General features: G+C 35.1%; 1 protein-coding gene, 1 long non-coding RNA gene and 1 pseudogene across 3 annotated transcripts in view; all 3 read left to right on the top strand.

The window, feature by feature from the left end:
- The first annotated feature begins 31347 nt into the window (after positions 1-31347).
- LOC140954826 (uncharacterized) lies at positions 31348-35008 on the top strand. 2 transcript variants are annotated; one of them, XR_012168336.1, is made up of 4 exons: positions 31348-31430; positions 32217-32401; positions 32484-32729; positions 34866-34972. It is a non-coding gene; the product is annotated as an uncharacterized lncRNA (long non-coding RNA). The 2 variants fall into 2 exon arrangements; XR_012168335.1 differs by lacking the exon at positions 31348-31430 and having other exon boundaries at positions 31482-32401; positions 34866-35008.
- Positions 35009-48738: 13730 nt separating this feature from the next.
- LOC118052485 (aldo-keto reductase family 4 member C11-like) lies at positions 48739-79957 on the top strand (annotated as a pseudogene).
- A 60483-nt stretch (positions 79958-140440) lies between these two features.
- The window catches only part of LOC140954778 (uncharacterized), a 4818-nt gene continuing 1079 nt past the window's right edge, over positions 140441-144179 (top strand). Inside the window, exons 1-2 of the mRNA XM_073405533.1 lie at positions 140441-140598; positions 143653-144179. The exon at positions 143653-144179 is cut by the window's right edge and continues 313 nt beyond it. Of these exons, the coding sequence (XP_073261634.1) occupies positions 140441-140598; positions 143653-144179 (685 nt within the window). The remainder of the gene's footprint in view (positions 140599-143652) is intronic.

Raw genomic sequence — 144179 nt, 5'->3', positions numbered from 1 at the left:
TTTGCGTGTTTCCTTGCTCTGAATGTTTTGTGCTTTGGCCTTTTCAATTGTTAAGACATCTTCATAGAAAACTTCTCCATATGGTTATACATTTTAACCTAAACACAATTGATTTTTCTTTTCCTATTTTTACTAGGTTCTTTGTCTGCTCGGCTTCTTGGAGTAGTTCAGGTATTCCTAACTTGGCTTCTTGCATCATTCTTATAACAACCTGTAACATCATGCAAGTAATTTATCTAGTCTATTCTATTATGTTAAATATTTTCACTCTTATAGTTGTGTTCCCAATTTGCTAGATGGCCTGGCATAATCACTAGCAGTCTCTTGACCTCAGCCATGGTCACTTTATTGTTTGAATGATGTATTTCATATCAATATGTATTTTGAGCAACTTATTTCATGTGGTGGTTGGGTGTAATAACATATAAACTCAGATAATAAAGCACCTTAATGCTTTGAAATGAGGACAAGCCACTTTTATCCAACTTCACAGGTATGGATAAAGTATCCTTGTGTAACTTATCCACATGGTTCTGATGTGGTATCTTTAATAAAGAAGTTACAGTTTTCTTCTAATTTTTCCCTAGGATTTTTGCAGGTTAGTTCTCCATCATGCTTGTTCTAACTAAAATAGTATTGATCTAGCAAAAACCTTGATTCAAGTTTTGTTGTTAATAATTTATATGTTGGTTTACACACAACTGAAAACTCAGTAATTACTTGTGCTATTTGGTTCTAGAAGCTTATAACTCTACATGATTTTTTAATTGATTGTTGATGTTTTTGGCAAATTTGGGTTGAATGTTTTTGGCGTGACCCTCTTTAGTGATTGCTTTTGGAATCCATGGATGGATAGTTGTAAGAAAAAGTTTTAATTTGATAATTGTGGTCGATTAGTCCCAACTATAAAAGTAAGCAAGGCTATAAAGTACCTACATATATGCTTTTACATTAATGTGATATATGTAAGTAATTTAATTATTTGTCTGGCATGTTCTTTGATACTGGTGGAGATTTGTTTATACTTGAGGGCTTGTCTATCAATGTGTGTACTTTTAAAAAATTTACATGAGCTAAATTGTTAATGATGTTGATGTGACTCTTGCAATGGTCTCCATGTTTATATCATTGATTATTTTTCTTATTCTCTTAAGTATTTACCTAAATCGTGATCTGCCAAGATTTGGATGTGTCCATAAACTAATGGTGTGGTCTGCATAACTATGGATGGTTAGATAAAAATCATATATGTTATTTTACATGATGATCTTTATACATGCTTATGATGCTTGAACTGTCAATAGAATCCATAATTAGCTTACCATACAGGTTGTTATAAGAGCAAATTCTCTTAAGGATTAAGTTGTGGACTTCAACTTCTCTTACTTATGTTGAACATCTTCAATTGATCAAATCTGTTCTCTTTTCGATCCAAGTATAATGGTATTTTATGTTTATTCTACCTTGTTCTATTATCATGAGAATTGAGGGCATTTTGTCTTTCTCTAGAAGGGTTATTCTCTCTCTTTTTATTTATTTATTTATTATAGGGGCTAAAGTAGCTTAGATTTTTGTATGTTATTGTTTTAAGGAGGGTGATCCTTGGCTTTAAGACGATTAAGACTTGGAATACATCAGCTATTCTCAAGCATGTTTGGAGACTACTTTCAGACATATTAATAGTTTGGTCAAATTGAGTGCATAATATTTTGTTCGAGGGTTGTTCTTTCTGGCATGATAAGACCTCTTTCAGTATCTTCTTGGCCTGAAGGAAGATTTATTTCAGTAGAGATCATTTTAAAGAGATCTTTGTTTAATGTATTGATGATGGTGTTATTACCCTCTCTGTTTGAGGGTTCACTTGGATTGGGCTAATGGCAGTTGGGTTTCTTCAAAGAAGAGGGTTTCTTGAATAATAATAATAATAATAATAATAATAATAATAATAATAGCAGTAGTAGTAATGATAATAATAATAATAATAAAAGAAGAAGAAGAAATTAATGAGAACTTTGAGATGAAAGATTAATGTAAGGATTAAACAATGATAAAAACAAATGTCAAGGTTAGAGGATCCACCAATGGTATTTCAAACAAGTATAATATAAACTCTTCTTACTCAATTTGGAAACCACACACGAATGAGGTTCCAATCAGATGATTTGTCATTAATAGCTCATTATAAATTATTAACATGATCATATTAATTATCTTATTTACATAACACCAAACTTTTAAATATTGTCAGGAATTCATGATATTAACAATAAATCAAGTTCCTTTTATAGCCCAGGTGTAGGTAATACCAAACGGTTGGGCTATGAGAGTGTCAAGCATTTGTTGTACCAAGTGTTATACAACATAAATCTAGATTAACCATTTAACAAGCAAGGTATTAAGAATTAGTAAGATAAAAAGATAAGACATGTTAATATTAAACATTAAGGTCCATGTTGAGTTTACACTATATTTATTCTTACACTATTAGTGTAACCTTTTCACCTTGACATAATAAACTTAGCTAAACATAATGAAGAAGAGAAACATAAATAAACAAAACAAGAACATAAATAAGATACAAGTTAACTAAGGAAAGGAAAGGAAATGAAAAACATAAACAAGATATTAATGAAAGCAAAACTTAAAAATTAAAAAAAATATATAAAGAGAGAAATAAAGAGCATGAACTTGATATGAACAACCCAAGCTCGCTGCATGGCAAATGCCTCCTTTTATAGGCCAAAAATCGGAATTATTGATTTGATGACTAATTGTTGAGTGGGTGACCAACTTTTGACTTGGCAAAAATCCTTATTTTCTTGTCTGAATAAAACAAAAATGCTACCATCCGAACTGGGTCCACTAGAAAACATGAAAGTTGTATGAAATTGACTCAGCTTTCCAAGGAAAAAAATGGAGGTCATTTGGACTTCTAGAACTCCAGATATAGGCCAAACACTGAACAATGTTCGGGTTGCAGGACAGATTCAGACTTCTCCATTGTTGATATAATTTGAACTTGAAAACGGCCTTCTTAGATCTTGATGAAAACATGAAAGTTGTAGGCCTATGTCTTACCAAGTCTGTGTAAAACTTTGAGGTCATTTGGACATCTAGAACTCGATATATGACCCAATTACCGAATAGTGTTCCAGTTTGGACTGCGCCAACATCTCTTTTCTAAGTTTGGCCCTCTCTTTGTCCTTTCAATTTCCATACTTGAACTCATCAATCAATCCTTTGATTTATGTGATAGGCCTGCATTTAAGATGAACATTTACCATATATTAAGGCATTTTATAGTATTAGACTTGTTATTATAAAACATGTTTTAGTTAAGGAGTTATTGATACTTTAAGTGCAAAATGATGATATAAAACCTTGATAAATATGCATTTTTAAGTACTAATCACTTATCTAACCTGACATTCTGGCTTCTTGGAGAGAAATGGAGGCCCTTTATGAATCTAGCAAGGCTTGTGCTATTAGAGTCAACAACTTCTCATCAAAGAAGCTTGGAGATCTTCTAGCGGTAGCACGGGTCCATCCTACTGTGAACCAAGTGGTCTGTCACCCTATATGACACCAACCAAAGGTTCACGCATTTTGTTAATCCAGTCACACGTCACCCACATGATGTCTGATGGCGATTTTTTCGTTTGTTTTGCTTGATTGGTTCTTTGGAGTCGCCATCTAGTATTATAGTCACTAAGAACCCTAACTGGTCTTTTAAAGATTCTAAGGCAAGGGACTGGTTGCGTAAAGGGAAGGTATTAGCACCCCTAGTATTTTGGTAATTCTTAACCTTCTCTATTTTTGTTATACTAGGATAATGACATTGTCTAAGAAGCTGAATGCAGTGGATGAACTCTTATCAGGTGATCCTTTGTACTTGGCAAAGGTGAGCTTGCTGCATTGATTCCTGTAATACTTGTCAGCTGAACTTGTTCAGGATCTAGCATGCACAACTAACTAACCTGTTTGTTCCTCTGATTTTTGAGGCTGGAAGAGAGCGTTAGAGATTTGACTTCGATGATTTTGACCCTGTTTCTCAGAAATTCAACATTTAATGGAAATTGGAGGATTTTTTAATACAAGTGTTATTTAATTGAGAATGATGCTAGGCTGCTGCACATGGCTCCATGTTAAAAGAAATGGTAAATTTAAAACCCTTATTTCACTTCAGAGCATAAAGATTTTTGGCGTCCAATTTCTTTTCTTTTGCTAGGTTTGTCTTTTAGGTATAAGCTGCAGATTATGATAGAAGTCCAGTTTAGTTTGCAACTCATTTCAAGCATTGTATACATGTTCTGTCTATCTCCAGGACAAAGCTGCCTGGTCTTTATTCTTAATATTTCATGTGGAGTTTTGATATGGACATGAATCTTGATGCCTTGTTGAATTTGCCATAACCTCGTGAATGTTGTTGCTAGGGTGAGAAATAAACATACCAGAATTCTTGAATTTTGTAGAAACAAATATTAACAATTAGCAAACAAAACCATAACAAAAGCACTGTTCACTCTTGTTAGCTCTAGATTTTTTTCAAATTTGTACATTCCAGTCCCTCTATTTTGCAAAATTTACAATTTTATTGTTGAACTTAATTTCTTATTAATTTTATCCTTTAAAGTTAAGTTTTCATTGTTTTAATCTAATGTGTTCTTAAATGTTTCGATGTAAGAAACATGACAATTTCACAAAATGGCACAAAAGTTTTATTTCATCCATCAAGTTTCAATTTGTTCATCTTCTGTCCTTGTTCTTTTTGGTTATTGTGTTTTGACTCTATACTTTATTTTAGTTATATTTTAGTAATTGCAAGTTGAGAGAGAACATAGAAAGTTATCCAAGGAGAGAAAGTTCATGCACATATGATGAACTAGACTATTTGCAAATATCACCACCCAAGTTTACACTCCAATGGGACTACAACTAGAATGTTATTATGGATCAAAATCTCATAAATCATCTTATGAACACAATATTTGGATGTCTTTGCCAAACATGATTGAATTGCCTATAACTTTTTTTTTTCTTAAGTGAATATTAACCTTTTAAGACCATAATAAACTCAATATCTGCATTGTGCATTTTATGGTTTGGTAACAATAAATATGAATTGCATTATTGGTGGGGACACCAGACCTATACTGTAATTCCTGCATCTTCTGCAAGAAATTGTCCATCATGTAATTTGGCGTACCAAGATTCATGCTGAGAAAGCATGGTAGTTCCATAAATCTGTCATTTAATATATATATATATATATCATCACTTCGTCATCATACATGTGTTTATGTGTAATCCTTTTGAAATCATGAAATTCTAGAAATGTTAACATTGTATAGAGAGTTATATGTTCAAAGATGTTGGGAGGCTGAAAAAGAGCACCTTATGGGAGTTAAAAAATGGGGGAGCGAGGATCAAGACGAGGATGTGGGATGCATTTCTTTTGTTGCAGTTCCTTGTTTTTCAGGAAACTGATTGGATCTTGGTTAATCTATTAGTTTTCTTTTGTGCTTTCTTTGTTTCACCAATTTATTTGATTTTTGCTTGATCCATTTAAAATGAGTTACCCTGTGATTTTCTCTTACAAGTGTCTTCTACACGTATGGAGATAACAGACCTGACAATAATTGTTTTTTCATTGTGAGTGATAATGTCCTCGATTTGTTTTTTTTTTTGGTGTCCTTTTTAATAAAATTTTATTGGAGTTAATTAATATCAAAATTTTGTTATGGGCTTTACAGTACGTTTCTTTAGTAGCCATTCATTTTGTATTGAATGATCTCTTCCTCAACCTATGCAATTATGATAGGCATCAAGTACTCGTATGTTTCATCATACACTCTCACTTCCAATCTTATGATTTTTTTATTGCTTTCTTGATTGTGCTTGTTGTAGATTTTGTTGTTTTTTGTACTTTGATATTGCCTTATTTATCTTTGTTGTGTAATAAATATTTTTTCTATTGGTGCTATGGTTGGTTCAAGTCTACTCGTTCTATTAGTTCCTGCCTTTTCTATTTTCTATTTTCTTTATTCTTTTTTTTTTTTAATTTTACAGTTCCTTCTTTATTGTGTTTATGTTGTTGTTCTATTATTTCTGGCTTATGTTTTTTCTGGGTTTGCGTTTGATTAGTTTTAGTCTTTGCTATGTTAATTTTTTCTTGGTTGGCTCTTCAACTTCTTATTGTTGTTGTTCTTGGGGGTGGGGGGATAGTTGAGTTGGGTTTTCTTTTGAGGTTGTTTTCAGCGTGTATAATTTTATTTTATGTGGTAACCAAGGAATGAAATAAAGCAAATAATGACAATTGTTCTGTACTTGGATGATAGGCTGAAGGAAAGGGATGAAGACAAAGACGTGGTGAAAAATATCAGCAGCTTAACAAGTAGCAGAAATGTCTAGAATATACTATCTATGATACAGAACTCCATGATGCTCGACAAAAATTATTGGAGGTGAGTACCTTTTAGATGCTTGGACATGCATATAGGTTTATTCATGTAGTGCTTTTATGAATCTCATAGAATGTTGCCCAAAATTACTTGTTGAAGTATACAAGGAGAGGCATGCTAGTAGATGACAAAGAGGAAAATAAGTATGATCAAACTGGTCAATCATTATAGATTTACGATGTCTCTTGTTTCTTCCACTGGTTGTTGTACCTTCCTTTATTTGTGTGCTTATTACAAAATATTATGTACATTAGGAGGATGCCTAAATTTGCATCACATTCAAGTGCTAACACCTTTATCCTCAAAGTAGAACACCTATATCAAACCAGATCGCCACACTTTTGAGCAGCTTTGCGAGAATACCTGCCATTCATACTGTTCTAGCACTGTTTACCTTTACTAGCCCCATTCAGCTCTTTTGCTTCCATTCCTCATAGCTCTTTTTGTTACATCACTTTTAGTCACACTACTGTAATCGGATAGCAACCGTGATTATCGATCTAAATGTTTTGTGCTTTGACCTTTTCAATTGTTAAAACATCTTAATTAGAAGCTTCTCCATAAGATTGCACATTTTGACCTAAACACTGTTGCCTTTTTCTTTTCCCATTTTTACTAGGTTCTTTTTCTACTCAGCTTCTTGGATTAGTTCAAGTAATCCTCACTTGACTTCTTTCATCATTCCTATAACAACCATCATGCAGGTAATTTACCTAGTTTATTCTATTATGTTAAATATTTTCTCTCTTAGAGTTGTGTTACCAATCTGCTAGACGATATGGCATAATCACTAGCAATCTCTTAACCTTCTGCCATGGTCAAATTATCATTTGAATGATGTACTTCATATCAGTATGTCTTTAGAGCAACTTATTTCATGTGGTGGTTGGGGATAATAACATATTAACTTAGATAATTAGGCACCTTAATGTTTTGAAATGAGGACAAGCCACTTTTATCCTACTTAATAGGTAAGGATAAATTATCCATGTGATACCTTGTACATGATGATCCTTGTACATGATGATCCTTATACATGTTTATGATGGCTAGGATAAAAATCTTATATTTTATGATGCCTTATACATGATGATCCTTGTACATGTTTATGATGGCTACGATAAAAATCTTATATTTTATGATGCCTTATACATGATAATCCTTGTACATGTTTATGATGGCCTGCATGCTAATATCGTTGCATATTCTTCTTATTCTCCTAAGTTTTTTACCTAAATAGTGATCTGTCCAAATTTGGATGTGTCCACAAACTGATGGTTTGGACTGCATAACTATGGATGGTTAGGACAAAAACATCTTATATTTTATGAATGCCTTATACATGACGATCCTTTTACATGTTTATGATGCCTTAACAAGTTACTAATGATCAGGTGATTAAGGAAGAAAGTTGTTATGACAGGGGGCTTTTATGATTATCAATGCTCAAAGTTGAAGTTTATGAACATAATTATGTAGAATAGATCACATTGATGTAAGAAAACTCATGAATGTGCAATTTCCATCACATAGACTAAAAATGAGAAAACATAGCTAGAGAGACTAATTTCACAACTACTCTGAAATGACAAAAACAAAAGTTGGAAGCCCATAACATCCTTTGTGAAGTCTGAGATGTTAGTCCTTAATTGAAGGGGCATGAACTAAATGATGCTAACTCATTGGTTGAAGTCATAACACAATAACTTTAAAGTGTGTTTTGAGTTGTTTCTAGAAACTTGATTTTAAATATTTCACTATAAAGGATTTTTTTTTGACTAATCGTTCTTCTAGGTGTTTTTGACAGGATGAATAGACTCATTGGCTGAAGTCACAAACACAAGAACTCTTAACTGTGAATTTGCTTTATTGTTCTTTGTGGGATAAATGACTAGTCTACAGCTTTAGTTTTTTTGTTTTTTACTTTTAATATATTATGTTAACTATTATGTCCTGTAATCAAATGTTTTAAATCAATTTCATGTTGCTTGATTTGCCAACCGTATATCTTTGCTGAAATCCTAAAAGATGATGTTTTGATCTTCCTCCACATGTACTCGTTACTTACTAAGATAGGTCATGTTTACATGGTACCACTGAAGCATTTAGCTTTTCAAAAGTGACATGCTCTCTTTTATTGGAACATTCAGGTATAAGTGAAGTGTGAAAGAGTTGCATAAAATGCTTCATTGGTGCAGTGAGCAACTTCAGAAATTCAACCATGTAAACAAGAAGGCACTAGATCAACATGTAAATGTCATTGAGAAATAGGAGGAACTTCAGATAAGGCAAGCTAAACTTAAGGCATGTGACGAGGTACTACGGTACTGGATTTTAATGCTTAAATGTCTTCTTTTGTACTTATTGTTTTTAACGTGAGATTATGATTTATGTATCTTTACTTCAACGACAAACACAAGCCATGAAAAACAGTCTAAGCTTGAGCTTGATGTGAAAGACCTGTGTCATTTTAGGACATATCCAAGCCAAGGTATCAAACTCTAGCAAAGAGAAAAAAGCTAATTATTTTTTAGGGATAAAGAATGCTGAAAGCTTTTATTTAACATGTGCTTTGCTTTCAGGATGATGCTATGATTTAACGTCGTGCTATGCTAAAATGTAAGGTATCTCCTCAACTAAATTTTTTTCACATATTACTACTACCTAAGCGATAATTTCAGCTAGAAGTGCCTCACATTAGATTTTTTATCCTCTGCAGTCAATAAACTAATTGATACAGCTAACATGTTAGATAATAATAAAACACAGTCTAGTAGATGGAGAAGTTGCAAAACAAGTAATTAAAACATCATTATTTAAGAATTATTTGGGTATTTTGTTACTTAAATTAATATGTTAGGGATTTTGTACTTGCTTTGATTTAACCTAGTGTAGGATTTGGGGGACCTGTATTTAGGCACACATATTTTTCAGTCTTAATACTAGATGCTTGTCCAGTGAAATTTTGATTTTTGCAATTTTACAGGTTTTCTTACTCTTGTGGATATCATCTCTTCTTAACTTTCATTGTAGATTTCAAGGAAGCTTCTTGTGGATTGCTAGGTTTTTCTTTCCTTCACTCATTGTTGGGTGATCTTTTATTTTAGTCCAAGGAACCGGAAACCATCATGTTATGAGAAATAATTGATTTTTTCCTTTTCCACATTAATTGACACTTCGATGATAAGTTTTTTACCTTTTCCATATTCTGTTACTAGCTACAATATTCGGTTTTATCAAGGTCTATAGCAGTAACTATTAGATGGCCGCCATTAAACTAAAAACAAGACCCCCTTGAGAATTTCTATTTTACGATGGACTTTCGTTAAGGTTATGTGTACATGTATGGATTAATTGAAATTAGATAAAGATGTTTTGTTACTTGATAATGAGTATGCAATTGAACTTTTGACTCTGTTGTTGCATAGTCCTCATGCCCTTTCTTGCCATTTGCTTTATCTTATGATGTTTTGATGTTAAATAAGTCATCTACTTGTGTGCTATCTGAGAGCAAAAAATTCAGGCAAGAAAATTATAGGCTGAAAATGCAGACTTCAAAGTGCGAAATGCGCTAACGTTGAGAGCTGGAGAGCTGAAATCGTCTTTTCTAGTCTTGTGAAGGATTCAATAGTCATAACGCACGGAGAAACAAGGTACAAGATGAGCGGAAGTATGTATCTTTTTATCTTTCTATTTTGGTTAGGCTTATTGAAAGGGCATAGTTTGACTAGACTTTTCTGTTTTTGTAGATCATTGTGGAAAAAGGAAAGTGAACTTGTGAATTTGATAAGCTAAGAACACAAGTGTTCTGATTCCTCTGCCATTGGGTCCTATTTATAGGAAAAATTTTCTTGTAGAATGTCACTAATCAAAGAGATCAAGCTTAAGCCAGTGCGACCACGAAACAAGGTGAGGTGGGCATAGAGCTTATTGATGACTAACACCACAGGAAAAACATGAACTATCCCAGGTGAACTAATAAATAAAAGATCTTAAAGAGGAGCTTATTAAATTTAGAAGAGATCGCATCGAGGTAAGATATCTCAACCTTGTTGAGAAGCAACTGTAGAGTATCCTTAACAGGTATTTGTTCTATTTCACATGAAGCTTTTGTGGCCTTCCAAGCTACTTCCATATTTATGATCTCCTTTTTGATAGGCCTTTTGCTTGCTATCATGCATGCCTATGTGTTGATGGGTGTATGGTAATATATTGCCCCAAAAGTTTCTGTATATTTGTTGCTAACTTAGGTGTGTGACTTTTAGGAAAAAAATTTATTATTGCCACCTGTTGCACTTGAGGTGATAGACTGATGTTGCATTGATGTGTCTTAGCCTCAAACCCCAGAAAAATAATATCACTTGTCACTGAAAAATGAGTAAATAAAAAGAAAAGAATTATTCCTCATGCTTTTACAATGTCAATCTGCTATTTGTGATTTATTAATATACTTTTTGAGTATTAACATTAGTTTCTATTCCAATTTCGTTTTCTTTTCTTTTCTTTTCCAAATTTCTTGTTTTCCTTTGTACCCACCCTTGAAGTGTATTTTCTTTCTTTATCTTGATGGTCTATGTCAGGAAAAGGCACTTTTATGTGGTAGATGGGCTTTTGCTATGTGCAGTATCTTTATTTCATAAATGGTTTTTAGCAACTTGCGGTATATTGAGCATGAATAGCATCTTAGCATCCTTTATCAAAAACAATAGTTCAGGCAACCCGAATTTTCTAGAAATCTGCCCTGTGACAAATGGCTGCAATATGAAATTGACTTTGGCTTGATCCACTTAAAATGGGCTATCTTGTGTTCTCTACAATTGGTGCTAAAGGATTTGACAAGAATTTTCTTTTTCATTGTGAGTGATCGTGTCCTTGATTTTTTTTTTGTTGGTGTCCTTTTCAATAAACTTTTATTGGAGTTAATTGATATAAAACTTATCTTATGAGGTTATAGTATGTTTCTTTAGTAGCCATTCGTTTTGTATTTGGTGATCTCTTCCAAACGTACATAGTTAATGATAGACATCAACTACTCCATGTATGTTTCATTATGCACTATCTCATTTACAATTAATGAGATTGATCGTATTTTCTCAATGTCACCTTTAAGTTCCTGTAATTATGATGATTGTTGTTATTTAACAGGTAGGTGCAAGGCATCAAGTTTTTATGTGCTTTCGTAGAGGTTGTGATTGATAATTCTGACAAAATGCGTCTCTGCAATACTTCCGTAACCTACTTCCTTTTTTCTTTTTGATGTGTGGATGGATGTCAACCTTTTAAGTTTGTATTCTAATGATTGTTGTTATTTAAGAGGTAGGTGCAGGGCATCAAGTTTTTATATGCATTTTCGTAGAGATTGTGTTTGATAATTCCGACAATCACATCCCTGATAATACTTCATAACCTACTTCCTTTTTCTTTTTGATGTGTAGAGAATAAATAATGGTCCAAATCTTATTACAAAAGGAGAAGGATCCTGATTTTTATGTTCATATTTTTTCCTTCTTCTAACACAGACGAGAAATGAGCTTACATTTATCATTACAAATCTTCTCCTACAATGCTCTAGAATTTCTTTTGAAATTATTTATTCTCCGACAAGGCTTAATTTTATTTGAGAAGTTTCAAAAGTCAAAACTATGGCCACCATCAATTAGGATAACAATCTAGGATTCTGCCCCTATCCTTGCATCCATGCATAAAATTGGCAAACTTGTAATTTAGCTTTTACAGAAGAACTACGGGGAAAACAGAGAAGTGCTCTATATTTGCAGCCATACAATTTTTTTTTTCTTTTTTGTCATCCCTTCCGACCATTAAAAAAAAGATGAAAGGAACCTGTTAATACTTTTCTTTCTTAAAAAGTGCTCATTCTCTGTGTAGTTCTTTGTGAAGTCGTTTTATGCATATAGATTAACCAAGGTGGTTAATTTTTTAATAGGATGTTGTCTTCAATTGCTGACCTCTTGAAATTTTCAACTTCATCAATGTTGGCGGGTCACTTAAACATGACTACTGTCATGCCAAGCCCTCATCTCCTGGCTTCCTAAATTGGTTGGGGTTGGAAATCTCTGTTTCACTTTTTCTAGTCTCCACATCAACCAATCGGGACCATCTCACTGTCGATGGCCACCACAAAATAGCTGCTTTTCGACTTGACTATCTTTTGTGATAGTAAATGTTCGCTACACTTTTATAGTCTTAGTCCTTATGTAGGAATCATATAATGTTTTGTCAGATTCAATGGCAAATTATACTCCTTGGGAGTTTACATTGGAGAATTTTCTCAAAGGTAATAAACTGTAATTTCTTTCCTTATCTTGATGGTTATGTCTCTCGCCTAAAAAGCACTTTTATTTGGTAGAAAAGACTTTTGCTATGTGTAGTGCCTTTCTTTTTTTGGCAACTTGCAAGTATAATGTAGCGTGAAAAGCAGTGGAATGCATATAATCCCTTTTATCAAAAGGCTACTCGTGACAAAAGGCTGCAAAAAGGATGATTATGTATAGAAAGAAAACTTCGTTAATGGTAAGAAAAACTCTGCTAAATGGTGCTGTTCTTTAATCTCTTTGATCGAAGGCGGATGATTCTGTATTTCAGGATGTATATAAAGCAGGTAATGTCGTGCCACAATTTATTTTTTTTGTGTATGGTTTTGTTTTTTTAAAATAGATAGCTGAATTTGATTGTTGTTCGGATAAAAGGCTGTAATCAGGGTTTTAGGAGCTATCTAGGACAAAATTGCTACCAAAGTTAATTGTGTTGGTCATTTAAAGTTGTAGAAGCTGACCCATTAAAATACAACAAAACAAGGAATGATTCCAACATAATCATAATTTGACTCTTTTCCTACCTACTTTTCAAGGGGGTTACTTCCACCCTGTGTCAAATTGATCTTCATATTGCAGACAACAACATCTTCTTTTAGTGTGCTGGCACCATTTCCTTGAATGAAAAATCACCTTCAATTAAAATTTTCTAGTGCACTGTAGAAAGAAAAGACTAACATAAAACATATGTTTTTTTTTCTCTTTTGTGTAATCTATTATAAACCTGGGCTTAAAACATTAATTGAACTTGCTGTTGATGCTTTGATTTTAATGTTCACGGGACTAATGCTATCCATCTAAATTTTACAGATAGATGATTCAATATTTCAAGCATTGAAATTTCTCATGATCAGGAGCTAAAGGAAGCTAGAGATTTAATCCTGCACATTAGGAGAAGAGACCTATACCAGTTATCCTAATTTATTATTGGGACAGGTTTGACAGCCTAATTTTTTGTGATCTAGGAATGTGATCTATTCTTGTTTTGAGTTATTTTGACTCAAAGGAAACATAATGGTTCCTGTTTGTTAACACACTATTACAATTGTTATATTTTTTAGTTTTGCAATGAGTTTTTCTGTTCCGAAGGACAAGCTAGAGCACTTCAAAGACATCACTCCACAGGACATTGTTTGTTCCCAGGTTTATAATAGATTACACCAAAAAGATAAAAAAAACACATGTTCTATGTTAGTCTTTTCTTTCTACAGTGCACTAGAAAATTTCAATTGAAAGTGATTTTTCATTCAGGAAAATGGTGACATATCCAAGCCAAGGTATCATACTCTAACAAAGAGAAAAATGCTAATATTTTTTGGGGATGAATGTTGAATGCTTTTATTTAACGTGTGCTATGCTAAAATGTAAGGTATCTCATCAACTAAAATTTTCCACATTTTACTATCTAAGCTATAATTTCAGCTAAAAGGGCTCACATTAGGTTTTTGTCCTTTACTGTCAATAAACTAATACATACAACTAACATGGTAGATAATAATAAAACATAGTCTAGTAGATGGAGAATTTGCAAATAAGTAATTCAGACATCATTATTTAAGAATTATTTGGGTATTTTGTTACTTAAATAAATCTCTTAGGGATTTTATACCTGCTTTCATTTGACCTAGTGTAGGATTTAAGGGGCCTGATAGGCACAAATATTTTTGAGTCTTAATGCTAGATGCTTGTCTAGTGAAATTTGATTTTTTGCAATTTTGCATGTTTCCTTGCTCTTGTGGATATCAACTCTTCTACTTTCGTTGTAGATTCTAGGAAGCTTCTTGTGGATTTCTTGGTCTTTTCTTTCCTTCATTTGTTGTTGGGGGATTGTTTTTGCAATTTTGCGTGTCTACTTGCTTTTGTGAACATCAACACTTCTACTTTCCTTGTCTATTATGAAACCTAATTGATGCGGACCAGCCCAGAAACACCAGTAAGGACCCATTACATGTTCCAAATGGACCAATGACTCGGTCCAAGACAAAGACATTGAAAGACGCATTGAATGCATTGGTTTTGAAGGTTTCCACCAAGTCAGAATTGGAAGGTCCATTGGAGTATCAAGAGGAGATCCTAGTACATCTTATCCATGTGCAAGAGGGGTCCAATACAACCTTATTTGGGCCATGAGATAAGGGCTTTATTTTATTTTGTTAGCTACAGCCCAAGGCTTGTTTGGGCTTAATTCAAACTTTGTTTAAGCTAGGATCCAAGGCTTGTTTGGATTAAGTTATGGGCTTTTCATTTTAGGGTTTTTGGGCCAGTTTTGAGTGGACCTCATATAAGTCCACATAAAGGGTCCATTAGGGTTAACTTTTCAAGAACTATTTAAACTCATGTAGGCCAAAATTTCGGCAGCTTTGATGATTATTATTCTGAATTTTTTCAGTTTTAACGTGTGTGAGAGTGATTCTTGCATTCTTCAGTTCTTGAACGAACTGAATCTGACTTATCGAAGATTAACTGGCTTCGTGGCGTCATTCTACTCATTCCAATAGTGTTGGTGCCTTGGGACAGGTTTCCATTGTGTCGCACTCATATCAGACCTATTTCGGCTTTCCGGGATCAGATCTCAATCTTGATTGTGGGTTGCGTGACCACGTGATCACGAGGTTCGCATCAGTTGGTATCAAAGCTAGGCTTCGAAACAAGGTCATATCATTCTGTTATTTTCGTTTTTTTTTTTAGTGTCCTTTAAGTTTTTCAGTGTTTGCATCCATCTTCTTGTTCTTCGTGTCTGTGTCATCTAAGCAAAAAAAAAAAAAAGTTTATATTTCATCTTGTTACTGTCTCTAATCATATCAGTTTGTTAAAAAGAAAAAAAAATCAGAAAGAAATAAAGAAAAGAGTGATTAGTTGAAATTTGAAGGATCATAAGCAAACCACCTCGGAATCAATTTAAACTTCATATTCAGTCTATTGGGGGTGGGATCGCATGCTATATCAAAGTTGGGCTTATTCTGATATTATTTGCTTGAGGTTTTAATTCGAGTTTCAATTCTGCCGCAAAACACTACTCTTAGTGAACCCTAGGTAAAACACCCTGGAATCTATTGAAACTTCATATTCTGAGTATTGGGTATGCGATTGCACCACATATTAAATTTGGGATTATTTTGATATCGGTTTCTGGAGGTTTTAATAGGAGGTTCAATTCTGCCGCAAACTGACCATACAAGGGGTTTGGGTACCTAGACATTATAGAACGACCTATAAATTGATTTTTTGGTGTTTTCATAGTATTGCAATACTAAATATTGAATTTGAGGTCATTTCGAGATCGTTTGGTCTGGGTTTCAATTCTGTTACGTAAAATTGCGTAATAGGTTAGATTTGCCTCAAGTTTCAAAACATGATCTTTGTTGTTTAGTTTTGTCCAAATATTTTTGTTTCTGCTATATTTGGATTATCTAGGAGTCAAGTAATTGTTTTCTTAACATTCGCTTCTGTTTTATTTCGTGTCTTCGTTTCGTACACAATTCGTACGAATTTGCATTGCTACTCGCAAAATCGTAATCCTAGTTTTGTTTTGCTTTGTTTTCAGTATATTTATTGATTCTTGAGTCTGAAAATTATATTTAGAGTGCGCTGCGAAGGCTATTGACTTTGATTTGTTGATTTCAGTTCTTAAAGAACCAAAAGAAAGCAAGTTGTGAGGTAAAAGGCGTAGAGAGCTTAATAGAGTGAAAAGCCTTAATTTTTGTTTGTGTGATACACGAGAGGTGTGAGAAGATATTTGTGCTACTGACCAAATTTTGCAGATTCAAAGAATGTCTGAAAATAACGAATCAGCGACACAAAATGTTGACGTAGCTTTCCAATTGCGATCCATAGGCCAGCAACTTGAGCTGTTGTCTAGGACGTACAAGGATCTGAAAGATGAGGTGAATTCGATAAAGCAACAGAATAGTGGGGCTGATCGATGGGGAAATACGGTCCGTATGGCGGCACGGAATGTCATATCTGATTTTGAAGAGTTTGTTGATGAAAACGCAGATGGGGGTGAAGATGACTATGATTTTGTATCAGCTGGCCAAGGAATCAGGTCTGGATCGAACAGGGCTAGGAGGAATGTGAATTTCCGTGGCATGAGCACTTATGAAGATATGGATGGGGACTTGGACACCATTAAACTGAAAATTCCTACCTTTCAAGGTAAAAACGATCCCGAGGTTTATTTGAAGTAGGAGAAAAAGGTAGATTGGATTTTTGATTGCCATAGCTATTCTGAACAAAAAAAGGTGAAATTGGTGATAATTGAGTTTACAGAGTATGCATTAAATTGGTGGGATCAGATTGTGATCAGTAGGAGGAGGAATGGCAAGCAACCCATTCAGACTTGGGGGGAGATGAAAGTCTTAATGAGGAGACGTTTTGTGCCAAACCACTATTATAGAGACTTATATCTGAAGCTCCAAGGTCTGAATCAAGGTTATAAGACAGTAGATGAATATCACAAAGAGATGGAGATAGCAATGATTCGGGCTAATGTTGTTGAGGATAGAGAAGCCACCATGGCTAGATTTCTTAATGGGTTGAATCGGGACATTGCTAATGTGGTTGAGCTACAACACTATGTGGAGTTAGAGGATATGGTTCACATGGCGACGAAGGTGGAGAGACAACTTAGGAGGGGGCATGCTCGGCCAGCGTTTAATTCGGGTTCGTCATCATCTTGGAAGCTGAATCTAAAGAGAGAGGGCACTGTCCGCCCAAGATCCTTTGATCGTTCTAGAACTGAACCACCAAAGGCTAAAGTGAATCATGATGATTAAAGATAAATCTGAAACTCAACCTAAACGTACTCTTGATGTTAAATGTTTCAGGTGTCAGGGACATGGACATTATGCTTCAGAGTGTCCAAACAAGAGAATCATGATGATTAGAGATAATGGTGATGTGGAATCTGAAAGTGACAGTTCTGATTGTGAAGGCATGCCACCATTGGAGGATAGTGATGGGGATGAGTTAGCATTACCGGTTGAGGAGTCCTTGGTTATAAGGCGAACACTTCAGGTTTAGGTCAAAGAAGATGATACTAATGAACAAAGGGAGAACATCTTTCATACGCGTTGTTACGTACAAAGAAAGGTGTGTGGTTTAATTATAGATAGTGGAAGCTGTGTTAATGTTTGCAGTGCCACCCTTGTTAGTAAACTGAATTTGTGTACTGCTAAGCATGCTAAACCATATAGATTGCAATGGCTGAATGATAGTGGTGAAGTGAAAGTGACTAAACAGGTTGTGGTTCCATTTTCGATTGGGAAATATGTTGATGAAGTTCTGTGCGACGTGGTACCAATGCAAGCAAGTCACATCTTGTTGGGGAGACCATGGCAATATGATAGGAAGGCAATTCATGATGGGGTTAAAAATAGGTATACCATTGTAAAAGATGGTAAAACCATCACTCTTGTATCTCTTACACCCAAACAGGTGTATGATGATCAAATAAAGCTAAAAAGTGAGCATGAGGCGATGGGGAGAGAAAATCAAGGTGAGGAACAAGGGGAGAGAAGACCATCAGATTCGGCTAGAACCCAAACCACTACAACCAATTCGGCCACCCATCCAAACACAAGCAAATATTCGGCCAACACTCCAAACAAATCAAACCATTCGACCACAACTCAAAAACACCCAAAATCTGGCCGAGAGTGGAGGTAAGACAAGAGGAGTGAAGAAAGTCAGCAAGTGTGATGAGAATTGTGTGGAAAAACTAAAGAAACAACCCAATTTTTATGCTAGAGAGGGTGAGGTCAAATCTGCATTTTTCACTAACAAGCCAATGATTTTACTTGTGTACAAAGAGGCTTACTTTAATACTAATGATCTTGATCATATTGTGCCTAGTGTTGCTATTTCTTTGTTGCAGGGATTTGATGATGTGTTCCCAGACGATACTCCTAGCGGATTACCACCATTGAGGGGGATAGAGCATCAGATTGATTTCGTACCCGGAGCTTCAATTCCTAACCGACCAGCTTATAGAAGCAATCCTGAGGAGACAAAGGAGCTTCAAAGGCAAGTTGATGAGCTGATGGAAAAGGGCTACATTCGTGAGAGTATGGGCCCGCGTGTTGTACCCGTGCTACTTGTGCCAAAGAAGGATGGAACATGGAGGATGTGTGTTGATTGTCGGGCCATCAACAACATAACGGTAAAATATAGACATCCCATTCCTAGGCTTGATGACATGTTAGATGAGTTACATGGATCCTGTATTTTATCTAAAATTGACTTGAAAAGTGGGTACCATCAAATTAGGATGAAAGAAGGTGATGAGTGGAAAACGGCATTTAAGACTAAACATGGTTTGTATGAATAGTTAGTAATGCCGTTTGGACATACAAATGCACCTAGTACATTTATGTGCTTAATGAATCATGTTTTGCGTGCATTTATAGGTAAGTTTGTGGTTGTGTATTTTGATATATAGCAAGAACTTAACTGAGCATCTTGATCATTTGTGTAATGTACTTAGTGTGTTGCGTAGTGAGAAATTGTATGCTAATTTTACAAAGTGTGCCTTTTGCATGGAAAAAATTGTGTTTCTTGGCTATGTTGTAACTGCACAGGGTATCGAGATGGATGAGGAGAAAGTTAAGGCCATCCGGGATTGGCCTACACCCAAATCGGTAAGTGAGGTAAGGAGTTTTCATGGGTTAGCTAGTTTTTACAGGCGTTTTGTGAAAGATTTCAGTACAATAGCTGCCCCTTTAAATGAAGTTGTTAAAAAATCAGTTGGGTTTAAATGGGGGGAGGAACAAGAATTGCCATTTGTTCTTTTGAAAGAGAAATTATGTTCTGCACCTGTTTTGGGTTTACCTGACTTTACGAAAGCATTTGAAATAGAATGTGATGCGTCTGGAATAGGAATTGGTGTTGTTTTGATGCAGGATCGGAGACCTATTGCGTATTTCAGTGAGAAGTTAAGTGGAGCGACCTTGAACTATCCCACTTACGACAAAGAACTCTATGCTTTGGTAAGAGCACTTGAGACATGGCAGCATTACTTGTGGCCAAAAGAGTTCGTAATCCATTCGGATCATGAGTCCTTGAAACATCTGAAAGACAAGGTAAGTTGAATAGGTTGCATGCAAAATGGGTTGAATTCATTGAAACTTTTCCTTACGTAATCAAGTATAAGCAAGGGAAAGAGAACATCGTAGCTGATGCACTCTCGTGCAGGTATGTTCTTTTACACACCATGAATACTAGATTGTTAGGTTTTGAATATGTGAAGGAATTGTATGATAATGACTCTGACTTTGCTGAGATTTATAATGCATGTGGACATTCGGCTTTCGGTAAGTTTTATTTGATGGATGGTTATTTGTTCAAAGAGAATAGATTGTGTGTTCCTGCTAGTTCTTTGCGTGAATTGCTTGTTCGTGAAGCACATGGGGGTGGTTTAATGGGTCACTTTGGGGTTGCGAAAACCTTGGATGTATTGCATGAGCATTTCTATTGGCTAAAGATGAAAAGAGATGTGCAACGAATTTGTGAACAGTGCATTGCTTGTAGAAAGGCAAAATCTAGAGTACAACCGCATGGACTATATACACCACTACCTATGCCTACTGAACCTTGGGTAGATATCTCTATGGACTTTGTTTTAGGTTTACCTAGGTCAAAGAAAGGTAGAGACTCTATCTTTGTTGTGATTGATAGGTTTTCTAAAATGGTGCATTTCATTGCATGCCATAAAACAGATGATGCATCTCATATCGCAGACTTGTTCTTTAGAGAGATTGTACATTTGCATGGCATTCCTAAGAGTATAGTGTCAGATCGTGATGTTAAGTTCCTTAGTTACTTTTGGAAGACCTTATAGGGAAAGTTGGGAACTAAACTCTTATTTTTGACAACATGCCATCCTCAAACAGATGGACAAACTGAGGTAGTGAATAGAACATTATCCCAACTTTTACGTGCTGTAATTCAAAAGAATTTGAAAAGTTGGGAAGAATGTTTGCCTTTTGTTGAGTTTGCTTATAATAGAACTGTGCATTCAACTACTACTTTTTCTCCTTTTGAAATTGTTTATGGTTTTAATCCACTAACTCCTATGGACTTAATTCCTTTACCTTTTGAAGAAATGGTAAGTTTAGATGGTGAAAAGAAGGCAAAGATGGTGAGAGAACTCCATGAGGGAGTTCGACTACAAATAGAGAAAAAGAACAGACTTTACGCTTCTAAAGCAAATAAGGGACGTAAACTGGTTGTTTTCCAACCCGGTGATTGGGTATGGGTGCACATGCGTAAGGAACGATTTCCTAACCAAAGGAAATCAAAATTACAGCCTCGTGGTGATGGTCCTTTTCAGGTTTTAGAGAGAATCAATGACAACGCGTACAAAATTGACCTTCCAGGTGAGTATAGTGTTAGTGCTACCTTTAATGTTGCTGATCTTACTTTGTTTGACACAGATTTTGATTCGAGGTCGAATCCTTTCGAGGAGAGAGGGGATGATGCAGACCAGCCCAAAAACACCAGCAAGGACCCATTACATGTTCCAAATGGACCAATGACTCGGTCCAAGACAAAGACATTGAAAGACGCATTGAATGCATTGGTTTTGAAGGTTTCCACCAAGTCAGAATTGGAAGGTTCATTGGAGTATCAAGAGGAGATCCTAGTACATCTTATCCATGTGCAAGAGGGGTCTAATACAACCTTATTTGGGCCATGAGATAAGGGCTTTATTTTATTTTGTTAGCTACAGCCCAAGGCTTGTTTGGGCTTAATTCAAACTTTGTTTTAAGCTAGGATCCAAGGCTTGTTTGGATTAAGTTATGGGCTTTTCATTTTAGGGTTTTGGGCCAGTTTTGAGTGGACCTCATATAAGTCCACATAAAGGGTCCATTAGGGTTAACTTTTCAAGAACTATTTAAACTCATGTAGGCCAAAATTTCGGCAGCTTTGATGATTATTATTCTGAATTTTTCAGTTTTAACGTGTGAGAGTGATTCTTGCATTCTTCAGTTCTTGAACGAACTGAATCTGACTTATCGAAGATTAACTGGCTTCGTGGCGTCATTCTACTCATTCCAATAGTGTTGGTGCCTTGGGACAGGTTTCCATTGTGTCGCACTCATATCAGACCTATTTCGGCTTTCCGGGATCAGATCTCAATCTTGATTGTGGGTTGCGTGACCACGTGATCACGAGGTTCGCATCACTAATGTTCACATATATTTTTATTTTCTTTGTTGTGCTGGTTTTATCTGTCTCTTTCTATCGCTCACCACATCTTTTACAATCTATAATGCACTTCTCTGTGTTAATCTCTTATAGATTTGGTGCCTCATTTGGCACGATCATATACCAAACTTGCCTTATCCTTCTGATGTTTGATTGGATATTCTTAGAAATAATTGCTTGTTTTTCTATTTATTAGGTGATCGTTGTTTTTTCTTAAAAGTCATTTTTTAAGCATCTTTTCTGGAAATGCTTAATTGGTTGAATGTGCTTTTGGTTTGTAAAGGTGTAATACTTTACAATCTTTCATTCCTGTATATTTATGGCTACAACAACTCTCTTAAATGGTAATTTATTCTTTTATACCCTAATGGTCATGATCATGATGGAAAAGACGTTGAAGAACTCAAGCTTTCTACGACAAAAGATCACATCCAGGTTAGTCATCTTAAAGCTGCACCTTATTTGATGAGGTGTTGGAAAGATTAGCTTTTAAGTTCTAATGATGGTCTTATAACATGGTGTGTCCATGATTTCAGCAATGTTGTTACAAGCATGGAAAATTTCCAAGTGAATCTACATTTAAAACAAGCTATTTTTTCCCGGGATTAAAAATGCTATGGGATCTATGGTTGCTCTCTAGATAAAAAGGTTAAGCACAAAGATTCAATTAAGTGCTCTTTTTTCTTGGCATTAAAAATATGTTATTGATAGATAGAAAAAATAAAATGTTCTTGTTATATATTGCTAGATTCTAATAGAAACAAACATGAAATAGAGAAACGTACATGAAATTTTCTACCAATTTTCTACCCTTATATTGGTTGATAACTATGAGAAATAAAAATGTTTTTAAAGTTTTAGTCACTGAACATCCCATTTCATTCAAGTAATAAATTTGCTGGGCATATGAGGTCCAAGAAGCCGTGGTGGTCTTGTGTAGATTTATTAGATGTACATCTAATTTTATGCCCTTGTACTGGCTGATAACTATGAGAAGGAAAAATGGTTTTACATTGCTGATCACTGAATCTCCCATTTCATTCAAGCATTAGATTCGTTGGGTAAAAAAGGTCCTGAAAGCTGCTTTGGGCTTGTGTAGATTTATCTTTCTGTCACCCTTAGTATTAATCATGTTGTTAACTCATCTTTTGATAAGTTTCGAGTCATTCAATGATCCTAAGTTATGATCTTGTCATGATTTGATCTCTAACTAATTGATTTCATGTTGTCTAGACTGTGGATGGCTGCAAATTTGAGGGGTTATGTACTGACCAATAGTGATGGGAAAAGTTATATATTATCTTGTTATGTAGCATAGCTTTATTTTGTTGCCAAACATTTATGTTGTACTCATAGTCTTACTCTATCAACCACATTCTTAATATGAATAATTAAGCTATTCTCAGTTAGTTTCTCCAAATGTTGAAAGTGTATAGAATATTTAATCCACACAGTAAGATGTAACTTCTCTCAAGAATACAATAGACAAGTCATACCATACATTCATCTTAAATATTTTTAATACGTCTTTTTGGGTACTTTTTTACCTTTAAAGACATGAGTTTGACTGACCTTAAAAATTTTCTTATGATGCTTTTCTTAGGTAAAATGGCTGGAAGCTTTAACTTTCTGTGAGACACCTATTACATAGGCTTTTCTCTTAGCATAAATAGTAAGGACCTTAGCATTCATGATTATGTTTATTATGACTTTCATATAACTTTTCATTTGTTTTCCTAAGATGATGAAACAAGAACACGTATGAAACATAACTCAAGACACACTCTTTGTTTGGCCATAATATTGCTCTTTCTAAATAAATGTATTACTTGTGCTCCCTAACAAGCAAAATTTCTCATCACTGGCCAGACCATGTTAATACTTGTTTGGAAGTATTTAGACCCTGAATCACGCATGAGCACTTACCGGATTTTTGTTTTGTTTTGCTGCTGATTCTCATCAATGTTTCCAACCTTTATAAATTGTATTGTTGACCTTGTAACAACTGAAATAATTGTACCTACCGTAACTATTTCTTGAAACTGATTTTAATTTATTAGAAACCACTTGTTACGAGAATATTACGATCAAAATCCTTATTTGATGATCGAATTCTGCTTAGGCTCTACTTGTTGGCCTGGGACCTTAATAGGGCCTTTTCTTGGTTAGTTCTGTCTTTTTTATGTGTTGCATGCAAGGTGTTCATTGAAGGTTTTGAGAGGTGTTTGGTTAATTTTTTTTCAAAGATGTTTTTCAGATTTTATGTTTTTTTGTTTTCTAAGGTTTTAATTGTTTTGTGGGTTGAAGGTTCACTTCGGAAAAAAACCATTTTTTTTTAATGATTTTTGGGAAAATGATTAATGGGAAGGGCGTTGATGATTTTTTTATTTGTGTTTGTACATTTAATTTTTAATAGCTTTTATAATTGGTTTGGACATGTTTTTGTTACCTCTAGCTTGATGTTTTTGTTGAAGGGGATCATTTTTGCTCTTTTTTTGGTTGTTGTGCATTGCACTATGATTTTTTGATTGCTTTCTTGATTGTGCTTGCAGCAGATTTTGTTGTTTTTTGTACTTTGATATTTCCTTATTTATCTTTGTTGTGTCATAAATGTTTTTTCTATTGGTGCTATGGTTGGTTCGAGCCTACTCGTTCTATTAGTTCCTGCCTTTTCTATTTTCTTTATTCTTTTTTAATTTTACAATTCCTCCTTTATTGTGTTTATGTTGTTATTGTATTATTTCTAGCTTATGTTTTTTCTCAGTTTGCGTTTGATTAGTTTTAGTCTTTTCTATGTTAATTTTGTCTTGGTTGGCTCTTCAACTTGTTGTTGTTGTTGTTGTTCTTGAGGGGTGGGGGGATAATTGAGTTGGGTTTTCTTTCGAGGTTGTTTTTAGCATGTATAATTTTATTTTATGTGGTAACCAAGGAATGAAATAAAGCTAATAATTACAATTGATCTGTACTTAGATGAGAGGCTGAAGGAAAGGGATGAAGACAAAGAAGAGATGAAAAAATATCAGCAGCTTAACAAGAAGCAGAAATGTCTAGAATATACTATTTATGATACAGAACTCTATGATGCTCGACAAAAATTATTGGAGGTGAGTACCTTTTAGATGCTTGGACATGTATATAGGTTTACTCATGTAGTGCTTTTATGAATCTCATAGAATGTTGCCCAAAATTACTTGTTGAAGTATACAAGGAGAGGCATGCTAGTAGATGACAAAGAGAAAAATAAATATGATCAAACTGGTCAGTCATTATAGATTTACGATGCCTCTTGTTTCTTTCACTAGTTGTTGTGCCTTCCTTTATTTGTGTGCTTATTACAAAACATTATGTACATTACGCCTAAATTTGCATCACATTCAAGTGCTAACACCTTTATCCTAAAAATAGAACACCTATATCAAACCAGGTCGCCACACTTTTGAGCAGCTTTGCGAGAAAACCTGCAATTCATACTGTTCCAACACCGTTTACCTTTAATAACCCCATTCAGCTCTTTTGCTTCCATTCCTTATAGCTCTTTTTGTTACATCACTTTTAGTCACACTATTGTAATTGGATAGCAATCGTAATAATCGATTTGAATGTTTTATGCTTTGTCCTTTTCAATTGTTAAGACATCTTAATTAGAAGCTTCTCCATATAATTGCACATTTTAACTTAAACACTGTTGATTTTTCTTTTCCCATTTTTACCAGGTTATTTTTCTGCTCGGCTTCTTGGATTAGTTCAAGTAATCCTCACTTGACTTCTTGCATCATTGCTATAATAACCATTACGCAGGTAATTTACCTAGTCTATTCTATTATGTTAAATATTTTCTCTCTTAGCGTTTTTTTCCAAATTTGCTAGATAAAATGGCAGAATCACCAGCAATCTCTTGACCTTTTTCTATGGTCACATTGTCGTTTGAATGATGTACTTCATATAAGTATGTCTTTAGAGCAATTTATTTCATGTGGTGGTTGGGGATAATAACATATCAACTCAAATAATTAGGCACCTGAATGCTTTGAAATGAGGACAAGCCACTTTTATCCCACTTAATAGGTAAGGATAAAGTATCCGTGTGTACCTTATCCACATGGTTCTTATATGGTACCTTTATTAAAAATATTGAAGTTTTCTCCCAATTTTACCCTAGTATTTGCACATGATAGTCCTTCATCATGTTGTTCTAATTGAAATAGTGTTAATCCAATAGAAACATTGATTCAAGTTTTGTTGTTCTGAATTTATATGCAAGTCTCCTCGTTTAACTTATCCATCCACATGGTTCTGTTGTGGTCCCTTTATTAAAGAGGTTGAAGTTTTCTCCCAATTTTTCCCCTGGATTAGCGCAGGTTAGTTTTCCATCGTGCTTGTTCTAATTGAAATAGTATTGATCCAGCAAAAACATTGGTTCGAGTTTTGTTGTTAATAATTTATATGTTGGTCTACACAGAAGTGAAAACTAAGTAATTACTTGTGCTATTTTGTTCAAGAAGGTAATTTCTCTACGTGTTTTGTTAATTGATTGCTGATGTTTTCATTAGCTTGGTGTGCAAATTTAGGTTGAAAGTTTTTGGTTTGAGAAGCTCTGTAGTTATTGCTTTTGGAATCCAAGGATGGATAGTTGTGAGAAAATGTTTTAATTTGATAATTGTGGTTGATTGGTATCAACAATAAAAGTAAGCTATAAAGTACCTACATATACTCTTCTGGAGTCCACCCCAACCGGAATGCTACTAGGAAATTATATGATTTGAGAAGTAAAACACTTTTTCCTTGATATGATATTTATAAGTAACTTTACTTATTTGACTGACATGTTCTTGAATACTAGTGGAGCATTGTTTATGTCCAAGGGCTTGTCTATAAATGTGTGTACTTTTTCAAAATTTGCATGAGCTAAATTGTTAATAATGTTGATATGACTCGTGCAATGGCCTACATGCATATATCGCTGCATATTCTTCTTATTCTCCTAAGTTTTTACCTAAACTATGATCTGTCTAGATTTGGATGTGTCCACAAACTGATGGTTTGAACTGCATTATTATGGATGGTTAGGATAAATATCTTATATTTTATGATGCCTTATACATGATGATCCTTGTACATGTTTATGATGGCCTGCATGCTTATATTGTTGCATATTCTTATTATTCTCCTAAGTTTTTTTTACCTAAATTGTGATTTGTCCAGATTTGGATGTGTCCACAAACTGATGGTTTGGACTCCATAAATGTGGATGGTTAAGATAAAAATCTTATATGTTATTTTACATAATGATCCTTATACATGTTTATAATGCCTTAACAAGTTAGTAATGATCAGGTGATTAAGTAAGGAAGAAAGTCGTTATGACAGGGGGCTTTTATGATTATTAATGCTCAAAGTTGAAGTTTATAAACATAATTATGTAGAACATATCACATTGAGGTAAGAAATCTCATGAATGTACAGTTTCCATCACATAGACTAAAATGAGAAAACAGAGCTAGCGACTAATTTCACAACTACTCTGAAATGACAGAAACAAAAGTTGGAAGCCATAACATCCTTTGTGAAGTCTGAGATATTACATGGTCCTTAATTGAAGGGGCATGAGCTAAATGATTCTAACTCATTGGTTCAAGTCATAACACAATAACTCTAAAGTGTGTTTTGAGTTGTTTCTAGAAACTTGATTTTAATATTTCACTATAAAAAGATTTTTTTGACTAACCGTTCTTTTAGGTGTTTTTTACAGGATGGATAGACTCATTGGTTGAAATCACAACACAAGAACTCTGAACTGTGAATTTGCTTTATTGTTTCTTTGTGTAATAAATGACTAGTTTAAGTTTCAGTTTTTTGTTCTTGCCTTTTAATATATTGTTAAACTATTAGGTCATGTATTCAATGTTTTAAATCAATTTATCTTGCTTGATTTGCTAGTTGTTATCTTTGCTGAAATCCTAGAAGATGATGTTTTGATCTTCCTCCACATGTACTCGTTACTTACTGAGATAGGTCATGTTTACATGGTTCCACTAAAGCATTCAGTGTTTCAAAAGCCTTAAAAAATTAGTCTGAATGTGAGTTTGATCTATAAGACCTGCTAGAGTGAATTTCAACAAGCCAAGGTATCAAACTCTAGCAAAGAGAAAAAAGGTAATTATTTTTTGGGGATAAAGAATGTTGAAAGCTTTTATTTAACATGTGCTTTGCTTTTAGGATGATGCTATGAATTCACGTGTGCTAGCTATGCTAAAATGTAAGGTATCTCCTCAACTAAAATTTTCCACATATTATTACCTAAGCTATAATTTCAGCTGAAAGTGCCTCACATTAGGTTTTTGTCCTCTATTGTCAATAAACTAATCGATATAGCTAACATGGTAGATAATAATAAAACACAGTCTAGTAGATGGAGAAGTTGCAAATAAGTAATCCTTTGGCCATAGTTATCAGGAGGTGTTAAAGCAGTTAAACTATCTTGACATTCAATTTGAAAACTCTGTCCATGATCAAAACTGTATTGTTTCATTTTTTTTCCTAAGGCTAGGTAGTGCCCTTTGTATATTTATTTGTCCTCTTCTCATGTTGAGGAGGCTTAGAGTAATATTTCTTAAAATCAACTAAGATGTATAATAAGTGGTTGAATTGAATGCTCATGAGGAGTCCAAGGGCAGCAGAGAGAAAGGGGAAGCAAAGAAATGTTAAACAAAAGCAATAAAAAACTTGATAGAGCTAGAGGTTGATGGGAAAGACCTGCGAGAGAGAATTTTAAGACATATCCAAGCTAAGGTATCAAATTCTATCTAGGAGAAAAATGCTAATTATTTTTTAGGGTTAAAAAATGCTGAATGAATGCTTTTATTTAAAGTGTGGTATGCTTTCAGGATGATGCTACGAAGCAACTCGATATTCTATAGAGAGAAATACAGGATTCCCATGAGGAGTCCAAAGACTTGGAGAAGGTGCTCAAAGATCTTACAAAAGAAGCTCAGAAGCGATAAAAAACCCGACAGAGCTTGAGGTTGATGGGAAAGACCTACAAGAGAATTTCAGGACATATCCAAGCCTAGGTATCAAATTCTAACAAGGAGAAAAATTCTAATTCTTTTTTAGGGTTAAAGAATGTTGAATGAATGCTTTTATTTAAAGTGTGGTATGCTTTCAGGATGATGCTACAAAGCAACTTGATATTCTATAGAGAGAAATACAGGATGCCTACGAGGAGTCCAAGGACCTGGAGAAGGTGCTTTGAGGAGCCAAGGTATCAAAGTCTATCTAGGAGAAAAATGCTAATTATTTTTAGGGTTAAAGAATGTTGAATGAATGCTTTCAGGAAAGGACTTGGAGAAGGTACAAAAGAAGTTTATGAATTTAGTAGAGAGAAAGAGGAAGCAGAGAAACGACAAACAAAAACGATAAAAAACCTGACAGAGCTTGAGGTTGATGGGAAAGACCTGCGAGGGAGAATTTCAAGACATATCCAAGCCAATGTATCAAATTCTAACAAGGAGAAAATGATAATTATTTTTTAGGGTTAAAGAATGTTGAATGAATGCTTTTATTTAAAGTGTGGTATGCTTTCAGGATGATGCTACAAAGCAACTTGATATTCTACAGAGAGAGATACAGGATGCCCATGAGGATTCCAAGAACTTGGAGACGGTGCTCAAAGATCTTACAAAAGAAGTTCAAGAATTTAGCAGAGAGCAAGAGGAAGCAGAGAGACGACAAACAGAAGCGATAAAAAAGCAGACAGAGCTTGAGCTTGACTTAAAAGACTTGTAAGAGAGAATTTCTAGACATATCCAAGCCAAGGTATTAAACACTAACAAAGAGAAAAATGCTAATTATTTTTTTGGGATAAAGAATGCTAAATGCTTTTTTTTAAAGTGCGGTATGCTTTCGGGATGATGCTATGAAACATCTTGATATTCTATAGCAAAAACTACAGGATTCTTTGAAGGATCTTGACAATATTATTCCCTTACACGAATAACAAGTTACATAGGAAAATGGTATCACAAAGATGTAAACCCAAGAATTTTAAAGTTTGTTCATGCTTTTGTTTGCTGCACATGGACCAAGTGATCTTGTTCTGTCTACCTTTAGAATTGTCGGATTGGTTAGTGTTTGTATATGGGTTTTAGTCTTGACCAGTACTTAAAATGAACATGCCAAAGATTAGATTGCATTTCAGATTCTATCTAGGGTAAGCTGTAGTTCCATTACCTCTGACCTATAAATAAGAACTTGGATCAATCATGATGTCAAGTCAGTAAAAATTGTTTGATGATAAATTTATTCATTAAAAAGTTTCAGTTTCAATTTCTAATTCCATTTTTGTTTTCCTTTCTTTTCTTTTCCAAATTTCTTTTTTTCCTTTGTACCCACCCTTGAAGTGTATTTTCTTTCTTTATCTTGATGGTCTATGCCAAAAAAGGCACTTTTATTTCGGTAGATGGGCTTTTGCTTGTGGTAGCAGTATCTTTCTTTCATAAACGGTTTTTGGTAACTTGTAGTATAATGGAGCATGAAAAATATCTTAGCATCTTCTATCAAATGCAATTTAAGCCAGCCCAATTTTCCAGCAAAGTTGCCCGTGACAAATGGCTGCAATATGAAATTAACTTTGGACTGATCCATTTAAAATGGGCTATCTTGTGCTTTCTGTAGTTGGTGCAAAAGGATCTGACAAGAATGTTTTTTTCATTGTGAGTGATCGTGTCCTTAATTTTTTTTTATTGGTGTCCTTTTCAATAAACTTTTATTGGAGTTAATTGATATAAAACTTATGTTATGAGCTTGTAGTATGTTTCTTTAGTAGCCATATGTTTTGTATTTAGTGATATCTTCCAAAACCTACGCAGTTAATGATAGACATCAACTACTCCATGTACGTTTCACCATGCACTATCTCATTTACAATTAATGAGATTGAGGTATTTCTCAATGTCACCCTTTTAAGTTTGTATTCTGATGATTGTTGTTATTTAACAGGTTGGTGCAGAGCATCGAGTTTTATCTGCTTTTGTAGAGATTGTGTTTGATAATTCGATTGAAAGTAATAATTTTTAGGAAAACTGAAGTTATGAATTGGATTCCGTTATTGCTTAATTTTCCTAAAATTATGTATATTCTTTTCCTATTGATTTTTAAATTTTGTGTTTCTTGTGACACTTAATAGATAACATCATTACATTGTTGATAGACTCCGAGTGTCTCGAGTGTTGGATGCCATGAAAGTTTGAAAATTATTTCGGAAACATGCAAGGAAGCTTTTGTTGATGGTTTTTCAGTGTGTATAGCTCTATTAAATAGGGATCAATAGAAAACAAATAATTCAAGTTAGCAGCTTGACAAGCAATGAAAATCTCTAGAATATACTATTTATGGTAAGGAACTCCAATGAGCTCAACAGAAATTATTGGAGGTCAGTAACTGTTAGATGTTTGGACATGCATAAGGTTTCTTCATGTAGTGATTTTATGAATCTCACAAAATGTGCACCAAATTGTTAGTTGAAGCATAGAAGGACAGGCATGTTGGTTACAAAAAGGAAAATAAACATGATCTTACTCGTCATTATAGATGTAGTGAGTCTCTTATTTCTTCCATTGGTTGTTGTTCCTTGTCCTTTATGTGTGTATTTATTACAAGATAATTTTGGAGTTTTAAACAACAAATTGAAAGGTAAGCTTAATTCTTACGTTAAAAATAAAATATTTGACAATTATGTTATTCTTTATCAGGTTCTTGTTTCTAGACTAGTTTTGGAAACTATTTGATTTATAATTAGCACTGCAATCTAGGAATTAAACATTAAATTGACAATCTTGAGGGTAGAATGTCGTGAAGTGTGAATGGCTAGTTGCCATACAATGATTGCTGCATAAAGATTTAGGTCTAGTATTTCTCATTCTTATTCATTGTTGGAGACTTTTACTTCAGCCCCTCATGACTTGCTTGGGAATGGCAGTGTGTTTTAGCACTACGAAAAGGAGACTGTTTATCATTGACATGACATATTCTTTTCTTCCTTAAAAATAATGTTACAAAATGGAAATCCTTTGTCCTAGTTATATCATGTGGTGTTTAAGTAGTGTTTAGATTGTCTTGACATTCAATTTCAAGACTATCCAGGATCTAAATTGTTTTGTTTCATTTTTTTCTCTCGAGGCAAGGTAGTGTCGTTGTATATTTATTTGTCTCCTTTCAGGTGAAGGAGGCTTGAAGCAAGGTTTCTGAAAATTTAGCTAAGATGCATGATGAGGTGTTGAATGCCCATGAGGAATCCAAGGACTTAGAGAAGGTGCTCAAAGATCTTACAAACAAAGTTCACGCATTGAACATAGAGAAAGAAGCAGCAGAGAAATGAGAAAGACCTGCAAGAGTCCCTAGAGTGTATTTTCTTTCATTATCTTGATGGTTATGTCTATGCCAAAATAGCACTTTTATATGGTTGAAGGACTTTTTCTTTGTGCAGTATCTTTCTTTCATAAACAATTTTGGCAACTTGTTGTTTAATAAAGCGTGAAAAGCAGCTGAGCATCCTGTATCAAAAAACAAGGTCAAGCAACCCATTTTCCAGCAAAGCTGTAAAAGGAAAATGATGATTTACAACGTCTTTTTTCTTCAAATTTGGCTGAGGCAAGAGTTCAGATTAGTATGTTCTAATACTTTAACATCAATGTAGATGTATGCTGGTGTTGTCAGAATCTTCCTATAGGTGGTACTTTCTTATCTCATGCTCATCATTTAATTAGGAAAGGACTAGGTCCACTTATCAGATAATTCCATGATCAAAACACAATGTTAAGGGTTTTTATTTTTTATTTTCTTTTTTGAATTGTTTAGGTAGTTTTAGTAAATTGAACTTGACAGGAGCTATATCTAAAGAAATGATTAACCTCTTTAGCATACTATTTGTTCATTTTCTTCATTTTGTTTCCATTACTATAGGGATGTACTTTAGAATAGGCTAAAATTTCATGAGGTTACTCTTTAGTATATTTAGGTGTGAGAAGGACAATGTCAACAAACTTCTTGAATACAATAGGGGTGTAGCTTAGAATAAACTAAAATTTAAGGTATCTCCTCAACTAAAAGTTTCTACATGTTACTATCTAATCTATGATTTCAGCTCAAAATTCCCCTCACATTAAACTAATTCATACAGCTTACATGGTAGATAATAATAAAACATGGTCTAAAGAACACGATTATTTAAAAATTATTTGGGTATTTTATTTCCTACTTTGGTTTGGCCTAGTGTAGTATTTGGGGGACCTGTATAGGCACCCATTTTTTCAAGTCTTAATGCTAGATGTTTATCGAGTGAAATTTGATTTTTTTTGCAATTTTTTTTCACATTTCTCTTGTGGATATCAACACTTCCACTTTCTTGTAGATTCAAGGAAGGTACTTGTGGATTTCTTGGTTTTTCCTTTCCTTAATTTGTTGCGAGGTGATTTTTTGCAATTTCACATGTTTCCTTGGTCCATCAGATATCAACACTTCTACTTTCCTTGTCTATTTAAGGAAGCTTCTTGTGGATTTCTATGTTTCTTCTTTTCTTCACTTGTTGTTGGTGATTTTTCATTTTTGTTTTCCTTCAATCCTTTGGTAAGCTTGTATTGCAGCCTTTTGTTTTGATCTGCGTGATTTTAATCACCATTTCAATTTTATCTATTTTTTAATCTTTTCAGAATGTTGGCATAGTTATTTTTATCAATAGTGTTGCACATCGTACACATGTTTGCCCTTTATGCCCATGTTTTGTGTTAACATATGCTCCTGCCTGTTATATTTTCCTAGATCTTTTTCATGCTTTCATAGGCTGCCAATAAGGCTGTAACATGTTTTGCTGGTAATGATAGTTTGTTTTTAAACTTCTGATGTCTCTTTATACTGTGATTGTGCGATGCTCTTATAAGCATTTCTTTAATGGGTGCTGATAAGGATTATGAGCATTATTTTTATTAATAGTGATGCATATCATTCACATATTTGCCCTTTATGCCCAATTTTTGTGTTAACACATGCTGCTGCCCATAATTTTTTCCTAGATCTTTTTCATGCTTTCCTAGGCTGCCAATAAGGTTGTTATGTGTTTTGTTGGCAATTATAGTTTGTTTTTAAATTTTGATGTCTTTTCGTACTGTGACTGGGCGATACCCTTATTAGCATTTCTGTAATGGATGTTGGTAGGATTGAGAGTATTATTCGATCAGGTTAAAATTATTGCTATGACAACTTGACTACACCTACTAGAGAAATCAGTTGAGAATTTGATTAATTTGACGACTGCCTTTATTTTTTAAAAAACTGGTTTCCATTCTGTTCATGCAATGACTGTTTTTCTACTTAATTATGCATGGTGGATTGAATGAGTTCTCTTAGAGATACCTTATCAGATGAATTAATTTCTATAGGAGATGCCTCTGTGATAAATGATTTCTGCACAATTGTGTTGTTTCATTTACATTTTCTTTGAGTTACTTTCTACATGCAACCATTGATTTATTTAATTTTTATCTTGAGAGAATATATGACCTGAGTGCATTTGAGTAGTTAAGACCAAATGATGAGTTTGGGATCGGATGGTGAGTACACCTGCCATTCGTACCGTTCCAGCACTGTTTACCTTTAGTATCCCCATTCAGCTCTTTTGCTTCTATTCCTCGTAGCTTATTTTGTTACATCACTTTTAGTCACTAATGTACTCGAATAGCAACCATGATTATTGATTTGAATATTTTATGCTCTAGCCTTTTCAATTGTTAAGACATCTTAATAGAAAGCTTCTCCATTTGGTTGCACATTTTGACCTAAACAATATTGATTTTTCTTTTCCCATTTTTACTAGGTTCTGTCTGCTCGACTTCTTGGATTAGTTCAAGTAATCCTCACTTGGCTTCTTCCATCATTCCCATAACAACCCACGACATCACACAGGTAATTTATCTAATCTATTCTATTATGTTAAATATTCTCTTTTAGAGTTGTGTTCCCAATCTGCGAGATGATATGGCATAATCACTAGCAGTCTCTTAACCTTCCGTCATGGTTACTTTATCGTTTGAATGATGTACTTAGATAATTAGGCACCTTAATGCTTTGAAATGAGGACAAGCCACTTTTATCCCATTGAATAGGTAAGGATAAAGTATTCGTGTGCAACTTATTTATATAGTTCTGATGTGGTACCTTTATTAAAAAAGTTGAAGTTTTCTCCCAATTTTACCCTTGTATTTGCACATGATTGTCCTCCACAATACTTGTTCTAATTGAAATAGTATTGATCTAGTAGTAACATTGATTCGAGTTTTGTTGTTCTTAATTTATATGTAAGTCTCCTCGTGTAACTTATCCATCCACATGGTTTTGATGTGGTCCTTTTATTAAAAAAGTTGAAGTTTTCTCCCAATTCATCCCTAGGATTAGCGCATGTTTATGGCAAGGACTTGATAAACCTAAATTGATTTGTTGTATATTCCTTCTAAGACCTAAACCATGATCTGTCCAGATTTGGATGTGTCCACAAACTGATGGTTTGGACTCCATAAATATGGATGGTTAGGATAAAAATCTTATATGTTATTTTACATGATGATCCTTATACATGTTTATGATGCCTTAACAAGTTACTAGTGGTCAGGTGATTAAGTAAGGAAGAAACTCGATATGACGGGGTTTTTTTATGACTATCGATGATCAAAGTTGAAGTTTATGAACATAATTATGTAGAATAGATCGTATTGAGGTAATAAATCTTATGAATGTGCAATTTCCATAACATAGACCAAAATGAGAAAACAGAGCTAGAGACTAATTTCACAACTAATCTAAAATCACAAAAACAGAAGTTGGAAGCCATAATATCCTTTGCAAAGTGTGAAATGTTATATGGTGAAGTTGAATTGAAGGGGCGGGAACTAAATGATGCTAACTCATTGGCTAAAGTCATAACACAAGAACTCTAAAATGAGCTTTGAGGAGTTTCTAGAAGCTTGATTTTAATATTTCACTATAAAAAGATTTTTTTGACTGGCCGTTCTTCCAGGTGTTTCTGATAGGCTGGATAGACTCATTGGCTGAAGTCATAACACAAGAACTTTGAACCGTGAATCTGGTTTATTGTTTCTTTACGTGATAAATGACTAGTCTAAGCTTTAGTTTTTTGTTCTTGGCTTTTAATAAATTGTTAAACTATTATGTCTTGTAATTAATATTTTAAATATATTTATCTAGTTTGATTTGCCAGCCAATATCTTTGTTGAAATCCGAAAAGATGATGTTTTGGTCTTAGCCCCACATATACTCGGTTCTTACTAAGATAGGTCATGCTTCCACTTAAGCATTCATCTTTTCAGAAGTGGCATGCTCTTTTTTATTGGAACATGTAGGTATAAGTGGAGTGTGAAGGAGTTCCATAAAATGCTTTATTGGTGCAATAAGCAACTTCAATAGTTCAACCATGTAAACAAAAAGGCACTAGATCAACATGTAAATCTCACTAAGAAACAGGAGGAACTATAGAGAAGGCAAGCTAAACTTGAGGCAAGTGACAAGGTACTATAGTATTGGATTTTAATGCTTAAATGTCTTATGTTGTATTTTTTGCTTTTAACATGAGATTAAGATTTATGTATCTTTACTTTAACGACAAACATAAGCGATAAAAAAGTAGACTGAGCTTGAGCTTGATGTGAAAGACCTGCTACAATGAATTTCAGGACATATCCAAACCAAGGTATCAAACTCTAACAAAAGAGAAAAATGCTAATTATTTTTTAGGGATAAAGAATGTTGAATGCTTTTATTTAACATGTGCTTTGCTTTCAAGATGATGCGTGTGCTATGCTAAAATATAAGGTATCTCCTCAATTAAAATTTTCTACATATTACTAGCTAAGCTATAATTTAAGCTGAAAGCGCCTCACATTAGGTTTTTGTCCTCTACTGTCAATAAACTAATGCATATAGTTAACATGGTAGATAATAATAAAACACAGTCTAGTAGATGGAGAATTTGCAAACAAGTAATTAAGACATCATTATTTAAGAATAATTTGGGTATTTTGTTACTTAAATTAATCTGTTAGGGATTTTATACTTGCTTTGATTTGACCTAGTGTAGGATTTGGGGGACCTGTATAGGCGCACATTTTTTTTAGTCTTAATGCTAGATGCTTGTCGAGTGAAATTTGATTTTTTTGCAATTTTGGTTGTTTACTCTTGTGAATATCAGCATTCTACTTTTATTGTAGATTCAAGGAAGCTTCTTATGGATTTTTAAGTTTTTTATTTTGTTCATTTGTTGTTGGGTGATTTTTTTGCAATTTTGCATGTTTCCTTGCTCTAAATGTTTTGTGCTCTGGCCTTTTCAATTGTTAGGACATCTTCATAGAAAACTTCTCCATATGGTTATACATTTTAACCTAAACACAATTGATTTTTCTTTTCCTATTTTTACTAGGTTCTTTGTCTGCTCGGCTTCTTGGACTAGTTCAGGTATTCCTCACTTGGCTTCTTGCATCATTCTTATAACAACCTGTGACATCATGCAGGTAATTTATCTAGTCTATTCTATTACGTTAAATATTTTCTCTCTTATAGTTATGTTCCCAATTTGCTAGATGGCCTGGCATAATCAGTAGTAGTCTCTTGACCTCAGCCATGGTCACTTTATCATTTGAATGATGTAATTTGTATCAATATGTATTTTGAGCAACTTATTTCATGTGGTGGTTGGGTGTAATAACATATCAACTCAGATAATAAGGCACCTTAATGCTTTGAAATGAGGACAAGCCACTTTTATCCCACTTCACAGGTAAGGAAAAAGTATCCTTATGTAACTTATCCACATGGTTCTGATATGGTACCTTTAATAAAGAAGTTGGAGTTTTCTTCTAATTTTTCACTAGGATTTTTGCAGGTTAGTTCTCTATCATGCTTGTTCTAATTGAAATAGTATTGATCCAGCAAAAACCTTGATTCGAGTTTTGTTGTTAATAATTTATATGTTGGTCTACACACAACTGAAAACTCAGTAATTACTTGTGCTATTTGGTTCTAGAAGGTTATAACTCTACATGTTTTTTTAATTGATTGTTGATGTTTTTTGCAAATTTGGGTTTAATGTTTTTGGTGTGACCCTCTTTAGTGATTGCTTTTGGAATCCATGGATGGATAGTTGTAAGAAAAAGTTTTAATTTGATAATTGTGGTCGATTAGTCCCAACTATAAAAGTAAGCAAGGCTATAAAGTACCTACATATATGCTTTTTCATTAATGTGATATCTGTAAGTAATTTAATTATTTGTCTGGCATGTTCTTTGATACTGGTGGAGATCTATTTATACTTAGAGGGCTTGTCTATCAATGTGTGTACTTTTAAAAAATTTACATGAGCTAAATTGTTAATGATGTTGATGGTCTCCATGTTTATATTGTTGATTATTTTTCTTATTCTCCTAAGTATTTACCTAAATCGTGATCTGCCAAGATTTGGATGTGTCCACAAACTGATGGTGTGGTCTGCATAACTGTGGATGGTTACGATAAAAATCATATATGTAATTTTACATGATGATCCTTATACATGCTTATGATGCTTGAACTGTCAATAGAACTCATAATTAGCTTACCATACAGGTTGTGTATACTCTCATAAATAGGAAAGGAGATTTAGCTTACCATGAATAACTTCCTAAGATCACTAGTTTTCTGGTTTCCCTGTATAGTTAGTTTGTATAATCTAGTAGTTGGCCTAATACGTAATGGTGACCTCCTGAAATTTAATTCATTCTAAATTCTAACTAATTTTTCATGGTATCAGAGCCCTCAATTATAGTTTTCTAAGGACTCCCAGTGATGCGAACCTCGTGATCACGTGGTCACGCAACCCACAATCAAGATTGAGATCTAATCCTGGAAAGCCGAAATAGGTCTGATATGAGTGCGACACAATGGAAACCTGCCCCCAAGGCACCAACACTATTGGAATGAGTAGAATGACGCCACGAAGCCAGTTAATCTTTGATAAGTCAGATTCAGTTCGTTCAAGAACTGAAGAATGCAAGAATCACTCTCACACGTTAAAACTGAAAAATTCAGAATAATAATCATCAAAGCTGCCGAAATTGTGGCTTACATGAGTTTAAATAGTTCTTGAAAAGTTAACCCTAATGGACCCCTTATGTGGACTTATATGGGGTCCACTCAAAACTGGCCCAAAACCCTAAACTGAAAAGCCCATAACCTGATCCAAACAAGCCTTGGACCCTAGCTCAAAACAAAGTTTTAATTAAGCCCAAACATTAAAGAAAATAATAAAAATAAGTAACTTGTCATTAAATACCACCAGCCCTTCTTTCCTTGTGTAGCTAGGATGAATAAGGAATCCTTATAAGAAAAGGATTCTGAAACATTAATGAATCCTTGCCACACTAGGAGATTATATTGCAACTCATTAAAGATCCTTGTGGAACTAGGAAATTCCCAAAACCAGCTCCCACATCCTTGGAGGAAAAGAATCCTAATCAAATAGGAAGTCCACAAGTCAAATGGAAGTAAATAACAAAATCCGTACAGCCTCTATTGACTAGTATTGGGGTGCCTTCCCGAACTTCGATTGACCTGCAATGTTAACCCAAGGTAGTAAGATATGTCTGGAGAGTCCACATAAAATACTAGCCCGATCCAACGGTCAGATTGAGAATTATGATTGTTGCCGTAAACCTGGACTGTTGCGCTTTTTACGCCAAAATTCGAATCTGACCTTACTTGGGTCGTATCACAGGGCTGAACCGTATCATTCCCTCCCTCTTCAAGAAGATTCGCCCTCGAATCTTGAATAGCATTAATGGTGACTTCAGTAGCCTCTTGTTTAAGCCTTCGGAATTCCCTTATTGCTAACACCTTTCTCCAACAACACTGTATAGAAGTAGTGACTGACAAGAATTTCAAATAAGCACGCCGTACTAACCACTTGCGTACATACTTTTGAATGATAACCACAACGACTCTCCTTCTTCTTTCATCCTTTTGGCGTTGTACCTCCTTTTCCCATGAAGCTTCAAGATCATAGAATAATCTTCTACACTTATCAACTTCTCGTTCTAGAACCCCCAAACCATGGCTTAGTATTTCACATCGTTGATCTACAATCCTCCTCTGTTCCCTCTCCCTTAGTGAATACATGACACAGATAGGGGAAAAAAACAAGAAGACGACGACAAGAATAGAGTTTATAGCATGAAGAACATTGATTTAGACTTGAGAATACAAATCTGACTTTTGTTTGGACTAGAACTTATCGAAAAACAAACTAATGCGAGGGTGATGAAAATGACTCAAACAACAGCCAAATATCAAAATATGATGATAGTATAATGGCAGGAACGAAATCAATAGAAACAAAACAAGTTTTGAAAGATAACACCAAACAGACCCGTTACGACAAAACAAGACCTAATTCGGGAAACCTAAAGAAACCGATATCCAAATGACCTTGAATTTAATTTGTATTATTACAATACTATGAAATCACCAAAAATCAATTTATAGGTCGTTCTCTTATTTCTAGGTACCCAAACTCCTTGTATGATCAGTTTGCGGCAGAATTGATCCTCCAATTAAAACCTCCAGAAGCCGGAATCAAAATATGCCCAAATTTAATATATGGTGCGATTTCATCCCCAATACACGTAATATGAAGTTTCAACTGATTCTGAGGTGTTTTTCTTACGGCTCACTAATAGTAGTGTTTCTGCGGCAGAATTGAACCTCGAATTAAAACCTCAAGCAAACAATGTCGAAATATGTCCAAATTTGATATATGATGTGATCTCACCCCAAATAGACTGAATATGAAGTTTAAATTGATTCCAAGGTGTTTTACCTAGGGTTCGCTAAGAGTAGTTTTTTTGCGGCAGAATTGAAACTCAAATTAAAACCTCAAGCAAATAATATCAGAATAGGCCCAACTTTGATATATGATGCGATCCCACCCCCAATAGACTGAATATGAAGTTTAAATTGATTCCGAGGTGGTTTGCTTATGGTTCACCAAGATTTGTGTTTCTGCGGCAAAAATTAAATGATCCTTCAAATTTCAGCTAATCACTCTTTTCTCTATTTCTTTCTGATTTTTTTTCTTTTTAACAAACTAATATGATTAGAGACAGTAACAAGATGAAATATAAACTTTTTTTTTTTTTGCTTAGATGACACAGACACGAAGAACAAGAAGATGGACGCAAACACTGAAAAACTTAAGGGAACACTAAAAAAAAAAACGAAAATAACAGAATGATATGACCTTGTTTCTGAGCCTAGCTCTGATACCAACTGATGCGAACCTCGTGATCACGTGGTCACGCAACCCACAATCAAGATTGAGATCTGATCCCGGAAAGCCGAAATAGGTCTGATATGAGTGCGACACAATGGAAACCTGCCCCCAAGGCACCAACACTATTGGAATGAGTAAAATGACGCCACGAAGCCAGTTAATCTTTGATAAGTCAGATTCAGTTCGTTCAAGAACTGAAGAATGCAAGAATCACTCTCACACGTTAAAACTGAAAAATTCAGAATAATAATCATCAAAGCTGCTGAAATTGTGGCTTACATGAGTTTAAATAGTTCTTGAAAAGTTAACCCTAATGGACCCCTTATGTGGACTTATATGAGGTCCACTCAAAACTGGCCCAAAACCCTAAACTGAAAAGCCCATAACCTGATCCAAACAAGCCTTGGACCCTAGCTCAAAACAAAGTTTTAATTAAGCCCAAACATTAAAGAAAATAATAAAAATAAGTAACTTGTCATTAAATACCACCAGCCCTTCTTTCCTTGTGTAGCTAGGATGAATAAGGAATCCTTATAAGAAAAGGATTCTGAAACATTAATGAATCCTTGCCACACTAGGAGATTATATTGCAACTCATTAAAGATCCTTGTGGAACTAGGAAATTCCCAAAACCAGCTCCCACATCCTTGGAGGAAAAGAATCCTAATCAAATAGAAAGTCCACAAGTCAAATGGAAGTAAATAACAAAATCCGTACAGCCTCTGTTGACCAGTATTGGGGTGCCTTCCCGAACTCTGATTGACCTGCAATGTTAACCCAAGGTAGTAAGATATGTCTGGAGAGTCCACATAAAATACTAGCCCGATCCAACGGTCAGATTGAGAATTATGATTGTTGCCGTAAACCTGGACTGTTGCGCTTTTTACGCCAAAATCCGAATCTGACCTTACTTGGGTCGTATCACAGGGCTGAACCGTATCACCCAGCCATTTTGTTCTAAGAGCTCACATCTTTATGTGCAAAAGTCATTGCATTAGCATGATCTTTATAAATTTTGTCAAGAGGCCTCTAAGAATCATGATCTCTGCTACCAATTAGAAAAGGTATAGTTTTGCCATTACTTTATGGATTTTGGTTATCCACTATGGCTAATAAATTTTTATTTTATCTGCATAGGAATTGAAGGAACTGAATTCAGTTTAAGAGCATTTTTGGGTTTTTTTTTTGTTGCTCAACTTTGTGGTTTGGTTTAATCTGGTGGTTTTTTTTTTCTGGTGGTGTCCTACTTTAGGAATATGATGTATCGAATATCCAATTGGTAATATATATATATATATATATATATATATATATATATATATATATATATATTATTATTTTGCTTACCATGTTCCAAGTTTGAGGGTTCACTTTGATTTAACTAATGATAGTTGGGTTTCTTCAAAGAAGAGGGTTTCTTGATTATTTTATGTATTTTTTTCTCGACAAGGAAACATTATCATTAATATCTTATGTTTTGTAGGTCAAGTTGTTGAATTGTTGTATTCATTAGGGAAAAGTGAGAGGGGCTTGGCTATTACGTGCTTGAAAAGCGTATTGTGCAGGACTGGTAAGAGAGTGTGTTTGGTGTGTAAGGATTTCCTTATCCAAAACATGGATAACACCCCTATACACCGGGCCTCTTTCAGTTCGTAAATTAATTGTGTTATATATATATATATATATATATATTTATTTATTTATTTTTTTTTATTTTTTTTGCTTACCATGTTCCAAGTTTGAGGGTTCACTTGGATTGAGCTAATGACAATTGGGTTTCTTCAAAGAAGATGGTTTTCTTGATTATTTTATGTATTGTTTTCTTGACAAGGAAACATTATCATCAATATCTTATGTTTTGTAGGTCAAGTTGTTGAATTGCTGTATTCATTAGGGAAAAGTGAGAGGGGCTTGGCTATTACGTGCTTGAAAAGCGTATTGTGCAGGACTGGTAAGAGAGTGTGTTTGGTGTGTAAGGATTTCCTTATCCAAAACATGGATAACGCCCCCATACACCGGGCCTCTTTCAGTTCGTAAATTAATTGTGTTGGTAAGTTTTTTTTTCATTGTGATTTATTAATTTTTTTACATATATAATCTTATTTATGTATTGTCTTCCAATTATATAATATAGTGATGAGTATTTTAAATTGCTTGAGTGATGGGTATTTTAAATATATATAGTTCTCAAGAAAGATTGCTTGCCTTTAAACCGAGGGTATTTTTGTCTTTTCATACAGTAATTAGTCATTAGTCTAGGGGTATTTCTGTCTATTCAATATATTTATGAATAGTAAAAGAACCAAAATACCTTTGGGATACAAAAAACTGGGATTGTGAGGCAAGGGTGTTGTCTTTTTCTTTTCTAAAATATAGTAAGATTACATAAATGACTTTAAGGACAAAAATATGCCATTGAAACAAGGGTTTTAGTGTCTTTTTCTCACAATTTTTTTTTGGTAATTATTGGTTTGGTTGAGAATGTAATGTAATTTAGCATTTAATTCATGATTTTTAAATGCAAAAAGTTGTTGGTGCGTGGTTGGCGATATGCCCTTTGGATGACGTGTGCACCATCTCCATGTGGTGTAAAATAAGCTTCTGCTGTCTCATTTGGTTTGCCTTCGTGTCCTCTTCCTTTATTGGTGGCGCATGGCATCTAATGGTCGGTTTGGTACCCATAGCCCTTCATTTTCCACCACATCAGTTTTCTCTTCTACCCTAAAAAATCAACTCTAATCCTTATGGTTTTTGGTGTTTCAAATTCAATCTTTTTAATTTTGATTTTTTGATTTTTTATTTTTTACCTTTTTGTTAAAGTTTTATCTTTTTTCAATTTATACCTTCAATTTTAATTTGTAAATGTAAGTTTTTCAATTGAGTCCTTCTACTTTTGATTCATTATAAAGTTTTCAATTTTATCGCTCATATGACGTTTTTTAATTTTTTTTTTCTTTAATAAGAATAATACTAATTTCAATTCGGTATTTCTTCTTTTGATTTCTTTTTTTTTTGTAAAAATCTATTATTTTGTCAAAGTTTATATGGTCTTTAATTTTATCCTTCAAATTTAGTTTATGGTTTTTGTTATTTCAATAATAATAATAATAAAACTAGTAAATCATTCTAAATTCTAAATTTAGAATAATAAATTCCAAGAAATCATAAATTATATTTTTTATTAAATTCTAAATGAATATAAATTTGAATTCTATTTAAATAAAATGGAATAAAAAACAAATATATAAAAATAGTATATAAATTAAATGTATTAGATGTAATTCTATTAATTAAATATAATAGGAATGATCCTGAAAAGAATACATAGTGTAGTTATTTACAAATAGGATTTAGGTAGTGTATGTCAATATCAAGAAAAAAAATACGAATATAATCGAATGGTAAAAATGTTTTTTTTACCAATGAGAAGACATGGTAATAGTTATGATGGCAGTGGTGGGTGATGGTGATGATTATAATAATAATAATAATAATAATAGTAATAGTAATAGTAATAGTCTTCAAATCAAGTTTATATTTTTTTATTATTTCAACAATAATAATGATGGTGGTGGTGGTGGTAATGATAATGATGATAGTAGTCGTGTGGTGGTGGTGCTAATAATAATAATAATAAGAAACTTATAAAAAAAATAATAATAATAGTAATAGTCCTGTTAGCTAGATGGACAATTTGATATTCATTACAATAATCAAGTGAAGTCTATGGCCTTTAAAAATAAAATAAAAATCACTTTTGCCTTGGAGCTAAGGGTGTTTTTGTATTTTCACATGGTATACATGACAAAAATATTCCCGAGGAAAAAAGAGTTAGCATAGTTGTGGCAGGGGTATCTCAATATTTTTATTTTTTATAAACAACCAAATTATTCATGCGCCTTTGAATCCACGAAATGTAAGTAATTGAGGTCAGGGATATTAATGTCTTTTAGCATTTTGAAATTTAAAAAATTGTTGACATGTAGGGGCCACCATGAGCTTTTAGGCTGTGTGTTTGGCGGCATCTACTGGCCTGTATTACAAGATCTTCTCGAATTCTATGATTGACCTGAAATTTTAACCTGATATTTATAACTCATGATACATGCTCTTCTATTTCTCAAAGGTCATGTCAGTCCATTGATTACCATGAAAGTCATTGACGTTATTCCTGAAAATGCTAGCATTACAGGCCTTAAATGTCTTACGATCAAGATTTGTAAGAGTTAAGTATAACATGTGACCTTACTAGTCTTATTTGTTATGATGTAGTTTAAAGCTTTAAATGGTTTTTGAAATAACTAATAATATGGAATTAACAACTTGAGTTTCAAATTAAAAAAAAAAAGAAAAGAAAAAAGAAGAAAGGCATTGTTTGTTTCAAAGCTGAGAATAAGTCCAAACAAAAAATGTTTAAAGTAAGTATCCTTAAGCACTTCAAGTTTGAGTGTGTGAGTGTGTATAAAATCTTGGTTTCCATTGTGACCAAGGCCATCTCTTATCTTTATCTCTAATGTCAGCCTTCAACTTAGGAGCTTGCAAGCCTAATTGAACTTCTGGGAGATGTGGTGTTTCATCACTTGGATATATGTATAGTTTTAGTATAGTTACTTTGGAAATTCTAGCAAGGCTTGATATTTCTCTATTATATAAGTTAGGTCTATGTAAAGTACCACAAATTCATTTTCCAATACAAAACCATGGTTTTGATAGCATCATCTTGTACAAGGACCCTTAACAGTTTAGCTAAACTCCTATAACATTCACTAAATAAATTTTGGTCTTTTATGCTTAACCTCTCAAAACAGCCCTTAGCTTGGTGACTTCATTGGTCTTCCTAGTAACATTAAGTGTTGAAGTTAATGCATTTTCCAAGTTTAGACAATTCTACTCTACTCACGATGTTATCGTGTCTCATACTCCACTATGAAATCCACAATTGGCATTTTTTTGATGGTAGTCTTGTTAGAAGCTGGCACTATCCTGTTTGAAAACATCAATAATGGTCTTTGTCAACTTTAACACTGAATAAAAGAAGAAAACAAAAACATGGTTGTATGCCCCTATGTCCTAAAGGTAACCGAAGGATAGGTTCTAGTTTTATCTATTTGTGAATGGGTAATCTAGCTAATCTAGCTTCTTCATCAATAATAGGCTCTTACTGTGGGCTCAAGTTCAACCATAATAAGTTACTTAAAACTCTACTTAGGCTATCAAGTTTCCCTTTATAGTCCCATGTATGAGAGCAAATTTCTCATTTAGTTGAGAATTGGTTGTACAAGCTTTAAGACCCTCTAGTGTCACCTTCCTCTTTTTAATCTTAGGATAAGGGTTCATCCTTATCTAAAAGTTCAAAAACAACTAAGTGAATTTGTAAACATGAAGTGTTGTAAGATGTAAGTTGGTTCACATGAAGTGAATAAGTGGTATTTATAAATAAAGGTTCATCCTTATCTAAAAGTTCAAAAACAACTAAGTGAAGGTTTTTTTTTATTTATAAATACCACTTATTCACTTCATGTGAACCAACTTACATCTTACAACACTTCATGTTTACAAATTCGCTTATCTAAAAGATTTCATTATTTTCATAATCTTCGCAAAGTTTTAAGCTTTTCTTATATCAAATCATAATTTCACTTTCTTGAGCTTAAACAAATCATAGCTTAAACAATCCCTCTCTAGATGGAATTGCTCCTAGATATATTTTATGGTTTTAGTTTTCTTGTCACTCGTTATGTCATGACCAAATTTCAATGTTAGGTTGATGTTCATCATGCTTGCCTAGTAAGATTGTATGGGGATATCCTAAAGATTGTTCTAGCTATTATGTTGAAGTAGGATGATTAGCCTATTGGTTTTAAAAATATCCTTCACCGCTTAGGAAAATGAACCTTAAAAATTCATCTCAAGGCCTGCAAAGTGAAAAAGTATAGATAAGGAGAATCTACATCAATTAATAATACCTTGTAAAATTTAAGTGAGAGTCTAAGATTTTATGATTACTAGCTTGGGCAGAACACTTAAATTTCTCAAGGATATAATCTTTTTAAGGACTTTACCATCCTTGAATGATGACAACCAACAAAAATCACCTAAGAGAGAGAAAACAAATTATAAAATTATTTAAGAAAAATTGAAGCATAATTCTTATAATATACAAACAAATATATCTATACATATTATATCAATCACATATTACAAATTATTACACACAAATAAATTAATTAGGACAAATGTAACCTATACATTTATAAAACAATTACACATTGCAAACTCATCTAAGCAAGTGAATTAATGCATTGAGGTTCTAATTTAACTTTTAGGAGTGAATGGAAAAAAGATGTTGGAAAGAAGGGAGGCAAGGGTAGCTCATAGTGATCACTCACAGAAGCAAGACTAGAGTTCTAATATAACGACACGTGGTGGTCACTTGTTGTGTTTAGATTTATACAAAACAACAAAAATGATGGAAACAACTATGAGATCCTTGAATAAAAAGGGGTTTCAAATCGTGGCTACTGTTGGGTGTATTTGGGGTTTTTTTATGGGTGTATTGTTTGATCTAGGTTAAATGGCAAGATTTTTTAGGAAGGTTCAATCGGATTCAAGGGATAAGGCAAATGATTTGGGTGGGTTTATTAGGTTTGGTCTATTGGATTTATGGTTGTGACACTATGGTGGATAAGAGGAAAAATAAAGATGTCGATTTGAGTTTATGGGGTTGATTTGGTGGCATTGCCAGAGATGCATCTGATTGAAAGTGGTAGGGGTTATTGCTACTGACATGGTGGTTGGTTTTGGTCGGAATTCGGCAATGCTACTGACATGTTTCTATTTTTTATTAGGTGGTAGGGTTGTTGGCAGTTAGTCTTTGTTTCTTTGCTTTTGCTTTTTTCTTTTTCTAGGGTTATGTTTCTATGTGTTTTTTCTTGTCTTTATTTATATTATCTTGCTTCTCTCAATAAAAAAAAAGCCAAAACTCAAAATGATACTAAACCTTTATATTATTTCCTTGAATTGGGAACTCTCTACAATTTTTATTTATTTATTGTTTCTTGATTCTTTAGTTCACAATCATCTTAGTCTTCTTTTTTCTTTATTGCCTCTAATTTCATTCCCTAAATTTTATTTTCATTATTATCTATTATTATTTTATTTTATTTTTCAATCTTGCCATCCAAAATAGTATAATATAAAATTGTAGAAAGTTATTAAATGATAGAAATTGGCTAGATTTTATAAAAAAAATATATAATGTTTTTATATTTTTTTAAATTCATGGAAAAAACATTTTGGACAACCTTAGCAGTGTCAGGAAAATGTCATTATTCATTTATGCTTTACCGATAACCTTATGATTTTATGTCGGGCAAATATGGATTTGGTAGGGATTGTGAGGAAGGTCTTAAATGATTTTGCTAGGCTGTCTCGGCTAGTCACAAATCTAGCAAAAAGCCAAGTTTTCTTATTAGGTGTTAGTGATGAGCTTGGACCTTCTTTGCAAATTCTTTTGGTTTTTAAGTTGGGTTATTTGTCGATGATGTATTTGAGAGTCTCTTTGATCTCTACTGAACTAAAACATAATGATTGCATGTCTTTGGTTGAGCGAATTCTCTCAAGGATTAAGTTGTGGACTTCAACTTCTCTTACTTATGTTGAACATCTTCAAGTGATCAAATCTGTTCTCTTTTCGATCCAAGTATAATGGTATTTTATGTTTATTCTACCTTGTTCTATTATCATGAGAATTGAGGGCATTTTAGTTGTCTTTCTCTAAAAGGGTTATTCTTTCTTCTTCTTGTTTTTTTTTTTTAATTTATTATGGGGCTAAAGTAGCTTAGATTTCTGTATGTTATTGTGTTTAAGGAGGGTGATCCTTGGCTTTAAGACGATTAAGACTTGGAATACATCAGCTATTCTCAAGCATGTTTGGAGACTACTTTCAGACATATTAATAGTTTGGTCAAATTGAGTGCATAATATTTTGCTCGAGGGTTGTTCTTTCTGGCATGTTAGACCTCTTTCAATATCTTCTTGGGCCTGAAGGAAGATTTATTTCAGTAGAGATCATTGTAAAGAGATGTTTGTTTATGTATTGATGATGGTGCTATTACCTCTCTGTGATTAGACTACTAGTTGTTAGATGGGAAACAATGATGTGACCTATTGCTTTTCAAGGTGCTATACTCTTCTGGGATGATCTAAGATACAATGATGTCAAATATTTTTTAAGGTTTTTAGGCCTTTCCTCTTAGTAACCACTGTGTTGCCAATATGGGACTCCATTCACATCCATCCTTGGATCAACTCTCTAACTCATTATATACGGAAAGGTCACTCTTTAGAAAAATTCATGATTGACTTGGCTTAGAAGACACATAAGGATACCAGACCTGAGGAAATTATGCACCATTTACTCTAGTTCTCGAGCCATACCCAACAACATTCTTTCATCTTCTAGCTTTATTCCTTGGGTCGGCTTTATATTATGGACATGTTGCATGTGCTTCACATTATTCCCTTCTCGGTATGTATCCTTTGTAATTTACATGTAGAGATTCATGACCATCTATTCTTTAAGTGCCCCTTCTCAACCTCGATTTAGGGAGATATCTTAGGCGTGAATCTCATTTTATGGTCATCTATGACATGGAAACCTCTACTTTAGTAAGCATCCTTACACCTCCAAAAGAGAAAGAAGTTCACACATATTCTAGCTCGATTAGTCCTCTCACCATAGTCAATTGCTTAGTCTAGTACGAGAGGAACAATAAAGTATATTCTTATATTTTCTAGACTCATTGAGATGTTTGCTCATAGATTTTTGATTTAGTTAGAACCTGACTTGTAGACTTGTATCCTAGAATTTAGGTTCCAACTCAACTTAGGGCCATTTGGAGGCTCCCAAGTTGACTATCTTTCTACTCCAACTGCTAGTTAGTTTTTGCCTGCAGTACCGGTCAACTGGTTCCTGAGTTTTTTAGACTTTTGTTTTTCTAATTTTTGAGCTTCTTCTTTAGCTTTTGATTTGTTTTTATTTTACCTTAAGGTCTTTGATTCAAGTAACAAAACTATATACTTCTTGGTGCATGCTTCTTGTATTTTGTATAATTTTTTTCTTTTTATACAATTTACCTTTATATAAAAAGTTATTAAGACTAATTAGTTCCATTTAGGGTTTCCTTTTTCACTTTTGGGAAAAATATGGGACTCTTTATTTCATTCATAAAATTCACCTATTTAATTTAGAATATTCTATTTCATATATATATATATATATATATATATATATATATATATATTAGTCCTTTATATTTCTTTAAATTTTTTGTAGGATTGAGTTGAATGCCTTAAAAGTTTTTAAAATGATAATAACTAAATGTATTAGTTTGGCAGGAGAAAATTATATATTTAGTACCCAATTTTATTTTAATATAAGATATAAAATTTTTTATTGTTTTCTATTTGAATGCCCATTCTTACTTTATGTATGGGTGTTGATGTGTCTTTTATCTCATTACTTATGGTAAAGAAAGAAAAAAACAAGAAGAATGAGTACCAATCTAAAAATTATGAAAAAGGAAAAAAGGAAGGTAAAGATGACAAAAAGAGAATAGAGTGAAAACTAAAATCTATATTTTAGAAATAAAATTTAATATCAAGATCCATTTAACTTGGAGTGGATTTAATTTTATTTTTAAGATGTAGTAGCCTTATACCTAAGCTACATTGCGGGTAGCACAAGTGAGTTTTTAAGTTAACGCAAGAGAAGAAGATGACTACATTATAGATGCGTTTTCATGTATCATAATTTTTTCAGTTGAGAAATGAAAAGATGTTTATGTTAACACTAATTAAATACTAAAACCAAAACTTAATATTCAAAATTGAAGTACAAAATAGATGCAAATGCAAACATTTTATATTGATTTTTCTTTTCTTTTATATTAGTTGATATATATATATATATATATATATATATATATATATATATAAAGATAAAGATAAAGATAAACTAATCTATTGAAAGCATTATAAAAAAAATATAAATAGATTAATCACTATTTAAAAAAAAAAGCTAAATAAAAAAAATCTTGTTTTTTTTTTTAAAAGAAAGGGCATTAATCAATATTAAAATAGGAAAAAACAATGCAAAGAAAAAAACTGAAAAAAAATATAAAAAAATAAATGAATTAAAGAGGCAAATATTGATGGGCTTAACAAGCCAGCCAATACGTCCAACCTCAAAAGAAAAGGCCTAGTAACGCTAGGCTTTTTTTCTCTATTTTCTCTAGGATTTTTTTTAAATAATCATGTGACAAGTTGCATGTTGGTAAATTTTTTGATGACCTTTAGTGATTGAAAAATTAGAGCAAAACTTTCAAACTCCAAAAACTTGTATTTTTTTTTTTTGCTTGTTTTCACTTGAAAACACATAAAAGAACCCATAAAAATCTTGATAAACCAATTATGAACCCCAAGTCATTTCATAAGATAAACATTAAACCAAATGAACTAAATCTTTTTTTTTCTAGCATGTTTAGTGAGGAAAAAAAAACAACTTTATTAAACCCCTCTTGAGAAGACAAACGTATTCATATAAATATTATTTTTTTTTATGATTGAAATGTGATGAACTCAACACTTTCTCTCTCTTCTAAAAAATTTTCAATGATTTTCTCTCCTCCTTCATCAACTAAGGATTAAAGGTGAAGAAAATGAAGTTATGTATTAAAACAATGAGAAGTTCAAGGACTAAAATGAAAAAACAACATTGTTCCCGGGCACACATGGTAGATTGCAAGAATCCCTTCAATTGGGTTAGGAACATGGAGGGCTGCTCCTAGTGTGGTTGGTGATGTTGTCATTTTTAATGCCTATCAATATCTTTGGAGTGATTTTCGTGAGGTTTTTGTGTTGAATAGATAACAACTAATTTTTCAACTAATGCTTATAGTGGTCTGCGTGTGAAATAATTGTGATGCAGGTTGGTTATAAACACATTGACTATGTGCAACTTTGTTGCAACGAGATAGAGGTGATGTTTCCCATAATTGTTTATTCCTCCTTCATTTGAGCAATGTAAGTGGTCATTGCTCTGCTGCTATATAACGTATGGGATTAGATAGTTGATTGTCTAATGCTTACAAGGTACAAATCACAAAATAGGTTGTGTCAACTCACTACGCTTGACAATGGTGTTGCATAAATATTGAAATACCTTTTTAAGTCTTGGAAGATGAAATGGTCGACCATTTTGTTGTTTTTATTGCTCTCTGCATCAAGCATATTCGTGTAATTCTTTGTGCTTTATTCACCTGTTAATTCCCTTCATGATCTTTGGCCTTCTGTCACCAAAACATTTGGCTTGAGTAGGCAAGGTCAAAGCCTCCATTAATGCCTGCGAGTGATATAAACTTGCTGATATGCGAATTAATTCATCCTTGTGTTCCAGTTTAGTGGTGATAAGAAAAAAAAATTAAACAAAACAAAAGATTAATCTATCTTGAGAATTAGTTGATGGTTTTTCAGGTTGGTTGTGCATTGAAGAAGCTATTTGATGATAATGTAGTGAAGCGTGAAGAATTGTGGATCACCTCCAAACTCTGGTATGCAAGAGTGATTTATTGTAAGAATATATTAGACTTCTTAAGTTGAAACTTTTAGTAACAAGATATCAAGATTGCAATATCAATTAAATTTGTGTAGGTTGTTTCATAATACACAATTATCTGCAAGTGCAAAGAACAAGCACTAGAAGATGTGTCAGGGGCATTAGATAAAACTTTGTATGAGTTACAACTTGATTATGTAGATCTATATCTAGCATGTATACATATTGAGTTATACTTATTATTAGTATTATGCATTAAATTTTCAAGGTCTGCCTTTCAACAATTTTTAAAGTAAAATCCTAAGTCATAACATTTCTTTCTTGGTCAAACATTCTTGAATTGTTTTTCATCATCTTAGAGATCCACTGGCTAGTAAGCATGAAGAAGGATTCTATTGGCTATGAACCCGAAAACCTTACCTAACCTAACATTCTAGCTTCTTGGAGAGAAATGGAGGCACTTTATGAATCTGGCAAGGCTCGTGCTATTAAAGTCAACAACTTCTCTTCAAAAAAGCTTGGAGATCTTCTAGCAGTAGCATGGGTTCGTCCTGCTGTGAGCCAAGTGGATTGTCACCCTGTATGACACCAACCAAAGGTTCACGATTTTTTCATTTGTTTTGCTTGATTGGTTCTTTGGAGTCGCCACCTAGTATTATGATCACTAGAAACCCTAACTAGTTGCGTAAATGGAAGGTATTAGCACCCCTAGTACGTCTTACCTAAGGTAAACTGCTTGGTGTTTGGTTTGCCTTATAATTGCTATGGTGTTAGTGTTCTCTTAATTAATTTTCCTAGGATAGATTTTCTATGATGAATGGATTTGGGTTCAAAGTTTAAAAGCAAGAACCCTTGGCCAATATGCATCATACCTTTAGATATGTCTATAAAGTGCCAAGGAGAACCAATGCAGATCTCTTGAAATCTGTGTTTGATTCAAACTAAATCTGTTAAGATAGAAATCCAAGGAGATTCCAAGGATATTCCAAGAACCCTTAGTGTTTCATACCCTTACGGCTCGTAAACCGTGAGAGTAAAAAATTGAAATTTCCTCGATTATAATCGAGGCTTTTTTCAAGGATGTTTAATGACTTATTATTCCCAAAAAATTATTTTGGATATTTACCACTTAAGGTTTCTTTAACCAAATATTAACAGTGAATAATAACAAGTTATTCCCAATAATATTTTGGATATTCATCCCTTTGGGATTTCTTTATCCAAACATTAACGGTGAATAATAAATGAATTCCCCCCAAAATAAGATTTTTGTATTTTTGGAATATTGGCCAATACCCTTTGGAGTTTTACAAACATGTTGTAAAATCAACAAATGCAAGAAAATAATTTTTGTTGTGTTTAAAAAATCCATGCAAAAACACATTTTTAAAACTTTCAATATTTTTTTTTAAAGAACGTTCAAATCATGTTAGGGTATTGGCCGTATGCAACACATAAAAATATTTTATATATTTTCTTTATCACAAACACAAACATTACATTCAATCACAATTAAAGTTAAAAAAACTACATATTAGTCAAATTCTTAAGGCTTTAATAAATCAGTTATTAAATCCCAAAAAATATATATAAACATATTCTTATATTTTCACGGGAAATACAACATGATTTTATTTATCCTTCAGATACTTGACTATATACAAATTAAAACATTAAATTCAATTTTTATCTTTTTAATTTTATAATTCAATAACATACATAAAAAATACAAACACACACATATCTCTGTTTTTTTCCCCCTCCCCCCCACATTTACAAGTTACAAATCACAAAAATTCAAAATAAATCAAACAACACATTAAACAATTCAAAAATTACATAATAGCCCTTAAAAAATCTAGGAAAACTGATGGGAAGGTTTCTACACCATAAAAACAGTGGCGGCGTGTCTCCTCCACGCACTGCCGCAAGGAAAAAACTGGAAAGAATGGGATCTGGCTCACCGTCACCTGCAAAAGAAGAAAAAAACACAGGCAGTCGATTTTATTTGGGTATTTTTTAGATCTGTTTAAAGCATTTTGTTCTCTCCTCACGATTTGTTCTACTTTCTGCTGATGTCAGATCGGGCGGTTGGGGTAGCTATGGGGCCAGCCTTGCTGCTGTGCGAGTGGCAGTTGAAGTTGCTCTTGAGATGGGAGTGGTTGTTCGGTCGGTGATGGGGGTGTGTGGTCTGCTGTGTTTGGGCCGTCGTGGGAGGTGATGAGCTAGGTCTGCTGCTAACCGGTTGTCGTGAAGGAGACCGAAGGAGAAGAAGATATGTTGAAATGGGGGGAGCTCCGCTGGTTTTGCTGAAGGCCGAATGGGTCAGCGCCTGTGAGGGGGAGAGGGAGATCGTGGCTGAGGGGCTGTGGCGATTTAGGAGAAGATGGGTTGCCGGGTCTATCGGGTTAGCGGGGACACCACTGCTAGGAGGAGGAGCTGATCGAAAAAATCGGGGGAAAGATGTAGGTGAGGGGTTGAAGGTTTGTGTTGGTCTGGGAGATAAACGAGAGGAGGTTGGGGAAGCGGTGGTTGCTGGAGGCTTGGGGTTTAGCTCTTGGTTTGTTTTGCTGGCGGTAGAGAAAGGAGAGTGCAGGGGTAGTAAGTGGGGAAGATGAAGGGGAGAGTGAGGTGCTCTAGTGAAGGGGAAGAAACGACCAGGAGGTGGTTTGTGGAGCTGAGCCACAGAGGGGGAAGGTCTGGTGATGGATGTTGGAGGCTGTGAGAGAAGAAGAAGGTGGGGGAATGGGCGGCGGCTATTTATTTTATTTTTTAAAAGAGGAGGGGCTGCGGTTAAGGAAGAGAAAAGGGTTTAGGTTTTTTAATCTTTAGGTTTTTTTATGTTTGGCTCCCCTTTTCTAAAAAATTGCCCCTTTGTGAATATTTTTCTCCCCGTGTGCATGTGGCTGGAGGTTCATTTATATAGAAAATCTCTACACGTGTTATTTAAAGAAATATTGCAATAATTATTGCAGAGATTGTCTTCTATAACCAGCACCAACAAATCCTATATATATGGTATTTTATATTGCAGTGATTATTTTCCATAACCAGCACGAATCAAATTATATATCTATGGTATTTTATATTGCAGTAATTATATATGGTTCAATAATTATCTCTTTGACATATTGCTTCCTTGATATTAGCCCTGATGCTTTATGTTATCGCCACACGTAAACCCTTATTATTTTTATTTTTTATTTTATTTTTATTTTTTATATTTTTAAAAAATTTATCAAAATGTGGGTCAAAAATTGGGTGGCAATAGATGCCCCCTCTTTACAATACTTACGAAACAAAACTTCTCAATGTTTTGCATAGTAAGCTTGTAAAGAAAAAAAATCTTCCTTGCTTGCTAAGTGATCCACTAATCCAAGGACTTCATTTTTTAAAAGAAAATGGTCTCTTTATCGTAGGTGACCTGCCTTTTTAAAAAAAAAAAGAAAATTTGTCTATTTTTACAGGCAACCTGCCCATACACACTTAAACCTGGTCTATTTTCAGGGGCAACCTACCCACATACTCACGCTGGTCTATTTTTACGGGCTACCTGCCCTTTTGATTGGGTTAACCTAAGATCCCATCTAGCGATCTCCTTTAACCCGAAGCAAAGTCAGCGTGTAACTTGGTCAACCCTGAAATCCCATCTAACAATTCCCTTTAACCAATGCTAAACTATGTGTGTGGTTAGGTTAACTTGAGATCCCATCTGGCGATCTCCTTTAATCCGAAGCAAAGTCGGTGTGTAGCTCGGTCAACCTGAAATCCCATTTGACGATTCCCTTTAATCAAAGCTAATCTTGTGTGGTTGGGTTAACCTGAGATCCCATCTGACAATCTCCTTTAATCCTAAGCAAAGTTGGTGTGTAGCTTAGTTAACCTGAAATCTCATCTAGCGATTTCCTTTAACCAAAGCTAAACTCTGTGTGTAGTTGGGTTAACCTGAGATCCCATCTAGCGATCTCCTTTAATCCGAAGCAAAGTTGGTGTGTAGCTTGGTTAACCTAAAATCCCATCTGACGATTCCCTTTAACCAAAGCTAAACTCTGTGTGTGGTTGGGGTAACCTGAGATCCTATCTGGCGATCTCCTTCAACTAGAACCAATACAAAAATGTGTGTGTGGTCTCATTATGACGGGTGACCTACCCAAGTGGAAAAGGGGAAGAGTGGTCTCATTCTTATGGGTGACCTACCCAGGGGAAGAATGGACTCATCATAATGGGTGACCTACCTAGGTAAAAAAAAGATGGAGAATGATCTCATTCTAATGGATGAATTACCTAGAGAAAAAAAATGATGGTCTCATAGTGATTGGTGACCTACCCAGATGGAAAGGGGGAAGAGTGATCTCATTCTTATAGGTGACCTACCTAGGAGAAGAATAACCTCATTATAATGGGTGACCTACCCAGGTAAAAAAAAGATGGAGAATGGTCTCATTCTAATAGGTGACCTACCCAGAAAAAAAATGATGGTCTCATTATGACGGGTGACCTACCCAAGTGGAAAAGGGAAAAAGTGGTCTCATTCTTATGGGTAACTACCTAGGGGGAAGAATGACCTCATTATAATAGGTGACCTACCCAGATAAAAAAAATGAAGAATGGTCTCATTCTAAATGGTGACCTACCCATATGGAAAATGGTTTCTTTGTAACAAATGACCTATCCGTTTTGAAATTTGAAAAGGATTTTAAAAGGGGTCTTAATATCTGGAGACCCACCCCTTTTAAAGATATATATATATATATATATATATATATATATATGTGTGTGTGTGTGTGTGTGTGTGTGTGTGTGTGTGTGTGTGTGTGTGTGTTTTTTAGAGAAACTCCATGTTTTTTTCTAGGAAATGGTCTTAATTTCGGATGACCTTTCTATTTTAAAAATTTTAGAAAAATTCAATGTTTTGTTTTCTAAACAATGGCCTCAATATCAGGTGACCTGCCCATCTTAAGATTTTTATAAATACTCCATGTTTTTTCTAAAAAATGGTCTCAATATCGGGTGATCGACCCAACCTAAGTTTTTAAGAAAAACTCCATTTATTATTATTATTATAGAAAAACTCCACGCTTTTTTTGTGGTCTCAATATTGGGTGACTTGCCCGTTTTGAATTTCAAGAGAAATTGTCTTACCTCGAGGAATGAAGCAGTGCTGGTTCACAATTCATATTCTTTTCCGTAGTTCCGTTGACTTAAGATTTTGTATGTCAGCAAGTCCCAAAAACTTGGAACTATTTGGCTTTCATCACACCTTTCCTGCCAAGTTAGTGGTATGATAATATAGCATGCATGTTTTTGTTTACCTATTTTTGGAAACATAGGTCCCCCTTTTCGTTGTAGCCTTCTTCGAGCTCCTGTTTCCATTTGTTTGCCCGACCTATCATCTTGAACTGGAATACACTCCACGCGCTATATTTCCTATCCTTCTTATGCTTGGTGAAGAGATCTCTAGTTCCTTATGGGGCCCTTTCTTGCTACATTGAATATTGCCTTTTATTATACTTTTGCTGATGTTTTAATTGTCTTTTCCATTTTTAAGAAATTATTTTCAGAGGAAAATGATTAGTACTTAAAAGTGCATGTTTATCAAGGTTTTATATCTTCATTTTGCACTTGAAGTATCAATAACTCCTTAACTAAAGCATGTTTTATAATAACAAGTTTGATACTATAAGATACCTTAATTTATGGTAAATGCTCATCTTAAATGCAGGCCTATCACATAAATAAAAGGATTGATTGATGAGTTTAAGTATTGAAAGTGAAAGGACAAAGAGATGGCCAAACTTAGAAAAGAGATGCTGGTGCAGTCCAAACCGGAACATTGCTCGGCAATTGGATCATATGTGGAGCTCTAGATCTCAGATTTAGGTCCATTTTATATGGATGGAAAGGTAAGACATAGGCCTACAACTTTCATGAGAAAGCCAAGATTTAAAAAGGCCGTTTTGAAGTCCAAATTGTAGGAACAACGAAGAAATCCGAAGCTGTCTTGCAGCCCAAACACTATTAAGTGTTCAGCCCATATCTTGAGTTCTAGACGTCCAAATGACCTCATCTTTTTTTTTGTTGGAAAGCTGAGACAATTTCCTAGAGCATTCCTCAGGATTCTGGGCAAATTATGATGTTAGAAATGACATCTTGTTCAGACAAGAAGATAAGGATTGTCACCAAGTCAAGATGTGGCCACCCACTCATCAATTAGTCAACAAATCAATAGTTCCAAATTTTGGCCTATAAAAGGAGGCATTTACCATGTATTGAGGCATCTTGGTTTTCAGATCAAGATCATGCTCTTGCTTTCTCTCTTTGTATTGCTTATGTAACAACCCTAATTTTTCTATTAGTTTATTCGTTAATCTCTCCCCCTATAAAGGGTAGATGAAGCAATTATTTATTTTTTTTTTACTCGCCGAAATTTTGTCTCCTCTATACCAGGAGATCCCAAGTTATCGACAATGTACCTGCACACATTTTAAATCACATCTCATCCACAATCACATCCATGTTTAGTACAATTAACTACATAACTCATTCTAGATTATGCTGAGGACCATATTCATTCCCAAACTCCATCTTACATCACATACACAAGTTAATAATTAAAAGAGCGAATTTCAACATGAAATTTCATATAAATATAAATAGACACAACATAGTTTAATATTCTAACATAGTCTAGTACATTCTAATATCCCAAGCATAGGTTGATACATTTAATATTTCAGAAACAAAATATTACGAATAGAGTATTTCATATAGGTTACATGTTTACTGCATGAAAAAATTACACCACAAATCCCTAAGTTCCTAACTTATACGGAAAGGGATCAAAGAACTTTAAATCTATTCCTGACGTGAATGGGAGGGACCTGCAAAAATATAAATTTTTCATATAATAAAAAACAAATGATTAAAATACAAGCAATTTACAGAATAAAATTAAACAACATATATATCTACTTAAATCATATGAGATTCTAAATACAACCACAAACCCCTTTTTATGGTTATATAAGAATTCTTTACCCTTTTTATGGTTGTATTTAGAATTCTTTATTCTTCTTCTCTCTTTTTTTTTCTTTTTTTTTTTCTATTAACTACTTCTTCCCCCCCCCCCCATCAGAAGGACTATTGCTGACACCAATGACCTCCATTAGTGTCTTTAGTTGCCCGTCCTGGAACAACTAATTAGTTTCATGAAAATGCGGACACTAATGTAAACATTTGTGTCATTAATTATTTTTAAAACTACAATAGTTAATCATTGTTCCATATTACCTTGGGAGGTTCTCAGGTATGCCGATGTCAAAATTCATGACATCATTAGCTTTCACCTCGGAAAGCTAATCAATACTTCAAACTTTTATTGTCAGTGAAAATCTGCACTTGTGTTCCATACAAGTAATGTCTCCATACTCGTAAGGCAAATACTACTGCTGCAAGTTCCAAGTCATGGACAAGATAATTCACTTCATGTGGCTTTAGTTGTCTGAAAGCATATGCGATCACCTTCCTATGCTGCATCAATACGCATCCCAAACCCTTGCTGGAGGCATCACTGTAAACAATAAACCCTTCTGTTCCAGAAGGAAGCGCCAAAACGGGGGTTGATGTAAACCTTCTTTTCAACTCCTGGAAACTCTCATCACATTCCCTTGACCAATTAAACCTTACTTCTTTATGAGTCAACTTGGTCAGAGGCGATGCTATTGTAGAAAATCCTTCAATAAACCTCCTACAATACCCTGCGATGCCCAAGAAACTTCGAATTTCGGTCATATTTATGGGCTTCTCCCACTTTAGAACTGCCTCTACTTTTCCTGGATCCACACATATTCCTCCAGCTGAGATAACATGCCCCAAAAATATCACCTCTTTGAGCCAGAACTCACATTTATCCAATTTTGCATACAATTTATTTTCTCTTAATATTTCTAATACCTTCCTCAAGTGCTTCTCGTGCTCCAGATAAGAGCTCGAATATACCAGTATATCATCAATAAACATTACCACACATTTATCCAAATAAAACCGGAACACTCGATTCATTAGATCCATAAATACTGTAAGGGCATTAGTTAACCCAAATGGCATTACTAAGAATTCATAATGGCCATAGCGAGTTCTGAAGGCAGTCTTCTGTATGTCCTGTTCTCTGATTCTTAATTGATGATACCCCGATCTCAAATCTATCTTCGAGAATACTCTTGCGCCCTTCAACTGATCAAACAGATCATCTATCCGTGGTAGCGGATACTTGTTCTTTACCGTCACTTTGTTCAGTTGACGATAATCGATACATAACCTGAATGTACCATCCTTCTTCTTTACAAATAACACCGGGGCTCCCCAAGATGAATTGCTCGGCCGTATGAATCCTTTATCCAACAACTCCTGAAGCTGGATCTTCAATTCAGCTAGTTTAATAGGGGCCATTCTATAAGGGGACTGTGCTATAGGGTTGACTCCTGGAAGAGTCTCAATGGAAACCTCAATTTCCCTTATTTGAGGTAGTCCTGGTAATTCCTCTGGAAACACGTCTGGAAATTCTTTTACAATAGGGATATTTGTTAATTCTATGCTTCCCTTCTTTAATTCTCTCACATGAGACAACCAGGCAGGGCATCCCTTTCTAATCAGTTTTCCGGCTGTCATGACCGAGATTATGGAGTTTGGAATTACCCTCCTCTCTCCCCTGAATACTACCTTTTTTCCACTCACATCTTGGAGGTTTATAGTCTTTGTGAAACAATCTACTCGTGCTCTATGTCTACTCAACCAATTTATTCCCAGAATCAAGTCAAAATCATCTAATGCTAAAGGCATGAGATCTGGCTTTAGTTCTGCCCCCTTAATGTTTAGTATCACTCCCTTGTATACCTCATCAATGTTTATATTTTTTCCCAAAGGTGTACTAACTACCATTCCCACATTCAATCTACTTGGTAACACATTTAAATTTCTAGTAATTCGGTGGGCCACAAAAGAATGACTGGCCCTAGGATCAATTAAAGCAAAAACTTGTATTAAACTCAATTATAGTGTACCTGCTACAACATCTGGCATTGCCCCTATATCTTCCTGGGTCATGTGGTATATCCTGCCCCGAGTCCTTTCCTCCTGGAATCTGGGTCGGCCTTTGTTACCACTTGTCCCTGACTGAGTAGGTCGTACAGGTCGATCAACTGTCACCGACTGTTGCTGGCTTTGGGTAGCCATCCCCTGTCCATGTACTCCTTCAGTGATTCTATGTGGACATTCTTTCTTTCAATGACCCGTTTCTCCACAATGGAAACAACCTCTTCCCAAATACTAGCAGTCCCTCCATCGATGCCCTTCCCCTCTACAAATATAGCATCTTCCTGGTGTGGCTGAACAATCCCCAGGGTGTTTCTGATGACATCTCATACATATCGGGTAGACAGGTCCTCTATGCTCCATGGAATCCCCTATAACACTTGGCCCTTGGCGAGTCTGACCTCCCATGGATCCCCCAACATTAACTTGTCTAACTCCTCCTGAACTCCTACCATGAACAAAACTCCCCCCTTTTTTCGGTAATGGCCCAAATGATGACCCACTCTTTCCTTTCTTTGGAGGAGGATTCCTCCCTACAAGAGGTGTGAAATCCCTTCTTTTGAATCCCGTGATCTGACTCTGTTCACTTGTTTGCCTTGGCGTGTCATTCATTACTCTTTCTATACCCTGAGTAGCTCTCACTAACTCTCGAATCGACTGAAAGTGCATAGCCACCAAAATTAATTTCAGCTCCTGCCTAAGTCCATCCCGAAATCGTTCCACTTGATGATGCTTAGTGGAAAGATGGGTGGTGGCAAAGATAGATAAATCCTAGAACCTCCTTTCATACTCCAAGACAGTCATATTCCCCTGTTTCAAATCCAGGAACTCCTGCTCTTTCTCTTTTCAGTGCTGCCAGGAGTAATACCGTTCCTCAAATTCTTCTCGAAAGTTTCCCCACCTCAAATCTTCTCCTGCCCTTCTTTCTCTAATGGTCTCCCACCAGGAGTGGGCACTCTCCGTTAACAGCTGGGTCACACAATCTACTCGAGTTTCCTCTGGCACCTGCATCTGATCTATAACCCTTTCTACCTTCCTCAACCAATGCCCTGCTACTTCGGCGTCTTCTTCCCCTGAATAGGTCGTGCAACCCATTTCTCGCATGCCCTTCACCCATTGGACTAGGGTGATTACTCTTTCCGCCCGAGGAGTAGAATTGGATGCACCTGCAGCCATCCCTGCTGCTACTTCGTTGACCAATTGCTCGAGAAATGTGGGGTCCGAATAGGAATTTGGGGTGACCGTTGATGTCACTGGCGGTGGCCTGTCTTCTGATCCTTGGCCACCCGGTGTTTCAGCCGGCGACACTTTTGTCCGAGAAGTGACAGGGTCACCCAGATGTCCCCCTGAATCTCCCCTCTCTAAATGGGCTGACGCCATAGATTGATGGGAGGTAGTGCCCATTAATGGGTCCCTTTCGGCTTCATCCCTAGAAAGTGAGTCATACTCTCTTCCTTGCACAGGGGACGGAACAACCGTGGCGGCTTGCTGTGTACGAGCCATCCTGCAACATTTTTCCAAAATCACATTAGTATTTCAATCCCTGAAACTTCAACCAAATGCTCTGATACCAACTGTAACAACCCTAATTTTTCTATTAGTTTATTCGTTAATCTCTCCCCCTATAAAGGGTAGATGAAGCAATTTTTTTTTTTACTAGCCGAAATTTCGTTCTATACCGGGAGATCCCAAGTTATCAACAATGTATCTGCACACATTTTGAATCACATCTCATCCACAATCACATCCATGTTTAGTACAATTAACTACATAACTCATTCTAGATTATGCTCAGGACCATATTCATTCCCAAACTCCATCTTACATCACATACACAAGTTAATAATTAAAAGAGCCAATTTCAACACGAAATTTCATATAAATATATATAGACACAACATAGTTTAATATTCTAACATAGTCTAGTACATTCTAATATCCCAAGCATAGGTTGATACATTTAATATTTCAGAAACAAAATATTACGAATAGAGTATTTAATATAGGTTACATGTTTACTGCATGACAAAATTACACCACAAATCCCTAAGTTCCTAACTTATACGGAAAGGGATAAAAGAACTTTAAATCTATTCCTGACGTGAATGGGAGGGACCTGCAAAAATATAAATTTTCCATATAATAAAAAACAAATGATTAAAATACAAGCAATTTACAGAATAAAATTAAACAACATATATATCTACTTAAATCATATGAGATTCTAAATACAACCACAAACCCCTTTTTATGGTTATATAAGAATTCTTTACCCTTTTTATGGTTGTATTTAGAATTCTTTATTCTTCTTCTCTCTCTTTTTTTTTTTTTTTTTTTTTCTGTTAACTACTTCTTCCCCCCCCCATCAGAAGGACTATTGCTGACACCAATGACCTCCATTAGTGTCTTTAGTTGCCCGTCCTGGAACAACTAATTAGTTTCATGAAAATGCCGACACAAATGTAAACATTTGTGTCATTAATTATTTTTAAAACTACAATAGTTAATCATTGTTCCATATTACCTTGGGAGGTTCTCAGGTATGCCGATGTCAAAATTCATGACATCATTAGCTTTCACCTCGGAAAGCTAATCAAGTTTATAAATTTTGCCGATATCAACGTCACGTGCCGATATCATTAACTATTCTGAAACCGAATAGTTAATCAAGTATATATTTTTCCTCTCACGTACCAGTAATGCCGATGTTATCCAGCTTGGTTAACATCATTAGCCTCCCATATCAGGGACAAACAAATCAAATTCAAGAAACAATCATTACCAAAATTCCTTGTTACGATCTATTTCCTCCAAAAGAACCCATAAATTAAATCTAGTTCTCCGTTCCATTTTATTTTTTGTCATTTAACCTTTCCTTTCCCTTTTTTTTTCCTCATCAATAAGCACCAAATTTTTATAGTTCAAAAGTTAGTTAAAATAATTATTAATTAGAGAAGATATAAGTACCAAATACCTACCTGTTGTGGACGCTCGACTTGCGTTCCCCTGTGCTTGCTGTACTCCTCCTACGGTTCCTCCTGAAACCACAAACACCCATCATTATTCCATATTAATCCACATATCACACGCAACATCAACATTGAAAATAATATTCATTTCTCCTTTACCAAGTCTTTTCTTTCTCATCACTTACATTCCTCATTATTATCCTTTAACTTTTCAGCTCATTAGTAGTCCAAGTGGACATCATAAATTCAATTTTTTATTACAGTTTATTCTTTTTGAAGATCAAGACACACTTTATGAAAGGCGAGAAAATAAATTCTACACTTGATATGGCTAAATTTCGCCGTTTTATCAACTTGGCCGAATCTGCCAACAGGGGTGGCAGCTCGACCTCTCCTCAGTTTTTTATTTGTATCTGGAGTTCTAGGACTCCAAATTAGGCGAGGTCAGATTCGTTGGAAAGCTAACACTCCTAGCTACACTTCTATGAGGGGACCCTCCCTGAATTTTGTAGTTTTCAGGTCCAAAATCCCCCCAGGAAACAGGGCAACGAACCTGCCCTGTTTTGCTAATGGAGAAGGTATCTCCATTTCATCTTAAATCCCTGCTTCCTCATCAGTCACAGCCATGCCTTCCCTTTATTCATGGCATTCCCGTCTCCTTTTATGTCCTCTTAAGGTCACTAGTACCAAATTAATTAATTAAGCACATCATAAGTTCTCATTCCCTCTCTGCTGTATCCAGCAGAGAACGTGGCCAAGGGAACCAAGAGTTCCCTTCCTCTCTTTTATGCACTCGTTTCTTCTTCTTCTTTAAGGCACTTAGATTAATCTAATCCATTTAACCTCACTCATTTCTGCATTTTCCCAACATTTTATGTTAAAGAAACCTAATTCCCAATTCAAGAAAGGCATAAACTTCTAATCAAATTGAAGTTGATTTCATAGAAATTGGAATTATAACTCCTTACTTGGATGGAAATCTAAACTTTACTTCACAAATTTTAGAAGAATCTTAGCCTTCTTCTCCTTGTATGTTGTCAGCCACTCTTCCCCCTCTTTTTTTCACCAATTCTTCACTTTTCTTCTTGTTAATTCTTCCACCCGATTGTGTTCCTCCACTTAATAATTCCAAGGCTTATTTGGGTTCACTAATTTTAGGTGTTTACTCCAAGTTTTGATGAAAGAAAAATCTGAAATTCTCCCCCCACCTTATTCTTATTATCAGCCGGCCATGGATGAGAGAAGGGATGGGTATTTAGAGTCTCATCTCTTCTTAATTCCATTTTGGCCCCATCTTTCACCCCTTTTTTTTTCTTTTTTTTAGTATTATTATTATTATTATTTTGCTTTATTTTATATTATAACAACATTTGGAATTATTATAAACCTCCCCCTCTTTGTATACTTTATTCTCGGGGCTTCACAGCTTATGTTTTTGCTTTCATTAATATCAAGTTTATGCACTTCATTTCTTTTCCTTTACTTAGTTAACTTCTTTCTCATTTATGTTCTTATCTTGTTCATTTATGTTTCTTTCTTTCATTATGTTTAGCTAAGTTAATTTTGTCAATGTGAAAAGGGTACACTAATGGTGTAAGAATAAGTATAATATAAACTTAACATGGACCTTAACGTTGGATACTAACATGTTTTATACTTGTTATCTTGTTCACTTTTAATACTTTGCTTGTTAAATGGTTAATCTAGATTTATGTTGTATAACACTTGGTACAACAAATACTTGGCACTTTCATAGCCCATACTATATGGTATAACCGACACCTGAGCTATGAAAGGAACTTGATTTGTTGTTAACATAAGTTATAATCATGAATGCCTGCCAACATTTACAAGTATTAGCTTTTTTCGAATAAGATAACTAATGTAATCATGTTAACAATTTATAATCTGATTGGAACCTCCTTTATGTGTGGTTTCCAATTAAGTAATAAGAGTTTATACTATACTTGTTTGAAGTACCATTAGTGGATCCTCTAACCTTGACATTTGTTTTTATTATTGTTTAATCCTTACATCAATTGTACATCTCAAAGCTCTCTTTATTATTACTATTACTATTATTAATATTAGTACTACTACTACTATTATTATTACTATTATAATTAAAATTAGTATTACTACTAATTGTTATTATTATTATTATTATTATTACTATTATTGTTATTATTGTTGTTATTGTTGTTGTATTGTTATTTATAATTTATACAATTAACCTCTCTGTGGTTCGACCCCGGTCTTGCTGGGTTATTTATTACTTCGACACTCCTACACTTGGGAGAAGACATCAAGCTTTTGGTCATGTCAGAAAACTCAAGAGATCTGGTTTTGTTCATGAAAATTGAAACTTTTAATGCAATCACATATTTTGTTTTAAACAATTCCCATCAAGGTGTTTCAAAGGTTTTCATGATGATACCACTTAATGTTGGGTTTTGGTTCACTATGTACCCATATGTGCGCTTCGTGCGCTTCTTGCCCCTAGTGTGGTGTGCAAAAACATGTCAAGTTTAGATTTGGTTTGGTTCTCTCCAATTTGGAATTGATGGAGTCATCTTGAGCATATTATGATTCCTTAGTCATGTGTAAAAGAGTTATTTGAAGTAAAAGATTTTGAATGCTATGAGATCATGCGCTTTATGAAGAAAATGTTCTTTATAGAGAGAATTCATGGCCGAACTTTATTTTATTGATCGGGAAGCATAATATTTCTTTATAGAATCAGCATTCACAGGTCTAACTAGATCTTCTCCATCCATTCTAGATAACAATAAAGCTCCTCTTGAGAACGTTTTCTTTACCACCTAAGGGCCCTCATTGTTTGGCACCTATTTATTCTGATCTTCTCCTGGTAAAAGGCAATATTTTCTTCAGTACAAGATCTCTTTCGTGGAATCCTCGAGGTCGAACCTTCTTATCGTATGGTTTGGCCATCTTTGATGATGACAGATTGCAGCTATCCTCTTTTCACTTATTAGATTCAACTATTCATATCTAACTTTTACCCATTCCACCTCTTCTAAACTTAGAGTCTACCAATACTCTTAATGAGGGGTTTTCCACTTCTACAGACATCATCGCCTTCATTCCATATACCAAAGTGTACGGGGTGGCTTCTGTTGGAGTTCAAATCATTGTGCGATATGCATGAAGAGCAAATGACAACATCTTATACCAATCCTTATAAGTGACCACTATCTTCTAAATAATCTTTTTGAAATTCTTGTTAGCAGCTTCTACTATGTCATTCATCTTTAGCCTATATAGTGAGGAATTGGAATGCTTGATTTTCCATTTAGCGTAGAGTTCTATTATCATATGCCATTGAAGTTCTGTGTATTATTAGTTATAATCTTTTCTCACAGACCATGTTGACAGATCAAATCTCATTCCATAAATTCTTCACCATTTTTTGCCTTTATGTTATCCAAACATCTCAATAAAGTTTTGTCAGATGATTTCTTATTCAAAGTTTCCCCATCAATATAGAAATTCATTGCCAACCTCGTCAAAGTCTTCTTGTTGATTTTGGATCCCCCCATGGGATTTATCTGGTTTTGGATGAAATTCTTGATATCATAGTACCAAGGGTTTCCAACTATTTCTCTTTCAATTAAGCAACAATAAGCTAAGTTATTTCTGATATTAATATGTACCAACTGTATCTTGTGCCCAAAGTCTATTCTAGCTATAGAAGCTAGCATGACCAAAACGTTAGCAAAATGGTTTCCTTCCCTTCCTAGATGGGTGAACTTTATTTCCTCAATTTCTCTAGCCAATTTTAGACTGGTATTCTTGATAAAGTCTCAAACTTCTTGTCCTTGGTTTGCCATTTTCCTTTCACTTGGAAAATAATCAAAATTGAGTCTCTATACATATCTATCTTTCTAATATTCAGCTTCAATGCCACCTCTAAAACGAGAATGCAAGCTTCATACTTCTATGTTGTTATTGCACCTAAACTGCAACTTAACCAAATACTGCTTTTTATTAGGAGAGATTATCATTGCATCAGCTTTGTTACCACATGTTTACAGCACCATCAAAGTACATAGTCCACCAATCTAGTTTTCCTTCCTCAACTAAAAGCACATCTTCATCAGGTTAGTTAAATTTTAATGGCTCATAATCTTCCATAGCATGGTCAACTAGGTGATCGACAATAACACTCCCTTTCACATCTTTCCTTATCATATATATTATGTCATACTTAGCTAGTAAAACTTGTCATCTTGCAATTTTGCTTGACATATAGGGCTTTCCACAGATGTACCTTAATGGGTCTAATTTTGAAATCAACCATGTAGTATGATACAACATTTATTGACGCAATCTCTTCACAGCCTATGCTAGTGCACAACATAGTTTCTCAATCATAGTATACCTAGACCTGCATTCCTTGAACTTCTTGGTCAGGTAATAAATGACCCTTTCCTTCCTTCCAGTTTCATCGTGTTGCCCTAGCACACACCCAATGTTGTTTTGGTTACTATTAGGTATAATATCAATGGCCTTTCTGGTACAGGAGGAACAAGCAGAGGTGGATTCAACAAGTACTGCTTGATTTTCTCAAAAGCCTATTCACACTCTTCATTCCATATTCTAGGGTTCTTTTTCCTTAACAAACAAAAGATCAGGTCACAAGTCGTGGTTAACTGGGATATAAATCGAGCAATGTAATTCAACCTTCCTAAGAAACCTCTCACATCCTTCTCAGTCTTGGAAGGTGGCATAGATTAAATAGCCTTTACTTTGTCGGGATCCACTTATATCCCTTTGTCACTCACCATAAATCCCAACAACTTACTGGATTTCACCCCAAATGAACACTTTGTTGGGTTAAGCCTCAACTTATATTTCTTTAGCCTTTCAAACAATTTCTTCAATATTTGGACATGATTCTCTCCCTCTTTAGATTTAGCAATCATGTCATCCACGTATACTTCAATCTCTTTGTGCATCATATCGTGAAACAAAGTCACTATAGCCCTTTGGTAGGTGACCCCAGCATTCTTTAAACCAAATGGTATGACTTTGTAGCAAAAGGTTCCTCATAGTGCTACAAAGGTTGTCTTCTCCTTATCCTCTTGCGCCATTTTTATTTGATTGTAGCCTTCAACCCATCCATGAAGGAATATGTGGAGCTACGTGCTGCATTATCAACTAACATATCTATGTGTGGTAAAGGGAAATTATCTTTAGGGCTAGCCCGGTTTAAGTCTCTAAAGTCCACAAAAACTCTGATTTTACCTTTCTTTTTGGGTACCACCACTATGTTTGACACCCATTGTGGATACTTGACTACTTCCAAAAAATCAGCATTCCATTGTTTTTCAATTTCTACCTTTACTTTGATTAAGATCTTCGGATGAGTTCTCCTTAACTTCTGCTTAATCGGCTTGCATCCTTCCACCAGTAGTATCCTATGTACTACGATATTCATATCCAAACCAAGCATATCCTCGTAGGACTAGGCAAAGACATGTACGTAATCTCGGAGCAGTGCAATCAACTCTTCCCTTCTCTTTAGGGGTGATCAAAGTCCCTATTTTCAACTCTCGCTTGATTTCTTCATTACCAACATTTATGGATTCAAGTTCCTCTTTAGCGGGCCTCCAAGCCTGTTCATGTTGTTCTATTAATTTTATGAATTCCTATATGTTATTTTCATCCCATTCTTCCTTTTCTACATCTACTATGTATTCTTTAAAGTTTGGCCATTCATTCTTAGTGTAAAGTGCATGTGTTTGTTATGGAAGATTCGCTTTCAGAGTTTTTGAAAGCGGAAAGTGATGTGTAAATGTAAAGTAAAAACATGAAGATGAACTTTTGAAAATGCATGATCTCATTAAAAGGAAAAGTTTGGCTAAAAAAACAAGGATAAAATCCAACTGACATTTGGAACCTTGATTGTCTAGAAAAAAGTGAAAAAGGCAAACAACAAAATATCATGATCAAACAAGCATTGTTAATTAAATTTTGAACACCAATGGAGCTTCTTGTGTAACATCCCCCATTTCGGGATAAAATGACAATCTCGTATCAATCGAAAAAAAAACACATAATAATTTTTTTTTTATATATATACATATATGTTCATGATACCGGAAGGTCCGAGGTTATTGACATGAATTTATTTACACTTTTAATAGCTCGCATCTCATAACTCAATTCCTGACCCAATCATCATGGGTTTTCAATTTCCACACTCATACCCACTTTTATCAACCACAATAATTACGATATGCTAATATATAACAAGATATCATTATGAATAGATAAAAAATAAATAAGTATAATTACATCGGCATAAAGCATGATTATATGAACTACATGGTTACATTCATTCAGTCAAGTTTAAACATTAATTATACAAATTAAGTTATACAAACATTTTCATATTTACAAAATACAAGGGTATACTCCCTAGAAACTAGATTACAAGAAAGGAGCATAAGCTAGGACCTACTCTTGTCGTGCATGTGATGATCCTGAAACAAAATACATATTATTGAAAGGTGAATATTACAATAAATATAACATGAACATCTAACAATTTAATAAAGTAACATGTATTCATAGTTCATTTGCCTCTCCCTTCTAGTTTTATTTATTATTATTATTATAATCCCTTCCTTGTCCAACTATTATTAATTGTTCTGATGCGAACCTCGTGATCACGTGGTCACGCAACCCACAATCGAGATTGAGATCTGATCCCGGAAAGCCGAAATAGGTCTGATAGGAGTGTGACACAATGGAAACCTGCCCCAAGGCACCAACACTATTGGAATGAGTAGAATGACGCCACGAAGCCAGTTAATCTTCGATAAGTCAGATTCAGTTCGTTCAAGAACTGAAGAATGCAAGAATCACTCTCACACGTTAAAACTAAAAAATTCAGAATAATAATCATCAAAGCTGCCGAAATTGTGGCTTACATGAGTTTAAATAGTTCTTGAAAAATTAACCCTAATGGACCTCTTATGTGGACTTATATGAGGTCCACTCAAAACTGGCCCAAAGCCCTAAACTAAAAAGGCCCATAACCTGATCCAAACAAGCCTTGGATCCTAGCTGAAAACAAACTATTAATTAAGCCCAAACATGAAAGAAAATAATAAAAATAAGTAACTTGTCATTAAATACCACCAGCCCTTGTTTCCTTGTGTAGCTAGGATGAATAAGGAATCCTTATAAGAAAAGGATTCTGAAACATTAATGAATCCTTGCCACACTAGGAGATTATATTGCAACTCATTAAAGATCTTTGTGGAACTAGGAAATTCCCAAAACCAGCTCCCACATCCTTGGAGGAAAAGAATCCTAATCAAATAGGAAGTCCACAAGTCAAATGGAAGTAAATAACAAAATCGTACAGCCTCTGTTGACCAGTATTGGGGTGCCTTCCCGAACTCCGATTGACTGTTGCGCTTTTTACGCCAAAATCCGAATCTGACCTTACTTGGGTCGTATCACAGAGCTGAACCGTATCATGTTCCCTCTGCCACTTTCAACCTTCATTATAGACTCTATGAGAGATTGAACATGATCATTTTTTTTTTTGCTTATCACATTATCGATACCAATATCACTGGTACCATCACCATCACTCCATATGAGTCATTCCAAGGTGATCCCCTTATCCGGGATCCTAACATACACTAAATATATGTTAGTCCATACATGGTGATCCCCTTACCCGGGATCCTAACATACACTAAATGTATGCTAGCCGATACATGGTGATCCCCTTACCCGGGATCCTAACATACACTAAATGTATGTTAGTCCATACATGGTGATCCCTTTACCCGGGATCCTAACATACACTAAATGTATACGAGCCGATACATGGTGATCCCCTTACCCGGGATCCTAACATACACTAAATGTATGTTAGTCCATACATGGTGATCCCATTACCCGGGATCCTAACATACACTAAATGTATGCTAGTTTACGCCTCAAATCGCACTTCTCATATTTCCTTTGTCAATGATAATTTCATCATTTGGCAATTTACACAACTTTTCACCTTGAATACCCATACATTCAGACATTCACATTTCACATTGGTAATATAAATAAATCATGGAAATTAACTAGGAAGTATAAGTGCGATTCACCTACCTGAAATAGAAGCTCTATTCATACTCCCCTGCTGCTGTTGTTGTTGCCCCATGCCTGTGGTCTCTCCTGAAATTCATAGGTTTATCCCATAAGTTCTTCTCACTCACGGATATGTTTTATTATAAACATATCAACAACCAATAAGTCTTTCTTTCAGTCATCATTTCTTTATACATATGTTTGAACTATTTCTACTTAAAATTCGAATTGTTACTGTCTCGTTTTTGAACTGTCACTGTCTAGACATTTTTGAACTGTCACTGTCTCATTTTTGAACTGTGACTGTCTCATTTTTGAAGTGTTACTGTCTAGACATTTTTGAACAGTGACTGTCTCATTTTTGAACTGTCACTGTCTAGACATTTTTGAACAGTGACTGTCTTATTTTTAAACTGTTACTGTCTAGACATTTTTAAACTATTATTGTCTCATTTGGTGACCCATAACGGGAGTTCTATAACTCCAAATTAAGCAAGACCAATTTCATTAATTAGCCAACATTCAAAACTACAATTTCTATAAGGAATCTGATCCTAATTCTTTCATCCTCCTACCTGAAATCTCTTGAAAATCAAGAGACGAAACTGTCCAGATTCGTCAGCCTTTCAATTTACACACAACACAAGTTCTTTAATTTAGTAACTCGTACTTTTTCCTCAATTTAAGTCTAAGAACTAAAATCTACAGTTTAACATCCAGGCATCAATTCAAAATCAACTTGAAATGACTCATAAAACAGGTTTAGAATACCTTACCCGATACGCATCAAAGTTTTGATCCCTCTTTTTTTTTTCTTTTTAATGGCAACCGGCCCTTCCCTCTTCTCTTCTTGTTAACCCCTTTCCCACCAGTGTTTTATTTTACCTACAACCCTTAATCTTGGATGGTTTGTAAAAATGAACATAAAACTCCCTCTTTTCTTTATTTACGTTATCTCCAGATCTGTTTTTTTTTTTTTTTTGTGACAAAAGGAGTACTTATGCTCTATAATTATTCTTATTTGCATTTAGGCCCTATCTTCTTTAAGTGTATTTGTTTTGCCCCCACTTCTTTCTAGTTTAGTTTATTTCTTTTAAATTTAATCCAGCCTTGATTTTATGATTTTTATTTTTTTCTCGGGATTTACATCTTGGGTCTCCCAATTCTGGAACATCTCTTCCTTGGCTAGCTTTTGAATGAAGGTCTTAATTTCAAGATGCTTTTAGCTTAGGCTTGTTTGGATGCAAAACAATATTATGGAGCATACATCCTAAGGATAGGTTCTAGTTTCTTTATGTGAGACATAGGGTAGGTTTACTACTTGGTCTCTAATAGGGGTCTCTTGCTGTTCTAGTGATCACCCTCGTAAAGGTAATATGAGGGTTCAGAAAATAGTGGGATGGCACGTGTACCAATCACTATCAGTTTTAAAACTCAGCAAAGAGTTGGGGTTTACACAAACTTAAACCTTGACTCAAGTCATAAGACAAGTTGCTAGTCCCCCACTTAACTTAAAATTTAATGTGTGTGCTCTCAAAAAAAGAAAATAATAATAAAGTGATGAATGACTACACTATGTATGATATAATGTAAAGATGCATGCTAAAGCTTTTAAACAAAGTATCATTCATTGTAAAAAAAAAAAAAAACAACACATAGCATAAAAAAACAATTACCAAGCTTATTCCAAGGGTCCTTAATGGAGTCGCCATTCTGTTGCACGTCACCCGCGTAACGTCTGATGGTGATTTGTTGTGCTTGATTGGTTCTTTGGAGTCACCACCTAGTGTTATGGTCACTAGGAACCCTAACTGGTCTTTTAGAGATTCTAAGGCAAGGGACTGGTTGCGTAAAGGGAAGGTATTAACACCCCTAGTACACCCTACCTAAGGTAAGCTGCTTGGTGTTTGGTTTGCCTTATAATTGCTATGGTGTTAGTGTTCTCTTAATTAATTTTCCTAGGATAGATTTGCTATGATGGATGGATTTGGGTTCAAAGTTTAAAAGCAAGAACCCTTGGCCAATATGGATCGTACCTTTATATGTCTATAAAGTGCCAAAGAGAACCAATGCAAATCTCTTGAAATCTGTGTTTGATTCAAACTAAATTTGTTAAGATAGAAATCCAAGGAGATTCCATGTGCTTTAAAAGCTCATTTTTCCCCTAGTATTTCAAGAGTTAGCGACTCGTAAATCACAATGAGAAGGGACAAAAATTTAGAAATCTAAGAAAAATCAGGGCGCTTTAAAAGCCTATTTTTGCCTTAATGTTTCATACCCTTACGGCTCGTAAACCGTGAGAGTAAAAAATTAAAATGTCCTCGATTATAACTAAGGCTTCTTTCAAGGATGTTTAATGACTTATTATTCCCAGAAAATTATTTTGGATATTTACCACTTAAGGTTTCTGTATCCAAATATTAATAGTGAATAATAACAAGTTATTCCCAATAATATTTTGGATATTCATCCCTTTGGGATTTCTTTATCCAAACATTAACGGTGAATAATAAATGAATTCCCCCCAAAATAAGATTTTTGTATTTTTGGAATATTGGCCAATACCCTTTAGAGTTTTACAAACATGTTGTAAAATCAACAAATGCAAGAAAATAATTTTTGTTGTGTTTAAGAAATCCATGCAAAAACACACTTTTAAAACTTCCAATATTTTGTTTTTAAAAGAACGTTCAAATCATGTTAGGGTATTGGCCGTATGCAACACACAAAAATATTTTTTATATTTTCTTTGTCACAAACACAAACATTACATTCAATCACAATTAAAGTTAAAAAAAACTACATATTAGTCAAATTCTTAAGGCTTTAATAAATCAGTTATTAAATCCCAAAAAATATATAGAAACATATTCTTATATTTTCACGGGAAATACAACATGATTTTATTTATCCTTCAGATACTTGACTATATACAAATTAAAACATTAAATTCAATTTTTGTCTTTTTAATTTTATAATTCAATAACATACATAAAAAATACAAACACACACATATCTCTCCTTTTTTATTATTATTATTTTTTCCCCACATTTACAAGTTACAAATCACAAAAATTCAAAATAAATCAAACAAAACATTACACAATTCAAAAATTACATAATAGCCCCTAAAAAATCCAGGAAAACTGATGGGAAGGCTTCTACACCATAAAAACAGTGGCAGCGCGTCTCCTCCATGCGCCACCACCATTGGCAGCGCGTGAACCCACGTGCTGCCGCGAGGAAGAAACTGGAAACAATGGGATCTGGCTCACCATCACCTGTAAAAGAAGAAAAAAACATAGGCAGTCGATTTTATTTGGGTATTTTCTAGATCCGTTTAAAGCATTCTGTTCTCTCCTCCCGGGTTGTTCTACTTTCTTCCGATGTCAGATCGGGCGATTGGGGTAGCTATAGGGCTAGCGTTGCTGCTGTGCGCATGGCCGCTGAAGCTGCTCTTGAGATGGGAGTGGTTGTTCGGTTTGTGATGGGGCTGTGTGGTTTGTCGTGTTTGGGTCGTTGTGGGAGGCGAAGAGCTAGGTCTGTTATTGACCGGTTGCTGTGAAGGAGACTGAAGGAGAAAAAGATCTATTTAAATGGGGGGAGCTCCACTGGTTTCTGTGAAGGCCTAATGGGTCAACGCCTGTGAGGGGAGAGCTGGAGATCGTGGCTGAGGGGTTGTGGTGGCTCAAGAGAAGATGGGTTGTCGAGTCTGTCGAGTTAGCGAGGACACCACTGCTAGGAGGAGGAGCTGATGGAAAAAATCAGGGGGGAAATGGCAGGTGAGGGGCTGAAGGTTTGTGTTGGTTTGGGAGAGAAATGAGAGGAGGTTGGGGAAGCGGTGGCTGCTGGAGGCTTGGGGTTTAGCTCTTGGTCTGTTTGGCTGGCGGTAGAGAAAAGAGAGTGCAGGGGCAGTAAGCGGGGAAGATGAAGGGGAGACTGAGGTGTTCTGGTGAAGGGGAAGAAACGGCCAGGAGGTGGTCTGTGGAGCTGAGCCACAAAGAGGGAAGGTCTGGTGATGGCTGTTAGAGGCTGTGAGAGAAGAAGGTGGGGGAATGGGCGGCGACTGTTTTTTTTTTTTTTTAAGAGAGGAGGGGTTGTGGCTAAGGAAGAGAAACGAGTTTTTTTTTTGTTTGGCTCCCCTTTTCTAAAAAATTGCCCCTTTTTGAATATTTTTGTCCCCGTGTGCATGTGGCTGGAGGGTCATTTATATAAAAAATCTCTACACGTGTTATTTAAAGAAATATTGCAATAATTATTGCAGAGATTGTCTTCTATAACCAGCACCAACAAATCCTATATAAATGGTATTCTATATTGCAGTGATTATTTTCCATAACCAGCACAAATCAAATCATATATCTATGGTATTTTATATTACAGTAATTATATATGATTCAATAATTATCTCCTTGACATATTGCTTCCTTAATATTAGCCCTGATGCTTTATGTTATCGCCACACATAAACCCTTATTATTATTTTTTAAAAAAATTTTTTTTATCAAAACGTGGGTCAAAAATTGGGTAGCAACAAATCCGAAGGAGTTTACTTATCTATGAGTATAAAATAGGACCACTGGAGTAGTAGTCTTCTCGTGGATCTTTGAAAAAGTCTCATATTACGATGGTGGTACCTTATCATGTATCACTTTTTAATAATTTTCTCCTGACCCTTTGCAACAACAGATTGATTTTGTTGTTAAAGTTTTTCGGATTTCACTTTGCTATGCAAATTCTCACAAAGGCATATGAATAGATGAAGGATTTTCTAACATATTCATGGATTCAACACTCTCTTTGTTATTAATTTTGAGTTAAACTTCTTTTCTTCTTTAAAGTACTGCATTATTATTTTTTGTTGTTGTTGCCGCCGCCCATAATGGTTTAGAACTATTACACCAAACCACAAGACTTAGGGAGCACTGGTCTAGCTTCTGCTTTTTGTGTTGTCCAAGTGATGGTGTTTATTGTTTGAGGTTTTCTTATCTTCTCTACAGAGTATAGTAATGCATTTTTCTGTAGTGATATATGGTTATCTCTCTGTATTTGTTGATCATTGATGTAGATTGCCTACCACATTGTTGATAATTTGCTTTTGTCCTTCACTGCAAATGGTTTTATCCTTTCTAGATGCCTGTGAAGGATTCCTTCGGTTGTATTTGTTTGGTGGTTGCATTTCCTGTTTGAGTCTTAGGTAGTGCAGTCTATCTTTTGAAATATCTTGTCAAGAGCTACTGATTTTGCAATATTGATCTCTCTCCTGGTTTGTTTATAAATCTTCCTTTCCTAATGCAATAAATATATTCATTTTAAAGGGAAAAAAGTCAAATTATTAATTACTATAATGGTAATTTGTCTTCCTTTGTTTCCTTTCCCCACCTGCTTTCTTCAGAGGTATGCACCATTAGGTTCCATAGGTTTATAGAAGATTGAGACTGAGGTTCTCAAGAATCTAATTCTTAAAATGATTGCTAAGAAATTAGGAAAATCTCCAGCACAAGTGGCTTTTCGTTGGGGACTACAAATGGGCTACAATGTGCTATCTAAAAGCATAAATGAGGCAAGAATCATGGAAAACATTGACATTTTTTACTAGTCTATTCCTAAAGACTTATTTTCCAAGCTTTCTGAAATTGAGCAGGCAAGTGACAAGGTTCTCTCTCAATGTTTTATGCATGTGCAGGTTTATGTGCACTTGCTCTACCTAATATATATTTTGTCTTGAGCTGCACTACACCTACTATATATCTGATAATTGTAGTTATGAGTAAGTAATAGTTTACTACGGTTATATAAAAATTTGCTTGAATCAGCCTGCAAGATTTTATGGGTTTCCTTATGTTTTCATCTGTTTGTTGAACATTCCTCATCAAAACAAGCTTATCGCGAATGATACATTCGATTTGATCAAAAACCAAATTCGAAGCTTTAGACACATCTGCAAAGATCCTTGCATTCCGTTCTTGCCAGATACAATACACTGTAGCTGCGAAACCCAGTTTACGAGAAAAGTTGACGAAACTTTTTCCATGCCAAGAGACAGTGGCCAATCGAATCCATTCATCCAAGCTTTTTGTCATTCTTGGAATGTCGCATCTATCACAAACATTCCACCATAATGCTTTCGCAAAGGAGCATTCAAAGAACAAGTGGTTGTGATCTTCATTATTGCAGCGACAGAGTGAGCACCTATTGGGACCATGAATACCAAACCGATGAAGTCTATCCTGCGTTGAGAGTTTCTGTTGGATAGCCACCCAAAGAAGAAATGCATGTCTTGGGACAACATTCTTGAACCACACGATGTCATGCCAATCAACCATTTGATGATGAATTCTTAGTTGTTCCCAAGCTACTTTGACTGAGAAACTCTGATTTGGCGAATCCAACCAAACAATCTCATCCTTTTGCCCCTTAGGAGTAGAGGTGGAAGGAATAGCTTCTAAAATGGGGTGCCAGCCAATAGCATGAGTGATAGGAATTCTCCATTCTAAGTTATTAATCAGCACGTTCACTCTCGCGTTGTAGTGTTCTGTTGCATTAATGCACTTAGGCTCATGTTTTACCTACTTGATGAATCTTAGGGTCACATACTGGCTCTCTGAATTTATCAAGTAATTTCACGCAACTAAATCATTCATGAGCTATAAAAAGTAATTTACTTCCTTCAAAATGATTGACCATATAATTTAAACATGTAGGAAAGGCTTGTTATAAGAACTACTTTTGTACATGGGAGTTATGGTGCATACAGGACATTGGATGAACTCTGGGATGGTGAAATGTGAGAAGATTCTAGGTGTAAAAACACTAGATTTTCCTTTTTAGCTGTTTGTCTCTCACATTACTCAATTTTCAAATGTTTTCCAGTTCTTAATTATTAGAGCAACAATATGTTGAATAAAAGAACATGTGGACAATATGTTGCTATATATTTTTCAGCAGCAAAGCCACTTGATTACATTTCAGTCATGGAAGTTCACCAAAATAATATCAAGAAATGTATTTATTATAAATATATGAAAACATATTCACAAGACATTTTACCTCAAAATCAAGTGTGTGCATAGCAGTGTAGTAGTTATCTAAGCATTTATGGAGGTGGCAATGAACAGTTAGATCCCAAGTATCCATGCTTTGAGGAAGAGAGCATTACTTGCCTAATTGTCCGTTGACATATGGTATGGTTTGTGTCTAAGTTGGCTAGTCCCATTATTTTTTTTTAAATACATCTTGGTACCATAATCTTTTTTCTTTTCTTTTTTTCAGTAATTTTTTCATGGAAATGGAAAGAGGAGTCATCAGATTCTGAAAGAGAGAGAGAGAGATCTCTTCGTTAGCGACAATCCTAATCACAAAAAATATTAAAATTGGTGTCAACGAGTTTCATTAGATGAAGGGAGTCTTACAATGGTTGTTTTAAGCCTCAATATAACGTAAAAAACTAGATCTAGGTCAAGGATGTAATATTTTTCCCGGATTGTTTTAGTGGTATAAATCTTTTTTTAGTTCATTAGGTTGATAAGGTTGGTTTCTTGGTGTTTTAAGGGTGTTTGTAGGGTGTTTTGTGGTTGAAAAACAAGTTTTTTTTGGGTAAAAAAACCCGCAAACCCAAATTTCCAACCTCCAAAATGGTTGTTAGATTTTGGGCTGACAGACAACACGTCGTCTCCTACAACAAGCAACATGTCATCTATCAAAAAAAAAAATTAATTTTTATTTCAGAAGCAAAGCCACTTGATTACATTTTAGTCATGGAAGTTCACCAAAATCATATCAAGAAATGTATTTATTATAAATAGATGAACACATATTCATAAGACATTCTGCCTTAAAATCTAGTGTGTTCATGGCAGCGCAGCAGTTATCCCAACATATATGGAGGTGGCAATGAACAGTTGGATCCCAAATATCCAACAAAAGAGAAGAACACTGATTAGTACTTAAAAGTGTATTTTTATCAAGGTTTTATATTATTATTTTGCACTTGAAGTATCAATAACTCCTTAACTAAAGCATGTTTTATAATAACATATCTAATAATATAAGATATCTTTAATTTATGGTAAATATTCATCTTAAATGCAGGCTTATCACATAAATGAAAGGATTGATTGATGAGTTTAAATACTGAAATTGAAAGGACAAAGAGAGGGCCAAAATTAGAAAAGAGATGCTGGTGCAGTCTAAACTGGAACACTATTCGGTAATTGGGTCATATCTGGAGCTGTAGATCTCGGATTTAGGTCTGCTTTACATGGATGGAAAGGTAAGACATAGGCCTACAACTTTCATAGAGTCTAAGATTTAAAAAGGTCATTTTCAAGTCCAAATTATAGTAACAATGGAGAAGTTTGAATCTGTCCTGCAGCCCAGAAATTGTTCAGTGTTCAGCCCATATCTTGAATTCTAGAAGTCCAAATGACCTTAATTTCTTTTCCTAGAAAGATAAGACAATTTCCTACAACTTTCATAAGTACAAATGGTTCCAATTCTGATATTAGCAATGATGTTTTGTTCAGACAAGAAAATAAGAATTTTCACCAAGTCAAGAGTTGGTCACCCACTCAACAATTAGTCATCAAATTAATAGTTCCAAATTTTGGCCTATAAAAGGAGGCATTTGCCATGCATTTAGGCATCTTGGTTGTTCAGATCAAGATCATGCTCTTTATTTCTTTCTTTATATTTTTGTAATGTTTAAGTTTTATTTCATATTATATTTTCCTTAATCTCTTGTTTATGCTTTTCATTTCCTTTACTATACTTATGTTCTTACGTTGTTTATTTATGTTTATCTTCTTCATTATTTTTAGCTAAGTTTATTATGTCAAGGTGAAAAGGTTTCACTAATGGTGTTAGAATATGTATAATATAAACTCAACGTGTACTTTAATGTTTATATCAAATAAAGTTTGTTATTAACATGTCTTATCTTTTTCTCTTACCAACTATTAATACCTTGCTTGTTAAATGGTTAATCTAGATTTGTGTTATATAACACTTGGTACGCAAATGCTTGGCACTTTCATAGCCAACCGTATGGTATAACCTACACCTGTGCTATGAAAGGATCTTGATGTGTTGTTAACATAAGTTAGCATCATGAATTCCTGACAATATTTAAAAGTTTGGTGTTACTTAAATAAGATAATTAATATGATCATCTTAAAAATTTAGAATGAAGTATTAAGGATAAATCATCCAATTGGAACCTCCTTTGTGTGTGGTTTCGAGTTGATTAATAAAAAGAGTCTATACTATACTTATTTCTATTACTATTAGTGGATTCTCTAACCTTGACATTTTTTTTTATCATTATTGAATCCTCACATTAATCTTACATCTCAAAGTTCTTTTTAACTTATTATTATTATTTATAATTTATATAGTAACCTCCTTATGGTTCGACCCTATTCTTGCCAGGTTATTTATTACTTCAACACTTCTGCACTTGAGAGAAGACATCAATCTTTTGGTCGTGTCACCTCCTGTCTTAGCTCTTCAACGAGACCAATCTGGCTTGACATGGAGTTCAATATCAAGACAATAATCGTTGGATAGTAATAGTCCAATGTTTGAGCAATTTTGACTCTCTTAGAAACAAAAATGGGTTCTCCTTCCCTAGATAACTTGTAGCCTCCTGTCTTCGCTTTCCAACGAGACCAATCTAGATTCAAATGGAGTTATATAACTCTCGATATAGTTAACAATCTGAGTAGAGGTCGGACAACAACATTTCAATATCAAGACAGTAACCATTAGATAGTAATAGTCCAATGTTTGAGCAGTTTTGACGGACTTAGAGGCCAAACTGGGTTCTCCTTTCCTAAGGAACTTGTAGCCTCCTGTCTTAGCTTTCCAATAAAACTAATTAACACGACCAAAAGATTGATGTCTTCTCCCAAGTGCAGGAGTGTCGAAAGTAATAAATAACCCAGCAAGACCGGGGTCGAACCATAGAGAGGTTAATTGTATAAATTATAAATAACAATACAACAACAACAACAACAACAACAACAATAATAAGAATAATAGTAATAGTAATAATAATATTAATAGTAATAATAATAATAATAATACTCAGTACGTGGCGTTGTTATACCTGAGAATGATTTAAAAGATCGGGTCATAGGTTTCCAGCCTATATACTGTGTTTATGAAAAAATCAAAGTGATATATTATATAATATAAACAAATTTTTGATGTGAATGAAAAAGGGAAGACCAACAATGTCAGGATCCTTGATCAAACACAGAGCATACTTAAAGCACATAAAATATAACAAGAATGTAAATAATAATAATAATAATAATAAGGTAATAGTAGTAATAAAAAAAAGAGAAGAGGAAGAAATTAATGAGAACTTTGAGATGGAAGATTACTGTAAGGATTAAACAATGATAAAAACAAATGTCAAGGTTAGAGGATCCACTAATAGTATTTCAAACAAGTATAGTATAAACTCTTATTACTCAATTGGAAACCACACACAAAGGAAGTTCCAATTAGATTATAATTGTTAACATGATTACATTAATTATCTTGTTCAAGTAATGCCAATACTTGTAAATATTATCAGGTATTCATGGTAATAACTTATTTTAACAACAAATCAAGTTCCTTTCATAGCACAGGTGTAAGTTATACCATACGGTTGAGTTATGAAAGTGCCAAGCATTTGTTGTACCAAGGGTTGTTCAACACAAATCTAGATTAACCATTTAACAAGCAAGGTATTAAAAGTGAGCAAGATAATAAATATAAAACATGCTAGTATCAAGCATTAAAGTCCATATTGAGTTTATATTATACTTATTCTTACACCATTAGTGTAACCTTTTCACCTTGACATAATATATTTAGCTAAACATAATGAAAGAAAGAAACATAAATAAACAAGATAAGAACATAATTATACAAATAAAGGAAAGGAAATGAAAAGCATAAATAAGAGATTAATATAACATCAAATAAAACTTAAACATTACAAAATACAAAAAAAGAGAGCAAGAGCATGATCTTGATTTGAACACCAAGATGCCTAAATGCATGGCAAATGGCTCCTTTTATAGGCCAAAAATTTGGAACTATTGATTTGATGAATAACTGTTGAGTGGGTGGCCACATCTTGACTTGGTGAAAATCATTATCTTCTTGTCTGAATAAAACATCATTGTTAACATCAGAACTGGAACCATATGTACTCATGAAAGTTCTAAGAAATTCTCTTAGCTTTCCAGGAAAAAAAGGTTGAGGTCATTTGGACTTCTAGAACTCAAGATATGGGCTGAACACTGAACAGTGTCTAGGCTGCAGGACAGATTCGGACTTCTCTGTTGTTGCTATAATTTGGACTTGAAAACGGCCTTCTTAGATCTTGGTGTCCACATGAACGTTGTAGGCCTATGTCTTAACAAATCTGTGTAAAACATTGAGATCATTTGGACATCTAGAACTCGAGATATGACCCAATTACCGAACAGTGTTCCAGTTTGGACTACACCAACATCTCTTTTCTAAGCTTCACCCTTCTTTATCTTCAAAATTTTAGTAGTTGAATTCATCAATCAATTCTTTGATTTATGTGATAGGTTTGCATTTAAGATGAACATTTACCATATATGAAGACATTTTATAGTATCAGACTTGTTATTATAAAACATGCTTTAGTTAAGGAGTTATTGATACTTCATGTGCAAAATGATGATATAAAACCTTGATAAAAATGCACTTTTAAGTACTAATCATTAACAATCTGAGGAGAGGTCGTACAATAATAGTTCAATATCGATACAGTAACCGTTAGACAGTAATAGTCCAATGTTTGAGTAATTTTGACTTTCTTAGAGGCAAAAAAGGGTTCTCCTTCGTTCAGAGAACTTGTAGTCACGTGTCTTAGCTTTCCAATGAGATCGATCTCGCTTGAAATGGAGTTATATAACTCTCGATATAGTTAAATGTTTGAGTACAGGTCGGACAATAATAGTTCAATAGCAAGACAGTAATAGTTGGATAGTAACAGTCCAATGTTTGAGCAATTTTGTCTGTCTTAGAGGCAGAAACGGGTTCTCCTTTCATTAAAGAACTTATAGCCTCATGTCTTAGTTTTCTAACTAGATCAATATCACTTGAAATGGAGTTCTATAACTCTAGATATTGTTAACAATCCAAGGATAGGTTGAACAGTAACAATTCAATATGAAGACAATAACCGTAGGACAATACTAGGCCAATGTTTGAGAAATTTTGACCGTCATAGATACAGAGCTGGGTTCTCATTCCTTTAGAGAACATGTAGCATCGTGTCTTAACTTTGTAATAAGACCAATCTCACTTGAAATGGAGTTCTATAACTCTAGATATAGTTAACAATCTGAGGAGACATCGGACAGTAACATTTCAATTTAAAGACTGTAACTGTTAGACAGCAACAGTCCAATGTTGAGAAATGTTGACTATCTTAGAGGCAGAACTAGATTCACCTTCATTCAGAGAACTTGTAGCCTCATGTCTTAGCTTTCCAACGAGACCAATATCGCTTGAAATGGAGTTCTATAACTTTAGATATAGTTAACAATCTAATGAGAGGTTGGGGAGTAACAATTCAGTATCAAGATAGTAACTGTTGGACACTAACAGTCCAATGTTTGTTGATGAGCAATTTTAATTCTCTTAGAGACAGAACTTGGTTCTTTTTCATTTACAAAACTAGTAACCTCATGTTTTAGCTTTCTAACGAGACCAATCTCGCTTAAAATGGAGCTCAATAACTCTAGATATATTAAAAAAGCTAAGTAGAGGTCGAATAGTAATAGTTAAATATCACGACAGTAACCTTTGGACAGTAACAATCCAATGTTTGAGCAGTCTTGACTCTCTTAGAGGCATAACTGGGTTCTCTTTCCTTCAGAGAACTTGTAGCTTCGTGTCTTTGTTTTCCAACAAGATCAATATCGCTTAAAATGGAGTTCTATAACTCTAGCTAAATAAAAATCTAAGTAGAGGTTAAACATGAACAATTCAATATCAAGACAATAACCGTTGGACAATAATAGTCCAACGTTTGAGTTATTTTGACTGTCTTAGAGACAGAACTAGATTCTCCTACCATTAGAGATCTTGTAGCCTCGTGTCTTAGCTTTCCAATGAGACCAATCCTACTTGACATGGAGTTCTAATACTCTAGATATAGTTAACAATCTAAGAAGAGGTTGGAAAATAACATTTCAATATTGATATAGTAACCATTTGACAGTAACAGTCCAATGTTTGAGAAATTTTTATTGTCTTAAAGGAAGAACTCGGTTCTACTTCATTCAGAGAACTTGTAACCTCGTGTCTTAGCTTTATAACGAGACCAATCTCGCTTGAAATGGAGTTCTATAACTCTAGATATAGTTAACAATCTGAGGAGAGGTCGGATGGTAACAATTCAGTATCAAGACAATAACCGTTGGACACTAACAGTCCAATGTTTGTTGATGAGCAATTTTGATTGTCTTAGAGGCAGAACTTGGTTCTTCTTCATTTACACAACTAGTAACCTCATGTCTTAGCTTTCCAACGAGACCAATCTCGCTTGAAATAGAGCTCAATACCTCTAGATATATTAAAAAAGATAAGTAGAGGTCGGACAGTAACAGTTGAATATCACGACAGTAACAATCCAATGTTTAAGCAGTCTTGACTCTCTTAGAGGCATAACTGGGTTCTCTTTCCTTCAGAGAACTTGTAGCCTCGTGTCTTTGTTTTCCAACAATATCAATATTGCTTAAAATGGAGTTCTATAACCCTAGCTAAATAAAAATCTAAGTAGAGGTTAGACGTTAACAGTTCAATATCAAGACAATAACTGTTGGATAGTAATAGTCCAATGTTTGAGATATTTTGACTGTCTTAGAGACAGAACTAGATTCTCCTACCATTAGAGATCTTGTAGCCTCGTGTCTTAGTTTTCCAACGAGACCAATCTTGTTTGACATGGAGTTCTATAACTTTAGATATAGTTAACAATCTGAGGAGAGGTCGGACAGTAATTGTTCGATATCGAGACTGTAATCGTTGGACAGTAACAATCAAATGTTTGAGCAATTTTGATTGTTTAGAGGCAGAACTGGGTTCTCCTTCCTTCAGAGAACTTGTAGCTTCATGTCTTAGTTTTCCAACGAGACCAATCTCGCTTGAAATGGAGTTCTATAAATCTAGATATAGTTAACAATCTGAGAAGAGGTTAGACAGTAACAGTTCAATATCAAGACCATAAGAGTTGGTCACAAATAGTCCAGTCTTTGTTGATGAGGAATTTGTATTGTTTTAGAGGCAGAACATGGTTCTTCTTCCTTCAGAGAACTTGTAGCCTCGTGTCTTAGATTTCCAACTAGATGAATATTGCTTGAAATGGAGTTCTATAACTCTAGATATTGTTAACAATCCAAGGAGAGGTCGGACAATAACAGTTCAATATGAAGGCAATAAGCGTAGGATAGTACCAGTCTAATGTTTGAGAAATTTTGACTATCTTAGAGGAAGAACTAGGTGCTACTTCCTTAAAGAACTTGTAGCCTCGTGTCTTAGCTTTCCAACGAGACCAATCTCGCTTGAACTGGAGTTCTATAACTCTAGATATAGTTAACAATCTGAGGAGAGGTTGGACAGTAACAGTTCAATATCAAGACCGTAACAGTTGGTCACAAATAGTCCAATGTTTGTTGATGAGCAATTTTGATTGTCTTAGAGGCAGAACTTGGTTCTTTTTCATTTACACAACTAGTAACCTCATGTCTTAGCTTTCCAACTAGACCAATCTCGCTTGAAATAGAGCTCAATACCTCTAGATATATTAAAAAAGCTAAGTAGAGGTCGGACAGTAACAGTTGAATATCACGATAGTAACAATCCAATGTTTAAGCAGTCTTGACTCTCTTAAAGGCATAACTGGGTTCTCTTTCCTTTAGAGAACTTGTAGCCTCGTGTCTTTGTTTTCCAACAATATTAATATGGCTTAAAATGGAGTTCTATAACCCTAGCTAAATAAAAATCTAAGTAGAGGTTAGACATCAACAGTTCAATATCAAGACAATAACCGTTGGATAGTAATAGTCCAATGTTTGAGATATTTTGACTGTCTTAGAGACAAAACTAGATTCTCCTACCATTAAAGATCTTGAAGCCTCGTGTCTTAGTTTTCCAACGAGACCAATCTTGTTTGACATAGAATTCTATAACTTTAGATATAGTTAACAATCTGAGGAGACGTCGGACAGTAATTGTTCGATATCGAGACTGTAATTGTTGGACAGTAACAATCAAATGTTTGAGCAATTTTGATTGTTTAGAGGCAGAACTGGGTTCTCCTTCCTTCAAAGAACTTGTAGCTTCGTGTCTTAGTTTTACAACGAGACTAATCTTGCTTGAAATGGATTTCTATAAATCTAGATATAGTTAACAATCTGAGGAAAGGTCAGACAGTAACAGTTCAATATTAAGACCGTAACAGTTGGTCACAAATAGTCCAATCTTTGTTGATGTCCTAGGATTTGTATTGTTTTAGAGGCAGAACATGGTTCTTCTTCCTTCAGAGAACTTGTAGCCTCGTGTCTTAGATTTCCAACTAGATGAATATTGCTTGAAATGGAGTTCTATAACTCTAGATATTGTTAACAATCCGAGGAGAGGTCGGACAGTAATAGTTCAATATGAAGACAATAACCGTAGGATAGTACCAGTCCAATGTTTGAGAAATTTTGACTATATTAGAGGAAGAACTAGGTGCTACTTCCTTAAAGAACTTATAGCCTCGTGTCCTAGCTTTCTAACGAGACCAAACTCGCTTGAATTGGAGTTCTATAACTCTAGATATAGTTAACAATTTGAGAAGAGGTCGGACAGTAACAGTTTAATATCAAGACCGTAACAGTTGGTGAAAAATAGTCCAATGTTTGTTGATGAGGAATTTGTGCTATTTTAGAGGCAGAACATGGTTCTTCTTCCTTCAGAGAACTTGTAGCCTTGTGTCTTAGATTTCCAACTAGATCAATATCGCTCGAAATGGAGTTCTATAACTGTAGGACAATACTAGTCCAATGTTTGAGAAATTTTGACCGTCTTAGATGCAGAACTGGGTTCTTCTTCCTTTAGAGAACATGTAGCACCGTGTCTTAACTTTGTAATAAGACCACTTGACACGACCAAAAGATTGATGTCTTCTCCCAAGTGCAAAAGTGTCGAAGTAATAAATAACCCGGCAAGACCGGGGTCGAACCATAGAGAGGTTAATTGTACAAATTATAAATAACAATAATACAACAACAACAACAACAACAACAACAATAATAATACTCAGTACGTGGCGTTGTTATACTTGAGAATGATCTAAAAGATTGGGTCACAGGTTTCCAGCCTATATACTTAGTTTATTAACAGATCAAAAAAATATATTATATAATATATACAGAATGTAAATAATAATAATAATAATAATACTAAAAATAGTAATAATATTAATAGTAATAATAATAACAATAATAATAATAATAATAATATTAGTAGTAGTAGTAATAAAAGAAGAAGAAGAGGAAGAAATTAATGAGAACTTTGAGATGGAAGATTAATGTAAGGATTAAACAATGATAAAAACAAATCTCAAGGTTACAGGATCTACCAATGGTATTTCAAATAAGTATAGTATAAATTCTTATTACTCAATTTGGAAACCACACACGGAGGAGGTTCCAATGAGATGATTTGTCATTAATAGCTCAATATAAATTATTAGCATGATCATATTAATTATCTTATTTACATAACACCAAACTTTTAAATATTATCAGGAATTCATGATATTAACTGATGTTAACAACAAACCAAGTTCCTTTCATAGCCTAGGTGTAGCTAATACCATACGGTTGGGCTATAAGAGTGCCAAGCATTTGTTGTACCTAGTGTTATACAACACAAATCTAGATTAACCATTTAACAAGAAAGGTATTAAGAATTAGTAAGATAAAAAGATAAGACATGTTAATATTAAACATTAAGGTCCATGTTGAGTTTACACCATACTTATTCTTACACCATTAGTGTAACCTTTTCACCTTGACATAATAAACTTAGCTAAACATAATCAAGAAGAGAAACATAAATAAACAAAACAAGAACATAAAGAAAATACAAGTTAACTATGGAAAGGAAAGGAAATGAAAAGCATAAACAAGATATTAATGAAAGCAAAACTTAAGAATTACAAAAAAAATATAAAGAGAGAAATAAAGAGCATGAACTTGATCTTAACAACCAAGCCCCCAAATGCATGGCAAATGCCTCCTTTTATAGGCCAAAATTCGGAATTATTAATTTGATGACTAATTGTTGAGTAGGTGGCCAACTTTTGACTTGGTGAAAATCCTTATCTTCTTGTCTGAATAAAACAAAAATGCTACCATTTGAACTGGGTCCTCTGGAAAACATGAAAGTTGTAGGAAATTGACTCAGCTTTCAAGAAACAAAAAATGGAGGTCATTTGGACTTCTAGAACTCCAGATATGGGCCAAACACTGAACAATGTTCGAGCTGGAGGACAGATTCAAACTTCTCCATTATTGCTATAATTTGGACATGAAAACGTCCTTCTTAGATCTTGATGAAAAGATGAACATTGTAGGCCTATGTCTTATTGAATCTTTGTAAAAATTTGAGGTCATTTAGACATCTAAAACTCGAGATATGACCCAATTACCAAACAGTGTTCCAGTTTGGACTGCACTAACATCTCTTTTCTAAGTTTCACCCTCTCTTTATCTTCACAAATTTCACTAGTTGAATTCATTAATTAATCCTTTGATTTATGTGATAGGCCTGCATTTAAGATGAACATTTACCATAATTAGGGCATTTTATAGTATTAGACTTATTATTATAAAACATGCTTTAGTTAACGAGTTATTGATACTTTAAGTGCAAAATGATGATATAAAACCTTGATAAATACGCACTTTTAATCACACCCCCCAACCAGCTTATTACTAGTCCCTAGTAATCAAAGCGTTAAAATAGAAAAACAATTTGCAAATTCCATAAAGCAAGGCATTCATCATTCAACTTACTTTAATTTATCCAGATAAACAAACTCTCATTAAATTCATATATCTGCTCAATACCTCTTAAACAAGATATTACTAAACCTTTCTTTTGTGCTCAAAATATCAACATATAGTTATGGGGCTTTACTTGGAAGAAAAACAAATTTTTGTTCTAATGTTTAAGGCTAACTTCCTTAGGTTGGGATTATTATATTTTTTTTGTTTTTATTTATTTATTTATTTATTTATATACACATACAACTTGAAACACAATATATCTTTAACCCATGTAACGAGTTTTAGGCTAATGACTTGACACGACCAAAAGCTTGATGTCTTCTCCCAAGTGCAGGAGTGTCGAAGTAATAAATAATCCGGCAAGACCGGAGTCGAACCACATAGAAGGTTAATTGTATAAATTATAAATAACAATATAACAACAACAACAAACAACAACAACAACAACAATAGTAATAGTAATAGTAATAGTAATAATAATAATAATAATAATACTCAGTACGTGGCGTTGTTATACCTGAGAATGATCTTAAAAGATCAGGTCACAAGGTTTCCAGCCTATATACTGAGTTTATGAACAGATAATAATAATAATAACAACAACAACAACAACAACAACAACAACGACAATAATAAAGAAGAGAAGGAAGAAATTAATGAGAACTTTGAGTTGAAAGATTAATGTAAGGATTAAATAATGATAAAAATAAATGTCAAGGTTAGAGGATCCACTAATGGTACTTCAAACAAGTATAGTATAAACTCTTATTACTCAATTGGAAACCACACATAAAGAGGTTCCAATCAGATTATAAATTGTTAACATGATTACATTAGTTATCTTATTCGAATAAAGCTAATACTTGTAAATGTTGGCAGGCATTCATGATTATAACCGACACCTGAGCTATGAAAGGAACTTGATTTGTTGTTAACATAAGTTATAATCATGAATGCCTGCCAACATTTACAAGTATTAGCTTTATTCAAATAAGATAACTAATGTAATCATGTTAACAATTTATAATCTGATTGGAACCTCCTTTATGTGTGGTTTCCAATTGAGTAATAAGAGTTTATACTATACTTGTTTGAAGTACCATTAGTGGATCCTCTAACCTTGACATTTATTTTTATCGTTGTTTAATCCTTACATTAATCTTTCAACTCAAAGTTCTCATTAATTTCTTCCTTCTCTTCTTTATTATTGTTGTTGTTGTTGTTGTTGTTGTTATTGTTATTATTATTATTATTTTATAAACTCAGTATATAGGCTGAAAACCTGTGACCCGATCTTTTAGATCATTCTCAGGTATAACAAGCCATTTACTGAGTATTATTATTATTATTACTATTACTAGTACTACTATTGTTATTATTATCGTTATTGTTGCGTTGTTATTTATAATTTATAAAATTAACCTCTGTGGTTCGACCTCGGTCTTGCCGGGTTATTTATTACTTCGACACTTCTACACTTGGGAGAAGACATCAAGCTTTTGGTCGTGTCAAGTTTTTGGCGCCGTTGCTGGGGAGGTAAATTCTTGTATAAATTATAATATTTAATTTATTTTCTCTTTTCACTTTTCATTTTATCTAACTTTTGTTTTCTTTGTTTTGTTTTGTTTCTTTTTCTTCTATTTTCTTTTCTTCCTTTTATTCTCTTTTTACACGTGCATGAGAGTTTGGTCACGTACATTAAGTAGTCGACTTTGTAAGGTATCCTCATCATTTTCAGAAAATATGGCCGAAGAAGATAATCAATCGCTTCATAATGAGAATAATGAGAATAACCGTATGAGAACACTTAGAGACCACATGAATCCCACAAGAACAAGTGCACCCTCATGCATAGTTTTCCCTCCTGATGCATCTCATTTTAATTTTAAGTCAGGCATTATTGAACTTTTACCTTCTTTTCATGGTTTAGACCTTGAAAATCCATACTTGCATTTAAGGGAATTTGAGGAGGTCTATAATACCTATAATGACTCAAATTATAGCATGAACACCATTCGATTAAAGCTTTTTCCTTTTTCATTAAAAGATAAAGCTAAAACATGGCTACAAAATTTGAGACCAGGATCCATTCGTGTTTGGGATGAAATGCAACAACAATTTTTAAAGAAGTTTTTTCCATCTCACAGAACAAACTCTTTCAAAAGACAAATCATCACTTTCACTCAAAAACCAGGAGAAACATTTTACCAATGTTGGGATAGGTATCGAGATTTGCTTAATACTTGCCCTCATCATGGTTTTGAAACATGGAGATTGGTTTCACATTTTTATGAAGGTTTAACACCTAGAGATAGGCAAATGGTTGAATTGATGTGCAATGGAACTTTCGAAGATAAAGACCCTAATGAAGCAATGGAATACCTAGACTTGCTAGCCGAAAATGCTCAAAATTGGGACACCACAGGTACTTATGAGGCACCAAGTAAAACTCAACCTCATACATCTAGTAGAGGCATGCACAACCTTAGGGAAGATCATGACCTCCAAGCCAAGTTTGCATCTTTAGCTAGAAAAGTCGAAGCACTTGAATTGAAAAAGAGTGGTCAATTAAAATCTGTTCAAGACATTGTGTCAAATCTGTGAAACCAAGGAACACTCAACAAATGATTGTCCAACTTTGCCTTCTTTTAGGGAATGCCTCCATGAACAAGCTCATGCTTTAAACAGTTTCCAAAGACCCAACCATAACCCATACTCATAAACGTATAACCCTGGTTGGAGAAATCACCCAAATTTTAGTTGGAAGAGTGATAACAACAATGCAAAAACTTCATAGCCACCGTTTCAAGCACACCATCATTTTCAAAATTCTCATGGATATCTCAACCTCCTAGAAGAAATCTTGAGGAAAGATTGCATGCATTCATTGAAAAGCAGGAGACAATCAACACTCAACTTGCTCAAAGCATGATAGATTTTAAAGATGCTCTTGCAAAATTAACATCTGCTCTCAGTTTCCAAGAGAAAGGTAAGTTTCCATCTCAACCACAGCAAAATCCAAAAGGGCAATACAATGCAAATGCGAGTAGTTCTGGAAGCCAACATATGGATCAAGTCAAATCAGTCATCACTCTTCGTAGTGGTAAGGTTATTGAAAAACCCATTCTTGAACCTTGTGAGAAAGATGATGAGTCTATCTCTAAGGGTAAGGAAGGGGTTGAACTTGAACATTGCAAAGAAAAGGCTGATTCCCCGCCAGCACTTCCATTTCCTCATGCCATGACCAAACAAAGGAAAGTCAATCACAACTCTGAAATCTTTGAAACTTTCAAATAGGTAAGGATCAATATACCTTTGTTGGATGCTATTAAACAGGTTCCTTCCTATGCTAAATTTTTGAAAGATCTATGCACTGTGAAGAGAAAACTGAATGTGAAAAAGAAAGCCTTTTTAGCCGAACAAGTAAGTGTCATTCTTCAAAACAATAATGCTTTGAAATATAAAGACCCTGGTTGTCCTACAATTTCTTGCTTTATTGGAGAACATAAAATTGAAAGAGCCTTACTTGATCTTGGAGCTAGTGTGAATTTACTTCCATATTCAGTCTTTCAAAGTCTCAATCTAGGTGAGTTAAAACCAACCTCTATAACTCTTTTACTTGCCGATAAATCTGTAAAAGTGCCTAGAGGAATAGTTGAGGATGTGTTAGTACAAGTTGATAAATTCATTTACCCTGTAGATTTTGTTGTCTTGGATACACAACCTGTTGAAGCATGTAATTCAATTCCTATCATTTTAGGACGTCCATTTCTTGCCACTTCTAATGCATTGATTAATTGTAGGAATGGACTGATGAAGCTATCATTTGGAAACATGACATTGGAGATGAATATTTTCAACATTTACAAGCAACCTGGAGATGATAATGATTTACACGAAGTGGACTTTATTGAAAAATTAGTTCATGATCAATTTCAAACCACTTCTAGTGAAACTGAGATTGATGAATCTGATGATTTGCAGATGGTTTACTTTCAGGAATCAAAGGCATGCAATTGGAGACCATAAATTGAAGAATTGCCACCACGATCAATTGGGCCCATACCTTCAAGTGTTCAACCACCAAAACCTGAATTGAAGTCGTTACCATTTAATCTCAAATACTTATTTTTGGGAGAAAATAAAACTTTTCCGGTAATAATCTCTTCCAAACTTAATGCACATCAAGAAGGTAAGTTATTACAGACTCTAAAAATGCACAAAAATGCATTAGGATGGACCATAGCTGACATAAAAGGAATTAACCCTTTGATTTGCACACATAGGATTTATTTGGAGGAAAATGCTAAACCCTCTAGAGAAATGCAACGAAGGCTTAGTCCTAATATGAAAGAAGTAGTGAAAAATGAAGTCATTAAGCTTATAGATAATGGAATCATTTATCCTATTTCTGACAGCAAATGGGTAAGTCCTACCCAAGTTGTACCCAAAAAGTCTAGAGTCACTGTGATAACGAATGAGAAAAATGAGTTAATTCCAACTAGGACTGTTACTGGTTGGCGCATGTGCATTGACTATAGGAAACTTAATTCTATGACTAGAAAAGATCATTTCCCTTTACCTTTCATGGATCAAATCCTAGAAAGAGTTGCAGGTCATGAATTTTATTGTTTCCTAGATGGCTATTCAGGTTACAATCAAATTGAAATTGCATTGGAAGATCAAGAGAAGACTACTTTCACATGTCCATTTGGTACTTTTGCATATCGAATGATGCCTTTTGGATTATGTAATGCACCAGCCACGTTTCAAAGATGCATGCTTAGCATATTCAGTGATATGGTTGAACGTTTGCTTGAGATTTTTATGGATGATTTTTCTGTTTTTGGTGATTCATTTGATGATTGTTTGACTAACTTAGAAAAGGTTTTGAGCAGGTGTGAAGAAAAGAATCTTGTACTGAACTGGAAAAAATGTCACTTTGTGGTAACAAACGGCATTGTACTTGGTCACATTGTTTCATCGAAAGGAATTGAGGTTGACAAATCTAAAATCGAGTTAATTGCCAACTTACTAACACCAAAATCTGTTAAAGATGTTAGATCATTCTTAGGACATGCTGGTTTTTACAGAAGGTTCATCAAAGATTTTAGTGTAATAACTAAGCCCTCGAGTAACCTTCTAACAAAGGATAATATTTTTGAATGGACTGAACATTGTGAAGAAGCCTTTGTTAAACTTAAAAACTTGCTTACTTCTGCTCCTGTCATTCAACCTCCTGATTGGTCATTACCTTTTGAAATAATGCGTGATGCTAGTGATTATGTCGTGGGTGCTGTCTTGGGACAAAGAAAAGATAAGAAACCTTATGTGATTTACTATGCAAGTAAAACTTTAAATAATGCTCAAATGAATTACACCACCACTTAAAAAGAATTACTTGCAGTAGTATTTGCTTGTGATAAATTCAGGTCTTATCTAGTTGGCTCACCTGTTGTTGTTTTTAGTGATCATGCAGCATTGAAATATCTTCTTTCTAAGAAAGATTCTAAAGCTAGATTGGTGCGGTGGATTTTGTTACTTCAAGAATTTGATATCACAATCAAAGACAAGAAAGGCACCGAACATGTTGTTGCAGATCATTTGTCAAGATTGACAACAGATTCAAAATCTGACATCACACCAATCGATGACTATTTTCCCGATGAATCTTTACTTTCTGTTTGTACGATGCCTTGGTTTGCTAATATTGTTAATTTTTTTGTTTCAGGATAATTGCCAGCTCATTAGAGTACCCAAGACAAAAGAAAGTTCTTGAACGAAGTGAAGAACTTTTATTGGGATGACCCTTATTTATTCAAATATTGTCCTGATCAAATATTTCGAAGATGCATTCCTGACAATCAGGTAAGTAGTGTCATTAAATTTTGTCATTCTGAGGCATGTGGGGGTCATTTCTCATCAAGAAAGACAATTGCAAAAATCTTACAAAGTGGATTTTATTGGCCCACCATGTTCAAAGACTCACATGCATTCTGCAAGACTTGTGAAAATTGTCAAAAGTTGGGATCTATTTCAAAACATCACATGATGCCTTTAAATCCTATTCTTGTCATTGAGATCTTTGACTATTGGGGTATAGATTTCATGGGTCCATTTCCTCCATCATTTGGTTTCGTGTACATATTAGTCGCAGTAGATTATGTTTCAAAATGGGTAGAGGCAATTCCAAGTCGAAACAATGATCTCAAAACAGTGATAAAGTTTTTGAAAGACAATATTTTGAGTCGATTTGGAATCCCTCGAGCCATAATAAGTGATGGTGGAACACATTTCTGCAACAAGCCATTTGCTTCTTTAATGAAGAAATATGGAATCACACACAAAGTTGCCACCCCTTATCACCCTCAGACAAGTGGACAAATAGAGCTTGCTAATAGGGAGATCAAACAGATCTTGGAGAAAACGGTGAACCTTAATCGGAAAGACTGGTCTTTAAGACTTAATGATGCACTTTGGGCTTATCGAACTGCATATAAAACATCATTAGGTATGTCACCTTATAGACTAGTCTATGGAAAACCTTGTCACTTGCCTGTGGAAATTGAACATAAAGCTTATTGGGCTATTAAAGCTTTCAATTCAAACATTGATGATGCTAGTCAGCTACGAAAATTGCAAATAAATGAGCTTGAGGAAATTAGAAATGATGCATATGACAATTCAAGAATTCATAAAGCAAGAATCAAAGAGTTTCATGACAACAAAATACTGAGAAAAACATTCAATGTTGGTCAAAAAGTCTTGCTTTATAATTCTCGACTCCATTTATTTCCTGGAAAACTAAGATCAAGATGGAGCGGTCCTTTTATTGTGAAACATGTGTATCCATATGGGGCCTGTGATATCGAGAATCCAAAGAATGGCAATGTTTTCAAGGTAAATGGGCATCGGTTGAAAGTTTATTTTGACAATTTTTCAGTTGAAAATGACTCTACTGAATTGAGTGATCCTGTATATAAAGATTGATTCTTTTTCTCACATTGTTTTGTGTTTGTTTTGGTGTATCTTTTGTTTTGCTAATTTCTCTCACCCTGGTCAAATGGCGGATAACGGTACTCCGTGACTCTTAAGTTGGTTCTTTCAGTTTCCCATGATAACTGATATATGTGTATATAATTGTGCAATTCTCTGCTGAATCTCCCATCCAATTCTCATTTGAAAATGTCTTGAAAAATTTAAAAAGTATTTTCCTGCTCTGCCTCAGAATGCGATTACAAAAATTTACCGTGCTATGTGTGAAAGATTGAGGTTGTTAATGAACCATGGAATTCCTGAAGATATTCGTTGGCTGATTGAAGCAAAGGTCCGATTATCAGGTGAGTCCTCCAATTCTTTCATTTCACACATGCCTGGAACAGGTAAAAGCACTTTTGCAAAGAAACGTCGTGCAAAATGACTGAAAGTCTGTCACAGATGTGCCAGATGGACTTGTAATGCGACATGTCGTTCTTTAGGAATGGTATCTGTAAACCGTGAAGATAAAATACAATTCATTAAGGATGGCCTGAGTAAGGGGTCTTTAGATAATCTTTTGTTGACCCTTGAGACGCATCCTAGTGGAGATGTGCATCGTGTAATTCATGATTTATGGCCACAATTCCATAAAGAACATGATCGACTTAGTCTTGGGAATCTGACTAAAAAAGACCCTGTTTGCCAGTTTTTAAGAAAACTGGATGGGAAGCCTATCCCCGACCCATAGAGGGCGTTTAAGCCGTTCTTGGATGTAAAACCAAGGGAAGATGTGAGCCACAATCACAACTACTTGTACATACATGCTTTGTCAAAATAAATAAATAAAGAGAGAGAGTGTGAGACTACAGCTGGCCTACATATAGGTGGTATGATTGCATTTTCACTTTTTCATCTATAAATTCTTCTCTTCCTTCCCTTCATTTCTACTCATCCCATACATTCATCAAATATATAAGTGTGTAGAAATGGCAGGTTCCTCAAGTCATCACATAAGAAATATTTGTGTTTTCGGTGGATCCAGCCCTGGGAAAGAAAAGGAGTTTTTAGAATCAGCAAATCATCTTGGTCAAGTACTAGCTGAGAGAAAGATTCATTTAGTGTATGGGGAAGGCAGCCTTGGATTAATGGGAGGTGTTTCAATGGCTGCATTTTTAGGAGGTAGTCAAGTTTTGGGGGTTGTCCCCAAAGCATTGACAAATAGGGACATCATTGGAAAAACAATTGGAGAGGAATTACAAGTCCCAACAATGTCTGATCGACTGAATGCCATGTTTAGCCATGCTGATGCCTTCATTGCCTTACCAGGTGGTCTGGGCACATTGGAAGAGATCTTTCATATTTCATCTTGGGCCCAACTGCACATTCACCATAAACCTATAGGTTTGTTAAATGTTAATGATTTTTATGATAAGTTGTTGTCTTTCCTTGATCAAGCTGTGGAACAGAAATTTCTAACATCTTCAGCACGACAAATCATAATCTCTGCTGCTACTGCTAAACAATTGATTGACCAACTACAATCTTTAATCCCTGTCATTGATCCTTGCATGAGTCGCCTAGATTGGTCAGCTAAGGAAAGCCGTAAAAAGCTTAGATTAGATTTGAGTCTTCATTTGTGAAACCTTGTGTCTTTTGGTTTTATTAATAGCATATTATTTTGTTTTGTTACTTCTTATATTTGTTTAAGTGTGTTTCAGGTTTGTCATTGTTCGCTGTTTCAGGTGATGTCTTCTATACTCTATCTTTCTACCTTAGGACATTGAGGACAATGTCTCGTTTTGGTTGGGGGGGAGGGTAGTAGTTTAAAAAAAACAAATAACCAACTAACTGTTTTTTTTTTTTTAAAAAAACCATTTGGCAAAACTGTTATTACTAGGATGGCAAGTAAAGAGAAATTATTCTTGAGATGCATCTTAGTAAAAATTTTCTAATGGTTATTTGCAATATTCATAACAAGGCCTATTAGAATACTTCTTGAAATATTCAGTTTTACAAACTCTCGCATTGTTATCACTTGATTCTGATCATATACTCATTTAACAAGTATTATTAAACCTTCATTTTCACACACACACTTTAACATATGATTGTGGGTTGCACATTGGATTATTACATTATTTATGCTCTTTTGTTGAAGGTAACAACTAAGGGTAAGGGATAGTATATAATTTTCAAAAAAAAAAAAAATGATGATAATATTGATGATAATAAAAACGTAGATAAGTTTGGTTTCGTAGCCTCCTTAACCTAAGCAATTAAGTCCGAAGGGGTGTTTTAACACCTAATACCCTAAAGTCAACTGACTTGGGAGCTATTGGCCCAAAGCTTGTTACATGGGTTAAGGAGAAAAGCTTAAGGGAATCAAACATTGCACTATCTACGTATCAGTATCTGCAACCCGAGTTGTTAAGCTCGTAGGGGTGTCTGAACACCTAATGCCCTAAGACCAACTGGTCTAGGGAGTCATAGCTTAAAACTCGTTACATGGGTTAAAAACATTGTGTTTTTAAGTTATATGTGTATATAATTAAAATAAAATAAAATAAAATAAAAAGAAAAAAAAGTAATAATAATAACAATCCCAACCCAAGAAAGTTCACCTTAAACATTTGAACATATTATTGTTTTCTTCCAACAAAAGCCCCATCATCTATGTTTTCATATATTGAGCAACAAAAAAGAAGGTTTATTAATAGCTTGTTTAAGAAGTATGAAGCAGTAATATAAATTTAATGAGAGTTTGTTTATCTGGATAGATTAATGGAAGTTGAATGATGAATGCCTTGCTTTGTGAAACTTGCAAATTGTTTCTCTATTTTAACGCTTTAGATTACTAGGGACTAGTAATAAACTGGTTGGGGGGTGTGATTAGTACTTAAAAGTGCATGTTTATCAAGGTTTTATATCATCATTTTGCACTTGAAGTATCAATAACTCCTTAACTAAAGCATGTTTTATAATAACAAGTTTGATACTATAAGATACCTTAATTTATGGTAAATGCTCATCTTAAATGCAGGCCTATCACATAAATAAAAGGATTGATTGATGAGTTTAAGTATTGAAAGTGAAAGGACAAAGAGATGGCCAAACTTAGAAAAGAGATGCCGGTGCAGTCCAAACCGGAACATTGCTCGGTAATTGGATCATATCTGGAGCTCTAGATCTTGGATTTAGGTCCATTTTATATGGATGGAAAGGGAAGACAAAGGCCTACAACTTTCATGCGGAGCCCAAGATTTAAAAAGGCCTTTTTGAAGTCCAAACTAAAGGAACAACGAAGAAGTCCGAAGCTATCCTGCAGCCCAGACACTATTTAGTGTTCAGCCCATATCTTGAGTTCTAGAAGTCCAAATGACCTCATCTTTTTTTTTGTTGGAAAGCTAAGACAATTTCCTAGAACATTCTTGAGGATTCTGGGAAAATTATGATGTTAGCACTGACTTCTTGTTCAGACAAGAAGATAAAGATTGTCACCAAGTCAAGATGTGGCCACCCACTCATCAATTAATTAACAAATCAATAGTTCCAAATTTTGGCCTATAAAAGGAGGCACTTACCATGTATTGAGGCATCTTGGTTTCTAGATCAAGATCATGCTCTTGCTTTCTCTCTTTGTATTGCTTATGTTTTGCTTTCATTAATATCAAGTTTATGCACTTCATTTCCTTTCCTTTACTTAGTTAACTTCTTTCTCATTTATGTTCTTATCTTGTTCATTTATGTTTCTTTCTTTCATTATGTTTAGCTAAGTTAATTATGTCAAGGTGAAAAGGGTACACTAATGGTGTAAGAATAAGTATAATATAAACTTAACATGGACCTTAACGTTGTATACTAACATGTTTTATATTTGTTATCTTGTTCACTTTTAATACTTTGCTTGTTAAATGGTTAATCTAAGAGCATAAGGAGGTGCATATCCATGAGAATTTTGAAAATTATGGTGTGCTTGAAACGGTGGCTGTGAAGTTTGTGCATTGTTGCTATCACTCTTCCAACTGAAATTTGGGTGATTTCTCCAACGAGGGTTATACGTTTGTGAGTATGGGTTATGGTTGGATCTTTGAAAACTGTTTAAAGCATGAGCTTGTTCATGGAGGCATTCCCTAAAAGAAGGCAAAGTTGGACAATCATTTGTTGAGTGTTCCTTGGTTTCACAGATTTGACACACAATGTCTTAAACAGATTTTAATTGACCACTCTTTTTCAATTCAAGTGCTTCAACTTTTCTAGCTAAAGATGCAAACTTGGCTTGGAGGTCATGATCTTCCCTAAGATTGTGCATGCCTCTACTAGATGTATGAGGTTGAGTTTTACTTGGTGCCTCATAAGTACCTGTGGTGTCCCAATTTTGAGCATTTTCGGCTAGGAAGTCTAGGTACTCCATTGCTTCATTAGGGTCTTTATCTTTGCAAGTTTCATTGCACATCAATTCAACCATTTGCCTATCTCTAGGTGTTAAACCTTCATAAAAATGTGAAACCAATCTCCATGTTTCAAAACCATGATGAGGGCAAGTATTAAGCAAATCTCGATACCTATCCCAACATTGGTAAAATGTTTCTCCTGGTTTTTGAGTGAAAGTGATGATTTGTCTTTTGAAAGAGTTTGTTCTCTGAGACGGAAAAAACTTCTTTAAAAATTGTTGTTGCATTTCATCCCAAGCACGAATGGATCCTGGTCTCAAATTTTGTAAGCCATGTTTTAGCTTATCTTTAATGAAAAAGAAAAAGCTTTAATCGAATGGCGTTGTTGCACACATGAAGACGATTGATTATCTCTTTGGCCATATTTCTGAAAATGATGAGATACCTACAAAGTCGATTAATGTATGTGACCAAACTCGCATGCACGTAAAACAAAACAAAGAAAACAAAAGTTAGATAAAATGAAAAGTGAAAAGAGAAAATAAATTAAGATTAATAAATAACGGTCAGAATGATCTAGGTTTTCCAGTCTATATACTGAGTTTATGAAAATATCAAAGAGATATATTACATAATATAAACAGAATGTAAATAATAATAAAATAATAATAACAATAATAATAATAGTAGTAGTAGTAGTAGTAGTAGTAGTAGTAGTAGTAGTAGTAGAAGTAAAACAAGAAGAAGATGAAGAAATTAATGAGAACTTTGAGATGAAAGATTAATGTAAGGATTAAACAACGATAAAAATAAATGTCAAGGTTAGAGGATCCACTAATGGTACTTCAAGCAAGTATAGTATAAACTCTTATTACTCAATTGGAAACCACACATAAAAGAGGTTCCAATCAGATTATAAATTGTTAACATGATTACATTAGTTATCTTATTTGAATAAAGCTAATACTTGTAAATGTTGGCAGGCATTCATGATTATAACTTATGTTAACAACAAATGAAGTTCCTTTCATAGCTCAGGTGTCAGTTATGCCATACAGTATGGGCTATGAAAGTACCAAGTATTTGTTGTACCAAGTGTTATACAACATAAATCTAGATTAACCATTTAACAAGCAAAGTATTAAAAGTGAACAAGATAACAAATATAAAACATGTTAGTATACAACGTTAAGGTCCATGTTAAGTTTATATTATACTTATTCTTACACCATTAGTGTACCCTTTTCACCTTGACATAATTAACTTAGCTAAACATAATGAAAGAAAGAAACATAAATGAACAAGATAAGAACATAAATGAGAAAGAAGTTAACTAAGTAAAGGAAACGAAATGAAGTGCATAAACTTGATATTAATGAAAGCAAAACATAAGCAATACAAAGAGAGAAAGAGAGAGCATGATCTTGATCTGGAAACCAAAATGCCTCAATACATGGTAAGTGCCTCCTTTTATAGGCCAAAATTTGGAACTATTGATTTGTTAATTAATTGATGAGTGGGTGGCCACATCTTGACTTGGTGACAATCTTTATCTTCTTGTCTGAACAAGAAGTCATTGCTAACATCATAATTTTCCCAGAATCCTCAAGAATGTTCTAGGAAATTGTCTCAGCTTTCCAACAAAAAAAAGATAAGGTCATTTGGACTTCTAGAACTCAAGATATGGGCTGAACACTAAATAGTGTCTGGGCTGCAGGACAGCTTCGGACTTCTTCGTTGTTCCTTCAGTTTGGACTTCAAAACGGCCTTTTTAAATCTTGGGCTCCTCATGAAAGTTGTAGGCCTTTGTCTTCCCTTTCCATCCATATAAAATGGACCTAAATCCGAGATCTAGAGCTCCAGATATGATCCAATTACCGAGCAATGTTCCGGTTTGGACTGCACCGGCATCTCTTTTCTAAGTTTTGGCCATCTCTTTATCCTTTCACTTTCAATACTTAAACTCATCAATCAATCCTTTTATTTATGTGATAGGCCTGCATTTAAGATGAGCATTTACCATAAATTAAGGTATCTTATAGTATCAAACTTGTTATTATAAAACATGCTTTAGTTAAGGAGTTATTGATACTTCAAGTGCAAAATGATGATATAAAACCTTGATAAACATGCACTTTTAAGTACTAATCATGACTCCCAGAGCAGTTGGTCTTAGGACATTAGGTCTTGAGACACCCCTACGAGCTTAACAACTCGTGTTGTAGATACTGATACGTAGATAGTGCAATGATTCCCTTAAGCTTTTCTCCTTAACCCATGTAACAGGCGTTGGGCCAATAGCTCCCAAGTCAGTTGACTTTAGGGTATTAAGTGTTAAAACACCCCTTCGGGCTTAATTGCTTAGGTTAGGGAGGCTACAAAACCAAACTTATCTACCTTTTTATTATCATTGTTTTTTTTTTTTTTGCTAATTATATACTATCCCTTTCCCTTAGTTGTTACCTTCAACAAAAGAACATAAATAATGTAATGATCCGATGTGCATCCCACAATCATATGTTAAAGTGTGTGTGTGTGAAAATGAAGATTTAAAAATACTTGTTAAATGAGCATATGAGCAGAATCAAGTGCGACCAATACGAGAGTTTGTAAACCTGAATATTTCAAGAAGTATTTTGATAGACCCTGTTAAGAATGTTTACTAAGATGCGTCTCAAGAGTCACTTTAACAAAAGAACTCCTTTTACTCTGCCATCCTAGTAACAACAGTTTTGCAAATAGTTTATGAAATAGAAAACACAATTTTTTTTTTGTTTAATTATCAACTACTACCCTTTCCCCCCAACCAAAATGAGACATTGTCCTCAATGTCTTAAGGTAACAAGATAGAGTATAGAAGACATTACCTGAAATAACGAACACTGACATACCTGAAATACATTTAAACAAATATAAGAAACAACAAAATACAATAATAAAACCAAAAGACATAAATATTTATAGATGAGAAATTGAAAATGCAATCACACCACCTATATGTAGGCCAGTTGTAGTCTCACACACTCTCTCTCTTTATTTATTTATTTTGAAAAAAACATGTGTATGTACAGGTAGTTGTGATTGTGGCTCACATCTTTCCTTGGTTTTACGTCCAAGAACGGCTTAAACGCCCTCTATGAGTCGGGGATAGGCTTCACATCCAGTTTTCTTAAAAACTAGCAAACAGGGTCTTTTTTAGTCAGATTCCCAAGACTAAGTCGAGCATGTTCTTTATGGAATTGTGGCTATAAATCATAAATTGCACGATGCACATCTCCACTAGGGTGCGTCTCAAGAGTCAATAGAAGATTATCTAAAGACCCCTTACTCAGGCCATCCTTAATGAATTGTATTTTATCTTCATGGTTTACCGATACCATTCCTAAAGAACGACATTCGCATTACAAGTCCATCTGACACATCTGTGACAGACTTTCAGTTGTTTTGCACGACGTTTCTTTGCAAAAGTGCTTTTACTTGTTCCAAACATGTGTGAAATGAAAGAATTGGAGGACTCACCTGATAATCGAACCTTTGCTTCAATCAACCAACAAATATCTTCAGGAATTCCATGGTTCATTAACAACCTCAATCTTTCACACCTAGCATGGTAAATTTTTGTAATCGCATTCTGAGGTAGAGCAGGAAAATGCTTTTTCAATTTTTCAAGAGTGGTGTCCATTTTCAAATGAGAATTGGGGGAGAGTTTCAAAGAAATGAGAAAGAGCAAAGAATTGCACAAATGATACACAAATATCAGTTATCATGGGAAACTGAAAGAACCGACTTAAGAGTCACGGAGTACCGTTATCCGCCATTTGACCAGGGTGAGAGAAATTAGCAAAACAAAAGTCACACTAAAAAGGAACACAAAAAAAAATGTGAGAAAAACAAAATAATCAACCTTTATATAAAATATCATTCAAACCAATAGATTCATTTTCACTAGGAAACTCATCAAAGTAAGCTTTCAAACGATGTCCATTTACCTTCAAAACATTGTCATTCTTTGAATTCTCAATATCAAGGGCCCCATAAGGATACACATGTTTCAAAATAAATGGACCGCTCCATCGTGATCTTATTTTTTCAGGAAATAAATGGATTCGAGAATTATGAAACAAAACTTTTTGACCAATATCAACTTTTTGACAATTTTCACAAGTTTTGCAGAATACATGCGAGTCCTTGAACATGGTGGGCCAATAAAATCCTTTTTGTAAGATTTTTGCAATCGTCTTTCTTGATGAGAATTGACTCCCACATGCTTCAAAATGACAAAGTTTAATGACACTTCTTACCTCATTGTTAGGAATGCATCTTTGAAATTTTTTATCAAGACAATATTTGAATAAGTTAGGGTCATCCCAATAAAAGTTCTTCACTTCGTTCAAAAACTTTCCTTTGTCTTCAATACTCTAGTGAGCTGGCAAATCTCCTGAAACAAGAAAATTGATATTTTTAGCAAACCAAGGCATTGAACTAAGAGAAAGTAAGGATTTGTCAGGAGAGTAATCATCGATTGGTGGGATGTCAGATGTCAAATCTGTTGTCACTCTTGACAAAAGATCAGCATCAACATTTTTGGTGTCTTTTTCATCCGTGATTTCTTCCTAAGAATAAATCATTTGCAAATCTTCAGATTCATCCAACTCAATTTTACTCAAAGTAGATTCAAGTTGATCATGAACTAATTCTTCAATATGATCTACTTCTTGTAAATCATTATCATCTCCAGGCTGCTTGCAAATGTTGAAAATATTCATCTCCAATGTCATGTTTCCAAAAGATAACTTCATGAGTCCATTCCTACAATTAATCCATGCATTAGAAGTTGCAAGAAACGGACGTCCTAAAATAATATGAAATGAATTACATGCTTTAACAGGTTGCGTGTCTAAGACAATAAAATTCACAAGATAAATGAATTTATCGACTTGTACTAACACATCTTCAATTATTCCTCTAGGCACTTTTACAGATCGATCAGCAAGTAAAAGATTTACAAAAGTTGGTTTTAACTCACCTAGATTGAGACTCTGAAAAACTGAATATGGAAGTAAATTCACACTAGCTCCAAGATCAAGTAAAGCTCTTTCAATTTTATGTTCTCCAATAAAGTAAGAAATGGTAGGACAACCAGGATCTTTATATTGGCACTTACTTGTTCGGCTAAAAAGGCTTTCTTTTTCACATTCAGTTTTCTCTTCACAGTGCATAGATCTTTCAAAAATTTAGCAAAGGAAGGTACCTGTTTAATAGCATCCAACAAAGGTATATTGATCCTTACCTGTTTGAAAGTTTCAAGGATTTCAAAATTGTGATTGACTTTCCTTTGTTTGGTCATGGCATGAGGAAATGGAAGTGCTGGCGGAGAATTAGTCTTTTCTTCACAATGTTCAAATTCAACCCCTTCCTTACCCTCAGAGATTGACTCATCATGTTTCTCATAAGGTTCAATAGTGGGTTTTTCAATAACCTTACCACTACAAAGAGTGATGACTGATTTGACTTGATCCATATGTTGACTTCCAGAACTACTTGCATTTGCATTGTATTGCCCCTTTGGATTTTCCTGTGGTTGAGATGGAAACTTACCTTTCTCTTGAAAACTGAGAGCAAATGTGAATTTTGTAAGAGCATCTTTAAAATTTGTCATGCTTTGAGCAAGTTGAGTGTTGATTGTCTCTTGTTTTTCAATGAATGCATGTAATGTTTCCTTAAGATTTCTTCTAGGAGGTGGAGCATAAGGAGGTGCATATCCATGAGAATTTTGGAAATTATGGTGTGCTTGAAACGGTGGCTGTGAAGTTTGTGCATTATTGTTATCACTCTTCCAATTGAAATTTGGGTGATTTCTCCAACCAGGATTGTATGTTTGCGAGTATGGGTTATGATTGGGCCTTTGGAAACTGTTTAAAGCATGGGCTTGTTCATGGAGGCATTCCTTGAAAGAAGGCAAAGTTGGACAATCATTGGTTGCATGTTCATTTGTTTCACAGATTTGACACACAATGTCTTGAACAGATTTTAATTGACCACTCTTTTTCAATTCTAGTGCCTTGACTTTTCTAGCTAAAGATGTAAACTTGGCTTGGAGGTCATGATCTTCCTTAAGGTTATACATACCTCCACTAGATGTATGAGGTTGGGTTTTACTTGGTGCCTCATAAGTGCCTGTAGTGTCCCAATTTTACGCATTTTCAGCTAACAAGTCTAGGTACTCCATTGCTTCATTAGGGTCTTTATCTTCAAAAGTTCCATTGCACATCAATTCAACCATTTGCCTATCTTTAGGTGTTAACCCTTCATAAAATTGTGAAACCAATCTCCATGTTTCAAAACCATGATGAGGGAAAGTATTAAGCAAGTCTCGATACCTATCCCAACATTGGTAAAATGTTTCACTTGGTTTTTGAGTGAAAGTGGTGATTTATCTTTTGAAAGAGTTGGTTCTATGAGATGGAAAAAACTTCTTTAAAAATTGTTGTTGCATTTCATCCCAAGCACGAATGGATCCTGACCTAAGATTTTGTAGCCATGTTTTAGCTTTATCTTTTAATGAAAAAGGAAAAAGCTTTAATCTAATGGTATTTATGCTACAATTTAAGTCAAACTTCTTCAAATTCTCTCAGATGCAAGTATGGATTTTCTAAGCCATGAAAAGAAGGTAAAAGTTGAATAATGCCTAGCTTAAAATTAAAATGGGATGCATCAGGAGGGAAACTATGCATGAGGGTGCACTTGTTCTTGTGGGATTCATGTGGTCTCTAAGTGTCCTAACACGGTTATAGGTGTTACAAACTTCTTCAAATTCTCTCAGATGCAAGTATGGATTTATAGGTGTTACAAACTTATTCATGCTACAATTTATAGGTGTTACAAACTTCTTCAAATTCTCTCAGATGCAAGTATGGATTTTCTAGGTCTAAGCCATGAAAAGAAGGTTAAAGTTGAATAATGCCTAGCTTAAAATTAAAATGGGATGCATCAGGAGGGAATCTATGCATGAGGGTGCACTTGTTCTTATGGGATTCATGTGGTCTCTAAGTGTCCTAACACGGTTATTCTCATTATTCTCATTATGAAGTGACTAGTTATCTTTTTCGGCCATATTTTCTGAAAATGATAAGAATATCCTACAAAGTCTACCACTTAATGTACGTGACCAAACATTCATGCACATGTAGAAAGAGAATAAAAGGAAGAAAAAAACAAAAGAAAAAAAAACAAAATAAAAGAAACAAAGTTAGATACAAGAAAAGTGAAAAGAGAAAATAAAATAAATACTATAATTTGTACAAGAATTTACCTCCCCAACAACGGCGCCAAAAACTTGACATGACCAAAAGATTGATGTCTTCTCCCAAGTGCAGGAGTGTCGAAGTAATAAATAACCCGGCAAAACTAATAAATAACCCGACATTTGATTTATAACTCTCTCCACTTTCCTCAGCTAATGCCTAGCAACCTCAGTATCCTTTTCACCATGATAAGTCATACAACCCATCTCTCTCATACCCTTCACCCACTACACTATGATGACTACTCCTCATAATTTAAGAGTTATACTGGAGGCTCCCGCTGCCATTCCTCCTGCTGCAGCTCTCACTATATGTTCTATAAAAGCAAGATCTGAAAATGGGTTTGACCCAGTTACCGGTGCCACTAGTGGGGGTATATTATCTCCCCCCTGTCTATCTGATACCTCGGGCATTTATACATCTGCCTGACAGGACAAGGAATCATCTTGAAGTCTTACTAACTCGCCCATTTTAGAGTACACTGATGTTGCAGGTATATAAGAGGAGGTGTCCACCAAGGGATCCCAGTCTGGATCACTTTCATTACAAAAACTCTCATCACTTCCTCAAACTGGGGATGGATCAGTCCTAGCGCTTTGCCTTGTTGTCACCATCTTGAAACATATTTCAAAATCATATAATTATTCTTATCCCCTGAATAGCAACCTGAGCTCTAATACCAAAATGTAACACCCCTCGTTCCTATATAAAAACAACAATCTCATATCAACAAAAAAACAGAGTACTTGATTTTTTTATTGTTTTTTCTATATCTATTCATGATGTTTGTATTAAAGTCTACCAAAATTTTGATGGTCTCCCTTATACCGGGCGGTCCCAAGTTATCGACATTTAACCTGTTTACACTTCTAATAACCCTTATCTCCTAACTCAATCCCTACCCAATCATCCCGGGTCTCAATCCTATAAACATCATCATACATATCAACCACAATATTTATGACACACATTATATAACAAATATCATTATGAATGGATAAAAATATAAATATGCATACATGGAACGTGGTTATATGAACTACAAAGTTAAGTTCATTTAATCAAATTTAAACATTAATTATACAAATTAAGTTATACAAACATATCCATGTTTACAAAATAGAACGGTATAATCCCAAGAACCTAGATTACAAGAAGTGAACATAAGCTAGGATCTACTATTATCGTGCATGTGATGGTCTTGAAATAAGATACATATTATTGAAACATGAATATCACAATAAATATAACAATAGAAATATCTAACAATTTTAAAAGGGCAACATGCATTAATATTTTGTTCACTTCTCTCTTCGGGCTTTCATTAGAATCTCTTTCTTGTTCAACTAATAAAAATCGTTTCCCATCCCATTATCAACCTCCATTTCCAGATTTTATAAGATCAATCATGCTTATTTCTGCTTAATACATTACCAATACTAATTTCATTGTTATCATCATCATCACCCTGTAGGAGTCGATGCAAGGTGATCCCCTTACCCGGGATCCTAACATACAATAAATGTATGCTAGCCAATACATGGTGATCCCCTTACTCGGGATCCTAACATACAGTAAATGTATGCTAGTTAATAGATGGTTTATCCCCTTACTCGGGATCCTAACATACACAAATGTATGTTGGCCAATACATGCTTGATCCCTTTATCCGGTATCTTAACATACACTAAATTTATGATAGTACAAACATGGTGATCCCTTTACCCAAGATCCTAACATACACTAAATGTTTGCTAGTTCATGCCTAAAATCACACTTCTCATATTTCCATTGTCAGCGATAATTTCATCACTTGACAATTCACACAACAACCATTCACCTAATATCCAATATTTTGTAATTCACATTGGTAACATATCAAATCATGGAATTTAACTAGAAAGTATAGGTGCGATTTACCTACCTGCAATAGATGCTCTACTCATGCTCCCCTATTGCTTTTGTTACACCATGCCTGTGGTCCCTCTTGCAAATCACAAGTTAATCTCATAAATTTTCCTCACTTAAGGATATGTTTAATAATAACCATATCAACAGCCAATAAGTCTTTCTTTAATTAATTTCTTAATATTTGAACCATTACTACTTAAACCACGAACTGTTACTATCTAGACATTGGACTGTTACAGTCCAACCTCTCCTTAAAGTTTTAACTATATCTAGAGTTATAGAACTCCATTTCAAGTGATATTGATCTCGTTGGAAAGCTAAGATAAGAGGCTACAAGTTCTTTGAAGGAAGGAGAACCCAATTATGCCTTTAAGATAGTCAAAATTGCTCAAACATTGGAATGTTATTGTCCATGGGTTACTGTCTTGATATTGAATTGTTATTATCCAACCTCTCCATAGATTTTTAACTAAATCTAAAGTTATAGAACTCCACTTCAAGCCAGATTGGGCTCATTAGAAAGACAAGACACGAGGGTACAAGTTCTCTCATAAGAAGTAGAACCCAATTCTACCTCTAGATAGTCAAAATTGCTCGTCAACAAACATTGGATAGTTACTGTCCAACGGTTACAGTCTCGATATTGAATTGTTACTATATGACCGCTCCTCAAATTGTTAATTATATCTAGAGTTATAGAATTCCATCTCAAGTGAGATTGGTCTCGTTGGAAATCTAAGACATAAGGCTACAAGTTCTCTACTGGTAGGATAATCTAGTTCTGCCTCTAAGACAATTGTTAATTATGTTAATGTCTAACCTCTACTTAGATTTTTATTCAGCTAGAGTTATAGAACTCTATTTTAAGCGATATAGATCCTGTTGGAAAAAAAAAGACACGAGGCTACAAGTTCTCTGAGGGAAAGAGAACCCAGTTATGCCTTTAAGAGAGTCAAAACTGCTCAAACATTGGATTGTTATTGTCCAAAGGTTACTGTCGTGATATTCAATTGTTACTGTACGACCTTTACTTAGCTTTTTTAATATATCTAGAGGTATTGAGCTCTATTTCAAGCAAGATTGGTCTCGTTGGAAAGCTAAGACATGAGGTTACTAGTTGTGTAAATGAAAAAGAACCAAGTTCTGCCTCTAAGACAATCAAAATTGCTCATCAACAAACATTGGATTGTTAGTGTCCAACAGTTACTGTCCGACCTCTCCTCAGATTGTTAATTATATCTAGAGTTATAGAACTCCATTTCAAGTGAGAGTGGTGATTAGTACTTAAAAGTGCATATTTATCAAGGTTTTATATCATCATTTTGCACTTAAAGTATCAATAACTCCTTAACTAAAGCATGTTTTATAATAACAGGTTTAATACTATAAAATGCCCTAATATATGGTAAATGTTCATCTTAAATGCAGGCCTATCACATAAATCAAAGGATTGATTGATGAATTCAACTAATGAAATTTGTGAAGATAAAGAGAGGGGGAAACTTAGAAAAGAGATGTTGGTGCAGTCCAAACTGGAACACAGTTCGGTAATTGGGTTATATCTCGAGTTCTAGATGTCCAAATAACCTCAAATTTTTACACAGATTCAGTAAGACATAGGCCTACAATTTTCATGTTTTCATCAAGATCTAAGAAGGCCGTTTTCAAGTCCAAATTATAGCAACAACGGAGAAGTCCGAATTTGTCCTGTAGCCCGAACAATGTTCAGTGTTTGGCTAATACTTGTAAATATTATCAGGTATTCATGATATTAACTGATGTTAACAACAAATCAAGTTCCTTTCATAGCACATGTGTAGGTTATACCATATGGTTGGGCTATGAAAGTGCCAAGCATTTATTGTACTAAGTGTTATACAACACAAATCTAGATTAACCATTTAACAAGCAAAGTATTAAGAGTGAACAAGATAACAAATACAAAACATATTAGTATCAAACATTAAAGTCCATGTTGAGTTTACACTATACTTATTCTTACACCATTAGTGTAATCTTTTCACCTTAACATAATAAACTTAGCTAAACATAATGAAAGAGAGAAACATAAATAAACAAAATAAGAACATAAATAAGATACAAGTTAACTAAGTAAAGGAAAGGAAATGAAAAGCATAAACAAGATATTAATGAAAGCAAAACTTAAGAATTACAAAAAATATAAAGAGAGAGAGCAAGAGCAAGTTCTTGATCTGAACAACCAAGCCCCTAAATGCATGGAAAATGCCTCCTTTTATAGGCCAAAATTTGGAACTATTGATTTGATGACTAATTGTTGAGTGGGTGGCCAACTCTTAACTTGGTAAAAATCCCTATCTTCTTGTCTGAAGAAAACGTCATTGCTAGCATCAGAAATGGAACCACCTGTACTCATAAAAGTTATAGGAAATTGTCTTATCTTTCTAGGAAAAAAAATTAAAGTCATTTAGACATCTAGAACTCGAGATATGACCCAATTACCGAATAGTGTTCCAGTTTGGACTACACCAACATCTCTTTTCTAAGTTTGGCCCTCTCTTTGTCCTTTCAATTTCAATACTTAAACTCATCAATCAATCATTTCATTAATGTGAAAGCCCTGCATTTAACATGAACATTTATCATAAATTAAAGAAAAATTTATCTTGATCTTGATTTGAACAACTAAGATGCCTAAATGCATGGCAAATGCCTCTTTTTATAGGCCAAAATTTGGAATTATTGATTTGATGACTAACTATTGAGTGGGTGGCCAACTTTTGACTTGGTGAAAATCCTTATCTTCTTGTTTGAACAAAACATCATTGCTAAATGCATGGCTAGAACTAACTGTACGCATGAAAGTTATAGGAAACTGGCCATGCAGGATTTTATAGGAGGTTCATCAAAGACTTCTCTAAAATATCCAAACCACTATGTAATCTGCTGCTAAAAGACATTAAGTTTCAGTTTGATGAAGATTGCAAGACAACCTCTATGCTATTGAAAGAGAAGTTAATGACAGCTCCTATTGTAACTGCACCAGATTGGGTGAAACCATTTGAGCTAATGTGTGATGCAATTGGGGCAGTACTGGGGTAGTAAAAAGACAATGTGTTTCACACCATATATTGTGCCAATAGAACACTCAATGATGCCCAGCAAAATTATGCCACAACTGAAAAAGAGTTGTTTGTCGTGGTTTATGCCTTTGATAAGTTTCGGCCTTATCTGGTGGGAAACAAGGTGCTAATGTATACTGATCATACTACAATTAGACACCTAGTGTCCAAGAAAGATGCCAAGCCCAGACTCATCTGTTGGATCCTGTTACTACAAGAATTTGATGTAGAAATTAATGATAAAAAGGGGACTGAGAACGTGGTGGCAGATCATCTTTCACAACTGGAATTGACACAACAATTGGAGCCTAAATTCACGGTTATAAATGAAAGCTTTCATGATTGAAGAATCTTAGCAGTTTCCACTAATAGTTTCATTCCTTGGTATGTAGATTATGTCAACTTTCTTATAGGTAAGATCATCCTACCAGATTTTTCTTACCAACAAAAGAAGAAATTTCTTGCTGCATCAAACACTATTTCTAGGAGGAGCCAATACTCTATCAGCATTTTATAGATCAAGTCATCAGGAGGAGCATTCCAGAAGAGGAAATGACAAACATACTGAAGCACTGCCACATACATTGAATATAGGGGGCACTTTAGAGCGCAACTCACTGCAGCCAAAGTTTTGCAGATTGGTTTTTATTGGCCCACTATGTTTAAAGATGCTCATTCTTTTGTTACTGCTTGTGATAGATGATTAGTACTTAAAAGTGTATTTTTATCAAGGTTATATATCATCATTTTGCACTTGAAGTATCAATAACTCCTTAACTAAAGCATTTTTTATAATAACAAGTTTGATATTATAAGATACCTTAATTTATGGTAATTGTTCATCTTAAATGCAGGCCTATCATATAAATTAAAGGATTGATTGATGATTCAACTACTGAAATTGAGAAGACAAAGAGAGAGTGAAGTTTAGAAAAGTGATGCTGGTTTAGTCCAAATTATAACACTATTCAGTCATTGGATCATAACTCGAGCTATAGAACTTGGATTTAGGTCTACTTTATATGAATGGAAAGCTAAGACATAGGCCTAAAACAATCATGAGGAGTGCAAGAACCAATTCTATTGTTTGGAAGTCCAAATCCTAGCAACAACGGAGAAGTTATAATTTGTCCTGCAGCCTAGACACTGTTCAGTGTTCAACCCATATCTTGAGTTCTAGAAGTCCATATGACCTCAATTATTTTTTTAAAAAAAAAAACTGAGACAATTTCCTAGAACTTTCATGATTCAAGTCTGTTCGAAAAATGACGTTAGCAATGACTTTTTGTTCAGACAAGAAGATAAGGATTGTCATCAAGTCAAGATATGACCACCCACTCAATAATTAGTCATCAAATCAATAGTTCCAAATTTTGGCCTATAAAAGGAGGCATTTGCCATGCATTTAGGCATCTTGGTATTCAGATGAAAAGGGGTTACATGTGGCGATAACATAGAGCATCAGGGTTAATATTAAGGAAGCAATATGTCAAGGAGATAATTATTAAATCATATATAATTACTACAATATAAAATACCATAGATATATGATTTGATTCGTGTTGGTTATGGAAAATAATCAATGCAATATAAAATATCATATATACGAGATTTGTTGGTGCTAGTTATAGAAGACAATCTCTGTAATAATTATTGCAATATTTCCTTAAATATCACGTGTAGAGATTTTCTATATAAATAAATCTCCAGCCATATACACTGGGGGGAGAAAATTTACAAGGCATCATTTTTAAGATAAAAAATTAGGGTAACCACAAAACCCTAAACCCATTTCTTTTGAGCCAACCGACTGCCCACCCTCTTTGAACCAAAAAAATAGCCACCGCTAACCTCCCCTCTCAGCCAAAACAGATTCACCAGACCCTCCCTCTTTTAGGTTCAGCCGTCCCTACCTCTTCCCCACCTTCCTCTCCTGGTAGGTCTCTCCCTTTGAGAAGAAAAAAAACAGAGCCGCCCTCCCAGCCAAACACCACAGCACCAACACTCCCTTCTCCCCGATTCTAGGCTTTCCCCTTTGGGTTTCTTTTACCCCTCAGCTGACCAAAGAGCCCCTCACTTTGCTCCCAACCAACAGGTCCTCCCCACCATTTTCCCCTTTAGCCAACCGACCTTCCCTCTCTATCAACACACCCCCGAGAAACGGCTCTCCCATAATTTTCCTCCTCACTGGTTATTTCCTCAACAACAGCAACACCAAAAATTAACATGACAGGGCTGCAAGCTTCGACAACTTCAGCCTCTACACTATAACCATCAGCAACAGCATCGTGACCAACTCTTCAAAGCAAATTTCTCTCCCCATGCATCGTGATCTCTTATTGCAGCCGTGAATGAGACAACAACACTGTGAGCAGCAATAAGTAAGAGCAGCATAGTAGTAGGATTGTTCCTCCCAAAGCGGTAAACAGCAGCAGTAACATGACAACAGGATGTTTTTTTTTCTAGCCTCTATTAAAGCCACATCGGAAACTCTCCTGCTTGATAGCAATTATGTCTTCGCTGTGAGCAGTAGGCCGGATCTTCCATCGTGAGTAGTGCCCAGTTGTCTCAGCGCCAGCTCCGCAGGATGAATAGGTATGGTCTTCTGAACGAGAACCAAAACAAGCTTGATTATGTCATGTACCTCCAGACCCTTGTGTTCAAGGCTGGCATGGAAAATCTTTAACAACAGCTCCGCATGATGAACATGCCCTCTTGTTCAAGGCTCGCATGGCAACTCTTCAACGACAGCTCCGTAGGATGAACAGAGGCACATTGGAGTTGAAAGGCAGGAGGTAGTTGTCCTGGAAGAGTGAAGAAAAAGAATCAGAAGGCTACTGCTTAGTGGATGTTTAATGGTCTTAATCTATATGTGGTTCTTGGCATGATCATAGCTGTAGTTGGCATGGCAACGCCTCATCTAAGCCTGAAGGATAAATTAAGCATACAAGGGGAAAATGAGAGTTGAGCAGCAACCAATCGTCTCCCACTTCGCCTCCGGTCGCTACCTCGCAGGTAAGTCATTCTTTCCTTGTTTTTGCCAGATTAATTACTCTACCACTGTAGCATGCATATGCATAAAGCTGTGGCAGAACCGGTTATTGGTTTGGGCCAGTAACCGGGTTAGGTTCAAAGGCCATCCTTGATATTTTTTTCTAGACTGTTAAGTTTTCTAGCAAACTTTGAGAATATATGCGCATGGTTTGTTGTTTTTTAATTGCGATTAATTATGATGCTTGTATTTTTTGACAAAAAAATATAAAAAATATTTTTTTGTGTTGCATATGGCCAATACCCTAATATGTTTTGAATTTCCTCTTAAAAAAAAAGCAAATATTTAAAGTTTCAAAAATGTGTTTTCGCATGGATTTCTTAAACACAACAAAAATTATTTTCTTGCATTTCTGGATTTTACAACATGTTTGTAAAACTCCAAAAGGTATTGGCCAATATTCCAAAAAATATAAAATCTTATTTTTTGGGGTAATTCATCTATTATTTATCATTTAGACTTTGAACCCAAATCCATTCATCATAGCAGACCTATCCTAGGAAAACTAATTAAGAGAACACCAACACCATGGCAATTATAAAGCAAACCAAACACCAAGCAGCTTACCTTAGGTAGGGCATATTAGGGGTGCTAATACCTTCCCTTTACGCAACCAGTCTCTTGCCTTAGAATCTCTGAAAGACCATTTAGGGTTCCTAGTGATCAAATTACTAGGTGGTGACTTCAAAGAACCAAATCAGCAAAACAAATGAAAAAATCACCATCGAACGTCGCACGGGGGACGTGCGACATTAACAATTTATAATTCGATTTAAACCTCCTTTGTGTGTGATTTCTAGTTGAGTAATAACAGTTTATACTATACTTATTTGAAATATCATTAGTGGATCTTCTAACCTTGATAATTGTTTTTATCATTGTTTAATCCTTATATCAATATCACATCTCAAAGCTCTCTTCAACTTATTATTATTATTATTATTATTCTTGTTGTTGTTACTATTTTGGTTAGTGAACTGATACGCTGAAGCACAGACTCGTCAGCAAACTAATTCACTGAAGCAAAGACTCGTAAGGGAACTGATTGGCGAAGTAGAGACTCGTTAGGGAACTTATTTGCTAAAGCACATACCCGTGAGGGAACAGATCCGCGAAGCATAGACTCTTCACGGAGTGTATTCGATGAAGCACAAACTCGTCAGCGAACTAATTCGCTGAAGACATACTCATCACGGGACTGATCAGTGAAGCATAGACTCTTCAACGAAGTGATTTGGTGATACACATACTCGTCAGCGAACTTATTCCCTAGACCACATAACCTCATTAACAAACTGATTCACTGAAGCACAAACTCGTCAACAAACTGATTCGGTGGACCACAGACTCCTCAGCGAACTGATTCGCTGCAACACACAACCTTGTCAATGACTTGATTCATTAAAGCACAGACTCGTCTATTGTCAACTTTGACAAATGATCCGCGACAACATTTTCGGTGCCTTTTTCATCATCGATTGCTTCCTGTTTGGTCATGGCATGAGGAAATGGAAGTGCTAGTGGGAAATCAGTCTTTTCTTTGCAATGTTCAGATTCAACCCCTTCCTTACCCTCAGAGATTGATTCATCATCTTTCTCACAAGGTTCAAGAGTGGGTTTTTCAATAACCTTACCACTACAAAAAGTGATGCCTGATTTGACTTGATCCATGTGTTGACTTCTAGAACTACTTGCATTTACATTGTATTTCTCCTTTGGATTTTGCTGTGGTTGAGATGGAAACTTACCGTTCTCTTGAAAACTGAGAGCAGATGTTAACTTTGCAAGAGTATCTTTAAAACCTGTCATGCTTTGAGCAAGTTGAGTGTTGATTATCTCTTGCTTTTCAATGAATGAATGCAATGTTTTCTCAAGATTTCTTTTAGGAGATGGAGCATAAGGAGGTGCATATCCATGAGAATTTTGGAAATTATTGTGTGCTTAAAACGATGGCTGTGAAGTTTGTGCATTATTGTTATCACTCTTCCAACTAAAATTTGGGTGATTTCTCCAACCAGGATTGTATGTTTAAGAGTATGAGTTATGATTGGGCCTTTGGAAACTGTTTAAAGCATGGGCTTGTTCATGGAGGCATTCCTTAAAAGAAGGCAAAGTTGGACAGTCATTGGTTGCATGTTCATTTGTTTCACAGATTTGACACACAATGTCTTGAACAGATTTTAATTGGTCACTCCTTTTCAATTCTAGTGCCTCGACTTTTCTAGCTAAAGATGCAAACTTGGATTGGAGGTCATGATCTTCCCTAAGGTTATACATACTTCTATTAGATGTATGAGGTTGAGTTTTACCCGATGCCTCATAAGTGCCCGTAGTGTCCCAATTTTGAGCATTTTCAGCTAGCAAGTCTAGGTACTCCATAGCTTCATCAGGATCTTTATCTTCAAAAGTTCCATTGCACATCAATTCCACCATTTGCCTATCTTTAGGTGTTGATCCTTTATAAAAATGTGAAACCAATCTCCATGTTTCAAAACCATGATGAGGGCAAGTATTAATCAAGTCTCGATACCTATCCCAACATTGCTAAAATGTTTCTCCTTGTTTTTGAGTGAAAGTGGTGATTTGTCTTTTGAAAAAGTTTGTTATGTGAGATGGAAAAAACTTCTTTAAAAATTGTTGTTGCATTTCATCCTAAGCACGAATGGATCCTGACCTATGATTTTGTAACCATGTTTTAGCTTTATCTTTTAATGAAAAAGGAAAAAGCTTTAATTTAATGGTATTCATGCTACAATTTAAGTCATTATAGGTGTTACAAACTTCTTCAAATTCTCTCAAATGCATGGATTTTCTAGATCTAAGCCATGAAAAGAAGGTAAAAGTTGAATAATGTCTGGCTTAAAATTAAAATGGGATGCATCAGGAGGGAAAACTATGCATGAGGGTGCACTTGTTCTTGTGGGATTCATGTGGTCTCTCAATGTCCTAACATGGTTATTGTCATTATTCTCATTATGAAGTGACTGGTTATCTTCTTCGGTCATATTTTCTGAAAATGATGAGGATACCCTACAAAGTCTACCACTTAATGTACGTGACCAAACACTCATGCACATGTAGAAAGAGAATAAAAGGAAGAAGAAAACAAAACAAAAAAAAAACAAAAGAAACAAAGTTAGATACAAGAAAAGTGAAAAGAGAAAACAAAATAAATACTATAATTTGTACAAGAATTTACCTCCCCGGCAACGGCACCAAAAACTTGACACGACCAAAAGATTGATGTCTTATCCCAAGTGCAGGAGTGTCGAAGTAATAAATAACCCGGCAAGACCGGAGTCGAACCACACCAAAAACGTGACACGACCAAAAGATTGATGTCTTATCCCAAGTGCAGGAGTGTCGAAGTAATAAATAACCCGGCAAGACCGGAGTCGAACCACATAGAGGTTAATTGTATAAATTATAAATAACAATACAACAACAACAACAACAACAATAATAACAACAATAATAACAATATATAGTAATAGTAATATTAATAGTAATAATAATAATAATAATAATACTCAGTATGTGGCGTTGTTATACCTGAGAATGATCTAAAAGATCGGGTCACAGGTTTCCAACCTATATACTGATTTTATGAAAAGATCAAAGAGATATATTATATAATATAAACAGATTTCTGATGCGAATGAACAAGGAAAGACCAATAATGTCAGGATCCTTAATCAAACAAAGAGCATACTTAACGTACATAAAATATAACAAGAATGTAAATAGTAGTAGTAGTAGTAGTAGTAGTAGTAGTAGTAGTAGTAGTAAAAAAGAAGAGGAAAAAATTAATGAGAACTTTGAGATGGAAGATTACTGTAAGGATTAAACAATGATAAAAACAAATGTCAAGGTTAGAGGATCCACTAATGGTATTTCAAACAAGTATAGTATAAACTCTTATTACTCAATTTGAAAACCACAAACGAAGAAGGTTCCAATCGGATGATTTGTCATTAATAGCTCATTATAAATTGTTAACATGATCATATTAATTATCTTATTTACGTAACACCAAACTTTTAAATATTGTCAGGAATTCATGATGCTAACTTATGTTAACAACAAATCAAGTTCCTTTCATAGCATAAGTGTAGGTAATACCATACGGTTGGGCTATTAGAGTGCCAAGCATTTGTTGTACCAAGTGTTATACAACACAAATCTAGATTAACCATTTAACAAGCAAGGTATTAAGAATTAGTAAGATAAAAAGATAAGACATGTTAATATTAAACATTAAGGTCCATGTTGAGTTTACACCATACTTATTCTTACACCATTAGTGTAACCTTTTCACCTTGACATAATAAACTTAGCTAAACATAATGAAGAAGAGAAACATAAATAAACAAAACAAGAACATAAATAAGATACAAGTTAACTAAGGAAAGGAAAGGAAATGAAAAGCATAAACAATATATTAATAAAAGCAAAACTTAAGAATTACATAAAAAATACAAAGAGAGAAATAAAGAGCATGAACTTGATCTGAACAACCAAGCCCCTAAATACATGGCAAATGCCTCCTTTTATAGGCTAAAATTCAGAATTATTGATTTGATGACTAATTGTTGAGTGGGTGGCCAACTCTTGACTTTGTAAAAATCCTTATCTTCTTGTCTGAATAAAAAGAAATTGCTAGCATCAGAGCTGGGACCACTTGAAAACATGAAAGTTGTAGGAAATTGACTTGGCTTTCCAAGAAAAAAATTGGAGGTCATTTGGACTTCTAGAACTCCAGATATAGGCCAAACACTGAATAGTGTTCGGGCTGCAGGACAAATTCGGACTTCTCCATTGTTGCTATAATTTGGACTTGCAAACGGCCTTCTTAGATCTTGGTGTCCACATGAAAGTTGTAGGCCTATGTCTTACTGAATTTGTGTGAACATTTGAGATCATTTTGACATCTAGAACTCGAGATATGACCCAATTACCGAACAGTGTTCCAGTTTGGATGCACCAACATCTCTTTTCTAAGCTTCACCCTCTCTTTATCTTCACAAATTTTAGTAGTTGAATTCATCAATCAATCCTTTGATTTATGTGATATGCCTGCATTTAAGATGAACATTTACCATATATTAAGGTATCTTATAGTATTAGATTTGTTATTATAAAACATGCTTTAGTTAAGGAGTTATTGATACTTCAAGTGCAAAATAATGATATAAACCCTTGATAAACATGCACTTTTAAGTACTAATCACTCATATACATGCATTTGCATTGGGTTTTATAACTCATTTATAAAAAAACATTAAGAGTTCAACCCGCATTAAAAAGGTATTTATAGACTGACATTCCATAACCTTTTTTTTTAATTTTTCTTTCCTTTTTAACTACTTTAAAAATAAATATTTTATTATTCACTCATGGTGTTTAAGATAAATAAACTCATGGTGAGTTATTGCCTAAAATGATAATGAGAAGTAACACCTTGGTCTCTTTTGTTTTCAAAACATATCTTCCTTTTATAACTCTAAAACCTTGTGCCTTATATACATCGATGACACTTCAGTATTAATCGGGAGTATTAATTTTCTTCACAGATCCCAAGCATTCATACCACTAGATCCCACCTTTAAGTAGATCAACTCATAACGATTATGACTTGGGATACCTTGGGACTGAGGTAAAAAAAACCTTGTTCAACAAAAATTATGAGTGAACCTTAGTACTATAGGATAAGTGAACCTAAAAAAGTCACTATCCATAGGCCATTATAGCATAAAAAAATGTTTAGTGACAACTTTTCTAAGGATGAAACCTAGGTTTTTTTTTTTTTTTATCAAAATGTAAGTGTATTAATAGATCAAAATAAATCATCACTGGAAACTAGCAAGTCAACTATACCGGCATATACAAATACAGGGAACAGAATCCCTAGAAATTGAGGATAAACCCCAAATCTAGCAACCTAATCCAACCATTAGGCAGGGACAAGCATATCATAGCATAATCTACAACAAGAGACATAAACATAGAATCCTAAAAGCCAGCATGGCTAAACACCAAGAAAGGGAACATGCTCAAAAAAACATAAAGGGCTAGGGGAATAGACTCCCACAAAGCCAATACAAAACACAAGCTATAAAATGCTAGAAGTAAACTAGCAATATCACTAGCAGCAGATCCAGCCTGCAACCTTGAGAGAAACAAATCCTGCATAGCAATGATAATTAAACTCCAACAGACAACATAAAGCCAAACAACATAGCTACACGGATAATATCCAACAAAGCTGCACTGATTAAGCACAATTAATGACTACAGGACTGCAAAGAGCAACAAAGCAAGGTACAAACAAGCGAAGCAGAAAACGTGCATAGGCTAGCTAAACCAACAACAAGCCTAAGAGGCCAGCCAACCAAGCTATCATGCACATCTACAAATGAAAAACTAGCAGGAAACCTGTATAAAAGTAGGGACAACGAGCTATAAGAAAGCAGCAAACAAACAAAAGCAAAAAGGGGAGAAAACTCCCTAGTAAATACAGATCCATAATACAAATAAAGAAATCAAAAAGTGGAAAAGGGAGTAGTGTCATCAGAACTGCTCAGGAGCCTTAAAGCTATAGTAGGTGCCTTGGCGATGGTAGCTGCTCTACTCCTAGTCAAGTACTACCTCTTAAGAGGTTCCACATCAGGAGGGTCACCATCTTCAGGAAGCTGCACTAACTTTGGAGTAGTGGATTTCTTGGAACCAAGAGGCACTGCAGCTGCAATTTTAGACCTTTTACGGTCAGAAGACTGAGATCAAATGCACATAGGATCAATAGGAGGAGTTGCACTATATGGTTGTTGTTTCTCCACAACAACAGTCTCTTCAAATGGGCTACCAAAATCAGGGCCAACAGGAGCTGTATGAGGCTGTTTCTTTGGACCCTTGTTGCAACCATTAGCAGAATAGCCAATAACATGACATCTCTTACAAAAACAGGGAAAAGATTCATAAGTAACCTGTTGGGAAAAGGGAGTGCCATTCGGCAAAATCACATTAACAGCAGTTGTGATGCAACCATATTATTCGATAATTTCACCAACATTTAACTAGTGTTTTGCCTATGTTTTATATATAAAATGCCTTGATATTCTTTGTTTTATGTTTTGAAGGCACTTTTGGATAAAAGATGCAAAAAGTAGTAAATTGGAGGTAATTGGCAGATTTGACCTTCAATCAATGTTTTGAGCAGAGTGTGAGCTCTAGAGGTTGAAATAAAGTGATTCCAGTGGCATTAAAAAGTTAACACCCATACCTTTCTGTACATCTAACGAAAGAAAATAAAATAAGGAAGAACATAGAAATCCAAGCCTTCAAAGTCAAATCTCATAATCTGCCAATGTTGACCTTCGACCATTCCAACTTGAATATCTGAAGCTACAGTAGTCCAATTGATGCAAACTCAATTTTTTTTGGATTCCTGACTCAAAGGACTATCAACGCTCCAAATTTCATCCAAAAAAGATGTCATATGAGGAAGATATGATTTTTCAAAGATGACAACTGAATTCTACCACCAAATAGGTTTCATGAAGAAACGAGACCAAATTATGTTCCGAAGCATCTAAACTGATATCCAAGTTTTTATTTCAGAAATTTAGCTTCTCTAAGTTAAAGCTTAAAGATTTCATGCAAGGCTATTTCTCTTTTTTTAGGAAAATAGTTCTTGAAGTACTTAAATGTAAATACTCTACTTAAGAAAGGACTATTTTGTAAAATAAAGACTAAGGTTTCCTAGGATATAAAAAGAATGAGAGAAGAGAAGTGGGGCAGCCAGCCAAGAGGAGAAAAACGCCCCCCTCCTCTAATAAACTCAAAATTATACATTCTTCCTTCTTTTTGATTAGTTGTTCAACAAACATGGAAGTCTAAACACTTTTTCTTGGTTGCAAGGACACAGAAACCTTCGGATTTCAAGAACTATGAGATTTATTTTACCTTTTCTTTTCAGTTTATATGATGAATATTTTGTTCTCCTAAGCTTATTTTTCCTATGATTGTTTATTTTAATTGCTAGAGCGGACTCAAAGTTATTATTGTAGACAATCTATTGTTAAGTTTGATGTCAAAACTGAAGTTGTGGTATATAAACTTATGAAGCAACTGAGTTTAATAATTGTGGTGGAACTATGTTTTTAATCTTAGGGAGAACATTCAATCAAATCAAACATAGACTGTGGACAATTATGTTTTCTTGATTAATCAAGTTATCTAGTTCTTAAGGTTGCCATTGAATTAAATTACTAGTGCGGACATTGTGGTTGTTTGATGGTTAGAGTTAGTTATACGACAGATCCGTTAACTGACCAATGTTAAGAAGAGATAAATATTCAGAATATAAATTAAGGTTTGGTTTCCATGATTAGTTCTGATTTTTGTAGGTGGATGTGTGATTGTGACCAAGGTTTGTTCTCTTGATAATTTTTTAATTTTATTAAATTTCATTTGATAGTTTTCTGTTTTCTTTTGCTTCAGCTTAGATAACGTCCAAACCCCCCCAAATTACATATCATCTAGCATAAAAATCTAACATGAACCTTCCTCGTGGGATCGACCCCTTGCTTGCTCTATATTATCTTGTGTGTTGTGTTTGAAGCTAGGGTAATTAATTTGTGCGATCGCAACATTGCAACAAGTAGGTAGGTCTTGGAGCAAGTCACCTCAATTAGAATTTTAGCATACGAAAGCCTGGTCATATTAGCAGTGGGCACATCGCAATGGATGGGTTTCCCAATCATACTAGCAAGCTTCAAAAGGCAGTTGGGGTCCAATAACAAAGAGGTAGATTAGGGAATTTCACCCAAGTCTACATCATAGTCACTCAGAATTTAGGCATAACTTTCAAGATGAAAAGAAATTTCAAGATGAAAAGCAAATTTTTTTATCAGAGGGTTGGAAATAAAAAACTTTAGCCATAACTTTCAAGATGAGGGGTCAGCCAAATATGAAGTATGGACCACCACTCAAAATGTCTAACATTTCCAATTTAGAATGAAAAGCAAATATCAACCAGCCAAAATCGTGCATTGTAAAGTTAGATTTGTGTTTCCAATTTTTTCTAATAAAATGCAACAGAGCTGCATAGCCTAGGAATTTCCTAACAACATAACCAATCAAGCAGAATTTCCACATGGGAATAGGTTCACCAATGTTGGTGTCCTGAAGGTGACAGGATGCAGAGGACTTATAATCAGGAAGATGCACAAGAGTTGGGGGTGAAGAGGTTAAGATGCCTATTGGGGTTTCTGTAGGGGCACTCCGATGACTACCAGGTAGAGACTTATCTTTCACTCGAGGTGGAGAAGAGGTGGTACCAGCTGGAAGAGGGGCAATTCTAGAGGGCTGAGAAGCATGAAGACTCCTTCCAAAAGCTTGCTAGGAGGGAGGGGTGAACGGGTGACTGGGGGTGGGATAATTGGAACCCGAGTATAAACCACTCGGGTAAGACTTGACCAAATATGCCCTTGAAGAGAGGGTAGGTCTAGAGCTACCAGAGGAATGGTCGCCACTAGGAGCAGAAGAAGAGTGTGGAGAACAATTGCTCTCCATGGGTCTGTTCCTGCGATTTGAAGAAACCCTAACTCCACGCGATGGGCCAGCAAAATCAGCAAAGACTGCCTTCGCTCTTGGTAGAGAAGGGGCAGGAGAGGAGGACATGGGGCTTTGTTGGACTAGAGAGCAGCTTTGAGACAAAGCCCTAGGTACTTGCAAGGTAGACCCATGACGAGGAGCTTGGAGGCTAAAGTTGCCTTGGGCAGACTTAAAACGCACGGATTTAATGAGCCTTGTAACAATGAAAGCTAGGTTTAATAAGCCATGTAATGACCCGGCTTTTTTAAAGCCAAAATTGATGGAATTGTTTTTTTTACACTTCTTGCCATGATAATTTATGAATTAGTAATTATGTTCCTTCCTTATCATGGCATCATAGGGATACAGTTCTCGTAAAACAATATTTTCATACAGCAGATGCCCAATACACATGTCCATAATATTATATTTTCATATTCATACATTTACATTATGTCATATTGGCATACACGTGTGTTGCATTCTTGTTACAATCTCGTTATCAACACGAGTTTATGATCGACAATCTTACACAACTAGTACTTTATTTCATATAATCCTCATGTGATTTTCCTCATAAAAGGAAATACCACATAAATGTATTCATAGCATCATGTCTACCGATTAGTACTTAAAAGTGCATTTTTATCAAGGTTTTATATCATCATTTTGCACTTGAAGTATCAATAACTCCTTAACTAAAGCATGTTTTATAATAACAAGTCTGATATTATAAGATACCTTAATATATGGTAAATGTTCATCTTAAATTAAGGCCTATCACATAAATCAAATAATTGATTGATGAGTTCAATTACTGAAATTGTGAAGATAAAGAGAGGGTGAAGCTTAGAAAAGTGATGTTGGTTCAGTCCAAACTAGAACCCTGTTCGGTAATTGGGTCATATCTTGAGCTGTAGATCTCATATTTTAGTTTGCTTTATATGGATGGAAAGATAAGACATCGGCCTAAAACTTTCATGTTGAGTCCAAGATTTAAAAAGGCCGTTTTTAAGTCCAAATTATAGCAACAACGAAGAAGTTTAAATATGTCCTGCAGCCCAGACACTGTTCAGTGTTCAATTTATATCTTGAGTTCTAGAAGTCCAAATGACCTTAATTTTTTTTCCTTGAAAGCTAAGACAATTTCCTAGAACTTTCATGAGTGAAGTTGGTTCAAATTCTGATGTTAGCAATGATGTTTTGTTCATACAAGAAGATAAGGATTGTCACGGAGTCAAGATGTGGCCACCAATTCAACAATTATTCATCAAATCAATAGTTCAAAATTTTGGCCTATAAGAGGCATTTACCATGCATTTGGGCATCTTGGTGTTCAGATCAAGATCATGCTCTTGCTCTTTTTCTTTGTATTTTGTAATGTTCAATTTTTCTTTTATGTTATATTATTCTCTTGTTTATGCTTTTCATTTCCTTTCCTTTACTTATATAATCATGTTCTTATCTTGTTTATTTATGTTTCTTTCTTTCATTATGTTTAGATAAATTTATTATGTCAAGGTGAAAAGGTTACACTAATGGTGTAAAAATAAGTATATATAAACTCAACATGGACTTTAATGCTTGAAACTAACATGTTTTATATTTATTATCTTGCTCACTGTTAATACCTTGCTTGTTAAATGGTTAATCTAGATTTGTATTGAACAACCCTTGGTACAACAAATACTTGGCACTTTTATAGCCTAATTGTATGGTATAACTTACACATGTGCTATGAAAGGAACTTGATTTGTTGTTAACATAAGTTATTACCATGAATACCTGATAATATTTACAAGTATTGGCATTACTCGAATAAGATAATTAATGTAATCATGTTAACAATTTATAATCCGATTGGAGCTTCCTTTGTGTGTGGTTTCAAGTTGAGTAATAAGAGTTTATACTATACTTGTTTGAAGTACCATTAGTGGATCTTCTAACCTTGATATTTGTTTTTATCATTGTTTAATCCTCACATTAATCTTACATATCAAAGTCTGCTTTATTATTACTAGTATTATTATTACTATTATCATTATTGTTGTTGTTGTTCTATTGTTGTTATTTGTAATTTATATAGTTAATCTCCTTGTGGTTCGACCCTGGTCTTGTCGGGTTATTTATTACTTCGACACTCCTGTACTTAGGAGAAGACATCAATCTTTTGGTCGTGTCAGTCAGACAAGAAGAAGGTGGAAAACACCTACATGTTCCACTTGCGGTTTGTCCTTGTCCTGACGATGGTCCAATCCTGGCCGCATCACCTAAGACATCAATGTCACAATTCAATATATTTGCATCCTTAAATCACATTCATCACCATACTTATTTCAAGAATCCATATGTTCACATTCAAGTGTTCCATATATTACACCATTATACAATGAAATTGTTGCAAGCATTTGAGTCATTTATGCATGGGAGGCCTATTATAGAAATCGGCAATGAAAACTAACTCGTTGTAGACCAGACAGTTCGGTAGCGAAAAATGGTTCGCTGTAGGTTACGCAATTTGGCAGCAAAAACTATTTCACTGCTAGCGCCAAATTTCAGAAGCGAATGCTACTTCGCTGCAGCTAACACGTTTTTGGTAGTGAATACCAATTCGCTGCAGACAACTCATATCCAGCAGCGAGTTGCAAATTTGTTGCAGACAATACAACTTTGACAGCGAATCACAATTTTGTTGTAGAACACAATTTAGCAGGGAATGCTAATTCGTTGCAAACAACTCAATTTCAACAGTGAATTTCAAATTCACTGCAGACCATACAACTTCGGCAGTGAACCCTAAATTTGTTGTAGGACACACAATTCGACAGGGAATGTTAATTCGCTGTAAACAACTCAATTTTGGCAGCGAATTTATACAAACCATACAACTTCAGCAATGAATCCCAAATTCGCTGCAGGACACAATTCAGAAGCAAATGTTAATTCACTGCAAACAATTTCAATGTCAATAGTGAATTTGTAGACCATACAACTTCAAAACTGAATCCCAAATTCGCTTTAGAACACACAATTCGATAGTGAATGTTAATTCGCTAAAAACAACTTAATTTCGGTAGTGAATTTCAAATTCGTTGTAGACCATACAACTTTGGTTGTGAAACCCAAATTTACTGTAGAGCACACAATTTGACAGCAAATGTTAATTCATTGTAAACAACTCTGTAAATCCCGAGAAAAAATAATAATAATAAAAAAATAAAAATCAAGGCTGGATTAAATTTAAAGGAAATAAACTAAACTAAAAAGAATTGGGGGCAAAACAAATACACTTAAAGAAGATGGGGCCTGAATGCAAATAAGAATAATTATAGAGCATAAGTACTCCTCTTGTCACCAAAAACAGATCTGGAGATAACGTAAAGAAAGAAAAGAGGGAGTTTTATGTTCATTTTTACAAATCAGATAAAACACTAGTGGGAAAGGGATTAACAAGAAGAGAAGAGGGAAGGGTCGGTTGCCCTTAAAAAGAATAAAAAAAAAGGGATCGAAACTTTGATGCGTATCGGGTAAAGTATTCTAAACCTGCTTTTATGAGTCATTTCAAGTTGATTATGAATTAATGCATGGATGTTAAATTATAGATTTTAGTTCTTAGACTTAAATTGAAGAACAAGTATGAGTTGCTAAATTAAAGAACTTCATGTGTTGTGTGTAAATGGAAAGGCTGACGAATCTGGACAGTTTCGTCTCTTGATTTTCAAAGAGATTTCGGGTAGGAGGATGAAAGAATTAGGATCAGATTCCTTATAGAAATTGTAGTTTTGAATGTTGGCTAACTAATGAAATTGGTCTTGCTCGATTTGGAGTTATAGAACTCCAGCTATAGGTCACCAAAATGAGATAGTGACAGTTCAAAAATATCTAGGCAGTGACAGTTCAAAAATATCTAGGCAGTGACAGTTCAAAAATGTCTAGACAGTGACAGTTCAAAAACGAGACAGTGACAGTTCAAAAATGTCTAGACATGACAGTTCAAAAAAACGAGACGGTAACAATTTGGATTTTAAGTAGAAATAGTTCAAATATATGTATAAAGGAATGATGACTACGGTTGCGCAAAGAATGACAATATTAATGGGTGAAATAAGAAAAACATAAAATATTAAAAAAAAATGATGACTGAAAGAAAGACTTATTGGTTGTTGATATGTTTATAATAAAACATATCCTTGAGTGAGAAGAACTTATGGGATAAACCTGTGAATTTTAGGAGGGACCACAGGCGTGGGGCAACAGCAACAACAACAGCAGGGGAGTACAAATAGAGCTTCTATTTTAGGTAGGTGAATCGCACCTATACTTCCTATTTAATTTCCATGATTTATTTATATTACCAATGTGAAATGTGAATTTCTGAATGTATGAGTATTCAAGGTAAAAAGTTGTGTTAATTGCCAAATGATAAAATTATCACTAACAAAGGAAATATGAGAAGTATGTTTTGAGGCGTAAACTAGCATACATTTAGTGCATGTTAGGATCCCGGGTAAGGGGATCATCATATATGGACTAGCATACATTTAGTGTATGTTAGGATCCCGGGTAAGGGGATCGCCATGTATCGACTAGCATACATTTAGTGTATGTTAGGATCCCGGATAAGGGGATCCCCGATCACTTGGAATGACTCGTATGGAGTGATGATGATGGTACCGATGATATTGGTATCGGTAATGTAATAAGCAAAAATGATCATGTTCAATCTCATAAAGTCTAGAATGAAGGTTGAAAGTGGTAGAGGGAACAATTAATAATAGTTGGACAAGGAAGGGATTCTAATAATAATAATAATAATAATAATAATAATAAAAACTAGAAGGGAGAAGCAAATGAACTATGAATACATGTTACCTTGTTAAAATTGTTAGATGTTCATGTTGTCATATTTATTGTAATATCACCCTTTCAATAATATGTATTTTGTTTCAGGATCATCACATGCACGACAAGAGTAGATCCTAGCTTATGTTCCCTTCTTGTAATCTAGTCCTAGGGAATATACCCTTGTATTTTGTAAATATGAAAATGTTTGTATAACTTAATTTGTATAATTAATGTTTAAACTTGACTGAATGAATGTAACCATGTAGTTTATATATTCATGCTTCATGCCTATGTAATTATACTTATTTATTTTTATCTATCCATAATGATATCTTGTTATATAATGCGTATCGTAAATATTGTGGTTGATAAAAGTGAGTATAAGTGTGGAAATTGAAAACCCAGGATGATTGGGTCGGGAATTGAGTTATGAGATGTGAGCTATTAGAAGTGTAAATAAATTCATGTCAATAACCTCGAACCTTTTGGTATATGGGGGAACTCTGTCAAATTCTAGTAGATTTTAATACGAAGACCATGAACATATATGTACAAAAAAAATATATTATGTGTTTTTTTTCTCGATTGATATGAGATTGTCGTTTTATCCAGAAATGGGGGATGTTACAAACTCAATTTCAGCAACAAATTTCAAATTCACTGCAGACCATAAAACTTCGACAGCGAACCCCAAATTTGCTACATAACAAATAATTCGGCATTGAATGTTAATTCGTTGCAAAACACACAATTCGACAGCGAATGTTAATTCACTACAAACAACTCAATTTCAGCAGCGAATATCGATTCGCTGCAAACAACACGATTTAGCAGCAAACTTGATTCACTGCACACAACACCATTCGGTAGCAGAACTAATTCGCTGCTTACAACACAATTTGGCAGGGAAAATTCCATCGCTAATTTGGCATGGAAAATTCCATCGCTGAAGATAACACAAATCGGCAGTGAAACTAATTTGTTGCAGACCACTTAATTGGGCAGTGAAAGTAATTCGTTGAAGACCACTTAATTCGGCAGCAAAACTAATTTGTTGCATACAACATAACTCTGCACATAAGATCATTTTAACATATTATTATACAATTTCATCAAACACAAACAGAAATTTATGTTACTAACACCAACATAGTTCCGGTTTTGGTTTTAGTAGGGTTAAAGTCCCAATGACTACACAATTTTGTACATAATCCTTTCTAACACAAGTTTTTATATCATACATGCAAGAATCAAGATAATAACACCATCATGCATTCTGTTTTAGTTCAAGTATGTCCTTAAGAGTTCAACAAGATCATAATATCTACATTTCTTCATCTCATTCCCCTTAGGTCTTCTATTTAATTATTTCCAAAATTATGAGTGCATGAACACTAAACTTTCTACTTTGGGGTTTTCATCCCCTCCTTGTTTTGAAATCGTGAGGCAACAACCAACCAAGGAAAATTACTTCTCTTACCTCATGTTTTTGACAACTTTAAAGCAAGTTTTGGTGACATGGTTCTCTCCTCAATCTCAGTTTTTCCTTCTCTTTCATCTCTACTATAAAGCGGGTTTGTCACACTCCCTCTCCTTTCATGGTTTCAGTCATCAACGTAACTCCCTAGCTTTCTTCTTCTTCAATCACTCAAGGTAGGGGACATGTAGCTAGTGTAGGTGGGTCTTCTCCTTGGAGAGGCTGGTTGTTGTTGTAGTCACAGTTGTTGTTCGGTTATGAGGAAGGGGCCTAAACTCCTTTTCTTTCCATAGCTTTGGCCATTTTTGTGTTTCCATTTGTCACCCTTCTTCTCCAGCATTCAAAGGCGATGCATGCAGCTGGGTATGCAGCTATTACAGGCAGATTTTTAGGGAGAGGAAGAAGGCAAGAGCATGTAGCCTATTTTGGAAAGAGTGCCGCTTCTCTCTCCTCACTACATTTATACCCCTCTTAAATGTAAAGGGGTGTTTGAACGTTGGACCAAGGTTGTCCTTATCCCCCTTTTGGGCTATCCCTGGGCTGGTTTCTATTCATATTCTCCCTTAGGATAGGCTGGTCCAACAATAATTTGTTGTTAGGTTTGACAGTGTCGCTATCGATTCAGAAATTGGCATCGAGAACTGTGGCACTACCGATTCATAAATCATGTCGCTACTGATTTTGAAATCGGCAGCCAGAAACTATGTAGTTGCCTGTAACAACCCGGCTTTTCAAGCCCCAAAACAATATATATATATATATATATATATATATATATATATATATATATATATAATATATATATTATATATATATATATATATATATAATATATGTACCTAATACACATGGTGCCGGTAATCAGTGAACCTGATCCCTCACATCATCAAAATACAATCCATACAATCAACATTTCATTTAAAATTGAATCTTACACAAACACGTAATATTATGGTTGCATGATTAGAAGTTCATATTAAAAATATACATACATAGACATGAGTTTGCATTCCTATCCTACTAATAGCCATTATGAATTTAAACAAAAGGATCTAATAAAAGTTATACATTCAGTACATTGATTCATACAAAATACATTGTGATTTAGAATGCATCTACATGATTCCTTGCAAAAGTAGGATCCCGTGTATCGGGTTTCCTAGACATCTCGTTGGTGTGACGTCCTTACAACAGTACAAAACATTTAAAAGAATGCAATTTCTTAATAATAATAATAATGGTAACTAAACGGTCTGGCAGTCAAATGAAGCATTAACATTTATAATTTCTTCATGTACTTGGTATAAACAGCTTGTAGAGCATATAGATGCACCAATTTTTTTTTTTTTTGCAATCAACCATAATCTTAAACCCGGCTATCCTCTTAGGGCATCATTTGTTGAGGTTAACCGTTCACTCACCCCGGTCATCCACTTCGGATGCCATTAGCCAAAGCTAATCAATTGTTCCTCCCGGTCATCCTTTCGGATGCCATTAGCTGAAGCTAATCATTCATTTGTCCCGCCCATCCTTTCAGATTCCATTAGTCGAAGCTAATCATTCATTTGTCCCGGCCATTCATTTGGATGCCATTAGCCGAAGCTAACCATTCATTTGTCCCGGCCATCCATTTGGATGCCATTAGCCGAAGCTAATCAACCATTTGTCAACATTTAAGCGTTTGACAATCTAATATCGGTTCAAACACAATATGGTAATATTCATGTTAAAGTATTTCAATATTCAACATATGAAAAAGGAAATGTGCAAATCAGTACATTTGTATTTTTTTGAATCACATTCATCACCACACTTATTTCAAGAGTTTATATGTTCACATTCAAGTGTTCCATATTTTACACCATCATACCATGAAATTGTTACTAGCATTTAAGTCATTTCTACCTAGGAGGCTTATTGTAGAAATCGGCAGCAAGAACTGGTTCGCTGCAGGCTGCCCAATTCGACAGTGAAAATTGGTTTGCTATAGGCTGCCAGTTCGGCAGCGAAAACTGTTTCGCTGCCGGCAGCCATAGTTTCGGCAGCGAATCAGAGTTTTGCTGCACAACACACAACTTGGCAGCGAATGCTAATTTGCTGCAATGGACACAGTTTCGGCAATGAATCAGAGTTTCGTTGCACAACACACAATCAGCAGCGAACGCTAATTCGCTGCAGCTGACATAGCCGACACAGTTTCGACAACGAATAACAGTTTCGCTGCAGCTGACACAATTCAGCAGCAAATACTAATTTGCTGCAGGAGACTCAGTTTTGGCAACGAATGCTAATTCGCTGCAGTCAACACAGTTTTGGCAGCGAATCAGAGTTTTACTGCAGCTGACATAATTCGGCAGCTGACATAATTCGGCAGCAACTACTAATTCGCTGTAGGAGACTCAGTTTCGGCAGCGAATGCTAATTTGCTGCAGCCGACGCAGTTTCGGCAGTGAATCAGAGTTTTGCTGCACAACACACAATTCGGCAGCGAATACTAATTCGCTGCAGGAGACTCAGTTTCAGCAGCGAATGCTAATTCGTTGCAGCCGACGCAGTTTTGGCAGCGAATCAGAATTTCGCTGCATAACACACATTTTGGGCATGAACACACATCACATATGTTGTAACAACCCCATCATATACATTGTCACTAAGTTCCAGCATAACACACACATCGAAACCATCAATTTCAGCACATAATCCTTCAAAAAAATCCTAGCAAAACACACACATTGAAAACCATCAATTACAGCATATAGTCTTTCAATAAATTCCAGCAGAACACACATTGAAACCATCAATTTCAGCACATAGTCCTTCAACAAAATCCCAGCAAAACACACACATTGAAAACCATCAATTACAGCATATAATCTTTCAATAAATTCCAGCAGAACACACACATTGAAACCATCAATTTCAGCACATACCTTTCGACAAAATCCCAGCAAGGAGAAGAGGAAGGGAGTTTCATGACCCATACCTTTCGAATCTAACTAAGTTTGAGGAAGTTTTGACACTATTCTTTCTCTTCTCTTACTGATTCTCCCCCTTCTTCTTCCTCTCACGTTTTCCAGCCCTCTTTTTCCTTTTCTCTAGACAGCTGTTCAATCTTCTCTCAAGGTCTCACCTTTCCCTCACACGCTCACAAAGCACTCTCTACTGGTTTGGTTTAGGTTTCTATTGTGAAAGAGGAAAAGAAGAACGACATGCAGCTGCTGTTTTGGGAAGAGGATGGATCATCCTCTCTCTCCTCCTTGTATTTATAATCCCCATCAAGTGGGTTGTTTGGGGGTTGGTTTAGATGTGTTCTTATCCTTGTTTTGGTCTATCTAAAACCGGTTTTACCCCTCCCTCTCAGCTCTGCGATGCTGCCGTTCAAGAAATAGACAACGAAGACTGCATCGCTGCCGATTTCTGCCTCGGCAGTGAAAATTGTGTCGTAACCGATCAAGAAATTAGCAGCGGAAACTGCGTTGCTGCCGATCAAGAAATCGATAGCAAAACCTGCATCGTTGCCGATTTCTGCATCGGCAGCAAAAACTGTGTCGCAGCCGATCAAGAAATCAGCAGCGGAAACTGTGTTGCTGCGGATCAAGAAATCGGCAGCGGAAACTGCGTCGCTGCCGATCCAGAAATCGGCAGCGAAAACTAAGTCATCAATTCTATATATATATATATATTTTTTTTTTTTTTCTTTTGGGTGTTTACATTCTCCCCTCCTTAATATGAATTTCGTCCTTGAAATTTAAGAAGTTTCACACTCCATACCTAGTAGTTCAAATAAATTGGGGTACTTTTTCCTCATCTCAGCCTCCTTCTCCCAAGTTTCCTCTTCTATTTGAGCATTTCGCCATAACATTCTGATAATAGGGATCTTTTTGCTCCGTAGCTCCTTCACTTCCTGATCTAGTATCCTTATGGGTCTCAATTCCAGTGTTAAGTCTTCCCTTACTTCTACTAGAACTTGGGGTAGAATTCGGGTGGGGTCCACGTCAGCCTTCCTTAACAAGGAGACATGGAACACATCATGGACCTTGGCTAACTATGGGGGCAAGTCCACTTTGTAAGCTACTGGCCCTACCCACTGTAAGATTTTGAAGGGTCCGATGAAGCAGGGAGTTAACTTCCCTTTCAATCCAAACTGTAACATGTTCTTCCATGGGGCTACCTTCAGGAACACTTGGTCCCCCGTGCTAAACTCGAGAGGTCTTCTCCTCACATCAGCATACTTCTTTTGTCTATCCTGTGCAGCTTTGATGCGATCCCTGATAGTTCTCACTTTCTTCGTGGTGACTTGGACCAACTCCGCGCCATATAACTTTCGGTCCTCAATTTCCTCCCAACACAAAGGAGTCCTACATCTCCTACCATACAAGGCTTCATATGGGGCCATCCCTATTATGGCTTGGTGACTATTGTTATACGTGAACTCCACCAATGCCATGTGTTCCTCCCAGTTTCCTCCAAATTCTAACACACATGCCCGTAATAGGTCTTCCAAGACTTGGATGACTTTTTCTGATTGGCCATCCGTTTGAGGGTGAAACGCAGTGCTCATGTCTAATCTTGTCCCCAAGGCATGTTGTATGCTCAACCAAAGTCGAGAGGTGAACCTGGGATCTCGATCTGATATAATGGACACCGGAATCCCATGAAGCCGTACCACCTCATTTATATAGATCTTGGCAAGCTTGTCCATCGAGTTGGTCATCTTTATAGGCAAGAATAGTGCGGATTTTATCAACCGATCTACGATGACCCATATCGCGTCATTTCCTTTCCTCCCTTTGGGAAATCCTGACACAAAATCCATGGTGATCATCTCCCATTTCCATTCTAGAATTTGTAATGGTTGTAATGGTCCCGCAGGCCTTTGGTGTTCAACCTTGACTTGTTGACATATCCCACACTTTGACACATACTCAGCTATTTCCCTTTTCATATTAGGCCACCAATAGAGGTGTTTCAGGTCTCGATACATCTTGCGCTGCCAAGATGTATGGAGAATTTGGACTCATGTGCTTTTTGTAGAACCATTCGCTTGACTGTTTCGTCATTAGGCACATTTAACCGTTGTCCCATCATCAAGGATCCATCATCCGCTACTCAAAATTTCATTTCTAACCTGGCCTCCACATTCTTCCTAATCTTGGACCCCACCTTGTCATAGAATTGGGCATGTAGTATCTGTTCTTGATACGTTAGTCGCACCAATAATTGGGCTACTAACCCACCTCCTGCATTAATTCCCAAATCTGCACCCATCTCTTTCAATTCTACCAATTGCCGCTCCTTTCCCACTGTTAACCTTCCCAATGAGGCTTTATTTTTGCGACTGAAGGCATCTGCCACCACGTTTGCTTTCCCCGGGTGGTATTCTATGGTGCAATCATAATCCTTAATGAGCTCTATCCACCTTCTTTGTCGCATGTTCAACTCCTTTTGCAACATCAGATACTTCAGGCTCTTATGATCAGTAAAAATTTGGGTTCGAGACCCATACAAATAGTGTCTCCATATCCTCAAGGCAAATACTACAGTAGCCAACTCCAGGTCGTGCACCGAGTAGTTCACCTCATGAGTCTTTAATTGCCTTGATGCATAGGTGATCACCTTCCCATGTTGCATCAAAACACACCCCAATCCCTTCCCCGAGGCATCACTATATACCACAAAACCCTCGGTCCCTAAGGGAAGGGTTAACACTGGAGCAGTGGTGAGCCTCCTCTTCAATTCTTGGAAGCTTTTCTCACATTCTTCCGACCACACCCATTTCTTATCCTTCCTAGTTAGCTAGGTTAAAGGGGTTGTAATTAGGGAAAAACCTTCGATAAATCTCTGATAGTATCCTGCAAGTCCCAGGAAGCTACGTATTTTTGTGATCGAAGTCGGTTTTTCCCATTTCAAGACTGCTTTGACTTTTTGGGGGTCAACAAAAACACCTTCGGCTGAAATAATCTCTCAATTTTGCATTTAGTTGGTGATCTCTCAAGGTTTGTAAGGTTTATCTCAAGTGTTCTTCGTGCTCCTCAAAAGAATTCAAGTACACCAGTATATCATCAATGAATACCACCACAAACTTATCCAGGTATGGTTGGAAAACCCAATTCATCAAATCCATGAAGAGGGCTGGGGCGTTTGTCAACCCGAACGATAGCACCAAAAATTCATAGTGTCCGTAACGATTTCTAAATGCGGTCTTTGCTACATCCACTTCTTTAATCTTCATCTGATAGTACCCTGATCTCAGATCTATCTTCAAAAATGCCCTCGCTCCCTTTAATTGATCAAACAAATCATCTATCCGAGGTAACGGATACTTGTTTTTCATTGTTATTTTGTTCAGCTGTTGATATTCAATACAAAGTCTATGGGTTCCATCTTTCTTTCTTATAAATAGGACCGATGCTCCCCAAGGAGAATTACTGGGCCGTATGAACCCTTTGTCTAACAATTCCTAAATTGAGTCTTTAACTCGTTCAGTTCTGCTGGAGCCATCCAATACGGTTGTTGGGCTATGGGTGGGACTCCAAGAAAAGTTTCTATAGACACCTCAACCTCTCGCTCCGGGGCTAGTCCTGGTAGTTCTTCGGGAAACACATCTAGGAATTCCTTCACCACAGGAATATCCTTCAGTCGTGGACCTTCATCATCAGAGTTTAAGATGTATGTGAGGTATCCCATACATCCCTTTCTTAAAAAATTTTGGGTTGTTACCACTGATATTAAGGCATTCAGTTTGAGAACTCTCTCTCCTTCAAAAGTCATTATCTCGCCTTTAGGTGTTTGGAAAGTAACAGTTTTAGCATAACAATCTATTAGAGCCTTGTATTTACTCAACCAATTCATGCCTAGGATTATGTCAAAATCATGCAGCTCTAAGGGAATCAAGTCTACTTCTGTTTCATACCCAGATAAACTAACCCCCACATCCACACACACAATATTTGTTTCAACCATGTTTCCCATTGGAGTTCCAATTACGAACCCCTTCTCTACTATTTCTACTCCCTTTCTCAATTTAGTAACAATTATCTTAGTAATGAATGAGTGGGTGGCACCCGGATCAAACAACACATGCACATTAAAATCATTCAATAGTAGTATACTGATTAGTACTTAAAAGTGCATGTTTATCAAGGTTTTATATCATCATTTTGCACTTGAAGTATCAATAACTCCTTAACGAAAGCATGTTTTATAATAACAAGTTTGATAGTATAAGATACCTTAATTTATGGTAAATGCTCATTTTAAATACAGGATTATCACATAAATAAACACTACCAGAAATTCGCTAAATACCAACGGACATACCGACGGAATTTTTTTTGTCGGTAATTTTCGGCCGAAATCACCGACGGAAAATATTCGTCGGTAATTAGGTCGGTAATTACCGACGGAAATAGGCCGTCGGTAATTACCGACCGAATTACCGACCGAAAATTCAGAATTAATGAAAAAAGGGCGGGCAGTGGCGCGGGGGTTTTAGCGGGTGATTTTTCCGACGGAATCACCGACGGAATTAAAAACTGGGGCCCGTACGCGTGATGGGACCTGTTCACCGTCAAAAAATACCGACGGAATCACCGACGGATTTGAAATGCCAGATCCGTACCGGTGACGTGACTGGTGCACCGTTAAAAATACCGACGGAATCACCGAGGGATTTGAATAGCAGGTCCGTGCGGTGACGTGTCGATTGCCCGTCAGAATTACCGACGGATTTGGCCGACGGATTAACCGACGGAATACAAACCGTCGGTAATTTCGTCGGCAAAAGTGAATATATGGCCACTCTGTCGACACTCTCCTCCCCCATTTCTCCTTCTTCTTCCTAATCCTAACCCTCCCCATCTGCAAAATAACCAGCCCCCCCTCGCCCCAAAACAAAAATCTTTCTCATCTCAGCACAACAAGTTGTATTTGTTTTGTGGTCACAACATCCGTTTTCTGATTTACCGACGGATTTTATCATTTTTTGTAAGTAATTCTATCTTTTAAAATTTTAACATTTAAATGTTAATTTTATTGTTTTTTTAGTATATATATTATTTTTTTTTAGTAGATGTACATGTTTTATTGTTATTTCTCAAACAAACTTGTAGTATATGAATGTATAATTTTATACTTGTTATGGTTTGTTTTAGATTTTGTAAGATTGTATTTGTTTGAAAATTGTTAAAACTTAATTTGTAGAATTACCGAATTACATGTTGTGTTTTGAAATAATTAAGAGCTTGCTTAATTAATGGGTCCTTTTTATAGAGGTTCGATAGAAGTCATGGATGATCGTTCATGGATGTATCTAGATTCACCCCAAGGATTGCGGAGGATGGATTATTGTAACGGGATTCAGGGTTTTATTAATTTCGCAACATCTATTCCTAGAAATTTTACTGGAGGCGGTATTAGGTGTCCATGTAGAAAGTGTCAAAATAAAAAGTATTTGCATCCAGATGTTGTAATGATGCATCTTCTACACAAAGGGTTTGTGGAGGATTACGAGTGTTGGTATGCACATGGAGAGGTATTTGTTAGTAATAGGAGAATGGGAGAAACGGTGGTTGGGTCAACTTCTAGTGCTAGCAACGTGCATGAAGCGGCAAATGACAACACTAATCCTTACAGAAACATGGTTATGGATGCAATGGGAATGAATCAAGATAATGTCAATCAATGTCCAATCGTAGAAGAAGAACCTAATGCAGAGGCAGCTAGGTTTTTTGATTTGTTGAAAGATTCTGACAAACCATTATGGGATGGCTGCACAAACCACAGTAAATTATCGGCTGTGGCACAGGTGTTCACCATCAAGTCAGATCACGGGTTAAGTGAGGCCGGGTATGACAAAATTATTGATTGGGCAAGAAGCATTTTACCAGAAGGGAACAGGCTCAAAGAGAACTTCTATGCTGCGAAGTCCATGATGAAACCCCTTGGTTTAGGATACCAGAAAATTGACATGTGCCCTAACTTCTGCATGTTATACTACCTTGAAAATGCTGTGATGACCGAGTGCATGACATGCGGGCATTCCCGTTACAAACCCAGAACTGGCAGGGGGAAGACTCTAGTGGCATATAAAAAACTTAGATATTTCCCGATCACACCAAGACTGCAGAGGTTATTTATGTCACCAAGGACTGCTGAGCACATGACATGGCACCAAACACACGATGCCGTTGATGGTGTGATGGTGCATCCTTCTGACGGCGAAGCGTGGAAACGCTTTAACAGTGTTCATCCAGACTTTTCTGCTGAATCAAGAAATGTTCGACTTGGGTTGTGTACAGACGGGTTCAACCCATTTGGGTCATTTGCTGCTCCCTATTCTTGTTGGCCGGTCATTCTCACAGTTTATAACTTGCCACCGGGAATGTGTATGAGGCCGGAGTTCATGTTTCTATCTACTGTCATACCCGGTCCAAGCAGCCCAGGGCGGAATATAGATGTTTGTCTTCGACCGTTGATAGATGAGCTGGCACAGTTGTGGTCCTCATGATCTCTGACTTATGATATATCGAGGAAACAAAATTTCCTTATGAGGGCGGCTTTGATGTGGACTATCAGTGATTTTCCAGCTTATGGAATGCTTTCTGGTTGGAGCACGCATGGGAAACTCGCATGTCCATACTGCATGGAAAACAACAAGGCATTCACGCTAGCAAACGGAGGTAAAGCTTCTTTTTTTGACTGTCACCGTCGCTTCTTGCCACTTAATCACAGGTTCAGAAAAAACAGAAAAGATTTCTTTGTTGGTAGAGTTGAAAAAGATGTTGCATCCCCGCGTCTTTCTGGTGAAGAATTGCATCATGTTGTATCAGAGTACGGTGACATTGTGTTTGGCCTTCAATCAGGTAAGCAAAAGTTTCCTGGTTTTGGTTTGACCCATAATTGGGTAAAGCGAAGTATCTTTTGGGAGCTTCCGTATTGGAAGACTAATCTTCTCCGCCATAACCTTGACGTCATGCACATCGAAAAGAACGTGTTTGAGAATATTTTCAACACCGTCATGGATGTGAAGGGGAAGACAAAGGACAACATGAAGGCTAGATTGGATATAGCTTTATACTGTAACCGTAAAAATATGGAGTTGGTTTATGACGAGTCACGGGTTGCAAAACCAAGGGCAAGCTTCGTGTTAGAGAAAAACGCACAACTGCTAGTCTATAAATGGCTTAAGAGTCTGCGTTTCCCGGATGGACATGCATCGAACATATCAAGGCTTGTTAACATAGAGGACTGCAGATTGT

The sequence above is a fragment of the Populus alba genome, chromosome 17 (assembly GCF_005239225.2).
Source record: "Populus alba chromosome 17, ASM523922v2, whole genome shotgun sequence".
Taxonomy (NCBI): domain Eukaryota; kingdom Viridiplantae; phylum Streptophyta; class Magnoliopsida; order Malpighiales; family Salicaceae; genus Populus; species Populus alba.
Note: the sequence above shows the minus strand (reverse complement) of the source record. Positions and strands in the feature narration are given on the sequence as shown.